The sequence below is a fragment of the Gobio gobio genome, assembly GCF_949357685.1.
Source record: "Gobio gobio genome assembly, chromosome: 17".
Classification (NCBI taxonomy): domain Eukaryota; kingdom Metazoa; phylum Chordata; class Actinopteri; order Cypriniformes; family Gobionidae; genus Gobio; species Gobio gobio.
Window position 1 is genome coordinate 42,232,745 of NC_137110.1, and position 144,179 is coordinate 42,376,923.

The 144,179-nt window shown below is 40.1% G+C and overlaps 3 protein-coding genes across 3 annotated transcripts in view; 2 read left to right on the forward strand and 1 right to left on the reverse strand.

Annotated features, from left to right (window-relative positions):
• Window positions 1-58,199: 58,199 nt before the first annotated feature.
• Window positions 58,200-86,992, reverse strand: bcl11ab (BCL11 transcription factor A b). The gene is made up of 3 exons (XM_079841063.1): window positions 86,663-86,992; window positions 84,138-84,473; window positions 58,200-62,564 (listed from the first exon to the last, which is right to left on the reverse strand). The coding sequence occupies exons 1-3, from the start codon at window positions 86,715-86,717 to the stop codon at window positions 60,613-60,615; spliced, it is 2,343 nt and encodes a 780-aa protein (XP_079697189.1). The 5' UTR covers window positions 86,718-86,992; the 3' UTR covers window positions 58,200-60,612.
• Window positions 86,993-88,881: 1,889 nt separating this feature from the next.
• On the forward strand, window positions 88,882-118,967 carry cep170ab (centrosomal protein 170Ab). The gene is given in 19 exon segments (XM_079841099.1): window positions 88,882-88,971; window positions 95,869-96,024; window positions 97,554-97,643; window positions 97,741-97,819; window positions 98,019-98,077; window positions 99,372-99,526; window positions 99,528-99,745; window positions 99,820-100,293; window positions 100,687-101,072; window positions 101,214-101,342; window positions 101,549-101,684; window positions 101,766-103,145; window positions 103,239-103,482; window positions 107,801-107,906; window positions 108,314-108,451; window positions 108,676-108,764; window positions 109,064-109,157; window positions 116,684-116,735; window positions 117,510-118,967. Coding segments are annotated over 18 exon segments (4,173 nt in total). The 5' UTR covers window positions 88,882-88,971; window positions 95,869-95,919; the 3' UTR covers window positions 117,749-118,967.
• Window positions 118,968-127,199: 8,232 nt separating this feature from the next.
• pld5 (phospholipase D family member 5) overlaps window positions 127,200-144,179 on the forward strand; it is a gene marked incomplete at its 5' end in the record, with an annotated part of 52,155 nt that continues 35,175 nt past the window's right edge. The window contains one exon of the mRNA XM_079841101.1: window positions 127,200-127,361. Within this exon, the coding sequence (XP_079697227.1) occupies window positions 127,200-127,361 (162 nt within the window). The remainder of the gene's footprint in view (window positions 127,362-144,179) is intronic.

Consider the following 144,179-nt stretch of genomic DNA (forward strand, 5'->3'; position numbering starts at 1 on the left):
TGTATGTTATGTGTTTTATATTGTTTAGAAGTGGGTAGGTTTAGGGTAGGAGTTGGGTTAGTTGCTCCAAAATATAAAAGTAGCCTATATATATTTATAAAATCATGTCTGCTTAATGCAAATAATTAAATGCGTCTTGATCTGACACATTGGGCAAACAACTGAAGTCAATGGAGACTCTGCGCGTCGATATAGTGACGCCTAGGGGTACCTTTAGTGTGTTCATTGTGGCACTTGGCACTTGACCATGCTTCAGATTTTGACGCCTTGGGAGTGAGAATGGGTTGGTTGAGCTTCTTGTGTGTTTTGCGTGAAGAGAACTATTTGTATGATGCATAGATGTTGCCCATGTAAAGTATTATAAAAACTGTCACTTAAGATGTTTCAAGTTACATTAGAAGGTAAAGCAACCTAATTTGGCTTCACTTGGTCTAGCTGGTTTCCCAACTGGGACATGTGGGGAAAACCCTTCTAAAACCATCAAACTAGACCAGGCAGAGACCATCAAACAATATTAGGCCGATTACGATTACGATTATTTTCAGCAAGGTTTGAAACAGAGCCACTCTGAGCTGTGAACACCACAGCAAGTTGATTGACAGATTTGCAGTTAATCGATACAGGCTTTTCAATGTCAGATTTTTAAACTCCTCCCAATCTTGAACATTCGGCTACATCCTTGCACTATATGCAAGATGAGAGAGCTAAGACTCTAAATGTCAAGATCAATGAAGTCTTTGAGATCACCCATTCCCATACGGAATTAATCTTAGGTCAGGCAAACCTCAAAGAGCCACGAACAACGACGAAGTTCATTACTACTAGCCCCCAGGAACGACCTGATTTCAATCCACCCCAGCAAGTTCTATTGCCCTACATGGGCGCACCACACAATGGTGGCACTTGATTATACTACTATGCTTAGTTTATTTAATGCCCAAAACAGGAGATAATTTAAAAATCTAGGTCAACTAATCAAGCCAGTTTTTTCCCACATCTACGCTCTCCCCACCTCTCTCTTGTTATATATTCATTTCTTTCATACATATCTCTTATTTCACAAAGCTATTGCTGGAAAGTGGTGCGTTTGACACACTTAGCACCGTTGAGTCAAAGAGCCATTTGCAGCCTGTGATTAGCATAGCCGTGAGCGCCAAGTCCCTTTAGAAACAGACATCATGAGGGAGGCCACAGCTGCACCATCTTACAGACTGAGGAAGAGCCCTGGGGCAGATACTGTAAATGCCCCAAAATTACAGTGCTTTCAACAGTAAGAGATTGGGTCTATATGTTATACTGGGTTAATGTACATTGATCCTGTTCAATATCTTAAAGTCGGCATCAAACGACTTTTCTTCCCTATTGTGATGTATAGCTGAGTGATACGACTTCTGAACAAGAAAAAACTTTGGGCGCGAATTGATTTTGTTCATCTGGAATTGATTGGATTGCTGGATCATTGTTGTTTGCCAATTGCTGTGATGTCATGTGAGTGACAGGTTGTCGGAGGGGAGAGGTTACCGTCCCACCCTCACAACTGGTGCACGTCATCAGAGATGCCGTTGCGAGGGGGAGGTCAAGTTAATGTTTTTATTGAAGATTATGAGGACACATTATTAAAAAAACAATGATGTACAGATAAATCATTTATAATACACATGGCAAGATAAGTATTTGTTTTGATTTCATGATGATTTCACCTGAATGTCTGTTAAGTGTAATTTGGTAACTTTTTTTCTTCCAAGTCTGACATTTTGATATAAACTGAAAAATCTCTCACTGTTCCAAGACCAAGTTATAGGAATTACATTCCATATGAATTTTTGTAGCAGTACACTCTTACTGATTCTCAAGAGTTGTCTCATTTTCATTTCACAGAATCAAGAACTGTGTTAAGGGCCAGATTTACTAACAGCTTGCGTCAGTGCAAACCCTCTTTTGGCATTAAAAAACTATTGTCAGGATTGACTAAAGACACGCATTGAGAAAATAGCGCTGAAAAGGCGTGGACAGGATTAATATTTACTAAGGTTTGCGGCTTTGCGCTCGTCAATTTACTGGTATTTGCTCCATTATTTTCCGCCCAAAAAAAGCATGTCTTAAGCCAGGGGCTAATTTGCGCTGCTCTTGGTAGATTGCACTGGTCATTATGGAAATGATCCGGCTGCCTCGGTGTTCTTTAATTTGCGCGTCATCAGTAGATCACGACCAGAACTTTCCACTCCCATCTGCATTTTTTTGGAATTGCGCTATCACACTAATTTGCCCTGTTTAGTAAAATCTGGCGCTAAGTCTTCTGACCTGTGCTATGAAAGAACAGTAATTAATACAACATATGATGCAGGCCATGAACACATTGCAGATACAAAAACATTAGAAGAATGGCACTTGCTTTGCACAAATAGGTACTAGGAAATGGTAATGCCTGTTTCAGCAACAGGTAATGATTGTGCATTCACGTCAGCATTGTTTCTGTGCAGAGTATACTTAGGCTATTTCTAAGTAGGTAAGGATGCTTTCACACTTGGTTTGATTGCCTGGTCCCCCCTTCACCTTTCTCTGCAGGATTGTGTTCACATGATATTATTTGGGTTATTTATTTTCCAAGAGGACAATGACCCCGAAACATTCTTCTAACTATTGCCAGAACTACCTGCGATGGAAGGAATCTCTGGAACATTGAAAATGATGGACTGGCCCACTCAAAGTCCAGACCACAACCCCATTGAGCACATTTGGGGTGAGTTGGAAAATAAACTGGACAGATCTATTGTCCATTCAAAGGAAAGCCTTTGGCTTCAGTTGCAGAAGGCATAGGATAACATTAGTGTCAAAGTTCTCAGAGGAAATATTTTGACGCTATGCCAGAGTAATTGCTGCCAAAGGTGGACATACCAAATATTAAAGTTAAAAGTAGATAAAAACAGTATGACTCACTTCATCTGATAGTTGATGGTCAAAGCAATCATCTTCATGTTTCATGAACATTATGGAATTAAATCATGTTTGGGAGGCAAAAGTCAATATTTTCAGATCTGTCAGGTGTTCTAATAATTTTGGCCACCACTGTATAGTATTTGAAAAACAGTAGAGGAAAATGCCTGGATGACCTTCTACTTCCACAGAGACCTATGCCATGAGTCCAAAGGAGAGGATTTCTGAATTGCATAGAGGTGATGCAACTGATGCAGGTCATGTGACAGAAATAACAAAGTAAATTCAAATGCAAATGTTGTACCTACTCAGACAGTAGGCGATTTCAGGCGCAGTTTTATCAAATCATACGTCATCAATAGCTGTTCACTTCCGTGATTTAGTAGGATTGCGTATAGCAAACTGTATAGTTAGTTAATAGTGAGAGTTGGACACTAATCTAAAGTGTGACCATATTGTAACAATCAATCCTGCCTTAACTAGACTCACCAAACAGTAGGTTACACCAACAATACACAACAAGGTAAGCAAACAAGAGGGGTTAAATACACAAGGACTAATGACTAAACAAGACACACCTGAACAGAATCAAGATAATGAACCAATGAGAAAACAGAACTGAGAAACACATGACACATTAGACAAGGGAAGCAAATGACAGGATCACATGAGGACAAGGGAAACACATGACAAAAAGACATGAAAACATAAGGCTTGTTCGACTTCATACAGAGATGCGCAGACCGATCGGCGGCTGACTTGAAGCAGTGCATGCCGGTTAGAAATGTTGTCCGACTTGAGACATCGCCGACGCCACGTGACTGTGACGTATGTCAACAAAGTGCCACGAGAGCGATTCGAGAGCGGTCGGCTAATACAGCCGGTGCAGTTTCTCGAGAGCGGCTGCATGAGCTGCACGGACTCTGATAATGACACAGCTGTTCCACGATTGGCCAGATTCACCGCATGATAGCGATCACGTGTGTTTCGTGTTTATTCTAGAACCTTCGTTTGAACTAATGCTCACAAATCAGTTTTTATAACAGTAAAACCTAATTTCATGTAGTCGCGATGTTATATTGTCATGTTTATCAAAATAAAACTGATAAAAAACGTAGACCCCACTTCATTGAAAGTGTAGGCTTATATGTTAAACTTTATTCTACAAACAGACGCTGTTTTAAGCAGTACATAAAGTATTTCATGACAATAATGTCTCTGAAACATCCGTGTATTGCCAAATATTGCATTTATTTCACTTCAGCTGTGATAAAGTATGCAAACGCAGCGCGAGCATCACTACGGGACGCAGAAAGTGTCCGATTTCACGTCTCCGTTTGCAGCTCCTCCCAGTCTGCACGCGGCTACTCTCGCCGATCGGTTGCATCCAGCCGCAGCCGATGTTGAACACACCTATTAACGATACAAAACCCAAAACCAAATGATACAATTATTACTTGTGTATTCTACTTCAGTTATAATTCAAATCATTTGTTTTGGGTCATTTAACAGCTGGCTATTTATTTTTTTATTTTTTTCAAAACACGCTACACCACAAACGTAAAATTATGAGCCTAAAATTACATTCAGAAAAAATACCATGAATAAGATATGGTTCAAAGAGATCTCCCACGACCCCGTCTGCATCTCCGGTGACCCCACGTTGGGTCACGACCCCAAGGTTGAGAATCTCTGAACTAGCTGCTAGTGACGTAATTAGAAATGAGTCTGAGATGTGTGTCAAGTGTGATACAACAGCTTAATGAGCATAAACAAATTACTGCCCCTCTGTATACACCTGTTCGCTAAAAATTGATGACGATAATGTTTGACCGGGTGCCAATATTACTTTGGTCAAAATAACACCCAATGGATTAACTCTTGACATGTGTAACCAAACTGGTGGTTGGTTGACATGGCATGGCAACTCACAGCTGCACACAAATGTGTAGTTAGCGAATGTCTTTGTATGTTTGTAGTAATTCTTATTCGGATTACTCACAGATCAATAATTTGGGGGACTGTCATTGCCATATGGATTTCATGCACTTGGTTAAATCTAGTGCCGGGCAATACAGCAAAAGATATATAAAGAAATTATTGTTGGTTTAACTTAAAAATAAAAGTAAGTTACCTGGTTGCCTTAAAACTTTGAGTTCATTAAAATAAAAAAATGTAGTTAATACAACAAAGGAGATTGGTTTAATAAATATAAACTCACATTTTGTTTATCTGAATCACATTAATTATCTCAATTGATTTGACTAAAGATAAAAAGTTGTGATAAATCATGAAAATATTTTTTTTTACAGTGAGATACAAAATGAAGGGAAGAATGGTATTTAATCATTTTAATTTATATGTCCCAATATACCAATGAACAGCAATATTTATGTCCACGTTTTATTATATGAAAATCATTACACTGGTACTTTCCCAGGTTAAACATATTCACAAAAGTGAAACAGAATAGGCAATTAATAATATAAATAAATTAACAAGTTCATTTGTCTATCAATGTTAAAAACTTGTTGGGGAAAAGTACTTCCAGGGTCAAAGTTCACAGGAAGAAGCTATTCAATTGTACACATGATGAGTTTTACATATTTTATTACTTGATCTTAATGTTTTTATTCATTTGGTTAATTTACACACCATAGTTGTTATATTGTTTATGCTCAATTTTATATCTGATACATTGCCCTATTGCATCAAAGATAATATTCACATGAAGCTTTTGATTCTCCTTGTAAAAACTCCAGCAACTCTGACACATCCAAACATCCTCAACGCTTTTAGTTACTCAGATATGCACTTCTTTTTTTCTGGTTGGTTGTTTCCTCATCACATGCTCTCAGTTTAGCTGAGGTAGAGAGGAAATAGTGAATTGATTCAATAAAATCCCATCACATAAAAGAGTCACTCTTTCTTATTATTTTCTTCCTTCCATTTTGTTTTAGATTTATACTTGATGAAGTCAGACAGTGTGTGTCTAGAGATGGGAACTGACCAGCTCACCTCCATTAAATGTTATTTAGTGGTGAAGTTCAAATTTGCCTCGGGTCATGTAGTCAGGACCACTACGTGTCCTCTCACGAGGCTGAACAAAACCAAAGAGAGCATTTTAAAGTTTAATGGCAGCAGTGCCGCCTTCAGCATCCCCCCTCATAGGATTTGGCCCTTTGTTCTCCCAAACATTCTCCAATCAATAACATGGACCGGACCCAGACATCTTTATTCCACGGAAGCTTAGAGAGAGCAGAGGCCCCCTTTCTTCCTCTCAGCGTGTTGCAGAGCGGAGCAATGTTTTGGCTTTCTCCTGCTAATCTCGTCTCATTCACATGAAGGCTTTATGTGAAGAGTCTGTCAGGCTCCCATAACACACTTTTCTGTTTGGACTTCAGATTAGAACACTACTAGTGCAACATATAACTGTCTTTATGCTTTCTAAATAACCATGATTTGCTAAAAAAAATCACAATCACCTTACACGCTTACAAATGCTGAGTTGTTTCGACCCATGTTTGGGTCAAATATGGTTCATTTAAACCAACGGTCCATATTTGACCCAAACATGATTTGATACATGTATTCCCTTCTGTTTGACAGGAAAATATTAAGGGCGGAATCCACCAAGAAATAACAGTACCTGCTAATAGCGGCGTTTATTTGGCCAATTCACGAATGGAATTATGCAAATCAGCGAACACGCCCACAAAATTACTGCTGAACGCTAATTCCATAAGCTTGTGGTTCATTTGTAGTGTTAAAATGTGTTTCCTAATAGATACGAGCTGTTGAAGAACTTGGATTTTGTCAAATCAAACTGCGCACTCTTTAAAGAAAAGGTTCTATACAGAATCTTAAAGGGTTCTGTCAGGCGTTTCATATATAGAATCTTTTAAGGGTTCCCATCATGGGATCATTGTATGGATTTAATTTGAGTTAATTAATTTAGTTTTAAGTCATTATTTATTTTAATTATATTTGATGGACTCCTAAACATACATTATTGCCAGTGTTGCCAATTTACAGATTTTGTTGATAGATTAGCGACTAGCTAAACTTTTAGTCAGTCACTATATCATACGTCTTCATTTGCCTGACAGAAAATATGTAAATGAGAACAGCTTTATTGGACAGTCGGCTAGTAAATTACAGTATGTGAGCACAGATTAGAAGAGAAAACAAATGTAAAGTGCTGACAGTTGTCATCTAGTGACATTTAGCTACTTTTTGAGCAGGCTTTAGCTACTTTCCATTGAAAATAGCTGGCAACACTGATTAGCACTAGAAAAATTTTGAAATAAATCTTTAAATAGAACCGTTTTTCCATAAAGAGTTATAGAACCCTAGGGTTCTATAAAGAATCCATTCAACCTTTCTTACTAAGAGCACGTTGTATTGTTTGGACACATTTTATTTATTTATTTTAAAATTTTCTGCCAATGTTAAACCCAAACCTCCACCCTTGATTATGATACACTTTTTATTTGAAAAAACAGAGTATCAAAGTGGAGAATTTGCAACGGAGATGCTCTCATTGTGGATTCCTCCGGACGGGCTCCCACAGACGGGTCCTCCGTGTCTTTGTGTCTGGCTTGGTGCATGAATAGGGGCTTAGACATGGCCTGAAGCCCTGCACCTTTTCTCCGCATTGATGGGGAATACATTATTCATCTGCTTTAAGACTCATCAGACGGGTGTAAGCTCTGACCATGCCGCGCTCTCTGGGCCACGGACACAATAGGCCCTCCATCTACCCCGCACTCATTCACTCACTCCCTCACTCATTCACGCACAGCCTTTCTCTGTTCGTCCCATCATCCAGCCGAGATGAAAGTGGACTTTCCCATTATTGATTATTCGACCGAGCTTTCCTGGCATGGAATTATTGGTGGGTGAGCTTGTGGTTAATGAGATTTTAGTGACGGTTTGGCAAGGGCTAATTGTTTGGAATATGGTAGCACTTTTAACAGCTTTGTTTCATTTATGATTACATGACAACAATAATTAATAATTAATGCTTTTGTCAAGTTTCAGATCAGTCATTGCATAAATGCATAAATCCTTAAAAGAGAACATGAACTTGTGAACATTAATCAATGTCCTTGGTCTTATCATTCATTCATCAGTGAAAGTTGCTCTAGTTTCCATATACTTTTATCAAAATATTTAGATTTTATGGCACTTAATGGAGCTCTCAGTTATGTTACATTGAATAATCAACTTCGTCTCAAAGAAATAAGAATGGACCTTTTTCACAGACTGTGATGATGTGCTTTAACGCTCATCAGCATTGTAAATCTTACAAAGTTTCATACATTTTCATTCTTTAAATATATATGTTCATAACACTATAATTTGTATTACGTTACCTTTGCATAAAATTACAAATAGTTAACGCTGCTGTGTGGGTGTTTCTAAAACAGCAGCTTTTAAAATTGACATCTTTCTCTCTTCCAACTGCTCTTATCAATCTCTCTATTTTTCCCTCTTTTGAAAGTTGTGAAAACACTATTGTAGAGTTTTTATTTTGCTGTTTTAGCAAATGGGAACACAGAAAATATATTTAATGTAGTCTCTCATTCACCACTATAGAAGTTTACCCAACTATGACAACTTCCACTTCGGAGAAACCCAGACACGTGAAAAGGGTTACATTTAGGCAATTGTGGACTTAAGAATTTATAGCTATAACATTAGAATTGATAGCATGGGACATATTTTGGGAGATTTTGATGAGAAATGTTTGAGTTGATACTAAAATGTTTGATTTTTGATTGCAGACTTTGTAATCTTGGTAAAGCCGAGCGCAGTTTGAGACATTGATGAGATGTCTAAAGCTGCAGAAAAAAAGAAAGAAAATTTAACATGATTGGTGGCTTTTTCTCGTGATAAAAATCTGAGACGCAGACTTCAATGAAAGTCTCCATTTGCTTTGCACTGAAAATTATTGTCTTGGAGAAATAATCTGTAGCTATTAGAAGAGAGAGTTCTCATATAAAATGCTAATATGAGATCTCTTTAATATCCCAGTAGTTTCTCTTCAAAGCAATTCTATTCAATGGAGAGCAAATGGAGACTTCTGCCTATATCTCCTTATTTTCTCCAAACCCCAACAATTTCACAAGTGTCCTGATTCCCTTATTCAGATACCAAAGTCTGCAGTGTGTCTATGTTTATTTAAAGGGTAACTTCAGTGATTTAGCATTAGACTTTGTATCAGTAGAAACCCGGTACACTCTAAAAAAAAAGGCTCGTAAGGGGAACCTTTTTTAGTGCTATATAGCACCAATTTTGGTGCTTCAGTGGTTCTTCAGCGGTTCTTCAGAGGTGCTATATAGCACCTTAGTCAAAGAACCGGTGAAGAACCTCTGAAGAACCGCTGAAGAACCTCTGAAGAACCGCTGAAGAACCACTGAAGCACCAAAATTGGTGCTATATAGCACTAAAAAAGGTTCCCCTATGATTACGAGCCAAGAACCATTTTTGGTGCAATATAGAACCTTTTTTTTTTTAGAGTGTAGTATATTCAAATTATGGTACTTTCCCCCCTCATATCCCCCTGAGACAAAATAATTATGCATTTTATTTCTGGAAAAAATCCTGAATATTGGCATTTTGCGTCATCGGAGGATTTTTTGGCCAGAGGCTAAAGACTACAGCCACTATATGGAGCTGTTCCTCATGTTATCATCCCGCCCATAGGAGAGAGATCTCACGCACAGAATGTAAGTCATAACGGTGCGATGCAGAGCAAAGTGAGTGTTTCGACTTTTCAATGAATTCCTGTGATAGTTTAGCTTCCATATGCGATCTGAAAAACGTGCAAGACTGGCGCATAATGTTACCTCAGCTCTGCTCAGCTCTTCGTGATGAATGAAATCTGACACTGCTGCGTCTGTGCCGTGACTTTCCTTTGGCTCACTCACACTTTATTGAAAAGACACGTTCAGTTTTTAATTGTAGTGTTTATTCTAACTGAACGAAATGATTGTATTCCTATGAAGATCAAAACGACAGTGTACGGAGTTGCCTCGTAGGGCAGCGAAGCAAGTGCATTCTGGGAGTTGTCTTTCATCCACATGAGACAAAAATACAGTTTCTGTCTTTTCTCAGTCTAGAAGGCACCAAATTCAAAAATAATTTCACATTTCTACTACATAAATGACACAGTTTAAATACAAAGCTTAATGCTAAATCACTGAAGTAACCCTTTAAGAAACCTTAGGAGATGCATCCAAGACAAAGTTGATACTTTAAATGTAAGTGAGATCTTCAACAAGTATCCTAAGCTTTGAAAGAGAAGCCCCTAAGCAATATATTTTTCATAAACAGACTGGGGGGAAAAAAGAATATTAATGCAAAAAAAAGATATATGCATTTGGCCTTGCCATGCATATAAAACATGTTGGGTTTCCTTTTTTTCCCTTCCTTTTTTTGACTAACAGCCTACAGCATCTAGTAACGGCTGGAAATGAAGAATCTGCTACTCGCGGCTGTAATCGGTTGGTGGCAATGTGAAGAATGAAAAGGGTCTCTTTAGCTCAGGTGAGAGCAGTCTCTGAATTACTTAATGGCGTCACGATTACTTATTGTGCGGGGCTGTTAGAAAATGGAACCACTACCTTCGTAATAGCGTGTCATTATGGTTCTCCAATTGAATACAGTGGAAGGATGCTTGGGAGTTTGGTATGTAGTATTTCATGCTGTACACTGTTGGCAACTGCAACTACCCAAGCAAATTCAAAAGACTTAACCCTTCAGAAAAAAAGTCCCAGTCTCAGCTGGTTTAGCTGGTCACTCTGCTTGACCACAACCCCTCAAAACCATCTAAAGACCAGTTTAACCACCAAGCCAACTTTTTTGAACAAGGGTTAAATCAAATCAGTAGATTGTGACAATACTTCAGCATCTTGCTTCAAAGAATAAAAATTAATCAATCAAACAAACAAAAGAGTAACATACTAAGAGAATCTTTCTGCCCAAATGTGATTTGAATTTCAATTGTACAATTGATTCGTGCCCTCACACTATTTTCTCCTTTATTAGAGCTCAGGATCAAAGGCTCTCATTAGCGTTAGCCCCTTGCAGCATTGTTAGCCTCCCAGGATAGCAACAAAGGTCTTTTTTTCAGGCCCAGGTTGCAGAAGAAAGCGGCAGTTATTTCTGAGCTAAGTTCACATCAAACACTTGAGGGCTCGGGTGGAGAAAGATGAAAGAAATTGGTGCAACCTGGAAGATCAGCACAATGTGCCGAGCTGCCAGTTACTCCACACCCAAGGCAGTTTGAACTATCTCTGCAGAAGCATGAAGAACTCAGTTCCAGCTGAAGTTAGAGACTTTATTCCCTCTCATTTATGTATAATACATAACGTTTGTGATTTACTGCTGTAAGCAGATGAAATGTGGTCTCGCCCTGTATTTTTGTCCATCTGCAAAACGAGATACCCAGAGAAATAAACGCACCACCGATTAAACACTTACCTCTCGTCTGCAATTCAGTCACTTTGTTCTCCTTATGAATTATTGAGAGACAGGAGCTTTTGATGAGCTCCAATAGATTTTCATACCGTCGACATCAGTGTTAATAACGTTTTTGTCAGTGGTGCCTGGGAGCGTGCTTAGATTAATGCCACCTCAACCTGCTATTGAATCCATTTGGAGGTGGAGCAGCTAATTTGATTTGATATCGTTTTAATAAAGTTTTTCAGTGATTTGAGAGATTGTTTCAGGCTATCTATGTAATTTTACAGTTATTACAGCCACTTATAGGGGAGCTTTGATAGCGCCGGTTGGCCCTGCAGTGTTCTGAATACATTAGCTGACTGAGAGAATGAGAGACAATCACAGCGAAAGACACTCGGCAGATGCTACATTTTGCAAATTACACATGCTAATGGAAGGGGTTGTTTTTGTGTCGTTCTTGCCTTATGTGACGTATTTCTGAGTGAATCAGGATGTTGCAAAATATAAGCTAATTGGAAATACATGCCTCTACCTAAACATACAATTCGCTGCAGTTTCCAGCAGAAATTAACAATAGTGGCAGTAAAACACCAACAACGTTTATTCAAGTATTATTGTGTAAAATTATGAAAAGCAAAATACTTTTATTCAACGTTTTTTAGTTTTTTTTTAGTTTTGTTTTTTGTATAAAGTGGCATGGTTTCTTGAGCAAATGCGTTTTAATCTCACTTTTTCTTTTGTTAACAATATTAGGGTCCACCATATTTCTGAGTGAAAATTAGAAAAATTGCTGAGCAGGATTACATTTTTGGGGGTGAATCGATTATATATGAAAAGTAGATGTTAAATACAAAAATATATAGTGACTGAATGTCTGTTTGGTAAAAACAATGCCTAAATAGCTATTTCGCTATCGGTTAAAATGATTCTTAAAGAGACCATTCACACAATTTTTTTTAATTCGTTCATTAATTTCTCACCCTTATGTCATTCCAAACATGTAAGACTTCCCTTCGTCTTCAAAACACAAATGAAGAGATTTTTTTGGTGAAATTTTCTGTCCCTCAATAGCCTAGAAATCTAGACGCAACTCTCCGTTGGCTTGCGAGCTGGAAAAATCAAGTATATAGTCGGTGGGTGGGCTTAACATAATGACGGCAGAGTTGCGGCTGTTCCGCGTGCTACTTGAAAACAAAGGAGCTGGCGAACAGCGGTCTTTCGAATCGGCTTTGGTCGCGACTCTGGAAGACTTGGAGTTAAGCTTTTCTTTGTGAAAAGAACAAAGAACGGCACTGAAGTCATTCTTATAAAAGGAAGATGTGTTCGGCCGGATACAGCAAAAGTTTAAACTATCAACTAGCTCCGCTTCACCTTCTTCATTGCTCTGGTTGGTTGTAGCGCTATCCTATTGCGTGCAGAGGAAGTTTTAAAGACAGCCTTTATCCCGCCCCTCGGATTGAGCCCTGCCAATGATGTGTTCCCAGACCCAACATCTTGATGTGGGTCTGGCTTGTCAGGCTAGTCCCTCCATTGACAGCTATGCAACTAACACTTTGATGCTTTAAAATGTTCATAAAGAGAGCATAAAACTAATCCAAATGAATTTGAAATCCAAATGAAAAAATTAGGTCTTTAAGTCCAAAATTTGGAGAGACTCGATCGCCTGTATATGATGAAAAGATTGAATTTAGGCTGTTATTCACATATAAACATTCATCAACTCACACATCAGTTGTGGTAAATGGAAGCTCAAGCATGTTCACTTGACGTGCAAGAACCAGTGAGGTTCATTCTCTTGTTACGCAGCACGTTTGAGCTTGCGCATCAAGCAAGTACAGTCCAGCTTCTGGTTATGTTTATGTGAATAAAAGCCTAAATTCAATCTGTTCGTCATATAAAGTGATTGAGTCTTTCAGAAAATGTTTGACTAAACTGCTTGATTCATATGAATTCGTTTTAGAATCTCTTTATGAACTTTTTGAAGCATAAAAGTGGTAGTTAAGGAGCTGTCAATGGAGGGACAGAAAGCTCTCAAAAATTGAGATTTTTCGATTTCATCAAAAATATCTTAATTTGTGTTCCAAAGATGAACGAAAGTCTTACACCATGTCTTAACTACACGCGACGTGATATGATTCCAGCGACAAGCAACTTGTCTGTCCACACCAGACGCAACATGACTGTGGCTGAATCTGAAATCTCCCCCTAAACCCTCAATCACTATTCCCTACTTTAGTCCACTAATACAGTTCACTTGAAGGAGTGAATGAAAACAAGTGAGCGAATTCGGACAGCCGCTGTGTGTATATCGGCTGTACACTCGTTATTGCGGTGCAATGTGGGATAGAATGAGATCACTCAATAACATCCACTAGGGTCTCGGACACCACTACAAATGGCTGTCCCCTCAAATAGTGCCCTATTTTAGTGTATAGGGGCAATTTCGGATTCAGCCTATGAGATGCGCCGAATCAATCAAAAACCAAAGCCAATCAGAACAACGTGTGGGCGGGCTCTTGTGGCAAGTGCACGGCACCAGAGATTAATCTTGACTGCACTCGCAAGGAAATCTATTAGTACATAATCAAATTCACAAATATTACACCATTTAAACATTACTAAAAAATACGTACTAAAACAATCTTTGTCTTAGAATATACTTTTTTGTTCACAGTTTGAACGTTCTTGTTTCCATTTGTTTAATTTCAAGATCTGAGGTGAATTATCCATTGTTGCTTTTAGTACGACTACGTTACAAAGCTGGGAGCACTAAATGATTTTCAAAGTCACATTACATGCTTTTAACATTTAATAAAGCACATAAACACTACCTGAGATTATCATTGCCATGTTTTTGTTGTTGTTCCAGCCGCGACGTCGCAGAAATAGAAACTGTTTCTAAAATAGAATCATTGCGTGTCGCCATAGCGTCTGGTTAGGACAAAAACTCTAATTAACATGGAAAAGATACCTTTTATCGTGTGTTGCGGCGTCGTGTGCAGTTACTGTGCGTTCACACCGCCGCCAGCGAGAGAGTCAAAGTGGCCGGAAGTCATTCATTTTCAATGGGAGCCGGCGGCGAGCTCCGGCGAGAACGGCGCGGCGTGTCTTGGATGATTTGGGTGTTGAGGAGAGTTGAAATCAGCTCATCTTTATGGTAATGAGCTTTGACGCGATTCGGCGGCAACCGGGCGGCAACCAATCGGAATGTAGAAGTGCTCCGCTTGAGATGATTCCAGAGAACGCAGCCCTGTAAACTTTGATTCCGACCACATTAGTTCCCAAGCAAAATGGAGGAGAGATTGATCATTGCTGTGGCTGGTTTGAAGGCGCGCATTTAATTTATAGGCAACATTTTCGCTCTATAACGTTTTTCAGCGGGAATGCAATTAATTTGCCCAAAACAACACCGATTTGACGAATTGCATTAATGCTGCACTTCAACCAGGACAGTTATTGTAATCTAGGCTGCACACAAATTAATGTTTATGTTAATTGACCGTTCGCAAAGAACCGCCCCCTTTAGTTACTGTTGCTATGTCCGTCAAGCCATAGCGCTCTCACACCACACACATATGTTCTCACGCAGAGAAAATACATCACAGAGCAAAGAGGACACTGACAACACGCCAACAGACAGGACAGAGCAAGTTACTTTTGATATGAAACCAAGTCTCAACTTTGAAATGGTCATGTTTTAAAGAAATGTAAACAATAAAACCGTTTTGTGGCTCTTTAATGTGTCGTAATCGCTGTAGCGCCTCAGTTCCAGCTGCTCGTGAACCGATCATCTCTTATTTCTAGTTCATTGATAAGCATGACATAAACATGAATGAAATGACATAAACATGAATGACATAAGCACTAAAAGAAATGTTGTTTCAACCGCGGAAAGACGTCAGTACACACCGTTTTTTCAAAGTTCAAGTCCACCGACGTTAATCTCCTAACTCTCCTGACTGCTTTGTCGGACAAATCGGCAGATTCGGCGATGTGATTGGTCAGATCACCTGTCAATAAAACTTCTGGCGAAGGGTGAATTAAAGACCAATGCTAGCTATCGTTTCCTATAAATTGCATGTTAGACTAGCACTTAACCATGAACACAAAAGTCACACCACACAAATGGCTTTAATTGGTTTATTTTGTTAGCAAGCATGTAACTATAAATGTTAAGGTCTTTCAATTAATCTGGGTTTTTTTTTTTTACCGTCACATTTATATTATTTCATGAGGTTAACTTATACTGTTATACCCTATGTGTGGTCAGTCAGCACAAATGCCAATCAACATGTTTGTTTGCTTTGGCCCCTTTAAATAAAGTTTAAAGCATTTGATCTATATCAGAGCGTCAGCGCGTCAGTGCGTCCATGAATCTTTCTACAGCGTCGATGGCAGGGTGGCCAGAGCGAATTTTGATGCTCTCGCCGGCGGTGGTGTGAATACACAGTTAAGACACAGTGTTACGGGTTTAGAGCGACATGAGGGTGAGTAATTAATGACAAATTTTTATTTTTGGGTGAAATATCCCTTTAAATGTCACTCAGTGGGGGTTTTTTGCCAGCATTTTGTGAACCAACATCTCCAGCTTAATTTTTATATTAAAAACATGTGACTGTATTATTTAGAAAGTTGGTAATTAGGCACAGCAGTAATTAGCAAGACATTAACATTTGTGGACCTGTGAAGTCTAGCTGAGCTGAGCTCGCTGTCAGTCTTTTTTTTTTTTGTGCATTAGTGTGAGAGTGAACACCAAATGGTCACAGAACCCCAATTCCCTGTAGGCGTATTAATAGCATTAGCTTCCTCTCTAAACAGAGCCACAGATTCCTATTAATAAAGTCAGCGCAGGTATTTAATCTTTTTTACACCACTGCACATTGAAGCAACACTTTTTATGTCTTATAATACATTATAAAGGAATTCATAATTACATAATAAATGCAAATTAATACATGTATTCATAATTATACTATACAAAATAACTTGTTCTATCTTTTCATAAATAATCCGTATTTATAATATTTATATTTGGCAGATTGCTTACAAGCAGCTTACAGTGCGTTCAAGACAAATGTTATCAGTATTCAGTGTTCACTGGGAATCAAACCCACAACCTTGACATTTCTAGCATATTTTATCTACAGGACATTTTTTAAAGCAGCTTTACGCAGCTTTTTCGATAGAATGACAGGTCATAACAATCACACCTTAAAAGCATTTTCCAGATGTTTTGGAGTCAAATGGGTACACACCTCATAATTCACTCATACTCTTCAACTTCATAAAACGTAAATCTCCTTCGAAATCTGCATTCAAATTCATAAATAACTCAATGAACCAGGTTTGATTTCGTTTATATGGCAAAATACCACTACCTAAGAAACAGGGAACGTTCTCTAAAATTGGCTAACGTTCTGGCAAGGTTCTCTCAAAGTTATGAAGAGACGTTCTTCCAGTAATGTTAATAGCATCCGTTCAAAGTTATCTGTGCTTTAATAATGTTCTCAAAACATTAGCACAAAAACATTTGGTAACACTTTATTTTAAGATAACGTATTTACACTTTAGGCTACTACATGTAATTACTCTAGTAATAACAGTAAATTATGTAAAATTACAAGTAACTAACCCTAACCCTAACTGTAACTCTGCTCTGTACTTGTCACAATTATGTTTAGTTAGTGTTGTTATCATGAACTGTTAGTTTTCTCTAGCTTCCTTTGTTTGATTTTCCCGCTTCTCTTTTGTTGTCATGGTTACTGGTATGATTAGTTCTTTTAGTTCAGCTGTGTGTCATTAATTACCCTTTTTGGTCTACTATTTAAGTTGCTGTACTTCTCATTTGTCCATTATGTTGGAGTGTTTGCTACCTCTCTAGCATTATTTGGACTTGTGGATTTGTATTAAACTTTGTATTAAACTCATTATCCTCGTAATCTTCAGTCTGTGCAACACATGGTAAAAATAGTAGTACATCTAGTAATAGTAAGTACAATTAATATTACTCAGTAGACTTACTTATTTGAATAAGTGCAATGTAACTAAATAACCTTAAAATAAAGTGTAACCAAACATTATTTGTACATTGTTCATCGAATGTTTTTTGCTGAAACATTAGATATTCGTAAAATTTTCTTAAAGTTCCTACTTGTTTCGGAATGTTCAGAGAAGATTTAAAAGTAACGCTTCCGTAATGACAAATGATACAATGAAATGTTCCCTTAAAGGTCCATTGTGTGTAGTATTTATGATCTATTGACAGAAATGCAATATAATATACATAACTATGTTTCCAGTGGTGTATAAAGACCTTACATAATGATATGTTATGTTTTTATTGCCTTAGAATGAGGCATTTCTATCTACATGCACCGCGGGTCCCATAACAGTGAAATTGCCACTTTGCGTCGGCAAATTTTTTACAGTAGCCCTAAATGGACAAACTGCTCCACGGAGCGCTAGCTACTTTCTGCTGTCTCAGACGACGTCATTTTTGTCCTGTGTTGGCCACCGTAGCTTCTCTATTTGCTTCGAAAGGGAGGGGTTGTCACATCCACGCTTGTCCCGGACTCCATTTCCCATAATCCTCCCTGTCTCACACCTGATTGCACTCCCTCATCATCTTTCCCACTCTCCTTGGATTCCCTGCACCTGGTCTTCATCGTTATCACACCCTTTATATTGACTCACTCCTCTGCACTCCTGGTCTGTCCACGGTTATGTTACAAGTGTTGCTTTTTGTGTTTCTCCTATACGTTTATATTAAAACCCATCTTTATTTGAAGTCCGCCTCCTGTTTCCTTCCTGCACACCCAGTTTGTAACAGGGGTGAGCGGTGGGTGGTTGCAATCCGCAACCTCACCCGCTAGATGCCACTGAAATTTACACACTGCACCTTTAATGTCCTCATCAAGAAAAAAAAAGTTTAAAACATTTTTAAAAAGTGTGCGTTTTAAACGTTGAGAACATTCAAAAAATAATGTTTTCATAACGTAATGGGAATGTTAGCAAAACACGTTTTAGAATTATTTTTTGTTTTCTCGGTAGGTTTTGTCTTTACAGAGCTTGACATATGAACGGTTGTTTTTCTTTGTTTAGTTTTTTTTTTTACATGGTGTTTTGAGCCATATAATGACAATGCCCATTTTTTGGCGAACTATCCCTTTAAAAACATAATCCACCAACTGTCTGAAAATCAGTATGTAAAAAAAAAAGAAATTTTCAATTGATTAAACTTGCAATTTCATCCATATTCATTATTTCACACATCAGTTCAAAAGATGCATTTCCACATATTAGTCTTGTTTACATTTCTGAGCAGTTATGTGCATAAAATGAAGCTATTTTCTAACCCATGTGCGCTCTCTTTGTTTTCCTATTGCAAGTTTGAGGTCAGGAGTCACAATGTAGAACAATTATTGAGGTCACAGTTCATCAGTTTACAAGAGCTGAGTGAAAACAGAGGTCTTTCAACTCATACATCGCAGGGAATAATTATTCAAGCTGCTGTTTTAGTAAAAGCTGACATTCAACAAATAAAGCACATGTTCTCTCAATTTAGAATTTCGAAGAAGGCCTCAAATGAGGGAGTGCATATATTTTACAGCAGTGCTATCGATTAATTATGGAAATAGGTATGAATTGCTCATTTCTACTTGATGTTATGCAGAACCCTGGTGTGTCAAGGAGTCAAAGGTTTGCTAGGAGCATCGCTCGAGTCAAGCAGGTCCACTGAGATGTCCTTCCAAGTTCAGATGTCCTGAAGGCATGGATCAATGACCAGATGAGCTTTCACTTTGATTATTAGACATTCTATGGGAGCAGTTGAATATACTGGAAATATTCAAATGAAGACATTGCAGCATTTTGCAACACATTTTACTAATGGCCTTGAAGGGCCTTGGATGACCTATAACACAGTTAGCACCATATACACAAGTATTATGTCATACAGTATCTCTACTAAACATAAGTAGTTCAATCTCTTTACATTTGTCCCTAGTGTGTAAAATGGTAATTTGTGACTACATGCTGATGCTACTTTAATTAATTGCAATAGATAAAGCAATTTAGGAAGCCCTAAGGAATCACAAAATGAGCCATATTACTTATCTTCATTCCATGTACCTCTGTCCTTAAAGATTTCGCTCTTCGTTGTTTTTAAGGTCCTCATGTTAAAGCGGCAGCAAATTCTGTACTGGTTACAAGCCCTTCAAAAGATGACATTTGCGTAACTTGTTTGCATGTGTTAATATAAACATTTTACAATTTAAATATTAAACATTCATCATCAATTTTACATTAGCATTTTGAAATGGAAACACATGGAGATAAAGACTGTATATTTAGTTTAGAAGTTAGTTGTAAAGGGTTGGATCTAAAATCCACAGCCATTTATCATGATTTCTTGTGTTTGTAACAAAGGACAATCTTATGGAGCCCCTAAAAGGAACATGATGAAGAAAAAAAAAACAATATATATATTTGCGTTCTCTCGCAAATGTTTTGCGCTCCCCTGAGAAACTTTGCGTTCACTCAGAACAAAGAACACAAAGGTTTTGAGAGCGGACACAAAGTTTTTTGGGAGAATGCGAAACTTGTCCCCCTATGGGCTCTGTTCAATCTTAGTATCAACCCTGGTTCTAAGATTTTTTTTACGGAGCCCCTAAAGGGACAGTGAATAAAAAAAAAAAAGAGATGGGAGGAAAAATTATTTGGTAATGATTTTGCGTTCTCTCGCAAATGCTTTGCATTACCAGAGAAACTTTGCGTTTGCTCACAAAATGATTGCGTTCCCCCAAGAAACGTATGTGTTCTTTGCAGAACGCAAAGTTTCTTGGGGAAACGCAAAACTTTTGTGAGCGAACGCAAAAACATCTCCCATCTCAAATAGAGGGTTGGCCTATGCATTGATGTCACTTTCCCGCCGGAACACGCCCCTCAGCCGGACTGAGTGGCAAAAGAGCAGCTGCATGACAGGAGTTAATTGGGGAAACTGCGAAAATGATTTAGATGCCAAATACATAAAGCAAATTTGCCTGTGAACGCTTTAAATACAATATAGATTGGTTTAAATAATTTATATCAATGTTATATATATCATCATATTGTGCAGCTCTAAAACTTGTATAGTTTTTGTCAGTGTTAATTTAAAAACATCCAATTATGCAGAATATACGATGGTAAATATTTAATTGATGAGTTATATATTGATGACAGTATATAAAAATACAATACATAGGGTATGATTTTACCCCAGAATTCAGCATATTAACACAAAATGATAACTGTAAATCCAACTTTCACTGCCTGTGGCCGAGTTGTTTCTGTGAATTGCAGCGATCCGTTTGCTTCTCTTTTCTGTAGCTTTCGGCTGTTTGGCAGTCTGTAAAATTATACCTCAGATTTCTTGTCAAACCGACAGTGAAGTCAAGTGCATGCCCTCTATCTCCATGTCCCTTTAAGGGCACCTTATTTTTTGTAATAACTGAACAATTTTTTTTTGTAGAAATGTCAGCATTGAACCCTTTACACTCTAAAAAAAAAAGTTCTATATGGCACCGAAAATGGTTCTTGGCTCGTAATCATTGGGGAACATTTTTAAGCTATATAGCACCAATTTTGGTGCTTTAGTGGTTCTTCAGCGGTTCTTCAGAGGTTCTTCACCGGTTCTTTGACTAAGGTGCTATATAACACCGCTAACTAAGGTGCTATATAGCACCGCTACCATACAGAACATGTTAAGATATGGTGCTATATAGCACCAAAAGTGGTTCCTCTATGATTACGACGAAGAACCATTTTTGGTGCCATATAGAACTTTTTTTTTAGAGTGTATTACCTGGAGAAGAAGGCTTGTGATGTAAAATTAAACGGTCAGTGCTGTTAGCTTTTCAAAATATTCCAACATATCCATTGTAATCTATTATTATCTACAATTTATTAACACTTTAATACATTTTTCGTATATGTTCTGCTCGCCTACACTCTAAAAAAAAAGGTTCTATATGGCACTAAAATTGGTTCTTGGCTCATTATCATAGGGGAACCTTTTTAAGTGCTGTATAGCACCAATTTTGGTGCTTCAGTGGTTCTTCAGCAGTTCTTCAGTGGTTCTTTTGCTAAGGTGCTATATAGCACCACTGACTAAGGTGCTATATAGCACCAATACCACAAACAGAACATGTTAAGATATGGTGCTATATAGCACCCAAAGTGGATCCTCTATGATTACGACGAAGAACCACTTCTAGTGCCATATAGAACCTTTATTTTTTAGAGTGTACAGCTCCAAACAGAATTGCACAAATCATACTTGACAAAAGGGTTTAAAGAATGTCTTATACATTTGTTATCCAACATGGATTACGATTCAGTGGAGATCTCTTAGGTCTGTCTTTTCTTGAGCATCCACTGGATACAAACTATGCCGAGAGGGAGCCCAAGGTTGATGGGGTATTAGGGTCATGTCAGCCCTGGATTACGGGGAGGATTTTGCCTTTATAAACATTCACTAGCTCTAATTTAACTGCACCTTCTGGGATCCTATAGACACAGAGAAATGTAAGAAACAGATGTGTTTGTGAGAGTATGAAAATGAAGGACTATGCCACCTGAATCTCATCAGGTAGAGAGAGGAGGACATACAGCTGTCAAAGCCAATTTTATTATTCCGATACAGATCAGGTTTGTCTGTTTAATATTTTGAGATGATAAGACTGTCTCAACTCATCTGGAATGAATGAACACATTTATAAATATATCTTTATCATCTTTAAAGCCAACATGAACTAAAAATGTACCTGTTTGCTTTCATAATTCAAGTACCTGATCCTATTGTGCGCAACTGATTGGTGCATGTTATTCTTAGTAAAACAAGCAAAAAATAGAAGTTTGTCTTTGTAATCTTCCATCAAAATGTAATAACTTGCCTTTGTTGATTATGATCTTCTCCGCTGGTTCTTCGACCCCTCCAACCACCTGAGATCTGTTCTGTTATTCAACACCCACTATCCAATCTATTTCTAAAGGATCAGTTCAAATCCGGCCATATATTATTTTAATTGAATGACCTGTTTCAATTGGAAATACATAAGACCTTAGAAGTAAAAAGGGTCGTGAATGGCATTTCATATTGAGTCATAGGCGTCAGAAGCAAAAAAAATGTTGGTGGGTCCTCTCTCAGAACAATTTTACTGGAGTAGATGCCATTTACACTAAGTACAAATATACCACCTTGTTTGCTAAACTTCTGGTTGGGCAAGACAAAATTACAGAAATCACCATGTCATTGAGAGTGGCAATAGTGTAGGGGTAAGATGCATGGCATTAAAGGGTTAGTTCACCCAAAAATGAAAATTCTGTCATTAATTACTTACCCTCATGTCGTTCGACACCCGTAAGACCTCCGTTCGTCTTCGGAACACAAATGAAGATATTTTAGTTGAAATCCGATGGCTCAGAAAGGCCTCCATTGGCACAATGCACTTTACACTCTCAAGACCCATAAAAGCTACTAAAGACGTCGTTACAAAGTCCATCTCCCTACAGTGGTTCTACAATAACTTTATGAAGCGACGAGAATAGTTTTTGTGCGCAAAAAAAACCTAAATAACGACTTACATAGTGATGACTGATTTCAAAACACAGCATCATGAAGCTTCGAAGCATTATGAATCAGTAAGTCGAATCATGATTCGGATCGCATGTCAAACCGCCAAACTGCTGAAATCACGTGAGTTTGGCGATCCAAACCGCTGAATCGACTCACTGATTCATAACGCTTCGAAGCTTCATGATGCTGTGTTTTGAAATCGGTCATCACTATCAGGGCTCTGAACCGGTTCAAGGAACGAAAACGAAAACCGGAAACGAACGAAATTTTAAGAGGAACAAAAATGAAAACGAAATCAAAATCAATTGGAATCGTTCTGAACAGAAACGTTAATTTGAAATGACCATTATCCGGTTAATAACGTTATTTTATCGTTCTCTTTAATATTTTAATTTGGCAGTGACCAATCATGAATTGAGTAGTACAGCGTGTGCCGTTGACGTATCAAGCGTGAGTGAAATGCCCGCGCACCAGTCATCTATGAATCTACCAGTTACGCAAGTCAGTGTGAGAGCGCGCATTTTCGTGCCTCAAGTACATTTCTTTCCCCGCTGAGGTCTACAATGAATGTGTAGGTATTGGAGGACATTCTTTTTGTACGTTTAAATAAGCAGTACGGACTTTAAGCTCAAATAGACTGATTTAGGCTAGTTTATGGATTCTGTTTAAGCCTATCCAAGTAGGCTACTAGCATCTATCAAACATTTTTCCTATAGTCTTTCAGATTGCCAATACAGGACAGGTCAATGTTTTCTATATAGACGGTTGATGCTTCGTATTAAATGGTATTTTATATTGCATTAAATGATTAGCTGACTGAATTTGATTATGTGATGCAAGGACATGTTGCGCAGTGTTTGCTTTGAAATTAGCAGTTGATGGTGCATTAAAAGAGCAATGGTTATCCAGTTTATTTATTCTTTATTCATGCAATTTTTAAAACAAGTCGTGTTGAAAAAAGTTATGTACAAAGAATGTTATCACTCTTCTGAAAAGAATTAGGCATAAGAGGGCCACTTTCGATTGTCTAACGGTCCATTAAAACAGGTCAATATTTGTCCCGCTGTTTATGCTTTGTAATTAATTAATGTATTTCTGTTGTGGTTTTAAAAATTTTATGAAATAAATATTCAAGTTTAATTATCATGCGTTATATTATTATTGAGTGAAAATAAGTCTTTATTTATACATATTTGTTTAAAGTATAGGCTAAATTAAAATAACGTTATTAACCGGTATTTTTTCAAATCAAACCGTTTTCGGAACAGTAATGTTTATTGAGGAACGCAAAAACGGAAACGCTAAAATATCGATTCTGCTCGGAGTGAACCGATTGATATTTTTTTCCGTTTTTAAGCCCTGATCACTATATAAAGCCCCGTTTCCACCAAAATTACCCGGAACAATTTGTACCAGGAACTTTTTTTCCAGGAACTTTTTTTCTCCCAGAACTGCTACTGTCTGCGTTTCCACTGCGGTCTAAAGTACTGTGAAGATTAGGCAAATTAGTCTGGTGATGTAGGACAGCACGCGGTGATGTACTGCTCCTCCCAGTCAGCGACGTACAGTAATCACTTTTGCGCGACATTGCAACAATAACAAGTGGAGGAGATTCAAGCTGTGCTGCTTTTGCTGGTTATGTATTGGTTTACTAAAGAGGTCATTAACAAAACGGCGGAAAAGAGACGAACACTGATACTAAAGTGCATTCTGAAAGCTAGATTTAAAATAAGACAACGTATGTTATTATCAGCTATTACGGACACTGACTGTGCGATTGCTGAGACAACGCGCGCCATCGGACAGGAAGAGCAAGACTGATATTTACTGAACGCAGAACGAACCTCGCAAGACTTTTAAAAATGCCAGTTGAAATAAAATGCTGCGTGAGTTCAACCGATCAGCATGTTCAGCGGCCAAGTCCCAGCTCCGACAGTTCCGGAACTTTGAAAAAGTACTACCTCGGGAGCAGGGCCGTTTGGAGGGGGCAATATTTACCGGGAACTTCATTTAGATCCTGGTTCCTGCAGTCGAAACACACCGAGTACCACCCCAAAGTTCCTAGTTCCTGGGGAAAGTTCCTGCAGTGGAAACGCGGCTTAAGTCGTTATTTAGGGTTTTTTTGCACACAAAAACTATTCTTGTCGCTTCATATAGTTATTGTAGAACCACTGTAGTAAGATGGACTTTGTAACAACGTCTTTAGTACCTTTTATGGGTCTTGAGAGTGTAAAGTGCATTGTGCCTATGGAGGCTTTTCTGAGCCATCGGATTTCAACTAAAATATCTTCATTTGTGTTCTGAAGATGAACGGAGGTCTTACGGGTGTCGAACGACATGAGGGTAAGTAATTAATGACAGAATTTTCATTTTTGGGTGAACTAACCCCTTAAGTTTTGATGCAAATCGACCTGAGGTTCGAATCCGCCTTTTGCCGAACTCACTCTACTCCCTTTTCCCATCACATATCAGATCGGAAAGGCATTTATTTTCAATTAAAAATAAAGAAAATATTATAAAAGTGGAAATAAAGCATCTAACATGTGTTTAATATTAATTGTTTATCGGTTAGGGGTAGGTAAACAGACACGTGCTGAATTATAGACGATAAAAGTGAGTGGGTCCAATATCATTGATCGTAAAAAGTGGGTGGGTCTTGTCCCATGGTTCCGACACCCATGTATTGAGTACATGAAACATTACCCAAATTAAAAGTTATGATTTTCAGCTGAGAATCTTAATGAGATAGCTCTGTCAGTAAAAATACACCCAAAAATTCTGTAATTATTATTTTTAAGTAAATAATGTACAAGTCACGTACTATATAATTGAAGCCATACAATAGGTTTGTGTGGTATAGATACATTTATGTCATTATTCAGAGTAAAGCACACTTTTTCAAAAGTTTTTTTTAAGCTATACAGTTCCCATTGATTGCAAATGAATGGAAAAGAGCGACATTACTTTTCTGTTCCATCGAAGAAAGAAAGTCATACAGGTTTGGAATGACATGAGGTGGAGTAAATCATGAGATAATTTTCATTTTTGGGTGAACTAATTTGGAACTACTTTCAATACATTTTGAGGGGTGTGCTGGTTAGTGTTTGGCAATGAGGCAAGATTTCAGTCTGTCTAAAATTGATGGTGGCCTAGAGGCTTTCTGTCCAATAAAGAACCAGGATAACACAGATCATATAGCAACTGACAGCTTTGGAAAGAAACTTAGGGGTAACTCCTTTGAGCTCTCAGCCAGAACTGGGTCAGAGTTCAAAAGGATCTGCTCTCTGCTGGATCATTAGCACCAACATAGAGAAAACGGCCAAGGCTTCTTCTACTCCTTTCGCTCACCCTGCGCTGTGGAGCATGAGTGAAATAGAGGGAAAGGAGTTTAAATTAATAAGGTCTGATGCCGGAAGAGTCAGACGGTGTCAGCTTTTGCCTGACTGTACTTGCTATGTTTATTTGAACTCCCTACCAAAATGGTGCATGTTTTTTTTGTTTTTTTCATGCCATGCAAAGTTATTTGAGATCATTGCTTTAATATCGTAGAATGCCTCAGAAATGTTCCAGTAAAACATGTTTCAATAAAATCTTCAAAAAAAAAGAGAGCTTTTCAGTGCTTGCTTGGCTATCATCGACTCTGTCAATGGTGTAAAGAGGAAAAGAGGTTAAAGCATCAGAAAGAATTATTAAATCATCTGAAGCTCTCCTTATGAAAAAGAACAAATGTTTCACCTTGTCCTGCACTTGTTCCAGCCCCTCCGGATGTGAGTAGAGTGCAAAATTATATAAAATAATGCTAAATGATTGCGTATAGACACATGTATGTTCTGTGCCCTTGCGAAATCAAATTTTCCTTGATCTTTTGTGATAAAAGAGTTCATTGTACTATAAAACATACGGTAACTTTCAGAACTCAAAACCTTCTCCCCAATGGAAAAAAGCAGAAAAAATGTCTCAACTTTCTAATCTAAGAAACGAGTATCTGAAGTTTATTTTAACAAGGTCCCAGATTATTTCAGTCTAACTTTTACAGTTTCACAGGAACATTTCAAAGTGTTTTGTCAAACTGTCACAATGTAATATGAGATTTGCATAGATGCTGTTATTGAAAAGATGAGGCAGTTCAAAACTATTGGACTCGACAGCAGACACACAAGTAAGAGAAGATTTACATAGGAGCCCTAAAGGCACAACGGCCAAAAAAAAAAAAAAAAGAAAAACCCTGCCTGTCTGATATTGTTTACCAAAATAAGCTGCGCTGTGGATCAGATATTTTGCTGTCTAGTCAACGTTCTGGCTAAATGAGACTATAGAGGGTAGAAATTGATTATGAAAAATTAATTGTCTTTTTTTTTGCAGTTTTTGCCAATATGACAAACATGCTGCAAAACAATAAAAAATTAATTCACTGCTGTTCAGCTTGATGTCAGTAAGATTTTTTGTTTCTCTTTTATATAAATAAATACTTTTATTCAGCAAGGATGCATTGAATTGGAAAGTGAAAACAGAAAAATTCTATTTAAAATAAATGCTATTCATCAAGGAATCCTGAAAAAAAGTATCACGGTTTGCACAAAAATATTAAGCAGCACAACTGTTTTCAAAATTGACAGTAATAAGAAATGTTCCTTGAGCAGCAAATCAACATATCAGAATGATTTCTGAAGGATCAAGTGACACTGAAGACTGGAGTAATGATGCAGAAAATTCAGCACAGTAGGAATTCATAGGAATAAATTACATTTGAAAACATATTCAAAAAGAAAACAGTTACTTGAAAGTTAAAGTTTTAACTGTATTTTTGACCCAACAAATGCTGCCTTGGTCAGCTTAAGAGATTTCTAAAACATTAACAGATCTTACCAACCCAAACTCTTGAACCAAATTTTAAGGGAATATTTTCATATTTTAATATTTGGTCATGGCAAAAAGTGACTTCAGTAATGCGTATATGGTTATGGTTAAGTTCTGCACTTTTCAATTTGTCTGGAATAGAGAAAGAGTTTTTAAACTTTTTCCTCATAGCTCTCATCTGCATCTGAATTTTTTTATTTATTTTTTTTAAACACCAGGACAAAGACAAACCAGACCACTGTTTGGACAGGACAAAACAACCTCTGAACCAAAGATGCCGTTGAGATCAGATCTAATCTGGTCAGTACCTATTTACGCCACTGATACTGAGACTTTGCCAAACAAGATGCTGGTATATATTTCATTATGGGGTCAATAATGTCTTTCATATGTCTAAAAACTCAAAGCTGTCATTAGAAAGGAGCCTTGGTTTGGTTGAGTTTGATTGAAAATGCCATTTTATCGGCCAGAGATCATATGTTTCCTGCCCTGGTCTCAGTTCAAATGAAGCCCACTTTAGAATCTGGTGCCTATTATTAAACATCCCCAAGAATTTTCCCTTTTTATTTTTTTAATCATTTAAATTCATCTCTGTAGAAAATGAGAATTCAAAAGTGATTTGAAATGATAATGAAAATATAGATCATTTTTCTCCAAAAGTGTTTAATGCGGACATATCGTTTTTATATACTGTATTGACCTGAATTCAATTTAACATGACCATATTTGACCATATTTTGACCTCTCTCTGAACCTTAGAATTCAATTTTGTTTTGTTTTGTTTTTGCTACAATATTTCTAAAATGAAAACGTCCGTGTAAACACCATATCCACATGTAAAATGAAAAACAACACTTACATAGTTGCAGGTTTGCATTAAAGGTAGGGTAAGTAGGATTTGGTTAAAAAACCTTTTTTCCAAATTTGTTTAAACTTTCTTTATATATCAATACATAATTAAAATGTAAGTACTCTGAAAAAGAAAGTATGAAAATTGAGTGTCTGTAGACCTCTCACGACTGTTTTAAAGACAGCTCATTATTTCCATTCACTCCACCTTCTCCCTTCTGGGCTCTTTCCAAAGCCACGCCCCCAAAACACATGAACGTGCCACGCCAACCGCTCAGCTCAGCTGGAGGAAGACGCATTATTTACCTGAGAGTCGAGCGGAGAAGAAGGAGCGGAGTGCATGTAGTGACATCATGTCAGAATCACATGTAATAAAAAAAATCGAACTTTATCATTATGAATATAAACAAATAAGATGTCTTTTAGTACTCACTCTCAAGCTAGAATAACGATACTGGTAAAGTTTAAAATACACACACAACACAGTGTCTATGACACACACAGATACAAGATAAAAACATTGGTAGAGTATATAAAAACAAACCAAGGGCCGAAATAAACGTGCAGGTAAAGTTCCCGGTGAACATGGTAGAAGAGTTTAGACAGAGGGTAGTAGCTAAAGCTATCTTAGTTCTAAAAAAAGTTCCTGGATGCGGTGTACTAGCTTTTACACATGCATTTTGTTATCTAAAGTTACATTTTGCAAATTTCAACACGACAGCGATCAACTTGAGCTAAGCATATTGAGTATTTATCATCTCTACTAATGGCTCGCTAAGTGTATAACATTGTAACTTTATGCTAAGTAATGTTATGTTAGCTATATTAGGCAGCTACGTGTGCTAGTGAGACATGCTTCATGAAAACCTAAACCAAAAAAATGTATAATCAAAATGAAAGACTACCTGTCCAGCAGAAATACAGCTTCTTGAACTCAAACGGGTGCGCCAGGGTTGCCAGGTTTTCACAACAAAATCCGCCCAATTGCTACTCAAAACGTCTCGGTTACGTATGGTAACCCTCGTTCCCTGAAGGAGGGAACGGAGACGTACGTCGGACGTACCGACGAATTGGGATCACTTCTGGGAGCCCCTATCAGCTTCGAGCTATCTGGAACCGGCCAATGGACAATTGGCGTGCGAGATTTGCATCTCGCGCCCCGCCCCGCGCCGCGGGTATAAACAGGAAGCGAGAGCGAATGCACGCTGTTTTTCACTGAGGAGCCACACGTAATGGCTCAACCTGCAGTGATGGTACAGCAACTGTGGCGACGAGACGTACGTCTCTGTTCCCTCCTTCAGGGAACGAGGGTTACCATACGTAACCGAGACATTACCATTCAGTCTGTCACGTTCGACGTACGTCGGACGTACCGACGAATTGGGATCCCTTATGGAAAACGCCATAGTTACTACCACTTCCAGCGCCCAGCGATGAGCCCCTCAGACCCCGATCTGATACGGGCGGGAAAGTTCACGCAGGGAGAGTCCAAGCTGCTGTTCCGCAAGACCCATTCAGCTGACTGTATTGGATAACGCTGGGAAAGCGTGCCTGTGAAGGCAGCTGCGGAAGCCACATCATGCCCAGAGGGAGTTAACATGTGGAGAATACACGTATGGGCTGGCCGTGGGCAGCACAACATACGGAAGTCCCAGGGGTGGCCCCGGCCAATTAGAGGAGGGGGACAACACGTACCTGGGACGGCAGAGGAGCCTCTGCCGAGGGAAAGACACGGGCTCGCCGTAGGGAGCCGTACCGTGGAAGAATACACATATGGGACCGCCGTGGGGGTCACTACATATGGAACCCAGCCTAACACAAGTTCCACCAATGCATACGATTGTTAGACCTGGCGTCGAACGCTCCGCCACGTCCGACTGCCGTGGGTTGCGGAGGACTCAACAGGGTTTGCCGATCCGGGGAACTCGACTGGAGCAGAATAAGCGCACGCATCCGTCTACCATAGGGGAGGGAATGGCGCAGCAAGCCGACACTAGAACGGGGACTTCGGTGTTACTGACTATGGGAAGTGAGCACACAGGAAGAAACCGGCTCTACACGGAGGCTATAGAATCTAGCGAACGTGTAAGGTGTCGCCCAGCCCGCAGCTCTACAAATATCTGTCAGCGAGGCGCCACGAGCCAGCGCCCAGGAAGAGGCAACACCCCTAGTGGAGTGGGCTCTTAACCCGAGCGGGCAGGGCACGTCTTGGGATTGATAAGCCAAGACGATGGCATCCACTATCCAGTGGGCCATCCTCTGCTTGGAGACAGCCTTTCCCTTCTGCTGTCCTCCGTAACAGACGAAGAGCTGCTCTGAGGTCCTGAAGCTTTGCGTTCTGTCCACGTAAGTCCGGAGAGCACGGACGGGACAGAGAAAAGCTAGGGCTGGGTGTGCCTCCTCCGAAGGCAGCGCTTGCAGGCTCACCACTTGGTCCTGGAAGGGAGTAGTGGGAACCTTGGGCACATATCCAGGCCGGGGTCTCATGATCACATGAGAGTTACCGGGCCCGAATTCCAGGCACGATTCGTCGACCGAAAATGCCTGCAGGTCCCCTACCCTCTTGATGGAGGCCAACGCAGTCAGGAGTATTGTCTTTAACGACAGAACTTTCAACTCAGCTGACTGCAGAGGCTCAAAAGGTTCTCTCTGTAGTGCAGTTAGCACCAGAGTTAAGTCCCAAGAGGGTATGGAGGGAGGACGAGGTGGATTTATTCTCCTCGCTCCCCTAAGGAACCTGACGATCAGATCGTGCTTACCTAGAGATTTTCCATCTACGAGCTCATGATTAGCGGCGATAGCGGCGACATAGACCTTGAGGGTGGAGGGAGACAGCCTTCGCTCCAACCCATCCTGTAGAAAGGTGAGCACAGATGCGATCGAACATCTTCGGGGGTCTTCTCGGCGAGAAGAGCACCAATCGACGAACAGGTTCCACTTCAACGCATAGAGGCGCCTCGTAGAGGGGGCTCTAGCGGAAGTGATGGTGTCAACTACCGCTTGCGGTAGGTCACCTAGAACCTCCGCGTCCCGTCCAGGGACCAGACATGGAGTTTCCAGAGGTCTGGACGCGGGTGCCATAGGGTGCCCCGTCTCTGAGTCAGGAGGTCCTGCCTCAGAGGAATGGGCCAGGGAGGTGCTGTCGCAAGGAGCACTAGTTCCGGGAACCAAGTCCGGTTGGGCCAATACGGAGCGACCAACAGGACCTGCTCCTCGTCCTCCCTGACTTTGCACAGTGTCTGCGCAAGAAGGCTCACTGGGGGAAACGCATACTTGCGTTCTTCCCGGGGCCAGCTGTGGGCCAGGGCATCCGACCCGAGGGTCCCCTCGGTCAAGGAATAAAACCACTGACAGTGGGTCGTCTCTGGGGAGGCAAACAGGTCTACCTGTGCGGCCCCGAAACGACTCCAGATTAGCTGGACCGCCTGGGGATGGAGTCGCCATTCTCCCGGAAGTACCTGCTGACGTGACAGCTCGTCGGCCGCACAATTGAGCAGGCCCGGAATGTGAACAGCACGAAGCGACCTCAGATGCTTCTGACTCCATAAGAGGAGATGGCGGGCGAGTTGCGACATGCGACGGGAGCGTAGACCACCCTGTTTGTTGATGTACGCTATGGCCGCAGTGTTGTCCGTCCGGACCAGAACGTGCTTGCCTCTGAGCGGCACTTTGAAGCGGCTGAGCGCAAGACGAACTGCTAACAACTCGAGGCAATTGATATGCCATTGCAGCTGAGGCCCCGTCCACAGACCCGAAGCTGCAAGCCCGTTGTACGTGGCACCCCAACCCGTGGATGAGGCATCCGTGGAGACAACGGAGTGCCTGGACACTTGTTCTAGGGGGACTCCCACCCGGAGAAACAAAGGGTCCGACCACGGGCCGAAGGTTTGGCGGCACCTCGGAGTCACTTGGACACGGAGGGAACCGCTGTGCCACGCCCATCTCGGGACTCGATCGTGTAGCCAGCGTTGAAGCGGTCTCATATGAAGCAATCCGAGCGGCGTTACTGCGGCTGCGGATGCCATATGCCCCAGGAGCCTCTGAAAATGTTTCAGTGGTACCGTTGTCCTGCCTTTGAACGAATTCAAGCAGTTCAACACTGAATGGACGCGCTCCTCGGTGAGGCGCGCTGTCATGGCGACCGAGTCTATCTCCATACCGAGAAAAGAGATCCTCTGTGTGGGACAGAGTTTGCTCTTCTCCCAGTTGACCCGAAGTCCCAACTGGCTGAGGTGACTGAGCACCTTGTCCCTGTGTTCGCACAACTGCTCCCGCGAATGGGCAAGGATCAGCCAGTCGTCGAGGTAGTTGAGGATGCGAACGCCATGCTCTCTCATGGGAGCAATGGCCGCCTCCGCAACCTTCGTAAAGACGCGGGGCGACAGGGACAGGCCGAAGGGTAAGACGCGGTACTGATATGCCTGTGAAGGGACCGGTTCAGGTCGTAACCCGCCGCCTTTCTTGGGTACAATGAAGTACGGGCTGTAGAACCCGGACCTCATATCGGCTTGAGGGACCGGCTCTATCGCGTCCTTCGCCAGTAGGACAGCGATCTCCGCCCTGAGCACGGGGGCGTTCGCCTCCACTACAGTCGTGAAGTAAACGCCCCTGAACTTGGGGGGACGCCGGGCGAACTGAATCGCATAGCCGAGTCTGATGGTACGGAGCAGCCACCGAGACGGGCTGGGAAGCGCTAGCCAGGCTCCCAGACTCCGAGCAAGGGGGATCATCGGCACCACAGACATACCCGCAGCGGGGCAGCGAGGCGGAACGCAGGGATCCGGCTCGGACGGCATGGGTGCGGCCCGGAGCGGGACCTGAGTGTGCTGTGCAACACTTACCTGCATCCGCGGAGGGGACGTGCGAGTGTGGGGAGGCCGCTTGTGTGCGTCCCGACAGCCGGCATCCCCTGCTGGCGAAGGGAGAGGTACTTGAGGGTGGCGAGGCATGGAAGCGTCGACCACCGCCAAGCGCGCTCTCTTGGCACCCAGAGATATTGGAAACTGCTCTTTTATTGAAGTTTTGGGTGCCGCTGGCACTGGGGCCAGCGGCGGAACAGACAAACAAAAGATTTTCCTCCGGCCCTCCTCCGGGGGAAGGAGTGGTGCTGCAGCCATCTCCCTCAGAGCAGTTTCCTCCATCTCTGGGTGGCCCGTCTCAGGGCCGCTTGCGACGACGCTTGCCACCTGGCTTGGCGGCGGCCTGAGCGGGCTGGACGTCCTTCCCACGGCCGGCCCCACGCCGACGGCTGGTGGAAGGCTGCTGCGGCGCCTTGGCGGGGGCGGAGGCAGCGGCGGGTGGACGTCCTCGGCGACGAGTAGTCGGAGGCGCTGCCGCCGGCGGCGGGGTAGAGGCAGCAGCGGGCCGCCGGGGCAGGATGTGTTTAATCGCCTCCGTCTGCTTCTGGGCGGCCGAGAACTGCTGGGCAAAGCTCTCGACCGCATCGCCGAATAACCCAGCTGACGAGATGGGGGAGTCCAGGAACCGATATTTATCGGTCTCCCTCATGTCAGCCAGGTTCAACCAGAGATGACGCTCCTGGACCACAAGTGTGGACATCGCCTGACCGATGGCACGGGCGGTGACTTTCGTCGCCCGGAGGGCAAGGTCCGTCGCCGTCCGGAGCTCCCGTAGGAGCTCTGGGTCAGGCCTACCCTCGTGCATGTCAAGGAGTGCTTGGGCTTGGTGGACCTGAAGCAACGCCATGCCATGCAAGGCAGACGCATCCTGTCCGCAGGCCTTGTAAGCCTTCCCGGTCAGACCGGAAGAGAACTTACAGGCCCGGGACGGGAGACGTGGGTCACCGCGCCAGTTAGAGGCGGTCGCCGGACACAGTTGCATCGCGACGGCGCGCTCCACTGGCGGGATCCCCACGTAACCCTTGGCTGGCCCGCCGTCGAGAGTAGTGAGGGGGGAGGAGTCACTCGGCCGGTTTCTGGCAGAAAAAGGTGCAGTCCACGACCTCGTGAGCTCCTCATGCACCTCCGGGAAGAAAGGTGTCGGGGCGGGACGCTGAGAACCAGCGCGACCCACCCCGAGGAACCAATCGTCCAACCTAGAGGGTTCGGGACACGGTGGAGGGTTCAACTCGAGCCCAACCCTTTCGGCGGCCCGGGCAAGCATAGCAGCCATCTCAGGGTCCGGGGCGGCCGTTGCCACTCTCCCAGAGGGAGGCAGTACAACTGACCCTTCATCCCCCGAGGACTGAAACTCCCCCTCCGATGCAGCGATTGACATCTGTTCGTCCGCTGGAGCTCCAAAAGTCACCACTGGTCTCCCGTGGGAGGGTCCAGCGGGTTCCCTTGGAGGCTCTACCGGCTGCGGAGCAGAGGGAATAGGGGCCTGCGGAGATTCACTCGGCGGGTTTGCCCTAAACGTGATCCTCAGATCACCCTGGCCATCCAAAGAAGCAGGTCCGCCCGGGTTAGGGGCAGACCTAGTTCGTGGGATGGGTAAGGGCACCCCCCCAGCCCGGAGGTAGGAGAGTCTCGATCTTAGCTCCGAGATAGTCATGTTCCTGCAGTGGGAACATGAACTATCCACAAACGCCGCCTCAGCGTGCTGTGTGCCCAAACACGTGAGACAGCGATTGTGACCGTCAGCAGGGGACAGGGAACGACCGCATCCAGAAACGCACGGGTGGTAAGACATCTTGAAAAAGACGGCACGTCACCCGTGAAGCTCTTTTTGTGAGGAAAACGCTCTGTGCAGAAGCACTCAGGGGAACCGCGACAGCGCACGGGATTGTAGTGCAGCCCGTGCCTGTACTCAGACAGGAAAACGCCCTACCCAGACCAACGGGGTTGCTGTGATAACAGCAGTTTTCTCTGTTATCTCAGAGGCAGCTGGATGAGTCAGCGCGGTCCCGCTGAAAGGTGCCGTTTTCTCCAACACGCGTCCTCCTCTGGTTCTCTCCGGTCATAGAAGTCTTGCTGTAGCAGCGAAAATACTCGTCTTCATAGATGAGTGAGTCCTCTTCATATGCCTGTGTGGCTCCGAAGTGAATGACAGCGTGCATTCGCTCTCGCTTCCTGTTTATACCCGCGGCGCGGGGCGGGGCAATTGTCCATTGGCCGGTTCTAGATAGCTCGAAGCTGATAGGGGCTCCCAGAAGTGATCCCAATTCGTCGGTACGTCCGACGTACGTCGAACGTGACCGACTGAATGGGAACTAGCCCAAAACAAGCCCGATCGTGTTTCTCCGGTAAAAATCGCATTTGGGGGGTAAAATATGTGTCTTCTTGGTAGGGCTGCCTGCTAAAATTCGCAAATCCCAGGGCAAAACATCACATAATTGGGGTCGCTTCAAATCACTTCATGCTTCAAAAAATCACAGGATGCACTGTGGGACGATGACAAGCCGGTGGAGGGGGTGTGATGCTCTGGGCAATGTTCTGCTGGGAAACCCTGGGTCTGGCAATTCAAGTGGATATCAGTCTGACACTTTCCACCTACCTAAACATTGCAAACTAGGTCCACCATTTCATATCCTTCATAGCCTCTTTCAGCAGGGTTATGCAGTTTGAAACACTGCAGACATTGTTCAGAAATCGTTTGGGAAACAAAATGTAGAGTTCAAGGTGTTGCTTTTGCCTACAAATTCCCTAGATCTCAAGCCAATTGAGCATCTGTGGGATGTGCTGGACCAACATGTTCGATCCACGGCGGCTCCACCTCTCAACCTACAGGACTTGAAGGATCTGCTGCTAACGTCTTGGTGCCTGAAACCACGGAACACCTTCAATGCTCTTGTAGAGGCCCTGCAGCGCAGGTTGGCACTGTTGTTGTAGCACGTGGAGGACCAACAGCATATTAGGTAGGTGGTCATAATGTTTTGGCACATCTATATACAGTAGTTAGGTCCATACATATTTAGGACACAGGCACAATATATATATATTTTTTTGCAGAAAAATATTCAAGTTACACGTATTTGATACACTGCCGATTTTGCAGGTTTGCCCACTTACAAAGCATGTAGAGGTCTGTATTTTTTTATCATAGGTACACTTCAACTGTGAGTGACGGATCAAAAATCCAGAAAAAATCCAGAAAATCACATTGTATGATTTTTAAGTACAACCCCAAATCAGAAAAAGTTGGGACAGTATGGAAAACGCAAATAACAAAAAAAGGAAGTGATTTCTAATTTTACTTTGACTTGTATTTCATTGCAGACAATATGAACACAAAATATTTCATGTTTTGTCTGGTCAACTTCATGTCATTTGTAAATATGCATCCTTTCCTGTCATTCAGACCTGCAACACATTTAAAAAAAAGTTGGGACAGTAAAGCATTTACCACTTTTTAATGTTGCCATTCCTTTTCACAACACTTAAAAGATGTTTAGGGACTGAAGACACCAAGTGATGAAGTGTTTCAGGTGTAATTTTGTCCTATTCTTCCTGCAAACAAGTCTTCAGGTGGGCAACAGTACGGGGTCTTCGTTGTCGCATTTTGCGCTTCAAAATGCACCACACATTATCTATTGGAGACAGGTCGGGACTGCAGGCAGACCAGTCAAGTACCCATACCCTCTTCCTCCGCAGCCAGGACTTTGTAATGTGTGTAGAATGTGGTTTTGCATTGTCTTGATGAAATATGCATGGACGTCCCTGGAAAAGATGTCTTCTTGAAGGCAGCATATTATGCTCCAAAATCTCTATGTACTTTTCAGCATTAATGGTGCCTTCACAGAAGTGCAAGTTACCTTTGCCAAGGGCACTGACACAACCCCATACCATGACAGACCCTGGCTTTTGGACTTGTTGCTGGTAACAGTCTGGATGATCCTTTTCTTCTTTGGTCCGGAGCACACGGCATCCATTCCTCCCAAAAAATACCTGAAATACTGATTCATCTGATCACAGTACACGTTTCCACTGTGTGATGGTCCATCCCAGATGCCTCCGAGCCCAGAGAAGTCGACGGCGCTTCTGGACACTGTTAGGGCTTCCTTTTGGCACAGTACAGATTTAACTGGCATTTGTTGATGTAACTACGTATTGTGGTACTTGACAAAGATTTGCCAAAGTAGTCCTGAGCCCATGTGGTGATATCGCTTATAGATGAATGACGATTCTTGATGCAGTGCCGCCTGAGGGATCGGAGATCACGGTTGTTCAGCTTAGGCTTGCGCCCTTGTCCTTTACGCACTGAAATTCCTCCAGATTCCTTGAATCTTTTAATTATGCTATGCACTGTTGAATGTGAAATATCCAAATCTCTTCCTATCTTTCTTTGAGGAACATTGTTTTTAAACATTTCAATAATTTTCTCACGTATTTGTTGGCAAACTGGCGATCCTCGGCCCATCTTTGCTCCTAAAGGATTAGACCTTTCTTGGATGCTGCTTTTGTATCAAATCATAATTACAATCACCTGTCAACATCACCTGTTTCAAATCACATCATTATTTAACCATTTTACCTCATTACTAGCCCTAAATTGCTCCTGTCCCAACTTTTTTTGAAATGTGTTGCAGGTCTGAATGACAGGAAAGGACGCATATTTACAAATGACACGAAGTTGACCAGACAAAACATGAAATATTTTGTGTTCATATTGTCTGCAATGAAATACAAGTCAAAGTAAATTTAGAAATCACTTCTTTTTTTTTTATTTGCGTTTTCCATACTGTCCCAACTTTTTCTGATTTGGGGTTGTAATTATTGTGCAGTTTATTGCATGACATAAGTATTTGATACATCAGAAAAGCAGAAATTAATATTTGGTACAGAAACCTTTGTTTGCAATTACAGAGATCAAACGTTTCCTGTAGTTCTTGATCAGGTTTGCACACACTGCAGCAGGGATTTTGGCCCACTCCTCCATACAGACCTTCTCCAGATCCTTCAGGTTTCGGGGCTGTCGCTGGGCAATACGGACTTTCAGCTCCCTCCAAAGATTTTCTATTGGGTTCAGGTCTGGAGACTCCAGCACCTTGAGATGCTTCTTACGGAGACACTCCTTAGTTGCCCTGGCTGTGTGTTTCGGGTCGGTGTCATACTAGAAGACCCAGCCATGACCCATCTTCAATGCTCTTACTGAGGGAAGGAGGTTGTCGGACAAGATTTCGCGATACATGGCCCCATCCATCCTCCCCTCAATACGGTGCAGTCGTCCTGTCCCCTTTGCAGAAAAGCATCCCCAAAGAATGATGTTTCCACATCCATGCTTCATGGTTGGGATGATGTTCTTGGGGTTGTACTCATCCTTCTTCTTCCTCCAAACACGGCGAGTGGAGTTTAGACCAAAAAGCTCTATTTTAGTCTCATCAGACCACATGACCATATCCCATTCCTCCTCTGGATCATCCAGATGGTCTTTGGCAAACTTCAGACGGGCCTGGACATGCGCTGGCTTGAGCAGGGGGACCTTGCGTGCGTTGCAGGATTTTAATCCATGACGGCGTAGTGTGTTACTAATGGTTTTCTTTGAGACTGTGGTCCCAGCTCCCTTCAGGTCATTGACCAGGTCCTGCTGTGTAGTTCTGGGCTGATCCCTCACCTTCCTATTGATCATTGATGCCCCACGAGGTGAGATCTTGGATGGTGCTCCAGACCGAGGGAGATTGACCGTCATCTTGAACTTCTTCCATTTTTTAATAATTGCGCCAACAGTTGTTGCCTTCTCACCAAGCTGCTTGCCTATTGTCCTGTAGCCCATCCCAGCCTTGTGCAGGTCTACAATTTTATCCCTGATGTCCTTTCAGAGCTCTCTGGTCTTTGCCATTGTGGAGAGGTTGGAGTCTGTTTGATTGAGTGTGTGGACAGGTGTCTTTTATACAGGTAACGAGTTCAAACAGGTGCAGTTAATACAGGTAATGAGCAGTGGTGGTAAGTAATGAGTCTAGAACAGGAGGGCTTCTTAAAGAAAAGCTAACAGGTCTGTGAGAGCCGGAATTCTTACTGGTTGGTAGGTGATCAAATACTTATGCCATGCAATAAAATGCAAATTAATTATTTAAAAATCATACAATGTGATTTTCTGGATTTTTGTTTTAGTCAAGTCTCTCACAGTTGAAGTTCTATGATCAAAATTACAGTAGGAAAACCTGCAAAATCGGCACTGTATCAAATACTTGTTCTCACCAGTGTATATAATGAATATGGGCTTAAAGTGCACAATATCAGCTTTAATTTGAGGAAGGGTTTTAGGGGCCTTTCACACTGGGCACATTTGCAAAATGTATTGTGTTTTTTATTAATTTTGTGCTATAATGCGCAGGCTCACTCTCGCTCGTATCCAAGGTAATTCATCAACACTATCATCCCTTATATTGAACTAAATACATTGTCATCGGCTAAAATGCATTCACAGGTTTTTTTTTTTTCCTGAACAAGTGCGCATCTGAGTCCTTGTTGCTTTCACATTCAAGCAAATCGTGGCACAGTTCGAGTGCAACCGAAATCAGACCGCCTCCTCCAGGTAGTCTCGGGTTCGGTACCCCGGTGCGCACAGAGGTCCGCTTGACAGCTTTTACATTACTAGTTTTTCATGCAAACTGTGCCCCGTTTTGAACTAAACTGCCAGTGTAAATGCAGCCTACACACACCTAAAGGATTATTAGGAACACCTGTTCAATTTCTTATTTATGCAATTATCTAATCAACCAATCACATGGCAGTTGCTTCAATGCATTTAGGAGTGTGGTCCTGGTCAAGACAATCTCCTGAACTCCAAACTGAATGTCAGAATGGGAAAGAAAGGTGATTTAAGCTATTTTGAGCGTGGCATGGTTGTTGGTGCCAGACAGGCCGGTCTGAGTATTTCACAATCTGCTCAGTTACTGGTACCACTCATCTCCACTACGAATAGGAAAAAGAGGCTACAATTTGCACAAGCTCAGCAAAATTGGACAGTTGAAGACTGGAAAAATGTTGCCTGGTCTGATGAGTCTCGATTTCTGTTGAGACATTCAGATGGTAGAGTCAGAATTTGGCGTAAAAACGATGAGAACATGGATCCATCATGCCTTGTTACCACTGTGCAGGCTGCTGGTGGTGGTGTAATGGTGTGGGGGATGTTTTCTTGGCACACTTTAGGCCCCTTAGTGCCAATTGGGCATCATTTAAATGCCACGGCATACCTGAGCATTGTTTCTGACCATGTCCATCCCTTTATGACCACCATGTACCCATCCTCTGATGGCTACTTCCAGCGGGATAATGCACCATGTCACAAAGCTCGAATAATTTCCAATTGGTTTCTTGAACATGACAATGAGTTCACTGTACTAAAATGGCCCCCACAGACACCAGATCGCAACCCAATAGAGCATATTTGGGATGTGGTGGAACGGGAGCTTCGTGCCCTGGATGTGCATCCCACAAATCTCCATCAACTGCAAGATGCTATCCTATCAATATGGGCCAACATTTCTAAAGAATGCTTTCAGCACCTTGTTGAATCAATGCCACGTAGAATCAAGGCAGTTCTGAAGGCGAAAGGGGGTCAAACATAGTATTAGTATGGTGTTCCTAATAATCCTTTAGGTGAGTGCATATTGGAGGAAGGGTTTGGCAATTATAGCTCTTTAATATGTAGCCCCCTTCTTTTTTTTTCCTTTTTCAAGGGTCCAAAATAATTGGACAGGTGCAGGCTATTCCTTCGTAGTTCTTTTTTTCATCAGTTAAGCAGGTAAAAGATCTGAAGTTGATTTTAAGTGTAGCATTTGCATTTGGAAGCTGTTGCTGTGAACCTTCATCATGTGGTCAAAGGAGCTCTCCATGCAAGTGAAAAAGGCTTCAAAAGAGGCTTCAAAAACAAAATAAATCCATCAGAGAGATAGCAGGAACATTACGAGTTACCAAATCGACAGTTCAGTATATTCTAAGAAAAAATAATGCACTGGTGAGCAGCAACACTAAAAGGCCTGGGTGTCCACGGAAGACAACAGTGGAGGATAGATGATCGCAGGATCCTCTCCATGGTAAAGAAAAACCCCTTTACAACATCCAGCCATGTGAAGAACACTCCAGGAGGTCGGTGTGTGTTATTGTCAAAGTCTACAATCAAGAGAAGACTTCACAAGAGCAAATACAGAGGGTTCACCACAAGGTGCAAACCATTCATAAACCTCAAGAACAGAAAGGCCAGATTAGTCTTTGCCAAAAAAAAAAAACAACATCTAAAAAAAGCTAGACCACTTCTGGAAAAGCATTCTTTGGACGGAAACTAAGATTAACCTGTACCAGAATGACAGGAAGAAAAAAGTATGTAGAAGGCTTGGAACAGCTCATGATCCAAAGCATACAACATCATCTGTAAAACACAGTGGAGGCAGTGTGATGGCATGGGTATCCATGGCTTCCAGTGAAACTTTATTGATGATGTGACAGAAAAAAGCAGCCTGATGAATTCTGATGTGTATAGGGTATATAATGTCTGCCCAGATTCAGCCAAATGCATCAAAGTTGATTGGATGGCATTTCACAATATCGTAGATGGAAAATGACCCAAAACATACTTCAAAAGCAACCCAGGAGTCTTTGATGGAAAATAAGTGAAATATTCTGCAAAGGCAGAGTATATCACCTGATTTTGACTCGACCGAGCATGAAATTTACTAGCTAAAGTCAAAACTAAAGGCAGAAAGACCCACTAACAAACAACAACTGAAGACAGCAAACACCTGGCACAGTAAAGTCCTGGCAAAGCATCACAAAGGAGAAAACCCAGTCTTTGGTGATGTCCATAGGTTCAAGACTTCAGGCAGTCAAAGGATTCTTAACAAAATATAAAAAATTGAACATTTTATTTATGATTATATTCATTTCCTGAAACTACGGGATCTGCGTATAAAAATGGCTTCACTTCCTAAATCTTTCAAATGGCATTTTTGTTCAAATCCTTGAATTAAAGCTGAAAGACTGTACTTCAATTTCATATTGACTGTTTCATTTTTATTATATAATTTTTTATTATGAAAATTGTGTCAGTGTCCAAATATATATGGACCTAACTGTATATATACAGTATATGGACACACTGGAAAATTGCTTTTGTTTGGACAGGAATCTTTTGTGCTAGTGTAAAATTAATAGTTAAAGGGGTTTATAATTGTTTATAGTTGATGCTTTATCTGTACTTTACTGTCTTTGTCATCGAGAATGATAGGAAATGTTTTTGGGTAACACTTGGGGAACACATATTCACTAACTATGAATTTTGCCTCACTAAAACATTTCATTTACTGCTTATTAATAGTTAGTAAGGTAGTTTTTGTAGTGTTTAAGTTTAGGTATTGTTTATTGGGTAGGATTAAGGGATGTAGAATATGGTCATGCAGAATAAGGCATTAATATGTGCTTTATAAGTATAAACAGCCAATATCCTAATATGAATGCTAATAAGCAATAGTTGAATTGAACCCTAAAATAAAGTGTTACCTGTTTTTGGAGGAGAATAGTTTTATTACACAAGTCTGAAGAAAAAAAAACTTAATTAAAATACATTTTAAAGCAAATTTAGTACTGATAATGAAATAAATGTGGTTTTGTTCGTGTGCCCTTATTTTGTAAATATGATAATTCTGACATGACTTTAAAATTGTACGAATGAGCCACTAATTGTTAATAAATAGTCTGGAGGATGATACTTCACTTTCATTCTTAACTGTAAAATCCCATCCAAAAGCAAGCGGACTTTGTCTATAGTGCGAATCTGAATATGTTTGTTTTGCCTGATGGGCTCATCCTCTGGAGAGAGTTGAATCACTTCACTGTGATCCATTTAATCTCATCTCACAGCTAAACCAACAGTGTTCAGCTTTTCACTTCAGCAACCAACTCAGAATGGAGGAGCTTCAAATCACCTAATCTTGCATAGCCATACTTTTCATCTAAAACAGCCATTCTGAGTTGGGGACAGCTGTAAACTATTAAATGTTTGCAGAATCGGGGTCAATGTATATCTGAAGAGAGCTTTGCTGCATAATAGCCTTCAAAGTCTAACTTTCAAAAAAAGTTCAAAATAGGTTTAGAAATGACAGGTGGCTAGTCTTTGATTTTAATGCACAAATCAGTGTTGAACATCATATGGTATTTTCCACAAACTGTACAACAAGCACTTACAGGAGGTTTGTGATTTTTGCCACCAACTTTTGGGACATAAAAAAAAGATGTTTGTGTAATTTATTTGTGTAATTTATTTTCTATACAGATAAAGATTTAATAAACATAAAACATTTCATTAAAATACATTTCACATTTCAGCTATACCAAAAGCGTTCTTCACTTCAGCAACCCTGGTTTGTATAATTTCTTTATTTTTTATACCAATAAAAAATAAACATTTAATATTCTCTAATATATATTCTATATTATTTCCAATTTTCCATCATTTTAAGAAAAAAACTTTGTTTTAAACATTGCTATGCATTTTTTATTTCAGTTTCAAGGACTATTAGTTTGCTATTGCCATTTCCTGTGTTTCCTTTCTGTTTATCGCCCGTTGTCATAGTTACACATTGTTTAATTTATTACTCACACCTGTTCCTCATTCCTCATTTGTTCATTAGTTCCAATGTATATAACGCCCTCAGTTTTTTTCGTTAAGTGTCTGGCGTTTATTGTGTTTACACAACACCGTTTTCAACTAAAAACTGAAAACTTTTTATGTGAAAACTTTTAACTTTTCAAAGTGCAAGGTTTTGAAAACTATGCTTTTACTGTCTCCATGTAAATAACAAAAACGTGAATTTGTGAAACCGTTGACGTCATGCACATGCATATATTACATGTTTACGCATGTGTAGGCTATTACATGTTCGCAGGGTGTTTCTTGACAAAGGGACATCGCCATCTACTGGCCAGGCATGCATAATACAGTCTTTTTAGTCATTAACTCATATATGTGTGTACAACGTTTGGATAACGTTGTCATCTGTTTTTAGTACATCGTTGTCGTGTAAACATACCCTCAATGCACATTGTTACTTTGTCTTGTTTGGATTACTTTCGTTGCTGTAATATACTCTTTTGTGTTGTTTAATAAAGACTACGCTGCACGTCTTGTGAGCAAAATGTTAAATATCTTTTTGGAAATGAAAAGATCTGTGCATCAAATGCTTAAAGTAACAGCATTTGAAAGTTATGGAAAGTGCCATATCACCTCTATAAATATGATACACATGCACAGGAAGAGATTAAAGAGAGAGAGAGAAAAATGACACATAATTACAAGAACATACAAAGCCACACACATAAAATAAAAAGCCACATTATTTACCTAAGCAGATCCAGACCACTTCAGAAGTTTAGCCGCTCACTATGCCAGCCAAGAAGTGGCTTTTGAGTCGGAATGTGTTCCAGAAGTGCTTGTCTGGTCCTGTTGGCAGGGATCCAGCATGCTTTTCTCTGGAGGTCAGTGTGGATTACAGACTATCATAGCATGATCCTGGACACATTGTAGCTGTTTTTCTGTGTCCATGCATCTGTGCATGTGTGTTTGATGTGTGTGTGTCTGTCTGTCTATTATTAATTATTAGTCACATTTCTGAACCATTAACTAAAGACATATGCAATACAATTTTCTGTGCCTTACACTTTTGTCAAGCAATTTTATGATATTTTTGTTTATATTAAGACAAAATGTATTAAAACCAAGCCAAGATTGTCAAGCCAAAGCCTAGCTGTTGTTTGGATATCATTAAAGGTGCTGTATGTAAGAAGGACAAGTGGTTGAAATGGGTACTGCAGTCCAAATTCAAAATATTGTTTGCCCCGCCCCCTCCTTCTCAGACTCGCCGTTCACACGGGTTGCCAGTTTGAGGACACGCAACAGGAACGAGCGCAATTGACAATGGAAGGCGAGGAGACTTTAACGTAATGAGTTTTAACATGCTTCATAGAGATAGAATATGCAATCTCTGACCCAGTTGTTATGGCTGCAATACACTGTGTTTTCCGCCAAATGGCAACCTGTGGTGTCCAAATACTATTGGGTAAACTGGCAACGTGCGTTATCGCACAGACCAAAACGAAAACAGACATTCAGACACGGAACACATATTTCAAAGTAAAATAACTGGCTGTAGCATTTTCTTTTGGAGAAACGAGTATGTGAACTCAGCATGTTTCCTAAATATCTGCAAACATATTATTGTATTTTTTTATGCTTTAGTACAATCAGAAACTTACCTACAGCACCTTTAATTATTAATCACCTTCTTTTTGAACCATTAGTCAACAAATCCTTTGTAAACACCACATGTGGTTGATTTAAATTATGAGTTATTATCAATTTAATTTTATGACTGTTCGGATGTGACCAACTAGTCAATCTATTTGAACCAATTTGTACCATTCAGATGCAAACTTGAAAACTAAACAGGGTACATGACATACACCTTGTGCAATGTGAGTGTGAAGCAGTACATGATTTATGTTTTCATAGCATACACTATGAGGAGGATACGAAAAGCCATGGGCTAATAAAGACAGGTGTGTGTGTGTGTGTTTGTTTGTTTGTTTGTTTGTTTGTGTGCACTTTAGAGAGAGATCGCCAAAGATGCATTTTTTTCACCTTCCAGAAATGTGGACACATCTGACCCCAGCGTTTCCCTACAGCAACTTTACATGCAGACAAATGCTATAGTGAAGACCCAGAGGACTGTGTGTGTGTGTGTGTGTGTGTGTGTGTGTGTGTGTGTGTGTGTGTGTGTGTGTGTGTGTGTGTGTGTGTGTGTGTGTGTGTGTGTGTGTGTGTGTGTGTGTGTGTGTGTGTGTGTGTGTGTGTGTGTGTGTGTGTGTGTGTGTGTGTGTGTGTGTGTGTGTGTGTGTGTGTGTGTGTGTTTTTTTGTCCATGTGTGTTGGCCAAAGGACAGTTTCTTCTGGAAGACCTATCAACTTTTCAACATATACTGTAGAAAAACATCATTTCCCAGAAGAGCCTGATGTTGTAAAATAGCCATAAAAGGTAGATTGAATGCCTGACAGCGCACACACACTCACACGTACACACACGGTTGCTGATTGCGGCTGTCAGTGGACAAAGGTGTCAACAGCACTATCAATCATTTCCAGGAGTTCTAAGTTGGTTTCTCTGTCTTTGCAGCCTTTCTGCTTTGTGGTTATCGTTTTATTACTTGCCAATTATATTTTATCAGTGGTGGTAAACCCTGTCTCTCTTCTTCTTATCTTTTACTCTGAGCTGACCACTATGTCTTCTGAGGACAAGAGGGGAAGTCAGGAAGCATCAACCAAGGGGAGAACTAAAAAAGAATACTTAAAAAAATGATTCCTATGTTATTTTTCTTAAATGCTGTACAGAGATCTGTTGGTGAGATATTACAATTGTTTAAAAGAACATTTTGTCATACTAAACCTTACATTTTATAGTGATAGTTCACCCAAAAATGAAAATTCTTTAATTACTCACCCTCATGTCGTTCCAAACCCACAAGACTTTTGTTCGTCTTTGGACAACAAATGAAGATCTTTTTGATGAAATCTTTCTGTCCCTCCATTGACAGCTATTGACACTTTGACGCTTCAAAAGGTTCATAAAGAGATTGTAAAACGAATCCATATGACTTGAGCGGTTTAGTCCAAAATGTTCTGCTTTATATGATAAAGAGATTTAATGTATTATTTTATTCAAATATAAACATTCATCAACTCAAACATCAGTTGTGGTAAACTGAAGCCAAAGCTGTTCACTTGACGTGCGAGAACCAATTAGGTTTATTCTCGTGTTACCCAGCACGTTTATGCTTTCGCAAGAACCAAAGAGGTTAATTCTCGTGTTACCAGCACGTTTGAGCTGCTGCAAGAACCAAAGAGGTTAACTCTCCTGTTACCCAGCACGTTTGAGCTGCCGCAAGAACAAATGAGGTTCATTCTTGTGTTACCAGCACGTTTATGAGGTTCATTCTTGTGTTACCAGCACGTTTATGAGGTTCATTCTTGTGTTACCAGCACGTTTATGAGGTTCATTCTTGTGTTACCAGCACGTTTGAGCTTTCGCAAGAACCAATGAGGTTAATTCTCGTGTTACCCAGCACGTTTAAGCTTTCGCAAGAACCAATGAGGTTAATTCTCGTGTTACCCAGCACGTTTAAGCTTTCGCAAGAACCAATGAGGTTAATTCTCGTGTTACCCAGCACGTTTAAGCTTTCGCAAGAACCAATGAGGTTATTTCCTGTGTTACCCAGCACGTTTAAGCTTTCGCAAGAACCAATGAGGTTAATTCTCGTGTTACCCAGCACGTTTAAGCTTTCGCAAGAACCAATGAGGTTTATTCTCATGTTATGCAGCACGTTTTAGCTTCTGCAAGAACCAATGAGGTTCATTCTCGTGTTACCTAGCACGTTTAAGCTTTCGCAAGAACCAATGAGGTTCATTCTCGTGTTACCCAGCACATTTAAGCTTTTGAAAGAACCAATGAGGTTCATTCTTGTGTTACCCAGCACGTTTGAGCTTCTGCAAGAACCAATGAGGTTAATTCTTGTGTTACCCAGCACGTTTAAGCTTTCGCAAGAACCAATGAGGTTCATTATTGTGTTACCCAGCACGTTTGAGCTTCCGGAAGGACCAATGAGGTTCATTCTCGTGTCACCCAGCACGTTTAAGCTTTCGCAAGAACCAATGAGGTTTATTCTCGTGTTACGCAGCACGTTTGAGCTTCCGCAAGAACCAATGAGGTTCATTCTCGTGTTACCCAGCACATTTAAGCTTTCGAAAGAACCAATGAGGTTTATTCTCGTGTTACCTAGCACGTTTAAGCTTTCGCAAGAACCAATGAGGTTCATTCTCGTGTTACCCAGCACATTTAAGCTTTCGAAAGAACCAATGAGGTTCATTATTGTGTTACCCAGCACGTTTGAGCTTCCGGAAGAACCAATGAGGTTCATTCTCGTGTTACCCAGCACGTTTAAGCTTTCGCAAGAACCAATGAGGTTTATTCTCGTGTTACGCAGCACGTTTGAGCTTCCGCAAGAACCAATGAGGTTCATTCTCGTGTTACCCAGCACGTTTAAGCTTTCGCAAGAACCAATGAGGTTCATTCTTGTGTTACCTACATTTGCACATTGGGTTTCTGTAAGAGGTTTGTTCTCGTGCGTCAAGCAGGTTTTGAGCTTTGACAGCAGGATGGATTCTGATTGGCTGGCAATGTTTTTATCATTAATCAGCTGGGGGGGAAAAATAGTTCTGAAAGTGATTCCAACAATATTGCTTCTCTGTGCCGTTATCATTATAGCTGTGGTGTGGACCCTGCTTTTATATTTAGAACTATTTTTAGAACTATCTTAATCGTTATCATTATTGTTATCATCCTTGGTGTGAACTGGCCTTTAGTTAACCACAACAACCCTGAATGAAAGCACCAATTGTCAATATGAATTTAGAGCTGCGGGAGAGATTTTAAGTGAAATATTTTAGTTAATTATAATTATAAAATCCGAACTAGTACATGAAATCACAGGCATCATATGTTAGTAATTTTAACTCAAACATTGTTTAACTGAATAGAGCTATTGACTTCAAACCTGGTGCAACATGTCTCGAAGTGTGAAGTGCATAAAAGGGTGTTTTATCCTTTTTTTCTAATTTTTAAACCATTTCTCCAGGTAATTTTTTGACCATGACATTTTTAAGTGCTGCTAACTGATTCATAGCATTGAAAGGACTGTTGATACGCACAATCTTAACACATTCTACTCACAAAATCAATGACAACCACAATTATTGAATTTGGCCACTTCAGCCAGTGCAAAACCCCCCTTCCTTCACAGACGGTCCTTGTGGGTCAGAGAAGCTGGGAGAGAGAAAGCGACGGCAAAATGGAGCGAGGAGGTGGGGACAAAGACCTTGGCCTTGTGGCGTGACCCGGCATGGGGCCCCCCGTCTGGGTCCTTGCCTCTGTCTGACACCCCCCCCCCCCCAGATTGTCTGTGAAAGCAGGATCCCTCATTATAATCCGGGTGTCTATGGAAGCTGGGGGTGAGGGGCACGGAAGACCTTCCAAGACATGGTCTGGGTCCGACAGCTATTGATCAATGGCCTGACACACAATCAGAAATCCTAAATGGCTAGGTAAATGCATGTGTTGGGGGGATGGGGGTCCTTGATGCGCTCAGACAGTTCGAGTGAAAAGGAATTCCAGATCGATTGGGGTTTGTTTCTTTCCTGCTGGGCACTGCACCTTTCAATATTGTGGTATTTGCAAAAAGGGCTTGTGTGGGGGGTGATACGCTATCAGTGGGTCAATTGGGGATTATTGTTTGTCTTTTTTATCGTCAGTGTTCTGCAATCAACAAAAATGCATAATAAATTAGCATAAAGATTTGTAGCTATAATTCGGAGACAAACTGTCCCCAAAGTTGTGCTAAATATGACAAAAACCTCATTTTGGGACATAATTATAAATATTTATTTTAAATAATGTATACAATACTGTTCAAAGATTAACAGATTATTAATTTATAATGCTTTTGATTGTTTTTGAATGTTAATCTTTTATTCTCTTCGTGGCTGTGTTTATTACATAAAAATACTGAAACATGAAATATTATTATAATTTAAAATCTTTTAATAGGCTTTATTTGAAAATATAATTCCTGGGATGGTAAAGCTGCATTTTCAGCATCATTACAACAGACTTCAGTGTCACATGATCCTTCAGAAATCATTCTAACATGCTATATAATAGAAAAGAAGTCTATGCTATGTCCTTATTTAAATAGGCACGTAAACATAAGTGTGTGTTTGTGTGTGTGTTTGGTGTTTGTTTTTGTGATTTATGAGGGCACAAATTTGTATAATGACACAGGTATTATAATGGTATTACGACGTAAACATGAATTATGAGGACATAGATAGCAAAACAAATCTGTGTGTGGTTCAAGTATACCCTACATTATGGGTACAAAAAGTAATTTTTTGTTCCCCATGAGGAAAACAGCTTATAAATCATACGAAGGCGTTTTTTTTTTTTTTTTTTTTTTTAATGTAAAAATGCAGGAAGTTTTCTTTTATGGGTAGGTTTAGGGTTAGGGTTAGGGGATATAATAGACAGTTTGTACAGTATAAAAATCATTATGTCAATGGAAAGTCCCCATAAAACATGGAAACTCAACACGAGCGTCTGTGTGTGTGTGTGTGTGTGTGTGTGTGTGTGTGTGTGTGTGTGTGTGTGTGTGTGTGTGTGTGTGTGTGTGTGTGTGTGTATGTGTGTGTGTGTTTGTAGGAGGGAGTGGACAAAACCCGGGCCACAGCAGGGGAACGGGAGAAGGGCTGGTTCATAGTTCACGATCCCCAAGCTCTCACAAGCACACACACACACACACATACTCTCACCCTTCCCCTCTGGCCTCGTCTGGTCGGAAAGGTCAGTGCATGTCTGGGAAAAGCGGAATTTTAATAAATTATTTTTTAAAGGTTACTCTTGCATCCACTCTTTTCCAAACTTACAAGTTCCTCAGATGACCACAACTCCACATGCAAACACAACAACAAAAAAATGCATTTATTATGTGTATATTAAATAACATCATAAAACATGAGTGTGTAAACATTTACTTGTGTGACAACAGGTGAAGTATTTAGATATCTTCACATTTATAACTTCTAGCAACTAGTTTTATTGCATGTTATCTCAATAAAGTTTTTATTCTTATTTATTCTTCTTTTCTTTAAAAGTACTGTTTTCCTTCTGCACGATCACTGCTAGACAGAGAGGGCAGCTCTATATGCTTTAAACCTAGACAGAAGGGAAGGGGGTGTCTTGGCGGGGGGTGGCAGGGTCACCCAGCTGGCTGCCTTGAAGAGTAACCATATCATACTACTAAACTTCTGAAAGACTGTCTTTCTGTTTTCACAATTATTCCTTTTTTAGATAAAATGAATGCCATAAGATGCTTTATATGAATTTATTCTTCATAATACTTATAAAAGAAATAAACAGCCCATAGGATCTAGACTATACTACACTATATTATCTGAAGAAAATGTAATGAGAGCTGCCTATATGATATTCTGTCTGAAATTTTGTGTCAGTAAGATTTTTTAAAGACATTAATTTTACTCTGCAAGGGTGCATTTAAATGAACAAAATTATTACTTTTACATTATTACAAAAATAAATATCTTTGTGCTATTCATGAAAGAATTCTGAACAAAAATGTTAAGCTTTTCAACATTTATAATCATTGGGAGCGTTAAAATATTATGCATAATACATATTATGCATAGTGTTAACTGTTACTTTTTTAACTTGTTTATTTTACTGTTATTACCACAGTAAGTATTTGTAACATTTGTAACAAGGACACTGTAAAATGAATTGTTCCCAAATGTTTCTTAAGCAGCAAATAATCATGTTAGTATGTTTTGTGAAGGTTCATGTGACACTGAAGACAGGAGTAATGATGCTGAAAATTCAGCTTTACCATCACAGGAGTGAATTAAGACAAATTAGTTATTTTAAGCTGTAATAATATTTCACAATGCTACTGCTTTTACTGTACCTTTGATCAAGTAAATGCAGCCTGGGTGAGCATTTAAAAATCTTAGCAACCTGAAACTTTTAAAGGGTGGTGTTTGTCTCGGGTCCTTCCTTCAATGCAAGTCAAAAGGATTTTTCTGGCTGTTTTTATCATCCTTTTTATCATCCTGTCATATCATCTTTTACCTCAGTTTTGAACAAGCCAGATCCGAAGTACAAAGCAAAGTTCAATAGTTAGCATCAGGGGTTTGTTCAGATCTCTAACCCCAAATATGAGCAATATTAATAGCGAGGGTTTCCATAGCATGCACCGCTAAAGAGTGCAATTGTTTACAGACCGCTGCGGTGTGTCCACTTCCTTTAGCACTGTGTAGTTTATTTCGTTTTTTCTTTTCTTTGTTTTATGCTAATAAAAGTGCTAATATGCTAATAAAAGTGTCTCTGTCACAAACACGACCTGCCACAAAGATGGGACTGCACAAACACAGACAGAGCTGAAAGACCCATTAATCAATTTAAATGTCTGTGTGCTTTTGTCAATGTGCGTGTGTGGGGACATGCTCGTTTGTGCGTAAAAGTGCGTCCTTGTCGCAATATAATTTTAGGTTTCTTGGGTCCTGTTTACCTGATAACCGCTTGTCTGTAGTTTCTAAATCAGTGAACCTTTCGTTCACCCCCCCCCTCCAAACTCCTCTGTTGTTTCTTTAAAGAAGCTAAGACAGTTTCATGCTCTCTGTCAGCGCTTTCCCCTCCCTGACCGGGATTGTTCCAGATTAGATTTGACACAATATGAATAACCGTAAACCAAAGACCTCTTAGACTGTGAAAGCTATCAAAGGCATATTTTCACTGTCTAATCCTCCTTCTGCCCCCCCGAGCTTTAACCCCACACACCCTTTAATGTCTATCCAATCAAACTGCTCCCATCCCTCCTGGTGCAGTCTGGGATTATTGGCGCTGTGATGAATTATGCATGAATGCCAGCATCAACTCTCACCCGTTTGCGACAAAGCTTGTGGTTTTGGGGCGAGGGGGTCGTAAGAGGGTCAACCTAAACATCGCCCGGTCTGGTCTCAGGTGGAGTTCAAAAACGAAACAGATAAGAAAAAGAGGGATGAACTTTGTCTCTGTTATTGATAGGGTTGTAAAGCTGGCGCCCTACTGTCTCACCAGAACTGTACACAGACACCCAGGCCAGAGGTCAGCGATAAATGACCCTCCCGTTCTCACACGGACAGATATCAGGACCTGCTGCTACTGGATTTGCAGGACAGCCGTCGCTATCTGGCAGGGCGTGCAATGCTTCACATCACCAGTGGCGGCTCTCTTTGTTGTGCCCAAGCTGGAGTTTGCATGGAGCAACAGAACTTTTTTTTCCCTGTAGCTTAAAAAAGGTCATTGGTCATTGGTTGAGCCTTATAGCTATGCTGGACTGGTCGGGATGTTCAAATCATTAAGGTCACATAGAGTCACACCAAAAGCCAATTGGTTCTTCTATGTCTTGTAACTTAATGTAATGTGAGAATTAGATTTAGTACAGGATAGTACAGATAACAGCCTATAGATATATAACTGATCATTGCTGCTTGAAAAGATCGGTGTGAGATTTTTATCAAAAGTCATACAGGTTTGCAATGACAAGATGTTGCTTGTATGTCCACTGACATTTGTTGCATTTAATGTTCTAGAGAAGAGAAGAGTAGAGTAGAGAAGAGAAGAGAAGAGAAGAGAAGAGAAGAGAAGAGAAGAGAAGAGAAGAGAAGAGAAGAGAAGAGAAGAGAAGAGAAGAGAAGAGAAGAGAAGAAAGAGAAGAGAAGAGAAGAGAAGAGAAGAGAAGAGAAGAGAAGAGAAGAGAAGAGAAGAGAAGAGGCCAAAGGGGGAAGGGTGCTTTTGGGGCCCTTCTCAGACAGACATGAAGGCCTCCTGGACGTTTCCTTTCTGCTGGACGGCCTCAACAAAGGTGCTCAGTCATGTGAAACTTAATCTTGAGCCCCCCAAAAAAATCACCTTTGACCTTTCTCTGCCTTCACCCAAGGAGAAGGGGCCAGGATCGGAGGCATTGGAGAGAGGTCACGTCCCCCAAGACTCTGCCAGAGCACACGTGTGCGGACATGTGTGTGTGGGTTCTTGTTTGTGAGAAAGAGGGAGCGCCCCTTTTACTGCATTTTTCCATCCTAGACAAAACACAGACCCCATTCTAATCCAGTGGTCCTCAACTTCTGTCTGGGTAAACATAGAAGTACCAAGTGATAATTTCTCTGTGCTCATTGGATCTTAAGGGGACGAGAATCAAATCAAAAGGGTAAGCAGCTGCAATCAGTCCAACCTTACTGCTGGAGAATAACACATACTGTACACACACACACACAGGATTAACCTCATAGAGCCCTGAGACGGGGGCTCCCCTGTCATCGATGCAAAGCCCTGTATAGTATAAACACTGAGGCAAGACAGAACAGAGACCAGCACATTCAAGAAAGTAACACACTGGCTCTGTTCCAAAAACTTGTCTCAGTGTCTACTGCCTATATAGTGCGCTGCCTTCTAAAGGCAGCATCCTAACTGAAATGGAACCAATTTGGAATGCTTTACATATGCAAGTCAAGTCAAGTTACCTTCATTTATATAACGCTTTTTACAATATAGATTGTTTCAAAGCAGCTTTACAATGATAATAGGAAATGGCTGTACATCAGCTCTAGAGAAAACGTATTGTCCAGCTAAAGTAAGTTTTTGATTGATTCATTTCCGTTGTAAAAAATCATTAGTTATTTACTTTGGGGCAACTTACACGACACCATTTTCAACCAAAATAGAAAACTCTCAATGTGTTCCGGCCGCTCATCCGCCCGGCAACAGCGCCCGGCGGCTAGAGAATGCAAACCTTGAAACAGGTTTTGAAATAGTTTTGAAATGATACCGTTATCATCCTCTTGTAATCTTCAAAAAAAAAAACGGGAATCTGTGAGAACGGTGATGGCATGCACATACTGTAAGCATTACGTGTTTAGTCTGTAGGCAAGCGTGTTTGAATACGTATGTGCGCAGGCGCATAGTTTTTTTTTTTTTACAAAATGACTGCCAAATTACTTGTCTGGCATGCATAATACAGCATTTTTAGCCGTTTCTGATCATTTTGATAACGTTTTCATCTGTACATAGGGAAAGTGAAGTGAAGGAGGCCTTCACAGGGGAGAGTCTAGTTGACATGGACTCTGCTAAGCAGTCATACAAATAGTGCTATACACACACGAAGCTGCAGGTTGACTTACCTCACAATTGTTTTCAATAACATTTTGTGTTAGGATGTTGCTAAGCTAACAATGCAATACTCAAAGTATCAACATATGAAGGAAGTTCAACCTACAGCCCAGGCTCATTGGAAAAACATGCTAGCGGCGAGATTGCTGCATAATAATATTACTTTATTGCATGTTTTAAAGCTTTAAAACGTGTTAAATTTCCCCCGGAAACAGATCGGTGAGTGGCGCTAAAAGGTTAGTGCTCCATCACATTTGAAAATACATGCCACCTACTCTAGACCCTACATTAAACCTAACCGACAGTGTTAACAAAAGAAAACCAAATGTTGCTTCAACTTAAAAAGTAAGTGTTCATGCTGCCTTCAAATTTTAAGTTTAGTCAACTTGAAATGTGAAGTTGACAACTTGGATATTTGAGCTGACTAAACTACAAGTTAACTTTAAGGCAGTAAGATAAAAAAGTCTTTCAGTCGTTTAATTGTTTCACAGGACTCTTATCCGAATGCTACATCAGAAGTGCTAAGTTGTACCAGGTGAGAGACTGAGCAAGTTTAATATGCCAGAAAAAACATACATATTGAGCTGGTTATTTGATGCAAACACTAAAATGTAATCATGCACTATATATGGTCAAAGTGTTTTGAGGTTATAACATAGTATTGTGCAAGGAAGTGTGTGAAAAGTGGTGTATTCCTGACACTCTAGTGTTTGTTTCAGCTGGAAACTGTATTGGAACTATATTGTATATAGGTACATTTTCCAATGAGTCTGTGGTATATCTATCAGTTATTTGTTCAAATAAAAAAATAACAAAAATATATATAAAGACTTGTTCTTTATCAGAAAGGTGTCTCAAATGACAAAAGAATTGCTTGACAGATCTTCCCTGAGAGCCTGAAAATATATTCTTTAGGGAGGGAGAGAGGGAGAGAGGCAGAGAGCAGAGGTCAGGACCTGCTATGGGAAAAGTATGCAGGCTATGCACGCTCTGTTTGGGCCCAGGATCCCTGTGACCTGCCATTGTTCACCCTTTGACATTGAACTTGGGAGAGGGGAGCAGAAAGCAGGCTCGGCTCTTAAGCCCCGTAAAACACATACACACAAACATGCCACAACCCATAGTGCCCATCCCCAAGTCTTAAGGGCTTTTATCTCAACTGTCAACAGTTTAAAAAGCTGGATCCTTTTCTAAGGCTGGACTTTAATCACCTCTAGGTCAGTAAACATAAAGAGCTGAAGCAAGGGCAGAGAGATAGATAAAGAGACAGAGAGAGAGAGAGATTACTTTGTCACGTCAGTGTCAGTCCACAAAGGAAAAGCAAAGAGTGCAAAAATGAAAGAAAAAAAGAGGCTGTTAAAGTTATAAAACAGACACCCAAATGACCACACAAAGCCTGAGACAAAAGATAAAGCAGCCAACTTCCGTCATTTCGTCTGGGTTCTCCAAAGCAAACACACCTGGTGTTAATACTTATGTGTACACATCCACACACATGTGGGCAGTGGCGTAGAATAAAGGCACCAGCGTTTCTCAATTAAATGCAAAAAGAAGTCTTGTGATCTTGTGAAGGAACTTGTGATTTTGCCTTTTTTTATTAGTTTATTAACTTTTAAAGCTTAGACTAGATCAGTGTTATGTGCAAAAAGATCTGAAGTCTTAATGGTTGTCAGCGTTGTTATTGTTAACTAAAATGCAGTTCTGCAATTGACATAAAGCTGAATTAAAATATTAGAAGAAAAATAAACTTTGACCCATTAGAAATGTTGCCTTGGCTGAAGTTCTGAAGTCGAAGTTCTAAAATACTTAATATAGAAAATAAAAATATTAATAAAAAGCACATAACAAAAATACTAAAACCTACGCTAAAAATAAAGAAAATATGTGAATAAATACAATAGTAAACACCGATCAGACATAACATTATGATAGGTGAAGTGAATAACACTGATTATCTCTTCATCACGTCACCTATAGTGGGTGGGGTATATTAGGCAGCAAGTGAACATTTTGTCCTCAAGGCTGATGTGTTAGAAGCAGGAAAAATGGGCAAGCTTAAGTATTTGAGAAAGTTTGACAAGGGCCAAATTGTGATGGCTAGACGACTGGGTTAGAGCATCTCCAAACTGCAGCTCTTGTGGGGTGTTCCCGGTCTGTAGTGGTCAGTATCTATCAAACGTGTTACAAGGAAGGAACAGTGGTGAACCGGCAACAGGGTCATGGACGGCCAAGGCTCATTGATGCACACGGAGAGCGAAGGCTGGCCTTGTATAACCATGTCATAAAAATGTTTTGTTTCAACTTAAAAAAGTAAGTGTTCGTGCTGCCTTTAAATTTTTAAGTTTAGTCAACTTGAAAATGTGAAGTTGACAACTTGCTGACTAAACTTTTTTTTTAATTTTTAAATGAAACAAAAACAACAACAAAACTTTATAGTGTACACATGGGTTTGAGCAATGGATCATAAATGGTAACGGCAGACTTTTTTGCGTTTTCTGCACTGATTTTTTGGGGAAGATTTTGCAGAATGGATTTAAATTTGGTCAAAGGAGCTAAGGGAACTACACAAATATAATTGGTAGGAAAAAACATAATCAAATTAGTTTAAATATTTAAGAAAGACAAATGCAAGGGGAAGCTGTAGAACATTTCAAATGACAGACAATCCAACTCTGTGGAAGTCCTGTGGCCTTAGACTCCGGCTGGGTCTGGAATCTGGACATTAATAAAACACACCAAGACAAACTGTACAGTTGTATTTCAAAATGCATTTTAAATGTATTTATTGACTCTTGATTCATTGCATAAGACATCCATTCTTTCAAAGATGACTGGAATGTTTCAGGTTGTGGGGGAGACAGGGACATTTCAAAATAAAGAGGGAAACCCACTAACTATATGAAACTTTACTGCATATCCAAAGGCCAGAGATCATAAAAGCACCTGTTCCTCATCAGTGTGTTATTTCAAAGAGGATTGCGTCAACAGACCATTGTATAGCCTTTTATCTGTGTAACCCCCACATAGCTTTTTTTTCTTAGAAACTCATTTTCAAGATCCATACATTAAAACGATTCACACTATATTATCCTGCCAAGTTAAGGAGAAAAGAAAAATGGTGGCAGCATGCTGAGCTCAACTACAGGTATTTGTGTACCTTTAAAGTGAACAAGGAACAGTCTGGAATTCTAGTCTCTATATAAATACTATCTTGACTACTCTTGATGAACAATTAAATCCAGATCCTCTCTACACATTGACATGGCAAACTGAAGTGTGTCACAATAGCTTTTGACAGACCATAAGTCAGCCCTATAAAATGTCAAACGTACTCCTACAATCTCATTATAATGCAACCTGAAGAACTGTGTATGCCAAAGAGAGAGAGAGAGAAAAAAGAATCAGAAGAAAAAGAAATTCACATAACATTTAGTATTTACATAGTACATTGTAACCCACCAAGAAAATGAAGATGAGTGGCAAAAAAAATGGAACACTTTAAATTAATTTCCTGTTAAAAACACCAAAGTATTACAAAAAAGAAACCCCAAAACATTTAATCATTAATTCATTTTAAAACATATGATAAAAAAATGGCTGTTGAAGCAGCGGGTTTGGAGTATATTCACTGAGAAAAACATAATTACACTGTTCCAGTTTAAAGTCTAGCTTCTAAATGAACAGTCCTCTTTTACATTTTTCCTTTTTAAGCTTCTTTTAAGTCCTTTTTCGCTGACCAAGATTTCTAATCTAACTCTATTTCACATAATATGTTGAAACCTCATTACGTTGTTCATATGCGAGGAAATATCTCTTGAGTGTCTCTTGTAAACAGGAAAAAAAATTGAACAGTGCAGGTTTTTTTGTGCCATTGGCGAGCAGTTTTGTTTTATACTCAACCACCTGCCCGTAGATTAGCAGGACAGATACAGAGTTTTAGGCAAGTGCTATTCATAAAATTCACTATGGGATAATGTAGAGAATAAAAAGTCTGAATGTCAACTCGACGGGCACAAAATATGTGAACGTGGCTAAGTGCTTTGCTAATAAACAGGGGTATATACAGTACATAGCTTTAGAAACTGAAGAGTGTTGGATAAACGAAACCATTGTGGAAGTACTAGCAAGCAAGTTAACTATAGTATTCAGACTTTCATCCAATAATGTGTAAATGTCCTGAAATACGTTCCTGCATTGCCCCATTATAACTGGTCTTGCTAAACTACTTCTATTTCTAGCCAATCGGAGCTTAATTAGAAGGATTTTCAATCCTGCCACAGCTTATTCAGGGACTATATGTCAAATTTTCGTGGATGACCCTGTCAAGAAATTAATTCTATAAAAATGGACATATTTACATAATAAGCTTTTTGTTCCATGCACCAAATAGAAATGTATCAGTATAGTCCAATAAATTGGATATCTACTGAATAAAACATATTTTCAGGGCTACTTTCTAAAAAAAAAACCTTCATAGAAAACCCAAAGAAAAATTGAGACCCTAAGTTTGATCCCAAAATCTCACCAAGCCAAAAGGCATGAAGATGCCAACAAAATAATCATACTTAAAGAAACACAACATGTTATACTAGTAAATGATATACATAAGAACATATGCTGGATTCCTGCATTTAGCGAATTCACAATAGGTACTTGATGCAAGACCTAATTTTGCATTGAACAATATCCCCAGGCTTATGGCAAATGGCAGAAACCACAGATGCTTAAAACACCCAAGGCACTCTTTTTTTCACAAGCGACAATACAAATTCAAACTTTTTTAGTATTTTAGTAAAATGTTACCGTTGGTAACCCTACAGTTTGTCTATACCCCTAATGAACAGTGTAAACCCCAGTGTGAATGTAGGTAGTCAAAAGATTACAGGCTTAAATGATAAAATACAGCTAGGTATGATATGTAAAAATTAATTGTTTGCAGCATGAAATGTCCTGTTTGATAAAAGACAGTAACAACAGCAACACAGCTAATCCTTATCAATCAAGCTAACACACGAAAACATGCCAACCAGTAAGAAAGGAAGTACAAAACATTAAGTTATTGCACATTAGAGGCTCAGAGTCTTTTTCGGCCAAATTTTCGGCCAGCATAATTAACTGACGCTGTGCTTTAAATATTTTTTCTAGGACTGCAAAAGACATCATAAAATTTACTCTGTTTTAATTTCAATGCTTATGGGCTGATCGTTGTGCCATTTTTTCATGTGCTTCTCCAGAGTGCTGTAGACGCTAAAAGGCATGTGGCATATCTCACATTTGTAAACGTCCTTGCCTGTCTGTCCATGCGTCTTCATGTGCCGTGTTAGCTTGCTGCTCTGAGCACAGGCGTAGCTACAAAGCTCACACTTGTACGGCCTCTCGCCAGTGTGGCTGCGGCGATGCACTGTCAAGTTGCTGCAGTTTTTGAAGATCTTGCCACAAAACTCACACGTGTCACTACGCCGACCATCCTTGGAGCTGGGTCGACCAGTTTGAAGGTGGGGTGTACTGGCCCTACTTCCAGTGCCACTGCGCCCAGAGGCCGTCCCTCCATCCAACTCCCCAGGGGGAGTGGAGAACCTGAGACTTCCATTCTCCGAGGAGTGCTCTGAAGAGGTGGCGAAAGGTGATTGTCTTGAGTCCCCAAAGTTGAGGAGAGGATCCTTGAGCTGGCGCGATGCGGCATATCCGGCCAGCCACTGCGAGTACACGTTTTCTGCGTTGGGGATGGTAGGCGTTGGAAGATCAAGGTCTTTTTCCACCTTGATGCGTTTGGAGAGAGGGCTGTCAGATCCTGGACTTTCTGCAAGAAGTTTCCTCGAGTGGTCATCGTTTGGGTAGGAGGCTGTTCCATTTACAATGGGTCCATATACATCATTGACTTGATCAGACTCTTTTAGGGAATCGTCACCACCTGTCTCACTAGCTGATCTATGGTCCCCTCGTTTGTAAAGTTTTATGGCATCTCGATAGTCCTGAATTCCCTCCACACTTTTGTTGTGTCGCTGTCTATTGTTCTCATGGTGACGTGCACCTTCTAGGCTCAAGGTAAAGGTTATATCGTTCCTCTCACCAACCTCACTCTCATTCTCCTCCTCCTCCTCTTCTTCTTCCTCCTCTTCCTCCTCCTCTTCCTCTCCTTCCTCCTCTTCCTCCTCCTCCTCCTCCTCCTCTTCCTCCTCGTCATCTTCCTCCTGTCCATTTTCTGGGATCATGCTGTTGTTCTCACTTTTAAACTTTGCCACCACAGATTTGAGAGCATTGGTGGCACTGCTTAGCAAATCACTTGTGCCTGGCTCAGGTGAACTGGCAGTTGAAAGGCCGTCATCTGATTTGGAGGTAGTGGAGGAGGATTTGTGCCGATGAGTCTTCATGTGGCGTTTCAACTTGCTAGCCTGAGTGCAGGCATGGTTGCAGAGGTGGCACTTGTATGGTTTCTCTCCGGTATGACTGCGCCTGTGGACAATTAAGTTGCTCTGGAACTTAAAAGACTTTCCACAAAACTCACAAGACTTTGCCTTTACAGTTGGCATGGTTGGCGTTTGCTCAGTGGGAGTTGAATGTGGGCCAGAAGGAGAAAGAGATGCCCCTGGTTGGAATGGCTGCAGCAGCCGTTGCATAGGGCTAGGCCTGTTGGGCGACATGGGCGGAGAGGAGCCAGCAGAGTTGCCTGCAAGTTCCCGTAGTCGTCTCGAGAAGTCCATAGATGGGGAGTCCAAGGGTACCGAATTAAGACGCAGTACCCTGTCAAAGGCGCTTGGGTGATGGGGGGCCAAAGCCAGATCATCTGGGCTCATGTGATGCCGTGGTGGGGGACTAAAGAGTGGAGGTGTCCTGGGATATCGGCCTTCCCTAGGAACAGAGGACCCATCTCTGTTGGCTATCCTCATCAGGCTATAGGGACTACTGTCTGCAAGGTGGGCTGCATGCAGCGTTGGCTGTGAGGAACAGTCACCACCCATGCCTGGAGCGGAGGCAACCCGAGGAGTTAACGGGCTTCCAGGTTCGCTCTCCAGATATATTCGAAAACCGTGAGTATTCTGGGCATGCTGTAGCAGGAACCAAGCAGTGCTGAAGGGCTGCTTACAAGTTGTGCAAGTGTAGCTGCTGGGCTCATCTTTTTCTGCAAGACAAAAGCAGATGAAAAAGTCAGTTGTCAATTTAGGAAATGTTCATCTTCCACAACAAAGTCTCTAGAGGAATTCATTATAGAAACACAGCAAGAAAGTACAAATTGATCAGACACATTACAACTACTTTAGAGCAACCAGTGTCTAGGTAACTTTCTCAGGGGCACAATGGTGGCAGCTCATGGCTTGTTTCTTGTGGAGTTCACACCAGAAACCTTTCACTTTCTAACCTAGAGCTTTAGCCACTACCTCCATCATACAAATGCATACTGCTTAACAGATCACAATATGATTAATGCATTCAGAAATGTTTTACATTGTTTTTATGTATACAATTATGTACTTGCCTTAACATTTTGACATGATAAATCACAACTGAAAAATTCTCAACCTGCTGAAAATGGAGGGGAGTTCAGTTTCAGCACGAACATGATTTCAAAATATCAACTGCCTCGTCTGTCTCTGAGATATCTGACACAAAGGCCAGAGAGAACAAAAAATCTGTACCCAATCAAAACACTTTTTATTGCATAAGGGATGCAAGAGGAGGCTGGTAAATTATGGATCATTACAATCTGCAAAAATTACAGTTAATTGCTGCCACCTGTATGGGGTTTGACCTCCTCTGGAGATTTTTCCGTCATAAAAAGGCTACTCTCTTTGCCTGCTTTTTCTCATGCTTACTCCAATTAAATCATATTCCATCATCACATGAGGTGATGCTTATATTTGAATATTTAAAATGCATATGCTTTTATACAAGACAAAAATAAATTACATTGTATAATTTTCCTCATCACTAGCATAGAAAATTCAGAACTGTTCATTTCTTACAAAATTGCAAATCCTTGCTTTTTTATGGTTTCAAGAAACATAGCTAGCATACTGTGTTGAGGATTTCCATGAAGGCATGAAGGATGAAGGTGTAACACATTTTTGGTCATCTTGTCAGCTTTCATATACAAGAGCAACCCCCCCCCCCCCCCCCCCCCCTATTTCCTGTCTTTTAACAGCTTGTTAAAGGAAACTTTTGGAAGAGATCCAAGCTTGATCTTAGATGTAAGTTTGTTTGGTTTGTTGATGTAAAAAACAGATTTCAAACTCAGGTGTCAACACCCAAACCCACTTATTTTAACCCAGATTATCTGGGATACAGTTCATGTTAACCAATATGACTTGCGGCAGTGTCCAAACTCGAGGCAGTGAACTAATTATTGCACATTCTTTGCACGTCTTGCAAGGCATTTGCAGCAGATAAAAAGCTGTTTCATTCTGTGTAAATTTAGTGGTAATCCAACAAGACAAATTAAGTGGTGCCCCAAAATACAATGTGAAAGAAGTGCAGGGCAGGGGGAAGGTGGTATAAATCATACCCAAGTTCGGACCAAGCAATCAAACCAAGTGTGAAAACAGCCTAAAATAAGGTAAGTGTTCTCCTTAGACATATAATCATCCTGCGTCACTGACATTTAAAACACCCACCTCACCAACAGCAGCTATTACTTGCTGGCCTTGTCTGAGAGGGCGAATTATTGATTACTTTTAACCTTGTTCCTCTCAGCACATAGCCGACAATCACATTTTCTTTGGTGATATGCTAAAGGTGAAGGGAGGTATGGCAGAACAATTTGTGGGCATTTGAGATTTTAAGAAAAGGATGGAAAAACAGTTTTGAGTCTGCTTGAAACATCAGGAAGATACCCTCTTCTAGGATAAATCAAATATTTGTAGAAATGTTATATTATTATTTTTTAGTATTATATAATTCCATTCATATCAAACAACAAGCTTGGGAGAGTATGTTTTTTTTCTCTCACTTTATTTCTCTCTTGTTTATTCTCTCTTTGTTCTGGTCAAACTCATTGGGCCCTATTTTAACGATCTGAAACGCAAGTGTCAAAGCGCGAAGCGCAAGTAACTCTGTGGGCGGGTCTCGGCGCTGTTGCTATTTTCCTGGCGGGATAAATGGCTCTTGCGCCCGGCGCAAATCTAAAATGGGTTGGTCTGAAGTAGCTTCATTATTCATAGGTGTGGTTTGGGCGTAACGTGAATAAACCAATCAGAGCGTCATCCAACATTCCCTGTAAAAGCAAGTGCGCAAGTTCCATTATGGATTGCTATTATTATGGCGTATTTACCAGGCGCACGCCAGGAGCGGTTCACAGCCGAGGAGACTGATGTTCTTGTAAGAGCAGTGAAAGACAGAGAAGTTGTGTTGTATGGGGATGGGAGAAACCCACCCAAAATAGCGTCGGTTAAACAGGCGTGGGAGGAAATAGCCACAATTGTTTCATCAGCTGGCATCCCCAGGACGTCGCACCAGTGCCGCAAGCGCTACAATGACATCAGAAGACGGGGAAAGTCCAAGCTTGCCAGCATCAATCGGGCACGCCGTGTAACGGGAGGTGGATCTGCCTCTACTCAGGACCTGACGCCAGCAGAGGACATCGCTGCGTCCACCCTCACCGATTTTTTTTCCTGGTTCTTGACGGACAAACCAATTTGTTAGATGTCCTTATATACATATATGTCTTGCCAGAAGTTGCCACTATTGGGCAAACAGGTCTCCTTAATTATTAGACTACAATTAGCCTGAATAATTTGTAAGCTAGATTTATGCCTATTTTTTCACATCTTCGTGGCACACCACAATGATTTCCGTCATCTCATGTGTTAATATTTTTTAGTGTAACAATTTATGATTTGCAAAAATAACTGTTGCATCTGTGTAGATTACATGAGCAAAGTGTATGCGCGTTGTGCACGCTATACATTATGGTCAAGCATGCGCCCTTAAAATAGCATAATGAACAACGCGCAACGCGCCACTGACTTTAGACTAGGTTTTTTCTGGTCAGTGGCGCAATTGTTTAATGGAACAGCAAAATAGCACCAGGGAATGTTTGCGCCGGAACACGCCTCCTTTTTTGCGCTGAACCGCCCAGGTAGCGCAAGTTCATTCACTAGTTTAGCGACGTGCTTCTGTGGAGGGAAAAGCGCGCTTTGCGCGGGTGCAAAATAGGAATGACACATGCGTCGGTGTACAAAGTCAATTGCGCTGGGTGCAAGATAGGGCCCATTGTGTTGCACTGTCCACAGGGTGAGCGCCTGACCACAGACAAAAACCTATTTGACCAATACAAACACTTCAATGACAGAGTGTTGTGCAGGACATTTTTATTGCTCTACAAGTCTTTTTTGGAAAGCAATCACACTTCAAAAATTTTTTTCTTCTTTTGAGGTACATTAGACTTTGTCAAACTCCCATCGGTTTCACAAGGTTTATTTTCTATTTGATACCTATGAGCTGTGTTGGAACGGATCAGAGCAATTATACAATATATATTTGAAGATCTGACGTTTGTAAAGAGTTGCACACATCAGGTATGACGGAATCCCAGAACACCACATGGAAGTAACAGCACATGCACTCAGACTCTTTAATATACAGTCCTTTTCCTAAATACACACCGATAAGCATAAATATAAAACCAAAGACTTGAACTCTGCACTTAAAAGGCCCATATCAGAACATCTGACACTGTGAAAGCATTCCAGATTTACTATTTAGGGATCACAGAGGCGATGATGCTACAATTACGCATAATTTACCAGAAAATAATTACACTTCACTCAAGCATCTGTGCCCTCACACCTGACCCTAGTTTAATCTAGACGTGATTATTCTCATATTCAAATCAATGTAATGAAATGCTCCAAATGCCATATGGAGACTCAAGGGACAAGGTGAGAAAACCATATTTGGCCTCAAGAAAGAATGTGCTCATCAGGCAGCTGGTATATTATTGTCAGTGCCCATAAACACGTGTAGGCCCGAGTGTTTAATTTCCAGTGTTCTCAGCGCTGGACATACACCCTACCCCCCACTGATAATTGAAAGTGTCTGAGAGGGTTGAGGAGGGTAGCCATCTTGGAATGGGGCCTCTCATAGAGCGCCAAGCAATGGGTCAGCAGTCACCTTAGCAACGCACATTAAAGAGGCGGACAGACAAAAAGGAGTTGACCAGACGGAGAGGTGAAGGGGAAGGCGGTTTAAAGCCCACAGACGGGTGGAGGGTTCGGCTGGGGGAGGTGACAGTCTGAGAAAAAGAAAGAGGAGGTCTTTGGGAAAGATGAACTGGACTAGTCTGCACAGGGCAGAGGTGGAAGTTTTGTTAGCATACAAGGCTGTCCCACAGACAGAGCAAACACTGAAGATAGAAAACCAGACAAGAAAGGAAAGTGAGACAGTTTGACTCTGACTCCAGCAAACATCTACAAGCAATAATCTAGTTCTTATGAAATACTTAGTGGAAGATGGCTAGTGCGGACTCTAAATTCTGATAGATTGAGCCACGTTTAAAACTGTTTTAAAATGTTTTTAATGCAACAATTTCCAGACACATTAAGTAAAGATGAAAATACAGGGGAAATATGCTTAAATATAATTTAAGATAGTAAAAAAATCATAATGGTCCTGGAGTAGACTTCATTTTCTTTATGAAAAATAAAATAAAAATAAAATGTCTTATATGCTAACTGACCATTACTGCCATAAAATGGCAAAGATTCATGTTAATTCATGAACCAGCCAGTGCATCCTACCCAGACATGGCATGATAAAGCAGTGAAGAAGCCTCTTTCATGTCAATCTGATTTTTTGTCTAAACCAAACACAATCAGGACAGCCAGAGGACATTTTTGTTGATCGCATTGCGCTGAGCATCCCTGCATAATGGAATGTCATTGGTCCAAAACCCTGCTCCACACAACTGTACATTAAAAATTTTACATTAACTTACATTAACTCTGGCGTTGAGTGGCTTACTGCTTTATTTAGAACTGTTACTTTAAAGAGTTCCTGAAATTCCATTAACACAGATGGCCTTCTGCACTGATGAATAGTGTACAATGAGGGGTCCAGTATAGCTCTAAACTTTACCACCATGCCAACATTTCCACACTGCTCAACAAAGATTATTTCAAGTCATCCTGTCTCTTCTCTGTTCCTTTCTTTGCATTCCCCTGATCCATGAGAGGACTACAAGCTTAAATGGGCATGTGATAGTCAGGCCTAGTCAGAGGGCTCATTCAGGAAGCCCCCCTCAGGCAGAGCTCTGGTACTGGGACCAGTACAAAAAGACCAGTGTTCCCAATTCACATTACAGCCACGGGGTCAATATTTAAAGCTTCCCATCTGGCGCATCTTGGACACAAGTGATGTAGTAAATCAAGCTAGAATGAAATGGTTTGATTTCTGTTATCCCGACTTAACCCTTAAATGCACACCTCGGGTCTTTAGTGACCCGAAATGTCATTCACTACACACACTGAATAAGTGCAATTCACCTCTATCTGATAAACAATGATGAAGTGATGTTTCACTCATAGTTACCGCAGGCAGAAAACAAAAGAATAGTAAGTATCATCAGCAAAAAAAAAATTGAAATAGCTCAAATAGCGATTTACTGCAGAGCAAGTAATGAACACATTTAAATATTAGTGTCTAGATCTGATGAAGAAGCTGTCAGCGATCACAATTTTATTTTTTTATTTTTTTTTGAAGATGTTGATAATGATAGTTTTGAGAATGTAGATGCTGAATATACTATAAACATTCCTAGTATATACTGTAGATGCTTTTAAACCCACCTTTTTAGCAGAGCTTTTGATTGATTTGTTACTTTAATTTTTCAGTTTTATTTATTCTAATTTATTTTATTTATTTATTTATTTTTATTGTTTTAAATCTGTAGCACTTTAAAATTTTGTTTAATGTAAAGTGCATTACAAATAAAATGTATTATTATTATTCCTATGTACTAGGAAACATCTGCTCAAACTGAACCCTTCCAAGCTCCAAAAGGTAACAAAATATGCTTTATTTTATTCTTCTGTAATTGTTACTCTAACATCAGGAGAGTTTTATATTATCGCGACAGGTAGAGATCAGTCCGTGCTAGATATAGATCTGGGTCGCTAAAGACCCAAATGTGTAATAATGATTGGCGAAACATTTATGCATTTATAGTATGAATCCCCCAAATTGCTATTGCATTGATATCTCAACCCCTAGTGTGAGTTTGAGAGAATAAGTCTACCAATTTGTCCAACCAATAGATTAAGTTTTATTCTTGCAGTGCCGTTTGCTGAAGCTAGCGGCACACCTCGTTTATAAGCTAAAGGTTCAGCTGTAACTGAAGTTAACAGGTTAAGCTAAAAAGCCATGTTAGTGTAACTGACTTTGACATTAGCTACAGGAGGTGACGTTTGAGAAAGGGGGGCTATGAAAGCCAAAAGCAGCTGTTACACTCAAGCAGACATAGTATTACTACCTTTCCAACATTAACTCAAATATAATGGCACTAACACACGCTGAACAACCCGAAACATAACATTTACCATCAATAAGCTTCTGTAAGATGGATGCACCGATCATTTGGCTAAGACAGGCCACACTCACCCCAATTCTTCATTTGTCTGACATCAAGCTGGATTCCAGCTCTGTGCTTTGCTACTTAATTAGATACATATGTTCTGATCTGCATCCCGGTATGGGAGCAGATGGGAGAGTTCTGCAAAATGCCACTGCTTTTTGAGCATCAATGAGGAGACTGGTAAAAAATAGCCAGTAAATTCTGAAACAAATGCCTTGTCCGAACCAGTTATACTACAACAAGTAGTTTAACTGTTTTTTTGTTTTTTTTTAAAGGAGAACTGCAGAGCAAAATGAAACAATAACAGCTTCAATTTGGTCATGGCTTGTTATGACCAACCTGAGCTCATGAGAAAACTTAACTATTTTATGAGGTGGCGATTCTGTATAAATTCGTACAATGTGATTTGTACAGAAATTCGAACAAAAGTATTTAAGAAGAAAAAAGCAAGCATGGAGGTCCACCCTAATTATGAGGTGTAAGAAGATCGTACGGAAATATACAAATGAGATTGTACGAATTCATACGAATTAGCCACCAATTTGCCAGAACGTTAAATAGTTACAAACTGAAATGAGAGTGTGTTGGTTGTGACAACTTTATATGTGTTTGTCGCCTGGTTGAGACAAGGTGTGTCCAAACTGAATACTGACATTTCTGAAATAACAAGTGAAAATACATGGTTCTTGTGAACCAAAGTCTTACAAAAGAATCAAAATGCGTTGTGGATGAGCAAAACTGCTTGTAAGAAAGATCTACAACATTGTTGGTTGGTGTTGTCATGAAAGATTGAGGCAGATGGCAGAAGAATCGTATCTGTCGCGGCTATCACATTTCAATCTCAACGACAAAATATTAATTAAGCTAGCAACAGATAAATCACCTTTTTTAACAACCTACAGCTCAGGAATTTCGAGCGGAGTTGGAATGTTACCTGTGCGCTCTTGCCAGAAACCTGTCTGGAGCCCTGTAGATCACAGCTCTTATACAGTACATACTTTCGAGAGACTGTAGCAGGTCAGAGGTCTCAGAAAGGGGGCTGTTTTCACCAGGTATTCTAGCTGATGTAAACGGATGTCAACAACATTTTTCTAACCTCATGAAGTACAGGGTGAACCAGTTGTCTGCTTTTTACCATTTAAGAGTGGGGGTGTTTCGTCTGTGTGTGTGGTCACGTACAACTCTTTCAACGGCCGTGAATGAGCTCTGAAGACGTTAAATCAAAGGCACAAAAGCTTCCTTATTCACCACAGAGCAGGAGGCACAGATTTCTGTTTTGAGACACTTGTGTGGTTAACTAAAGTAGTGTGACTGAGTGAAAAGTGGAAGAGAGTGATAGAAACAACAAGCAAAAGAAGGGGTACTGAAGGAGAGCTTTGGCCTTCTGGTGACAGCAGGATTTATACTCAGGCAGCTGTAGGACAGCACACCATCTCTAGCTACGCACTAGAAGAGTCCTTAAATCCAGACATTCCAGAGAGGCGCAGGCAAGACCGTGCACATACAGGTCAAGGGTCACAACTCAGTGAGTGATGGAGCCAAGCGGAAGAGTATTTGACAGAGCGGCCCAACAGACGTTCATCAGCTTGTTGGCTAGCAAGTATTTTAAGGGAAAATCACATACAGACATATTGCACGCAAAGAACCCACGCATTTGTTGTGTTTAGACCATGCGTGTTCATGCATTTGCAAGAACCTGATTCCACCAAGTGCAACATGTTTCTGGATCAACATCTTTGTTGATGCTGGAACAACATTCCAATCAACCAATCAGATTTGAGGGACAAGTTTAGAGTTTATGTCAAGTTTAGGTTTACAATCAGAGTCAGGTGCTTCTACATCAGTGTTATTCACCTATCAGTTCCCTCGGATTTCAGGGATAACTTATGGTTAGGCTTAGATTTAGGGGTAGGGATATGGTTAGGATGAAATTTTCCGACAGGAATGTTGTTTTCAGGATCAACAAAATATGTTGACCCAGGAACGCGTCTAACTCTGCAAAATCAGTGCATGCCATGCATATCCTAGGAGTCGAACCCATGATCTTGGTGTTGCTAGCACCATGCTCTACTGTTTGAGTTATGTGACTAGCAATAGCAAGGAGCAAATCATTATTCACAGATGTAATTTGTCCAAACTTCCTGTTTGAATAGGAAATGCCAACACATGTACTTGTAAAGCCATTTCATGGGCTGTTATTCTGAGGTATGTTAAGCCACAATTTAGACTTCTAATATGGAATTTATAGCTTAATTTACCTTAGATACAGTAGATCGTGGTATTACCATGGTTGTGGGCATGTACCATGGTATTCTTTGAAGTCCCTTAAAGCAGTGGTTCTCAAGATTTTTGATAGGAAAGCCCCCCGTTGTCCAACACAATATTTGAAGGCTCCCTTATATAAGCTATAATCTATCTATCTAAAATTTTTGCTTTTAAAACTATACTGAATTAAAACCTAAACTATTTCAAACTTACAATATTCAAACTTAAAGCTGTTAAAACTACTTCAAACTTTCTGGTTAGGCTTTCTCAAGCCAACATCAAAGTATGTCTACAAACTTTTTAATCTAGTTATATTATAATGTTATAATAAGTTTCAACAAGTGTTTTTTAGAATTTTAATTTAGAAGATTCGAGTTTGATTCTTTTCATATATTCCTGTTAATTTTGAGTTTGAATAACTCCTTTAGAAGTTGGCTGGGACCCCTGGTTGAGAACTACTTCCTTAAGAGTACCATATCAGCACCATGTTACATGAATATGGTTCTCATTTATCAAAACACTATGGCATAACAATCTGATACTATTAGAATACTATGGTACTAACATAGTTTTGTTAGATTATGCCACAACTGACAAAGTCAAATAGACTCAACAGCTTAGCTGCCGAAACAAGGTCCTCCAATTTTTTAATTAAACTACTAGAATTTTCTTTGCAACCCATCTTTTCCATATGTGTACTCACATGAAGTCTTCTGCCTCTTAATGCATGACAGGAAAATCCTGAAGAGGCTCAACACCACAACGAGGGCATCTGTCCTCTCAGTGTGATGGGCCTCTGGGTTTATATGTGTCTTTGTGCATGTGACAGTGTCTCTGTGTGTGTCTGTCTGCGATAGTTCACTCTGACAGGCTTGGAGGCCAGGGGTTCACGGAGCAGGGCAGGGGACAGAGGAGATGATCCATTCTCATCCAGACGATAATGACATGACAGGAGCAATGGGCGCATGAGGGATCCGAGTTGAGATTTGGACAGATTTGGGGTTTTTAAATGCACCAGCCCTTCTGAATAGCTCTTAAAACACTGAACGGTTCTTTGCCAGACGATAGTCACAAGAGTTACAAGAGACTACATGTAGGCACACAAACATCACATGCCAAAGAAAGTGCACCAATCTATGCATGTCAACACATTTATACCTATTTAGACAGCTTTTCCCCAATGATAAAAGCATGTAACACTGTCAGTCTGTTTTTCACGCGCATGCATTGTTTCAACCTTCTCATCAAACCCTCTTTCTTGCCGTAAACTTCAGTAGACACGCTTTCACATGCAAACTGAACACGCCACTTAAACTGTCATGGGCCTTTATGTTCAGTCAGTAAGACACTGAATGGAAGCTTTGTGACTGTTTCATGCCTGCATTCTACAAGTGCTCAATTTGTTACAGCCGCAGTGTCACCACGGTGTGTTGCTCAAATGCAAGAGAGGCAAACAAACTACAGAAAGAGGGACGAGAAGACAGTGGAAAGAAAGGGACTGTAAGACAAAGGATCGTATGAGAGGTATAATGAAAGAAAGGGAGAGAAGAGCAAACAGTCAAAAGAATGAGAGACTGGTGTGAGAAGAGTAGGAGAGGCTGATACAGAAAGAAATACATCGATGGACAGATAAGTGCTAAAGCAAATTAACCTCTTTAATTGGACCGGCGCTCTCTCTCAGCTCAAAGATTGTTTCGGGCCGCTGACAGCTGACGAGGTGAGACGCTTCAGGCCCATGATGGGACATCTGCTCCCTGGCTAGTCAGATAGCTCTTCTGGACACTGTATTTCATGTTTGTCAGAGCTAACCAATGAAAGGAAGGGATGTCAAAGACAAATCAGAAAGAAAGGCATTAAACCATGGACTAAACATAATTAGAGACTTATAAAACACAGAATGAGATGTTTTAATGAATGTTCATGCTGCTATTTTTTTTTATATAGTGAAAGTTACAATTAGTGGGCAGCCGATATATATTTTTTTTGATGGCCGAAGCTGATATATGGAGCAGAGTGGTATCATGCTTTTTAATTTAAAGATAGTAAATAACACAAGCATAACAATTGTTGCAATTCAATTCAGATTTATTTGACAACATTTACTAAAATAATTAGAAATGGATCATTTGGAAATTAATTTATTTGAATTTTTTTTACTGTAAAATAAACTGTAAAGTATACTTTAGATATCAAGTTCATGATTCAATAATGTTATGGCATTTTACATTATTATGGCATTTTCAAAAATACTCCCGCGCTGTCAAAATAAAAGTCCCACTTACATTTAATGGCCAAACCGAAAAATGTATCTGCCGATGAAAAAATATAAATATCTGCCTATATATATATATATATATTTAGATATATTTTGGTTGACCACTAGTTATAGTCCATACAATTAATACGCTATTTTCCAAGTCTTCTGATGTAAATTAACCTTTCCTTCTGCCATAACTCTGAAATCACATTTGACCTGAAAATATGCAGAGTAATTATTCTGTATTTATGATGCTTGCTTTTTGCATTTGGTCACTATATAGAGAAAGAGTGTGAACTCTCAGTGTGAACATTCTTCCTAACATCTAACTTAATGTTTAATGAAGAAAGAAAGTCATTTGGCTTTGGAACACCATGACAGTGAGAAAATGATATTTATTTTTGATTTTAAGTTAACTGTTCCTTTAACATAAGGTATGAGGCCATGGCATCACAGCTGAATGCCAAGATTGTATGTGTGTGCCTTGAAGAGGAAAACTCAAGGACACAGTTAGATTTTTGTCTCAATGATTTCAGAAAAGTAATTCCATAGTTTCTGTCAGGGAGCAGTGAAAGGTCAAACTATTTCCCCACTGTAGTGGCTGTTTCCTGAGCTCTTTAGAATTGAGGAAGAAGTCAATGGACAAGGAGAACACATTTGACTGACCTCCATCTTGATATGGATGGCCTTGGTTAGTTTAACCCAGACTTTCGCAAAAATATATTACATCTGATAGAAACAGAGATGTGGAAGAACTAAGACTATTCATGGATGGCTGTAAAAAGAGAACATTGTGAATGTATAGCCAGCGTCTCTCCACATTCAGAGGGGATATTGATAGGCCGTCCTACAGCTCAAGTATTCACTTACCAAACAAAGCTACAGCGCACCATCTGGAAGTTGTGGCCCACTTTGAGGAGTCATAGATGCGGTATGGCACATATATACACACACATAATGAAATAGAGAACGTGTAAAAAGAGACATTAACAGAAAGGTCGAGAAAACAGATATATTGAGAAAACAGGCTCACATACCCTAGCACATTTACACACACACACACACACATAGACATACCCATCAGAACCAAACACAAAGACACAAATTCACACTGAGAAACCGTGACACTCGGAGACCCCTGCTGTGTGTGAGAGCCCCCTCAAAAATCTGCATAAATACATATGCAAATGTGCGGGTCAACTGATAGACAAGTGAAGAGCGTGCAAAGGAACATATTTATCCATCTCGATGCGAAACAGATATTTTTACAAATGTGTGGTTTTCACACTGCAAACGAGCTTGTCCGTGTTGCACTTATCATGTTTCGCCTCCGCACACAACTTGTTTCCTGACACCCATCATATTCCATTCACAATGTATATATCTCGACTATCCTGCTTTTCATTGTCTTGCACTCTCAAGAGAGGTTCATTCAGGTAATCTGTCCTGTGTGTACGCATGTGTTTTTGTGAATCGTCTTCAACACAGGCACGCAAGTGAAGACAAGGCCAGCCAACCGGTTTGAACCAGTCCAAAAGTCAGCACCTCGTTTTGCCTTCGGCCCAGGAAAAAAACAAAAACAAGCCTAGTGGCATTTGATATACAGGCGGCAGGTATGAGGGCTGCATATGTGTGTGCGCATGACGTCTTGTCAGATTTAAAAGACCTGGAGCTCAGCCAAGTTGATCTAGAAATGGACAGCCACCATCAGGGTGAGGACAGCCCTTCCCCCTCCAGCAGTTCTCGACTTGACCCTCTGTTAACCTAAAGAACACATGCTCAGCTAGCACTGCTCTCCCTCAGCCACTTTCTTTTCCTTTATCTCATTCATACTCACTCGTTTAGTAAATTGTATTCATAGAGCACATTTAAACACAGCAAAGCTGACCAAAGTGCTGAACAGAGTATTGAAAAGTTAAATAGAAAAACAGAATGAAACAAAATAGAAGACAGACAATAAAACAATACTAAAATTAGATTAAAACGTCTGGGAGAAGAGATACGTTTTCAGCCTTTTTTCCAGTCCAGTGACAATTGATTCCATAAACGTGAGGCAGTGAGTAAAAAATCTCTATCACCCTTAGTTTTTAAAAGGGATCTTAAAAATCTGCTTGATGAATGTGGACTAAGAAGATCATTGAGATAAGAAGGAGCTTGATCATTATAAGAGCTTTAAAAACAATAATTTTAAACTGGATCCTAAAATGGACTGGGAGCCGATGCTGAAACAGGGGTGACATGGTCATATTTCTTTGCCAATATTTCTGAGAGGAATAGTTAATCTAAAAATACAAACAAACCCTGCATGACTTTATTTCTTTCATGGAACATACAAGGAGATATTTATTGCAGACTGTTCAAGCTGTAATGGTTGTGAGGGCAACATTTTTAGCAAATAACTTAAATTTTGGTCTGTTCCTTGAACAAAGTTGTCATATTGATAATTCATATGGACAATTATTTTTTAATGCTTTTATTGTGCTTTTTTTTTGTTTTGGTCACCATTCACTTTCAAAGTATAGAAGAGAGGAGCATGTACATTCATCAAAATTTCTATATTTGTATTTCATGGAAGAAAATCAGGCAGACAGGTTTGATTGGACAGCTGAGTAACACACAGAAAGTTATCATATAGATAATTCCTATTTTATGATGCCTTTTTTGTTGTCATCATCCACTTTCAATGTCTGAAAGAGTAGCATTGACATTCATAAAAACTTCAATATTTTTGTTTAATGGAAGAAAATCAGTTTAACGTGTTTGGAAGGACATGCAGGTGAGTAAATTACAGATTCCAAAAAAATGTTGGTGTACTCTTTTTCAACTGAATTTATCTTTCTGTCTGTCTGGTTTCCTGAGTTGTTTTGGTCACTTTTTTGAGGAGGTTTCTCTTCGTTCCTGTCTCCTTCCCTCAAAAGCTCTTCAGCTAGTGAGACATAGATCATTCCGGCATCTTCCCCCCTGCTCTATTCAGGATAAACAAAGTGCCTCAAGTTCAGGCCCCACCCCGGGACCCTTAAACAAAGCCATCTATCATGCTGTCTGGCCCGACCTGTTTGGCCACAGCCAGGGCTGCCTCAGCCTCCTAGCCCCCACCCTGAGCACAATCCCCCCATTGTGTCCCCGTCGGCCTCCCTGCCGGCCTCTTCTCACACCCCATGACATAGACACAGGGTTAAGTCAGGCTCCGGAGGAGAGCCAGCACCTGTGATGGGGCAGATAAAGGTAGCGCCAGCTGCAGTGCATCATACATGAAAATGAAACACAGGTGCTGATTTCTAAAATTTACCGTGAGTGCCGAAAAACCCCCTTAAGACTCGTTCACACCAAGCACGTTAACAATAAGTATACAGTTCTAAAATCTCAATATTAAAGAATAGCAAAGTTCACACCACAGCGAACATGACGATAATGGCACGATAAAAACCATTGCCAGCCAATCAGAATCCTTCTGCTGTAACAAGCTCGAGCATTTAAAGTGACAGACACCCATGTGCTTAGAATAAACAGAACGATATTGCCCACTGGTGTGGACGCTAATATTGTTATCTTTATGGTTGTCGTTCTTGGTGCGAACAGGCCTTTACACCGTGGTAACAGTGAAAGAATGAACTTAATAAAGTAAGTGATATAAATATTCCTGAAATACTTCACGCAAATATTTGCATGTAGCCTACTTTAATGTGTCTTTACTTTACTGTGACTTCCGGTACTCAAGGGGGCGATACAGTTCACTTCAAATGTCTGTGGCATTAAATCAGACATGTTTTTCTTCAGTTATCTAGCTACGAACATGTTAACCTTAAATATTTAACCTTAAACAAAACAGAAGTTGACGCAAAAGAATTGGAAATTGCACTCTTGACATATTTCGCAATGCAACATAAAATAGTTAAGAGCGTTTACGTTCAAATTCCAATTCAAATATTGTAGTTGTGCATTCAACTCAAATTCATTTATCATGGTTGAACTTTGTGTTGTTGTGAACTTGGAATCATGACCAAATGAACCAAATGATGAAAGATTAATCATAGCACACATTGAATTACACATCGACAAGCTACCTCAATCTCCTTTCGGTTGCTAGTGTTTTAGAAACACTAAATAATCCATTATGAGGCATCATGTAGCACTAATCCAACTACATTCTGTTTGGAGCGATCAATCATTTATGACTTTGGCTCATGACTGCTACATGGGAATCCACAGATGTTTGTTTACATTTTATGCAATGCTCATTGTTATATGAAAATGCTATTTTAAACAGTGAGACTTGGAATAAAAGACTCCAAAAACCTTTTAATGGTGCGCAGCTCTGTTCTGATCTGTTTATTTCTCTAGCGACTCAGTCCCGTCTTCGCCTGACGCATATCAACTGAATGAACTCATAATGGGCTAATCAAATATGCAAAATAATTGGCAATTACCTAGAGGGACTAATGGTCATTAGAATTTACAACAAGGTAATGAACTAAAGTCTGCATGTACCATGCATATTCATAAAGCAATCAAGGCTTTGAAGATTAAAGAAGTGCTTCAAATTCAAATGAGCCACAGAATATTATCAGTGAGATTCAGAGAGAGAGAGAGAGAGAGAGAGAGAGAGAGAGAGAGAGAGAGAGAGAGAGAGAGAGAGAGAGAGAATGCTTCCCAAGATAAAAGACTAAACATTTTGTTACATTCCACTTCAGTGCTTCTATTGCAGTAAAAGAGCAAAATTAAATACTCAAGAATTGAACGAATTAATCAGCCTCTTACAGAACTTCTTGTATTGTGCTTTACAAAGCTTATGTCTTTACATATTATTAAATGATTATTTGCCCTCCTATTCATTGTCTATAGCCGTTTCCAAAGTCCAACGTTCAAAGACAGAAGAGCAGAGTCTTAAGTATCTTTACAGATGTGCATTAACGTTCATATTTGTTTCATTTCACAGTGTGGCAAAACTACAGATGTCGTTCAACTCCAGTGCAACCAACTGACCCAAAAGAAATTGAGTTTGCATGCAAAAGCGTGAATAAAGAAGTAAAAATAAAATGTAGATGGAGAAAGACACCGAGACAGGGAGAGAGATTTTCAGGGAACCATGACCCTAGACACAGACAGTGAGGGGCCTCCTGGGTCTTTATCTCATTCTATAGAACACAGATAAGACACACCAGCTGCAGACCACACACACACACACATGCATAGACATATATTGAGTCCATCATATTATACCCATGTTTGATGCTTTTTGCAAAAAATAAAGCTTGTACAGTACAAACCCTGTACTGTATATTTTATATTACCAATAATATTTCAACACAGAGCTGCAGGCAGTTTTGTATTCTCCAGGCAATCACTAAATAGAGGTGTCTACAACTCAGCTGGCTGGCCGCACTCATACACAAACATATCCGTACACAAGCAAGTACACACACACACACACACACACACACACACACACACACACACACACACACACACACACACACACACACACACACACACACACACACACACACACACACACACACACACAGGTGAGTCAAAATATCATATGATCCTGACAGATCTGATGATTACATAGCTTCATGCTGAAAGGGGTGTCACAACACAGTCGGTACATATCATGGAGATGTGTATGTGTGTCCACAATAAATGTGTCTTCATGCGCACTGCAAGCTCTGCTATGCAAACCAAATTTTTATCAGTGCACTGTATAATTTTATGAATATAGGCAAAGTATTTTATGCGCTTGAACTGTCTCCATTCCAATGATGTTCATTGTTTTAAGCATCTTTTAGCTTTTTTTGCAGTTCACTTAAATCTCTTTTGGTCTACAGCCAATTTTGACCGAATCATTATTTATTTTTTTTTTTTTTTTAACTTCATTGGAATAGTACAAAACTTGGTAAAGGTTTTAGCACTTGCTATGTGAACACACACACACACACACACACACACACACCCACACACACACACACACAATAATGGACATGATTTGATAAAGTTAAATGGTCCTAACAAGTCAGCAGTCAGAAATGACCTCATTGGAAATTAATGGGAAACAAAAAGATATCAACCTCAAATTTGGAACACAGCTTGTTTCGATCTACGGTTTTGATTTTCTTGCAGTTTTAGAGTAAAACATGTTTTGGAAAACATATATACAAATTGAAAATAGTATTTTTGTGCATTTTTTATAACAATAAACTTTTATAACTTTTTTTTTAAGGTCACTTGTAAACTTTTTTTTTCACTTCAGCAATAATCTGCCAAGTGTCCTCTTTAGAAAGACCAAAGTCTGTGCTCCAAAGCATTTAATATTTATGACAGTTTTTAAGCTGGAAATTTCATCTTCAGGTCTATGCTCAAAAAGTGAACAAATGGATTATAACTTCTGCGTAAATATAATTTAGTACCAAATAATCCCCTAAAAAAATACAAAATATTAAATAACAAAACATTATCAAACTAAAATATAAGTACATTTAATTGACATTTAAAAAAACGTGTAACTCTATCATGTATTGTGACATGGAATTTTTAAAAGTACTAATATTCCATGTAGTCTCTCAATTAATGAGGTCATAAACCTGCATGCAAAATAATAATAATGATGCTAAATAGTATGCATGTTTAACTGCAGGACACTGCTGTTAGTGCTTGAAATGCCATGTCAGCTACAAATATATAAACTTCACCACAATACACGTTCCCGTCTGCTCTGTGCCAATGTCCTGCCATATGCCCACTGAAAGGGAACCCTTGGCAGCGTTTGCCAAGTCAAACGCTCTGTCATGTTGCGTCTGGACAGACTCAGCAAACCACACACAAACACATACACACACACACATGCTTTTACAGATCAGCCACCCTTTCTACGACATTAATATAAGAAACATCACCTCTCCTCTGTGTAGCATCAAATTACTCAGGAAAACTTTATCGCTCAAGAGTACACAGATATGAGAAATGAATGTGTACAGTGTACACTCAAAATTTGAGTTCATATTGAAATTTGAGTACAATTTGAGACATTGTTGAGATCTTGTCTGAAGGCAAATGTGAGATTACTAGGGTCTTTTTCTCATATATCCTCGCCATTTATTCCTTTTGCTATCTAGGACAAAAAAAGAATTTTCTTTTGTGAGAAGCCTGTAAAGGTCCTCAGTGATGGTGCACTATTGGGGGATCCCCAAACTTCCTGTCTCCCGTTCCACTTGCTCTGCTCCAGCTAATGATCCATAACTCTACCCAGTAAGAGAATAGTGGATCAGTGCCAACGACATCAAGACACCAAGGCCAAGAACACCAGCAGACACCGGATAACATAACAGAAAGAGTCCATTTCATCACAATTTAGTAGTTACGCGCAGTTAACGCGCAATGTAAATATGATCCGTGCAATAAAATATTGTAGTTAACTCAGCATCAAAGTTCTTCTCCTTGTGTTTACATAATGAAGAGCCGTTTCTAAAGTCTGTGGGACCAGGAGACGCTACAGCGCTTATTAAACAACAATACCAGACGGGATCACCTATATCAGCCTCAGAGAAAATGGCTTCACATGGATGTACTTAAGAAAATAACCCCAGAGAGATAGCAGATAAGGGGGCTGGGGGATGGAGGGAAGTCTGCAGAAAGGGGTTATTGCCTGAACTCATCGTCTGGCCGCTCGGGGGCATTCAGACTTGAATAAAATGGGGGTGTGATGGGGTGTTGTTAAGGGGGGTATTAAAAGCTGCTGTGTCTACATGCATATCTTAAATTATTTATCATGCAAATTTCTCCAAGCGTGAACCTTTAACGGATTCACCATTTACAGCCGATACGGAATTCCATCTGTTGTGACGGACATCTGCTTGCACGACGCGACAGATCACGCATGTGCTTTACATGTAACGGTGAAAGCGTGTGACCTGTCTGGACCGGGCCGGGCAAACACAGAACGTCCTGAGAGATACTACAAGGCGTACTTTTGCTTACTCTTTTTTTGTCCTTGTTACAGTTTTACCGTACAATTAAGTAAGTAACAGTAATATTAATTAACATTTTGTTACTATAGGGTTAGGGTTTAGTTTAGGGTTAGTTGCATGTAACTATGCATAATTTCCTGTTATTACTATAGTAAGTGCTTGTAACAAGTACACTGTAAAATACTTTCTAATGCTATCAAATGTAGAAATGTAGGTGGGTAGATGTAGTAATAAACCCAATCCCTAATCCCGTCAATTATAATATATTCATAATTTAATCAGAAAAGTGTGTCTGGCTCAAGCCGAGCTGATAGCAGCATTCCATTTTAAAGTGGAAGCCCTAAAAATTCATTTGCATTCAATTTTTGCTTACTTTAAAGGGATAGTTCACCCAAATATTCTGTTCTCATTTACACACCCTCATGCCATTCCAAACATCTTTTTGATAAAATCTGAAAGCTTTCTGTCCCTCCATTGACAGCTACGCAAATGACACTTTGCCGCTTCAAAAAGTTCATAAAGAGATCGTAAAACTAATCCATATGAATCGAGCAGTTTAGTCCAAATTTTCTGAAGAGACTCTGAATTTAGGCTTTTATTGACATAAACATTGATCAGCAAACATAAACAGACGTTCAACCGAACCTGCTTGATGTACGAGAACAAACCTCATTGGTTCTTGCGGAAGCTTAAACGTGCTGCGTAACACGAGAATGAACCTCATTGGTTCTTGCGTGCTGCGTAACACGAGAATGAAACTCATTGGTTCTTGCGGACGCTTAAACGCGCTGCGTAACACGAGAATGAACCTCATTGGTTCTTGCGGAAGCTCAAACGTGTTGCATAACACGAGAATGAACCTCATTGGTTCTTGCGGAAGCTCAAACGTGCTGCATAACACGAGAATGAACCTCATTGGTTCTTGCGGAAGCTCAAATGTGCTGCGTAACACGAGAATGAAACTCATTGGTTCTTGCGGAAGTTCAAACGTGCTGCGTAACACGAGAATGAACCTCATTGGTTCTTGCGGAAGCTTAAAAAAAATGCTGCGTAACATGAGAATGAACCTCATTGGTTCTTGCAGAAGCTCAAACGTTCTGTGTAACACGAAAATGAACCTAATTGGTTCTCGCTGAAGCTCAAACGTGCTGCCTAATACGAGAATGAACCTCATTGGTTCTTGCGGAAGCTCAAACGTGCTGCGTAACATGAGAATGAACCTCATTGGTTCTTGCGGAAGCTTAAAAAAAATGCTGCGTAACATGAGAATGAACCTCATTGGTTCTTGCGGAAGCTCAAACGTGCTGCATAACACGAGAATGAAGTGCATTGGTTCTTGCTGAAGCTCAAACGTGCTGCGTAACACGAGAATGAACCTCATTGGTTTTTGCGGAAGCTCAAACGTGCTGCGTAACACGAGAATGAACCTCATTGGTTCTTGCGGAAGCTCAAACGTGCTGCGTAACACGAAAATGAACCTCATTGGTTCTTGCTGAAGCTCAAACGTGCTTCATAACACGAGAACGAACCTCATTGGTTCTTGCAGAAGCTCAAACATGCTGCGTAACATGAGAATTAACCTAATTGGTTCTTGCTGAAGCTCAAGCGTGCTGCGTAACACGAGAACGAACCTCATTGGTTCTCACTGAAGCTCAAACGTGCTGCATAACACGAAAATGAACCTCATTGGTTCTCGCGGAAGCTCAAACGTGCTGCATAACACGAGAACGAACCTCATTGGTTCTCGCGGAAGCTCAAACGTGCTGCATAACACGAGAACGAACCTCATTGGTTCTCGCGGAAGCTCAAACGTGCTGCGTAACACAAGAATGAAGGTCATTGGTATTCGCACGTCAAGTGAACATGCTTGAGTTTCCATTTACCATAACTGTTGTGTGCATTGATTAAAGTTTATATATCAATTAAAGCTTAAATGTAATCTATTCATCATAAAGCAATCGCGTCTCTTCAGAAAATTTTGACTAAACCGCTCATATGGATTCGTTTTACAATCTCTACAAAAGTGGTAGTTGCGTAGCTGTTAATGGAGGGACAGAAAGCTCTCAGATTTCATCAGAAAGATCTTCATTTGTGTTCCGAGGATGAATGAAGAAAAAAAAAATCATTTTTGAGTGAACTATCCATTTAAATGTATAACTGCAACATAATATCAAGATATATGCAGCATGTTTTTCCTCTTTCCGGATACGCTGTGGCTAAAGCAAAGGGAAACGTTCTCTCATAAGTCTGAAAATGACTAGAATCAGTAACAATCTGTGGCAGATCTAGTCTCGGACAGCTGAAAATGATTTTCTTTTCTTTTTTATCAGTATGAATGTACCACTCTCCAGCTATACATTTACTGGAGTAAGATATGACCTTATGAAAACCACACTAAACACAGCAACATCTGCGAAAGCCACATGAGAGAACTGAGAGAATGTCCATTCATACTGACAGCAAGGACACTATTTTCATCCACTACACAGTCAAGTTCCTTTTTTCCTGAAAATAAAAGGCTCAATCATAAACAGAAAGTGGAAGGCTGTAAAAACCACGGTACTCATCAAGGCCTCGATTAGAAGTTTCGACTTTGCAAGCGCTCTCATAGATTCTCTTCAATGGACACATCTGTTACTCTACCTGTTAAATTCTCCTGCTTGGGCCGTAATCCATGCGGTGTGGAGGCTAAATGCTCCTCTCCATGGGGCGAAACTTGAACTGCCACCTCCACAGGGACGCAGGCTCGCCGCAGGCCTGCGGGTGGAGGCGACGGAGACAGGTCTGAACATTTGTCCATGCATAGGCGTCCTTGACACTGCCTGCGTTTGTGCTCGATGAACACCAGGATGTCAGCCAAAGGAAACCTGGAGCGGCACTGACCACAGGTGAGGAGGTCCTGATCCCCTTTAGGGGTGGATGGTTCCGATCTGGGGTGGCTTTCCCCGTCCTCTGGGATATCTGCCGTCACAGGCTCGGCTACGGTAGGAGAGACGCAGAAAGGGAGGTGTGAGAGATGGCAGAATAACTTCCTGTAATATCCATAGCGAAACCTGATAATGAGTTGATAAGTGCTAATTATACAGTATATGTACCGTAAGTGATAATTATATTCATTTCCATATGAATGGAAGAGGTGTTGAAATCTGCAGTAGTGGTGTTAGAGGTGTTATATGTCATATGTAGTTAGATGTCATAAATAAATGCTGATTTAGGCACAATGATATTCAAATTCGGGAACTTTTCACAGTGCTACAATGCAACAGCATATCATTTGCGCCAGGAGACATTAATATCTATCCATTATTGAAATGCTGACACTTCTGTCAGAGGAATACTGACAGTCAATGAAAGGCAGATGCAGAGAAGATGAGAAACCAAAGACGGAGAGAAAAAACAGTGGTTGCCCAGTAATGGTAAAGAGGAGGGGGTTGTTCACTTTAGTTGCATGACCCTGTTCATTATCCTGCCAATCTCACGTCTTAATGAACCCAACACCTCAGAGAATCAAAAAATAGATTCTAATTTGACTGCAAGATGATTGGAACCCATTTAGTTAAAAGTGCTGGAATCCTCTGAACTGAGGTTAGCTATTGAGGGGAGTATGTGGGGTAGTTCCCAAAAGGACAGCCAGAACATATGAAAGAGCAATCAAAACCACATCATGCGTCTGAACTGGGCTGAGGGAGATTGTTGCCATCGGTGGTAGGTTAACCCTAATTCTGTGTCAGGTCATGTGGGACAAAAGGTGGGGGCGACAATATATGAGTTTCAGACGAAGACTTAAAAAACACGCTCCGATATTTTAATCAATCCTCTTTTACGGCTTTTAAGCCCTTAGATCGGATAATGCGTTGGACAAGCAGGTGTAATTCAAACCTCTTGTGAAGCATCAGGAGAGTTTCCAAACAATGCATTTCCATAAGCACTAACCATTCTCCATCCTTTGAGAATATTTCATCTGATTTAATACACATATACATGATAAACGCAATGACTAAAAAGAGATACGGGTCAATAACTATCAAATTACTCAAAAGTTATGAGGATTCAAGGTGCAAGGAAAGTATTTAAGTATCTTTTTATAGCATTCAAAGATATTTTTTAAAGTTTTTTTTAAATGTACCAAATTATAATGAATACAAATATTATATATCTATGGCACATGTTTTTTAAACTAGACCTTGAGCAGATTTATCCTTTTGGCCATCTTTTGTCATTGGCCCACATGTACTCCGAAGCAATGTTTATATAAAAAACACTGTAATGTATATAGAACAGGAGATGTGTGGGTACACTAGAGAAGGCTGGGCTGAATAACACCAAGTTCAAGTTCACCTAGTACTGTCTCATCTTGAATGGACCTTCATTTGTTCATTTTCTGCCCCCTAGCGGCAACTCGTTTCTCAAGATGCCGTATCGGAGAACACGTTCAAACGCAACTGAAATACAGGTATAAAACCAAAACCCTACTAGACCAAGAATAACTTCACTTTCATATGAGTTCATGGAGATTTTATCATGTATTTTTACACTTGAGGTGCCTTTGTGTTAAGGTTTTGACACGGAACACTTGAGGTGCTTTGATCGCCTCGCCGGTTTTTTTTTACAGGTTTGACATGATAGATGCATAAAACCAGGTTTGTAGTATCAAACGAACACTCTTTCTCTGAATAAAAAAAACATTCGTCATCTAGATTCCCGTTTCAATCTTGAAAAGAACCGAAGGAGGAAGTTGAAGGGAAAAACCCTTTCTAAAATGTAGATACTCTTGTTTAGTTTTTGTAAACAAACGTCAGATGGTAGGCTATAGCCAATCTATAAAAGTTTACAATAGTCTACACATCACAAATGTATTAATTACAACCTAAAATTAGTACAAACTAGTTCGGGCTTTTAAAAGATCCCACGGGAATGTGAACTCAAAAGTGAAATTTGATTTTTTTTTTTTTTTTTTTATGATTAAAAACCTAACAAATTAGGTTTAATTTACTTATATACATCCATACACACTGCACATAAATGCATAATCAACCTTCACGCGTTTTGAATCATAGCGAAGCGTAACTCAACATCAAAACGCGCTTCGTTCCATCTGAGACGCACCTTCACGAACACAGTTTAAAACTGATCTATATGAAATGTAGCCATAAGACAGACAAACTTACGCGAAAACTCCCGTTTGCTTAAGTGCTGGGGTTTGCCCTGCTTGCGGCGAGACATGTTGGACACGGTCTCAGCTGGGTTCACATTGGGAAGAGCCAGAGTCTTCGGAGAGTCCAGGGCAAAAATCTTCTTCAGCGATGCATCGGGTATCCCACATGAACTATAGAGAATAGTACAGAAGAGACGCGTGTAGTGGCAAGACGCTTGCGTTGGGCTTCATGGCTTCTCGGAGAAGAACACAAGACAGGAAAGGAAAAGTAAGCGAAGCCCCCTGAGCTGCTGCAAGTTCAAGTGCGGACGTGACGTGCCAGCGAACTTGACCGTCCAGAGGTAGATGATGGACATGGATCTGCTAAACACAGGCGAGAGGAGGACGGCTGAGAGTGGGAGGGGGTGAGACTCGTAAAAACCAATGATGGGCTGCATGTGAACCATAGACCCTAACAGCCAATGGGCAGAGAGAGAGAGAGAGAGAGAGAGAGAGAGAGAGAGAGAGAGAGAGAGAGAGAGAGAGAGAGATCCCTGAAAGCAGGAACCAGAAAACATGCATAAAAAGGGTCAAAATGACCCTTTTTCAATGGTTTTCTTCAAATAAAAGGCATCATGTTTTTTTTTTTTCTTATGTATAGCATAATGAAATAATAATAAGCAGTAGGCCTACACATTTTAATGAATTTAATAATACATCACAGGTGTTTATGTGAGAAACTTAAGCACATCTCAAAAAAGTGTGCATCTTTTCTTTTTTGCACGTTTTGCTTTTAAGAGCCTAATTAGAACTGTACCATTCACTTTTAATTACTATACTATGTTCAACGTTTAGATTAATAATCCTAAAAAAATGAAATCCATCTTTCCGCGCTCTGGAACTCTTGGCATTATCTCAGTCGACGTCATGAGGTGCATCCTGTCTTGAAGGAGTTCCCACATATGCTGGACACTTGTTGGCTGCTTTTTATTTAGGCTACTCTTCACTCCATATAGGCTTGTAAGAGTCCCGATGAAGTAATGAAATTACTTTTTATTAAAAAACAAAAACAAACAGTGAATCATCAGTTTAGAACAATATATTGTATCAACCTCAAATATCAAAATATGAAATGTTCAAAAATCACAAAGTTCAAATCCATTAAATTAAAACGAATAAAATAAAATATTGATGATGAGAAAAGGAAATACTGCTCTTTTTTTTTTTACTGCCCAGTTTAATTTAAAAAAAAAATTCTGAACATATCACTCACACTCACACTATCACTATCTGTTCACTATCTTTGTGGGGACTCTCAATAGACGTAATTGTTTTTATACTGTACAAACTGTATATTCTCTCCCCTTACACCAAACCTACCCCTAAACCTACCCATCACACAAAACTTTCTGCATTTTTACATTTTCAAAAAAACTCATTCTGTATGATTTATAAACTTGCTTCCTCATGGGGACCTCAATTTAGGTCCCCCCGGTGACACAAGTCCCATGAGTTCAGGTTGAAGTCCCCACCAGGATAGAAAAACACACACACACACACACACACACACACACACACACACACACACACACACACACACACACACACACACACACACACACACACACACACACACACACACACACACACACACACACACACACACACACACACACACACACACACACACACACACACACACCACATATAGCCTAGCTAATCAGTCTATATTATTGTTGACAGTTCATGTTGTGGGAAAATCATCCCGACTGTCATGTACAATTTCGCCATCTAGTGTTCAGTGGCTGAACAAACAGTAGCCTATTCATTTCTTGTCTGTATTCTGAGTAACGAATAGCTGAAATTGACAAGAATCAGAATTAACTATTATAATAGCCTTCATATTTAATGCGTAAAACCAAATAAAAACACCAATAATCTTCTATTATTATATTGATTAAACTGTTGTTTTACAGTTCTTTGACATTTAGTGAGAGTAAGAATGCCACTAAACAGATTATATTTGATAGTTTTAGGACGATTTATAATATGTTTGTATTTATATGATTTATCATAAACATTGGTGTTATTATTTTTTTTTTTTTAAATAAAAAAGTTAATATTTCCGTGCATAATTTCACATTGATTTCCTGACTTTTGGCAAGCGCATATAAGCACTGACCACAGGGAGCGCTTGTCATCTTGTTCTTTCTTGACACCGCAGCGCCATCGTGCGCCAAGACGCGCAACTGCACCTCAGACTGGGATGGGCAGAGCAGCGCTTCTCCGCGCACTAGAGCAGACGGATGTCATTTATGGAATAAATGTACGGGGAATTACTAGGTAAGTGTTGCGCTGTGTTTTACGTACTAATCCCATTTTTTAAGAACACATCCGTTTTTAATTTTCAGAGCAAATATTTCGCTTGATGGAAAGGAGTAATTGGCTGTCATGAGCTCTAGAGGCGACCGATCCGGCCTATTACGGACTAGAGGTCTCTAACGGCGTCTGATTACGTGATGAAAACACTATAGCACACTCATTTAAAAATATTTAGGCCTATACGAGCGTCGATTTGTAGGTAAATATCTAGTGTAAATAAATGCGCAACGTTACGTAGCTATTCAATAACCACGTATTAAATATGCGCTGGGTGTATAGTTTATAGTGAGCGACTGTCTCTTAGAATAAACATCAGATCTGTCATTAACGGTGCAGAACAAGGCCAATGCTTGAAGGCAGAGGCGGAGACTGATGCTCCGCACACACGCAAATGATGCGCTGCTTCTCTAGATGAGGATGCATTTATGCATATAAGGGGATAACGTAAATATTTCAGCGCAAAATCTAAAATCACACGCTACAATTCCCTAAAATTAAACGTATGAAGCATGTGATTCCTCATGATAATTAAGCTCTTTTTTATTGCATTATAGACATTTTTTGCATTACAGAAATGAAAATTGAACTTCTCCCATTACAGCAAAGCGGGAACTGGGCAAATGGATTTAACTGGCACGAAAATGTATTGTTAATTGGTCTCATTTTTCTGATGCATCATGCTCTTGACAGGATCCCTTATATTCATCTTGTGGATTGCTATAGCCTAGTCTTGGGTCATATCACTTTCCACTGTCCCAGGGTTGGTCAAAATTCTGTTGCAAGTATAGCCTACAGATCCCATCCCCAAAAAATAAATGTTCCTACCCCCGATCTACAAAAGTTAATTTATTACATAGTCTAAAAGGAAATAAATATCTTCTAGTTTTTTATATATATATATTTTTATAACTCTGTCATCCAAACATTCAACGTCAGTAAGATATACAACAGCATTGAATGATTACCATACATATTATTACTACTCCCAGGAGGTACACTCTAAAAAAAAAGGCTCGTAATCATAGGGGAACCTTTTTTAGTGCTGTATAGCACCAATTTTGGTGCTTCAGTGGTTCTTCAGCGGTTCTTCAGAGGTGCTATATAGCACCTTAGTCAAAGAACCGGTGAAGAACCTCTGAAGAACCGCTGAAGAACCACTGAAGCACCAAAATTGGTGCTATATAGCACTAAAAAAGGTTCCCCTATGATTACGAGCCAAGAACCATTTTTGATGCAATATAGAACCTTTTTTTTTTAGAGTGTACATAAAAACATGGTGATGCCATTTTATGTTTTGTGTAGGCCTACTGTTAGTGTTTTGATACTAAAATGTCTTTACCTGCAGTATAAAGTAATTCACAAGCTACAAAGATCTTCTTCATCACCGTAAACTGATAGTATGCTTTAGCTATTTGTTTTAATTGATTTTAGGTAGCCTAAATATTCACTTTAGCACACGTTCACATGTACATCTCTGAAACGTTTATTTGATGTGCGTCTTTTCATCTGTAAATATATTTTTTAGAGTGTTTGCTCATCTGCAATATGTCTCTAAGGGCCAGATTTACTAACAGCTTACACCATACACCAAAAACCTTTCAGGATTCACTAAAGACACACAGTGAAAAATGAGCTCTGAAAAGGCGTGGACGGTAGCCTGACAAGCCAGACCCACATCAAGATGTTGGGTCTGGAAACTCACCATTGACAGGGCTCAATCCGAGGGGCGGGATAAACGGTTGTCTTTCAAATTCCCTCTGCATGCAATTGGATAGCGCCATGAGCGCCACAACCAACCAGAGCAAAGAAGAAGGTGAAGCCGAGCTAACGTTAGTTGATAGACTTTCGCCGTATCCGGTAGGCAAAACTTCGAACACATCTTCTTTTGCAACGACTTCAGTGCCGTTCTTTGTTCTTTTCTCAAAGAAAAGCTTAACGCCAAGTCTTCAAGAGTCGCGGCCAAAGCCGATTCAAAAGACCGCTGTTCGTCAGCTTCTTTGTTTACGAGTAGCACGCAGAACCTCCGCAACTCTGCCGTGACGTGCCGTCATTATGTTAAGCCCGCCCTCCGACTCTACACTGTGATTGGCCTGACCAGAGTTTGGTTTTTCCAGCTCTCAGGTCTACCGAGAGTTGCTAGACTACACTTGTGGCAAAATACATTTTCTGCCGTTAGGGTGCGTCTAGATTTCTAGGCCAGAGTCCTGCACGGGTCCGATTTTGTAAACCCGCACCACCCGTATCCGCAGTGCTTAAAACCGCATCCGACCCGTTTTCCGAAAACAGCATAATTAAAATCCGCACCCGACCCGCTTAAAATAGAACCGAGACCCGACCCACACCTGCAATAAAATCAGTTTAGCATATAACATTATAGACATACTTACACATTTTTGTATTGCCAGCATACAGAAGTGATTACACGACCATTAACACAAGGACAACTTCAGCCGAAGCTGTCAAACACGGTTATGTGTCCTTATCATCTCTACGAGGCACATTCAGTTCTGTCCCCTTTTGAAAAATATTGTTCGATAGAACTGCGTGTGCTTGGTTTGTTACCACAGTTATCTGCGTGCTTCCTCAGCGATGAAGTTTCACTTTTGCGGCTATCTTTTCTTCAACTCCTCAGGATCCATCTCGAAGACTGCAGTGCAGGCAGATCGCACACGCGCGTGGTTGTGATTCTCCTGGGAGGGCGCGCGCACGCCGCACAGCAACAAATAAACTGATATGGATTTGAAATTATTTTATCAACTTGAAATATTCTATCAACTGTATTAAATATTAAATACAACTTGCAGTACCCGCGGGTACCCGCACCCGTGCAGGACTCTGTTCTAGGCTACATGGACGGTTCTTTTTGCGGCTGACCTTATTGCTTATGCATTTGTTGGAGTTTACCTTTCAGACACAAAACTTATTGGAGGTGAGTATTAAAATTAATCACGCAAAGTGATTTACTAAGGTTTGCGCTTGTCAATTTACTGGTGTTTGCACCGTTATTTAATGACCCAAAAAAACATGTCTTAAACCAGACGCTTATTTGTGCTGCTCTTGGTAGATTGTGTTGGTCATTATGGAAATGATCCGGCCGCGTCTGTGTTCTTTTATTTATGTGTCGTCAGTAGATCATGCGCAGAACTTTACTTAGTATTACTGTATTGTAATGTTACTGTATGTGCTTTAAGACGGAGGAAATGTTACACCGTCTCACTTGACGCATTGCAGAATCTGCTATACACGTTCATGTGTTTTGAAGGAGGCGTGGCTTTGGAGATGCTCTGAAGGGAGGGTGTGATCTTGGCCCGGTTCTAGGCAACTAGAATCTAGGCTTTCTAAATCGCGGCACTCAAGTTAAAATAACTTTTTTTTAAAAACACGTCTTTAGACCTGCACTGATCTGTGTCTCGCGTTTCTGGATGGCCCTAAACTGATTAAAAGATAAAAAAAAACGCATTCTTATTTCATTGCTGTTATTTAAAGGGGTGATGAATTGAGAAATCAACTTTCCTTTGAGCCTTTGGTATATAAAAGTTCATCGTGATATAAGAATATCCTGCAAGTGTCAGAGCTGAAAACGTCCTTGTTAGTCAAAGAAAAGCTTTTATAGACACCAGGCCCAGAAAATGAGAGATCTCAGAATAAGTCGACCACTGACGTAGTAGGACCCAGAAGAACCGCCTCAAGCCTGCCCACCGACTCGTGGAGCGAAACGTTGCCGAATCGATTGTAAACAAGATAGAGGTCAAGACTGGATTTGCAGACATATTGAGATTAAAACACAATGCTGTGCCTTCTATATTGGATCCGACAGGAATGGTGCAACACACTTATGTTAGTAAAACATGTTTTTTATATGCGTTAGTATTGCATTGCTACAGATCGTTTGATATCTATTGATTACATACCTTAGCACGCTGTCACAGGCTGGAGAAGGTGTTATTGGTTCATTCGTGATCAGACTCGGACTTGTTACGCCAGCTCGCAAAGCCCAAAGTCCCGGGGCTATGTGCTTTTCAGACGGGCTCGCTCGCACGTGTGTGTGTGTGTGTACGGTTCGCGGTTATATTCACTGATGATCGAGCGAAATGATACAGAAATAACATTCCAATCAATCGCGGGTGGATGAGAGATTAATCATTGTGTTTGTTTGATAAAGACATTTTGCGAGCTCTGACTGTGGGCTGGGTGATTCATTCCGGTTGCCATTTGCCACACGCTGTCACTGACAGGTGAGAAGAAGTTAATTAAATATGCAAATCTTATCCAATCCTAGCCGTGGGCGTTTACTTCCAAGTCTTCAGTGCGGCACGCCCATCAAAACCGACCATTTTTCAGAGAGCCTCAAAACCAAGGCAGAAAGTAAAATGTAAAAACCACACAAACGTCATAAGTTGACCTCAGACAACAGTATAAAAAATTTTAAAAAGCCAGTTCATGACATCTTTAAGCAGTTTGCATCATGCATTCAGTTTAACAGCATTAACAGCAAGCCAAAGAAGGCAAGGTTTCAACTGAAATATGCATATGCATTTTAAGCACTTGCATTATGTTCTCGCTCTGTCCATGCAATAAATGCATTTTTTTTCAACTTCTTTAAATTTCAACTTGGCATGAATCAACAATCAAATTGAAGCTGTATATTAATATTTACTAGATACATATTCATGAATACAACTCCTCGTTCACACCTTAAATACCATGCAAATATTTCTGCCCGTTTTTGCTCATGTGATTGTCAAGTACCTCTGCTTTTTTTTCGCCCCGTTACTTTCAGTTAATAAAGGAAAAAAGTAGGATACCGCAAATTTATGGTGTTTTTTTTAGATTGTTTGGTGCATTCTATAGCCCTTCATCAAACCTTTCAGCACAGAGCACACCTCATATTTGTTTTTAATCAATGCACAATTTCCTAAAAACACATTAAGGGCCCTATTTTAACGATCTGAAACGCTAGTGTCAAAGCGTGAAGCGCAAGTAACTTTGTGGGCGGGTCTCGGCGCTGTTGCTATTTTCCCGGCGGGATAAATGGCTCTTGCGCCCGGCGCAAATCTAAAATGGGTTGGTCTGAAGTAGCTTCATTATTCATAGGTGTGGTTTGGGCGTAACGTGAATAAACCAATCCGAGCGTCATCCAACATTCCCTTTAAAAGCAGGTGCGCAAGTTCCATTATGGATTGCTATTATTATGGCGTATTTACCAGGCGCACGCCAGGAGCGGTTCACAGCCGAGGAGACTGATGTTCTTGTAGGAGCAGTGAAAGACAGAGAAGTGAAGTTGTAATGTTGTACATTATGGTAAAGGTGATTTCACAGTCTTTTTTTTTTTTCAGTCTTTCAGTTTTTTCAGTTTTTTAGTCGATTTTTTTTCCTGGTTCTTGACGGACAAACCAATTTGTCAGATGTCCTTATATACATATATGTCTTGCCACTATTGGGCAAACAGGTCTTATCCTTAATTATTACAATTAGCCTGAATAATTTGTAAGCTAGATTTATGCCTATTTTTTCACATCTTCGTGGCACACCACAATGATTTCCGTCATCTCATGTGTTAATATTTTTTTAGTGTAACAATTTATGATTTGCAAAAATAACTGTTGCATCTGTGTAGATTACATGAGCAAAGTGTATGCGCGTTGTGCACGCTATACATTATGGTCAAGCATGCGCCCTTAAAATAGCATAATGAACAACGCGCAACGCGCCACTGACTTTAGACTAGGTTTTTTCTGGTCAGTGGCGCAATTGTTTAATGGAACAGCAAAATAGCACCAGGGATTGTTTGCGCCGGAACACGCCTCCTTTTTTGCGCTGAACCGCCCAGGGAGCGCAAGTGCATTCACTAGTTTAGCGACGTGCTTCTGTGGAGGGAAAAGCGCGCTTTGCGCGGGTGCAAAATAGGAATGACACATGCGTCGGTGTACAAAGTCAATTGCGCTGGGTGCAAGATAGGGCCCTAAGACTATCTGTTCCTAAATTCGGATTGTCACTTCCCACCCCTGCCCATGCCTAGAACCGGCCCGGTGTGATATCATTCAAAGCTAGATTGCTATTAGCCTCTCTGAAATTGCCTACCCTACCTTTAAATATTGTGTGAGATAATTATTCTCAGTTTTTTTCGACAGAAAATGTACAACATTTTTACAAATATATACAACTCACAACAAATATGTTGAGTGTATGGGGAAAAATGGGAACAAATTACATAAAATAAACAATTTGGTTTATAGTTCTAGCCCATCTCTGTGATATTTTCCAAGTAAATAAAAAGTTGTGTGAGAAATCTTTTATTTTTTTTTTACTTTTGGAATCAATGGTATCCTGTACAAAAAAAAAGACATCATACAGATCAATGATATCATACAGACCCCACTAAGTACTTTGTTGTTGGTTCAACATCACACATTTTAGTTTAGTTCAAAGTCTTAAAGAAGAGACCCTGATTTCATCATTTTCAAAGGGGAAAGAGGTCCATTGTTTAAGTTGTTCGAGGAGTCAGCTGCTTGTCTGGTGCTGAGCAATAAATTATCCAATTTCATTAGGAATGGAGGAATTCGCTTCCACCGGGTATATTTAGCCTCATGGACTGCACTTTAAATAATACAAACTTACATTATGGAAAGTTGCTTAGGCATATTGTTGAGACTAGGCTCTCTCAACATATTGTATGTATTTGTTTGTTGATAGTGAATCTTGTTTGTCATTTAGTGTATACAGTAGATCAATTACTATATTAGTCTATATTCTATTAGTCTATAGTCTATATTCACCTTGCATATGCAGTATATACACTATAGTCATATTCAAGTTGCATTGAGCTTGTCTAATTTACCTTCTCTGACCTTTCAACAGAATGACCTAAAGAGAAATCAGGAAGAAAAGAGGAGGCCTGGTTAAGTCAAGATGAGTTTGACATCCTGGTTCTTAGTGAGTTGTGGGGGAACAAGGCACCGCCTTCCCCGGGAAATGATCTTCGTGGGACGGGATGACTGTGAGCTTATGCTACAGGTAACTTGATCTCTGTTACTTATACACAAGCAGGAGAACATCATTGTCCCTTCAAGTGTACAATCAGTTCCCCCTGGATCCATAACTGTGCATATTGCAGGCCTATATGGTACTTTACACAACTTAGTGTCACTTAGTGTTTTCAAATGGAAAAGGCTAAAAGCCGGCTGTTTATTATCATGTTAATTATTGTGCCTTTCACCCCAACAGCAGGGGTGCCTTTTACACCAAATACCATACTTTTACATATTCTTCCGTTATTGAAAAACTGTTGCTTTAATCAGCTTGACTAAAACTGAAAATCATTAACAAGACCTTTGTCTCAAAATATAGTTACATTTTATCGATTCCCCATTGCTACATAAATGTAAAACTTAAAAAAAAAAACATTAAATATTAGATAAACTAAGCGCATAATCAACTTTACGCTGCTGCCCGTGATCGTGTCAAGGATCAGCCAAATTTGAAATTTTTATGTTTATCTGCTTACCCCCAGGGCATCCAAGATGTAGGTGTCTTCTTCAGTAGAACACAAATGAAGATTTTTAACTCCAACCGTTGCAGTGTGATAGTTGTATAATGCATGTCAATGGGGATATTTTAGAGTATGAGAGCAATGAGAGTAAAAACACATAAACATACGAATCTTTATCAAACCATGCGGCTCGTGGCGACACATTGATGTCTTAAGACACGAAACGATCGGTTTCTGCGAGAAACCGAACAGTATTTATGTTAATTTTTTTACCTCTTATCAGACGAATGTCATCTAGTATTCCCTGCGCCATAACTTCTGGTGAATAAGGTCAAAATACTAGCGTGATCAAAGATATATATACGTAGATGCCTCATTCGACCGATCCTTGCAGGCACTAATGCGGAATCTATGTATCTATGATCGCGCCGGTATTTTGCATGTATTTTGACCTTATTCGCCGGAAGTGATGGCGCGGGGACAGCTGATGCAGAGCCATAGAAAAAAATTAAATACATTTTTAAATATGGATATTTTTCTTACACAAACGCATCGATTCCCTTCAGAAGGCCTTTATTAACACCCCGGAGCCGCGTGGAGCATGTTATTTGACGGACAGATGCAATTTTTATGGACTTCAAAAACAGAGCAACTATTAATGCAATTATAATGCTTGGATTAGCCAGAACATTTTTAATATAACTCAGATTTTATTCGTCTGAAAGAAGAATGTCATATACACCTCGGATGACTTGAGGGTGAGTAAATCATGGGCTAATTTTCATTTTTGGGTGAACTATCCCTTTAAGAAAAGTGCTGAGCTGAATTTTTGTGCCATCTAGTGGTTTTAAAGAGAATAAATTCAAATGCGCCTTTTACCCTGGTGTGCCTTTAGCCCCGTTGTACACTACTAAAAAAAAAGATTGCATTTAAGAGTTTCTGGCCATATTTTGTACTCTATTTGTAGGAAGTGTACCCTCGCTTAGAACCCTAATTCCACTAATCTACAGCATATTCTTTATTCCCATAATCCATTCACTTCTCTTTATTCCAGTCTCGAAGTGTAGACAAACAACACGCCGTCATCAATTATGAAGAAGCTACAGATGAACATAAAGTTAAAGACCTGGGCAGCCTGAATGGGGTGAGAAATGTGCCAGTTTATAATGGATATTAATTTTGTCCTCACTAGTATGATGAAAAGCATATGGTGACAGCTGATCTCCTTTCCTCTCCTGTAGACATTCGTTAATGAAGTGCGCATACAGGAACAGCAATATATTACTTTGAAAATGGATGACAAGCTACGGTTTGGCTATGATATCCTTTTAGCACAAAATAAATCCCATTTTGATGGTTTGTTTGATTTGATCCACTTTAGGGAGCTTGTACAATCACACTATAACAAATAGTCTACATTTACAATGTTAAAGACCTAAGTATGTACTATGTAATTACAATTGGACCAAGTATGCGTTTGCATTTCTAAATATATTGTTTCCTCCTTAACCCATCTTACATACCAACCTATTTACTGTAGTGCGTGGAGAGTTGCATGTCCCAGAGGAAGCGCTGAAGGTAATACTAATGCAGTTTGTATTATTGTTTAAAAGTCAATACGATTTCTTTTTTTTCTTCAGCATGAATGCATTATATTGATCAAATGTGACATTAAAGACATTTTCTAATGTCACAAAGATTTCTATTTCAAATAAATGCTTCTTAATATAGCAAAAAATATAGCAGTTAGTAAAATGTTTTAGCAGCACAATTGATAAAGCGATAATAATAAGAGGTTTCTTGAGCAATAAATCAATATATTAGAATGATTTCTGAATGATCATGTGACACTGAAGACTGTGATACTGAAGTCATGTCTGTTGACAATTCAGCTTTGCCATCTTGGGAAAACTGTTATTTTAAATTGCTTTTATATTTCACAATATCACACATTTTACTGTACTTTTGATTAAATAAATGCAGTCTTGGTGAGCATAAGAGACTTTGGTAGCACTATATTTTACAGTTCTGTTCCCCATGTACATACGATGTACTTATTACAGTAATTACAATGACTGGTAATACTAGTTACCTCATATTACCCAGCATTTTCTCAAGTAAGTACTAGGGGTTGCACAGATTAGTCGAATAGTCAATCTAATTCTCTGCCATGACGCTTTAAGCTTGACATCAACTCGTCGCTGATCATGGCCTATAGAAGGAGCAACAGGATAAGAAGTCCACGTTTACGCTCTGTAAAAGAAATGCATTCTCCAAGAGCGCTCCACAAGATATGTTTGATTATAACATCTGTGTGCTCCAAATTGATCGGGTGAATGCAAGTAAACTAATGCGTTGCTGCATTGAAACGCACAGAAATCTAGCACACATTTCTTAGTAAGTAAAACCCACAGCTTCACTATTAGTATAGAGACGCTGCCAGGTAGAATTATTACATACGCAATCGCTCTAGTGAACAATCACAGTTACGCCACTTGCAGTTGTGCGCGCATAGTGGTGACACAAAACAGGTCTATTAGGCCTAAATGTAAACTTTTTCTGTGCTACTTTATCTGCATCTGATTTAGAATGAGCAGAAATCAGTGAGAAAGACGACTAGTAGACGTCAACGCGACTTTAATCACACAAATGTCAACTTGAAAAAATCTGAAGTCATTTAACACCCTAGTAAGAACACTGTAAGTACACGTACTGTAAAATAAAGTGCAAACGAGACTTCTTTCAAAAATATTAAAAAATATTACTGCCCCCAAACTTTTGAATGATAGGTAATCAGTACGTGATCAATATCAGTCAGACTATTCTATCTATTATTCTGTCATGACTTTCTTACATTCACCTTCATGGACAGCACGAAAAGTTCAGCAGTCAGCTTCAGCTAACCAAGAAGCCTTCACCATCTGGGGAAACCACCAAAAGTCCAGAGGTCAAAGGGGCAGAGGGAGTAAAAGATGCTGAGGTTAGACCTTCAGAACCAGCATCAAAGGCAGAAGAGAAGCTGTCAGGTGAGTAGAAGATGGGTGGTTTGTGAGTTTACAAGAGTCACATGTTGCTTACCAAACTCAAAGTATGTCAAACTTTCAGCAGGAGACATAGCTGTGCTCCACAGAGGAACCCCTCTTTATGGACAGCCATCTTGGTGGGGTGACGGGGACGCAGATGATGAAAATTCTGTGAAGCACGATGCAAAGGCCTCTGAGCAAAAACAAGCTAGATGTGAAGCAGGTAAGATGCATTGTTGTCATGTTAAATTAGCTGACTTCATGAATACTACCTGCTCATGTTATGTGTTCATGCAGGCCATAAGGACACTGAAACAAAGCAGCAGGTGGAGCCAGGAAGCACAACACAGAATTTAGGGACCCAGGAACCAAGCTACTTTGAGATCCCCTGTAAGGAGACTCCTCCAGTCGGGGGCGACACAGGAGAAAGCATCCCAACCAGCTTAGAGGCAGTTGCGTCAGCTTCCACAATCCCTGCATCAGAGGGCGGAGCACTTGGACATGCCTCCTTCACTATTGAGTTTGACACATTAGGTTCAGGAAAGGGCAAAGAGCGAGCTTCAAAGGGTGCCCCAGACCATCGACAGTGGCCGAAAAGAGGGGCAGGGGAGGAGCTGTGTGCCTTGCAGGCTGCCATGGTGGCAGCAGAGGTGAAGGTGGCAGACTGGCTGGCACAGAATGAGCTGCCACTGGCCCGCTCTGAATCTGTTGCTGAGGATGATGGGGACAGCGTGAAGAGTGATGTGCCGATTCAGTTGAAGAGCCTTAGAGGTAAGGTGAAGGAGTTACTGATGGTTCTTTGTGTAATGCTGCTCAAAGAGACACGTATAAGGGTCAAAGATATATGAGTGTCCATGAAAAAAAAAATTACAGTAGTTTAAAACACACTTAACAAGTAAAGATAATCTTTGCATATTTCATAAATATCAGCATTGCAGTTGCACCACATGACATTTTACATTAAACTAGCCTTGTCATGAAGTCAAATTATCTTATTATTTAAGAGACTACTTTGACTGTAACACAGTCATGAGGGTCTGCATGGGTCTTCTGTACAGTAGTTAGTAGTCTAGCAGTTTTGTTAAAAAATGATTGGTCATTGGTCAAGTGATTGGTCATGTTTTTTGCACCGTCCTTCTTTATGTTTCGCCCCCTCTTTTTCAGGCAGTAAACATGAGGATGGCACACAGAGTGACTCAGAGAATGCACTGGGAGAGCAGCTCAGTAGCCGGAGGGCATTCCTGCAGGATCGTTACAGAGGAAGACAGGGCGTGCAGAAGACAGAAGGCCTTTTCTATGGGAGGGAAGATCTCTTCCAGCACAAACCATCATCTATAGCTAAAAAGATGGCACCACTAGGAGGTGAAGTTGGCAAAAAAACTAACCGTTCTTCCCCACAGAAAGCCAATGTGCAGAGAGAGCAAAGCACCGGGTCTCAAGAGACTCCAAGTAGGGGACATATAGATGACCAAAGCGACAGAGGGACCTACACCATTGAACTGGAAAATGGCAATGCTGAGGAGGAAGAGGCCAGGCGTATGATTGATAAGGTAGACCTGCAGAAGCATAGAAGTGATTTTTTCTTGTGTGGCTGAAGATGTCAAAACCAATAGACTTGGAGTCCTTTTTAAAATTGCAACAGCTGTCAGTTACTGATACGCAATGATGATGCAGAATGTGTTACATTTTAGGTTTTTGGGGTGGAGGACAACCAAGCCCTGACTAAACTGCGTTTTCCAAAACACCAGAAAGATAGAGGAACTATCTGTCCAAGATCTGGATCCATGGAAACCAGGCAAACTGGTTATGTAGGTGCAGAGGTATATCAGTAATATTTGCCACACTTTTCTGAACACATTTTAGTATCCTTGAAGATATTTAGTAAAGAACACTGATATCAGTTACAAAAGACAAATATATAGATTTCTTGGAATCACAAGGATACTTTTTTCTAAGTTTTCCCAATCATTTGTTTTTCAGATTGAAAAAAATAAATAAATTTACTGTCCATTTTCCTCTTTAAAAGGTGCTACCAGATGACTTGGTTGTAGTAGGTGGTCCAAGGTGGGTCTCACAGTGGGCAAGTCTAGCTGCAAGTCATATACGGACCGATCCTGAGGGATCTGGGGCTGAGCCCAGCATGGCTCCCACAGATGAAAAAGGTTCAAAGGCATCAAACACCTCTAAAAACTCTGGATTTGTATTACAATACAATTTTGACAGATTTTCTTGTGTTTCAACAGCTGGTATCAATGCGTCTGAACGTAAGAGAAGGACCCTCCCGCACCTCCCCTCTGAAGATTCTGCTATGGATCCACTGGCTTCTGTGGGCACACGGAAAGAAAACAGGCGACCAGGCCCTTCATCAGAGAAACAGGATCTAGAACTTCAGGAGAAAGTAGATCAGCTCAATAGAATCTCTAAAACTGGACAAAGAGTTTCAGGAATGGCCTCAGCTATCATAGATGTAGATCGGACCAAAGTGAACAAACCAACTCCGCCTAGAATCCAGAATAAAGTTGGGCAACTTGGAGCTAAACAGATCGAGAAGAAACAAGAAGATAGAAGACGAAAGAAAGTTGATGAGGACCGACAGAAGACAGGGAAGCCGCTACTGAGGCAAGAGAGCTTTACAGTGGAACGGCCGAGTGCTAATGTTCCCCTAGAGCTCATACCTTGCATAGATGGGTCTGGTGCCTCAAACCAGCACAGGGAAATGGCTGTCATCAATGAGGGCATTGATGCTGCCACCATGCTAAAAGACTCAGAGGCTGTGGCTGCTTTTCTGGAAACCACTTTATCAGACCTTGCAGATCCACCGAGCTACTCCCTGGAGGGGTCTGTCTCACCTGAATCTGACATTGATACGACAAGCACAGTCAGCCAGGCTGGGGGTGAAGGAGGGCGTAAAACAGCCCACAGGAAACGTTCAGCTGGAGGTCCAGGCCGTGAAACGGCCAATAAGAACACCAGCACCACAGAAAGGAAAGGCAAATCTCATCCCTCTGGCTCAGCTGGCTCCAGGGCTTGGACATCTCTTGACCTGACAGATGATGACTTGAGCTCTTCGCTTGCCCAGGACGCTACTTTGGTAAAACGACCTCAGGGCCGGGGTCAGAATATCAGCGCTAAGGCAGAGCCAACAAGTGGCAAGACCAAAGGAGCAAAGACGACTGTAGCTCCTGCACCAGCCACCTCTAAACCAGCCACCCTTCCCCGGCCTAGACCCACACGGTCTTCCCTTCTGCGCCGTGCACGACTGGGCGAAGCTTCTGACACTGACCTCGCTGATGTCGATCGTATGTCTGTTGCTTCAGAGGCCTCTACCGCAAGTTCTGCATCGAGACCTTCGGCTGGACGCCGGACCCTCTCCCGGATTGAAGCACTTGCTCAGCCACGAAGGCAGAGAGTGTGCTCTCCTTCAGCTCGAAGTGACTCGGAGGCTACATCTGGCAAGATCAGGGGCTTCGCCCCACGCCCTGCCACAGAGAGTGCTTTGCGGCTCGGTCTCCGCTCTACAACAGCCTCATCCTCTGTGGCTGTCCCCCGAGCGAGAGCTAACAGCGCATCCAAACTGCCTGATAAGTGTCCTGGTGCTCCCTATGTTCAAAGTACACCTGCAGGTCAGAACTTTGGGGAAAATATACTAGAAGGAATAATTGGCTTAAAATATTCCAACTAAAACACTCTTCTTCTGTTATATGTCTTCCCTATAGCTGGAGGAAGGTGGCGCCGGGTACCTATCGAATATGCTTCAACCTCAGAGGATGAGTATGGCTCCAACCGTCACCCCACTCAGCACGGTCGTCCGCGTCCAATGGCTCCACGGGTCACCCAGTTAGGGGGGTCAGCTCCAGCAACACCCAGCCCTGGAGGCATCTCCATGCTACGACACCAGTCTAGCAGGGAGCAGGATGATTACATGAGAGACTGGTCTGCCCACAGTGAGGAGATTGCCAGGTAATACATAGCTGCCAGTGTTGGGTAAGCTTCTCAAAAAGTTTAGCGAATTAAGCTACAAACTACACAAATTTGCTAAGCTAAGATGAGGCTAGCTTTTAGAGTAAGTTACTATAAAAGTATGGAAATAGTAGTTTGCTACATTGAAGCAACTTGATAGGTATAAAAATATTATATTGGCATTTGTTGTTCAGGGCTGTTTGTTGAGGTAATAATTATAGGTAGGGTAGACAATTTCAGAGTGGCTAGAAATAGCAAGCTAGCTTTGAAAGCGTGAGATCCCACCCTCCCTTCGCTTCTCCCAAGTCACGCCTTCTTCAAAACACATAAATGCACATAGCAGAGTCTGCAAAGTGTCACAAGATGAGAGATGGCATTAAAATACCTCATGTCTCAAAGCATGTGACATTATAATGAAAATAAACAACTTAAAGAGCACTGACCTGTACCACTTGACTGCTGCAAATTTATTTCGGCATTGATAGTGTTGCCATTGAAACGCATAAATTCGATTCACAAACCACTCCGAGTATAACGTCACAGGTTTCCATCTCTTCCAGATTACAGTTGTTATGGCGTGAACGTAGCATAGGCTTGATGTTTTGGTTCATGAGGAACTGTTTGGGTTGTGGTGTTCAGTGGCTAACGTCTGTGTAACTCTGCATAGCATGAAACGCACTAATGACGTGTGATGTCTGTGCGAGCAGGGTGTGCAGAGATATGAAAATATAGATGTTGACAGGCAGGTTGGACAACGTACCATTGCATCGTACTGAATGCAATGATTGGACAAACATTTTATGGTCCTACGCCTTCCACAGACGGTGTATATACATAAATACTAGTGATTGCTATCAGGATGTGAAGAGACTTTTAACCGGCATGACAAAACCTACCTTGCCTTTAATAATAATGTGACATAACCTCACTTTGTACTGTCAGGCCCCTATTATGGATTTTTTAAATGTACCTTTCATGTAGTGTGTAACAGTTCAAAGGAATGAAAACATCCTGCAAAGTTTTAAATCTGAAAGTGCAGAGTATGTAAAGTTATTGTCTCTCAAAAGTAAGAGTCGACTCTGAGTCAATTAAACAAATTGAAACAAATAAACGAGTCGCAAGCCGTTTCATTGTTACGTCACAACGAAACATTAGCATATTTCCTGTACACTTATTGTGCGAGCAGACACCAGGGAAAACTTGAACCACCTCAAACACTGCTAGAGGATACTGGATAGCATTATGTCGAGATGACGCTGTGCTCTACAATGTGTTTATTGTGTTTCATATTGTGTAGGTATCTGGCTAACCGGCTAACTCACGTTATTACTGAAATACTACTGTAAATCAGCTGTGGGCTGCAGTATTACCTAAAACTGTCTATGAATGCAGATTGTCTGTCATTCTTACTACTTTGAGTAAAGATAAAAGATGGAGCAAGATTTGTTTTGCAAACGCTAATGTTTACATCAGCTGGGCTAACGTATTTACTGTTATTGATACAGTTCCCACTTGTGCACCGCATTACATTAGACACACACACACACACACACACACACACACACACACACACACACACACAGGTTTATTGATGGAAGCGCACTTGCTAATGCATGATGGTGAGGAATAGCATTTGAAACATCTCATCACGTACCTCAAAGTGAGTAGCATCACTGAGAAACGTCCTGCTCAATGTTTGGGTTGAATAACTAGTTCTTCCAATCTTTCATCATCGTTTCGGACTCGTGCTGGGATTGGTGTAAAATCAACATAATCATTACTGTCTTTACAGTGTGTACAATCGCTCAGCTTTAGGAACAGGAAGCCTCCTGGGGTCCGTTCTTCGTACCTTGCTTAATACATCTGAGATGATTTGACAGATCCCAGATCTTTTAATCGTGATAACTGAACTCTGGCTAATTTGGTTCTTCAAATTAATTTGCGGATTAGATTTAAATATCTGGATTAAGTTATCTGAGATTACTGCGCGTTCCTGTGTGCCCTGAAAAGGGAAGAGGCATCGATACTCGAAACCACGATCAGCAATGCAGTGATTGGCTGGCGAAAAGACAGCAACGTAGTGACATCATATAATTAAAAAAACACCTGACGAAAAACTTGACGAATAAAAAAAATAAAAATAAAAATCTGGACCTTGTAAGGAAAGCTAACTGAGTACGACGTACGAAGAACGGACCCCTGAATGGAGCTGGAGTTCAGTTATGCCGTTTGTTTCCAAAATATGCGCTGTACGCGGTAGACCAATCACAGCAGACTGAACCGTCTGACCAATCAGAGCAGAGTAGGCTCGCGGAAAGGAGGGATTTAGAGACTGATTCATCCATCGAATCGTTTGAGAATCATTGAACATTGTGGTGATGTGCAGTGTATATTATGAGAAAATTAATGATTGACCTTTGATGCATGTAAAGTTGTTGAAGGTGACCTCCAAAGCTAAATTACGAAACTTTAAAATAGCATAATAGGGGCACTTTAATAAGAACACAGCATACATAAAAAATAAAAAAAGACTAGGAAGCAGGGCTTAAAAACTGAAAAAAATATCAATCGGTTCACTCCGAGCAGAATCGATATTATAGCGTTTCCGTTTTTGCGTTCCTCTATAAACATTACTGTTCCGAAAACGGTTTGATTTGAAAAAATACCGGTTAATAACGTTATTTTAATTTAGCCTATACTTTAAACAAATATATAAATAGACTTATTTTCCACTCAATAATAATATAACGCATGGTAATTAAACTTGAATATTTATTTCATAACATTTTTAAAACCACAACAGAAATACATGCATTAATTACAAAGCATAAACAGCGGACCTGTTTTAATGGAGCGTTAGACAATCTAAAGTGGCCCTCTTATGCCTAATTCTTTTCAGAAGAGTGATAACATTCTTTGTACATAACTTTTTTTCAACACGACTTGTTTTAAAAATTGCATGAATAAAGAATAAATAAACTGGATAACCATTGCTCTTTTAATGCACCGCCGTCAACTGGTAATTTAAAAGCAAACACTGCGCAACACGTTCTTGCATCACATAATCAAATTCAGTCAGCTAATAAAGCTTGATCATTTAATGCAATATAACATACCATTTAATACGAAGCATCAACCGTCTATATAGAAAACATTGACCTGTCCTGTATTGGCAATCTGAAAGACTATAGGACAAATGTTTGATAGATGCTAGTAGCCTACTTGGATAGGCTTAAACGGAATCCATAAACTAGCCTAAATCAGACTATTTGAGCTTAAAGTCCGTACTGCTTATTTAAACGTTCGAAAAGAATGTCCTCCAATACCTGCACATTCATTGTAGACCTCAGTGGGGAAAGAAATGTACTTGAGGCATGTAAATGCGCGCTCTCACACTGACTTGCGTAACTGGTAGATTCATAGATGACTGGTGCGCGGGCATTTCTTTTACGCTTGATACGTCAACGGCACACGCTGTACTACTCAATTCATGATTGGTCACTGCCAAATTAAAATATTAAAAGAACGATAAAATAACGTTATTAACCGGTTAATGGTCATTTCAAATTAACGTTTCTGTTCAGAACGATTCAAATTGATTTTGATTTCGTTTTCGTTTTTGTTCCTCTTAAAATTTCGTTCGTTTCCGGTTTTCGTTTTCGTTCCTTGAACCGGTTCAGAGCCCTGCTAGGAAGTGCCTGTGTATTCACCCAAGGTTGCCTTTATTTGGTCAGTAATACAGTAAAACAGTAGTAGGCCTACTGTGAAATATATTACCAATTTAAAACAACTTGTTTTCTATTTGAATTTACTTTAAAATGCAATTTTTGTGATGGCAAGCTGAATTTTCTGCATCATTACTCCAGTTTTTAGTGTCACATGATCCTCCAGAAATATCCTTCTAATATGCTGATTTGATGTTCAGATAAAATGTCTCATTATGAGGAAAACGGATGTGCTGCCTAATATTTTTGTGGTAACATTGAGTGTTCCATTTTTTGATGAATAAAAAAAACTGCATTTATTTGAAATAGCTATAGTTTTTTTAACAATTTAAATGTCTTTACTGTCATTTTTGATGTGATGCATCCTTGCTATTAATTTCTTTAAAAAAAATAAAAATTATTACTGACTTTGAACATTTGTGTATGTTGGAACAACTCCAAACTGCCCATCATCGCTTATGATATAATAAGTCTTATCAGCTACCATTGTATTATAAGTAACATGTACTTTTATACATAATACAAAATTGTTGACCTAGTAAATTGTTGACTTAGATCATGAATCATACTTTGTTTTCTTTTGATCGTTTCAGAATCAGTCAAGACCTGGCTAAGGATCTGGCTATGTTAGCGCGTGAGATTCATGATGTTGCCGGCGAGATTGACTCTGTTAGTCCTTCCTCCGCTCCATCAGCTTCAGTGAGAAGACAACTACATCATTACCAGAGCCATAGGCATCTTCTACATTTATATGGGCCATTTATTTCTCTGGTGCCTGTAGAGATTTATATCAATACATCTCTACAAGTTTGTTAAGGACTTTGGTTTTGCATACTGTGCATTATTCACAGAATTAATTCAGTAGATAATTAAATGTGTGCAGGCATATTGATCGTTTAAGAGATTATGATTCAAAGCTGTTATTGTGAGAATATATAATGCATGTGTATGGGCATGCTTTCCCAGTTGTGCTTTGAAGCAATAACACTATATTTGAGATGTTTTACACTTTAGATATATTTGAGAAGATTTTCAATATAGAAAATAACAATATTTCTGCATTGTGTAATCACTGATGCAAGCAATTATCTTTCTACCGCTCTCAGGTTGAGGATCGTGTGTTTGAGGATGTTCTAGGCAGTGCTCCAGAGATCAGTGGCAGAGGTGTGGAACTAAGACCCCGCGGTGCTATCAGCAGTCAAGATCCCCGCGCCATCCGCCGTAGGACCTGGAACAGAGATGAGGTGACGTCATATATATATATATATATATATATATATATATATATATATATATATATATATATATATATATATATATATTTCCTATTCATATTTTTACTTATGTTCCACAAGAGGGTGCTAAAGTTATTATTTTTTTATAATTTTTTTGTCATAACAGAAAGTATCTTGACACAAATCCATCTTTTTCCTTACTGTGACAGCATATGCTTACTCTGCATTCACAGGGTGTGCTGGATAGTTTGCTGTTGGCATCAGTCTCCCAGCTCTCAGCAAAAATCAAACAGGCCATGGAAAAGACAGCCAACAAAATCAGGTACACTACTCCTCAAAAAAGTGCATAGCTTTAGTTTTTATAAAGCTTGTGAATTTAACATGTTTATTTAGTAACATTAATAATTTAAATTAATTATGTAAACAATTTGTATTGAATTATTTACATATTTATGGCATGTTAGTTAAAATTGCCTTCAAAGAATTGCCTTTTGTGATCCTTGTGCATATCTGACCATGGATTTAATATTATTTTATTATGTAAATACATTCATAGTTTTCTGAAAGGTCTTTCCACATTCCAAAGGAAGGCCACATTTTGAATTATTACTGTTCATGCAGGATTTTATTCAAAGACAAGGACCGAAAGTGGGAGGAGATTGAAAGCAAGCTGCAGGCAGAGAATGAGGTGCCTCTCCTCAAGACCTCTAATCAGGTGAGAGGGAGTTTTTTTTTAACAATGGTCAGAAAACATTGATCATCAAACTCACAAGGTCAAATAATAATTATATATGTATTTAATATTAATAATAATTACTACACTCTAAAAAATGCTGGGTTAAAAACAACCCAAGTTGGGTTGAAAATGGACTAACCCAGCAATTGGGTTGTTTTAAGCAAACATTTAACCCAACAGCTGGGTTAAAACGACCCATTCACTGGGTTAAAACAACCCATTTGCTGGGTTTGTCCATTTTCAACCCAACTTGGGTTGTTTTTAACCCAGCATTTTTTAGAGTGTAATATTTATTTTATTTTAAATATTACATTTTATTTAAGTTAAATGTATTTAAATAAATTCAGTACTTTCAGTATTTTCTATTAATGCTTAAAGGCCCACTGAAATCAAAATAAAGTTTTTTAGCTTTTAGTATGATTATCTTAGCCTTAAGGTTATGAATAAGCTGGTGTCTTCCTAAACAATGGCAACATTTGCATTTAGGAGATATAAGCATTCAAAACTTACAGTCTCTCACTTCTGTTAGGCAAGGCAAGGCAAGGCAAGGCAAGTTTATTTGTATAGCACATTTCATACACAGTGGCAATTCAAAGTGCTTTACACAGAAATGAAATAAAAATATTACAGTTATAATAGGAATTTAAAGAAATAAAAAATAAAGAAAATATTGAAAGATAAAAATAAAGAGTATAATTAAAAATAAAAATAAAAACAGGGTTAAATTTAAGCATATAAATTAAAATGCAAGCAGTTCGGACAAAGCACGTACAGTGGCACAGCTCATTCAGTAAATGCACAGCTAAACAGATGTGTTTTGAGTCTGGATTTGAAAGTGGCTACTGTTGGAGCACATCTGATCTGTTCAGGAAGCTGGTTCCAGCTACGGCTGGCATAATAGCTAAAAGCAGACTCTCCTTGCTTTGAGTGAACCCTTGGTATTTCTAATTGACTTGATCCTGATGATCTGAGTGATCTGTTGGGTTTGTATTTAATCAGCATATCTGCAATGTATTGAGGTCCTAGGTCATTGAGTGATTTATATACAAGTAATAGCACTTTAAAATCGATCCTAAATGTAACTGGAAGCCAGTGTAAAGATCTGAGGACTGGTGTGATATGGTCATATTTTCTGGTTCGGCTCAGGATCCTGGCAGCAGCGTTCTGTATGAGCTGCAGCTGTCTAATGGTCTTTTTGGGAAGGCCGGTGAGAAGACCATTACAATAGTCCACCCTACTGGTAATAAAAGCATGAACGAGTTTCTCTAAGTCTTGCCTGGAAACAAAGCATCTAATTCTTGATATATTTTTGAGATGATAGTAAGCGGATTTAGTTATTGCTTTGACATGACTATTGAAACTCAGGTCTGACTCCAAAATCACACCAAGATTCCTGACTTGATTTTTTGATTTCAGGCCTTTAGCCTCAAGATATGCGTTCACCTTCAGAATTTCATCTTTGTTTCCAAATGTAGTAATTTCAGTTTTGTCTTTGTTTAACTGAAGAAAGTTTTGGCACATCCAACTGTTAACTTCATCAATGCATTTACATAGAGAGTCAATGGGGCTGTAGTCATTAGGTGATAGGGCTAAGTAGATCTGGGTGTCGTCAGCATAGCTGTGGTAAGCCATTTTGTTATTTTTCATTATTTGGCTGAGTGGCAGCATGTACAGGTTGAATAGGAGTGGTGCAAGAATTGACCCTTGTGGGACTCCGCATGTCATGGATGTCCACTCAGACTTATGGTCACCTATACTCACATAATAACCTCTCCCTTCTAAGTATGACCTGAACCATTTGAGGACCATTCCAGAAAGCCCAACCCAATTTTCTAGCCTGTCAAGAAGTATTTTGTGGTCAACAGTGTCGAATGCAGCACTGAGGTCCAGTAGTACCAGAATTGATGTTTTGCCTGTATCTGTATTGAGGCGAATATCATTTATAATCTTTATGAGCGCCGTCTCTGTGCTGTGATGCGGTCGGAAACCAGATTGAAAATTGTCAAAGTATCCGTTTGAGCTTAAGAATTTGTTCAGCTGACTGAAAACAACTTTTTCAATGATCTTGCCTATGAAGGGGAGATTTGAGATTGGTCTGTAGTTGCTCAATATGGAGTTATCCAGATTTCTCTTTTTCAGGAGAGGCTTAACTACTGCGGTTTTAAGGGAGTTTGGAAAAGTCCCAGAAAGAAGTGAGGCGTTTACCACTTCTAGGAGATCTGCTTCTAAACAGTTAAACACACTTTTGAAAAAAGAAGTGGGGAGTGTGTCAAGGGCGCAGGTTGATGTTTTAAGGTGCTGTACTGTTTCTTCTAAAATTTTACCATCAATTGCTTCGAAATCAGTCATAGTAACTTTCTGAGGCTGTGGTCTGATCTGATTCACCTCAGAGCAACTAAACGATGTGCTGATCGCATTTCTGATATTAATGATTTTCTCGGAGAAGAAGGAAGCAAACTCACTGCATTTGCTGTCTGAGAGCATTTCACTGGGAATGTGACTCGGGGGGTTTGTTAGTCTCTCTACAGTAGCAAAAAGAGTGCGCGTGTTGTTTATGTTTCTGTTTATAATATTTGAAAAGAAGGTCTGTCTAGCTTTGCCTAGTTCCACATTGAAAGCACGAAGACTGTCTTTATAGATCTTATAATGGACTACAAGTTTTGTCTTTCGCCACATGCGTTCCGATTTCCTGCATTGTCTTTTCATTAATTGCACTTCTGTTGAGTTTCTCCAAGGTGCTTTTTGTTTGCCACTCTTTTTCCTGGCTTTTACAGGAGCAATATCATCAATTACACCCTTAACTTTTGAGTTAAAAGAGTCAAGGAGAAAATCAACAGAGTCTGCAGATATGCTTGGTGTTAGAGATATAGCCTTCATAAACAGCACACTAGTGTTCTCATTTAAGCATCTCTTTTTGATAGAGACAGATCTGGTTTCAATGGCAGGAGAGATTGATATATCAAAGAAAATACAGAAATGATCAGACATTGCCACATCCTTAATAACTATTGATGAAATGTTTAGCCCCTTACTGATAAGTAAATCTAGAGTGTGTCCACGATCATGTGTGGGTCCGTGAACATGTTGTGTCAAATCAAAAGTGTTAAGAACAGTCATGAGATCTTTTGTTGTACTGGATTCAGCATTGTCAATGTGAATGTTAAAATCCCCAGCAATAGTAAAACAGTCATACTCAGATGAGATTGCTGATAACAGCTCTGTAAAGTCATCAATAAAGGCCGGAGAATATTTCGGAGGCCTATAAATAATGATAAGCAGGATGCGTGGAGCACCTTTTAGCACAATGCCCAGATATTCTAGAGACAAATAGTCACCAAAAGATACTTGCTTACATTGATAGACATCTTTAAATAGTGCTGCGACCCCCCCGCCCCTTCTGACTGGTCTGCAGACACTCATAAAAGTAAAGTTAGGAGGGGCTGTTTCATTGAGGACTGTTGCACTGCAGCTGTCTTCTAGCCACGTTTCATTTAGCAGCAAAAAATCTAGGTTGTTTGTGGATATTAAGTCGTTGACTAGAAATGATTTGTTTTTAAGTGAACGGATGTTTAAGAGTGCTAACTTAACAGTATTAATTTTAATTTTTTCCCCCATAGTAATCTTAGTTTGACAATTAACAGGCAGCAGATTAGATGGGTTTGCCATACGGCCTGAGAAAGCCTTGGACTTTCTATCACGTAACAGAACAGAAATAGAGAAAGATAGAGGCACACTGGATTCACGCATGTTTTGTAAACATTTGATAAGATTGCTGTTGACGTTGCGAGGACCCAGAACACGTCACTGAGAGCTGGTATCAGTTGCTTTTGGTGCAGATGGAGGAGGGTGTGTGCCCTGGCGTTGTGACCGAAGAAATCTCACAGGAGGAGGGGCAGAGCGAGCTGGGCCCACAGTCTTTGGTGGTTGTGGGGCTCGACGCTCTTTGGTTGATATCTGGGGGCTCGCAGTGATCGAGTATGATTGTCTGTTTCCAGTATAAACAAAATCCATTTTCTCTGTGAAGCTCAGAGGCGGGGATGCTGTAGAGCGGGATAACATGTCTGGTGAGGGGGGCTGTTTCTCTGGTGTTACCGGAAACTGCAATATGTTATCGTCCGGTTCAAGGATTGACTTTTCTTCCAGCCTATTGCTTATATTACATATAAGTTTTAAAAGTTCACCAGTGTCACTCCTGATGGTCCCCATTTTTACCAGTGCCTCCACAGACTCCACAGTATGGGCTGAGATGTTACTGTTTAGTGGCTCGATCTGTGTCACTTCGAGCTGTTCTAATCCATCACAGTCTATCTGTGGTGAGCTCTGAGGGCGGGGTTCAGCTGGGAGTGTGTCCATGAGAAGTGGTTGTTGTGGCTGCGTGGTGTTATCATTGTCCTTGTGGGGTGTATCAACCGCATGTCCATTCAGATGCTGAAATGAAGTCCTGTGATCGTACTTTACTGGTGTGTGTGTGCTATCCAGGTTGAGTGGGTTAGCACACACAGCTGAAGGATGATGAAGGGAAAAATAAATATTGTCCTTTAGCACTCTTGCACCGAGTTTGTTTGGGTGGAGGCCATTTGATGTAAACAGTTGTCTCTGACTCCAGAAGAGATTAAAGTTGTCGATAAAGTTCACTCCCTTCATGTTGCAGGTTTTTTGCAGCCATGTATTAAGCCCAAGTAGCCGTGAGAACCTATTTGTTCCTCTTGCTGGAAGTGGTCCACTGATGAACGGCTGAACTTTCAGTTTTCTAAGTGTTTCAAAAAGTTCATTAAAATCCCTCTTTAGAAGTTCTGACTCCTCTCTCTGAATATCGTTCTTTCCCACATGAATGATAAGTCGATTTGCAGTCTTATGTTTCATCAGAATGTTCTTAAGTTCCCTGTTTACATCAGAGACTGTTGCTTGTGGAAGGCAGCATGTAGTTGTATCCCTGCTGCTAATGTTTCTGATTGTTGAGTCCCCCACTATGAGAGTCCTGGGCTCGGCTGCGCTCTGAGCTGAGGGCCGCTGTCTGCTTGACCTTGAGCGCCTGTTAGCATTAGTGTTAGCTGCGGGCTGATTCAATCTGTGTTCGGTCATATTCATCACATTTGGGGATTCCTCACCCACATTCATTAGCACTTCAAATCTGTTTTCAAGATGTATATTTGGTGGTAGAAAACTAGTGTTTGCAATCCTTGTGTCTGGGGTAGAGCATGCTACTGCGGCAATATGTGATGCTCGTGACAATCTGATGTCTCGAGTGCCTTTGGGTCTTGCTCCCTGTTTGTTCCATTGATTAGTGTGTTGATCAGTTACTTGTTTCTCTACATGTTGAGTAGCACTACATTTATGGGACTCACCGGCAGTGTGCAGAGGGCGATCATGATGAAGCTCTGCTGTGTGATTCGTCTGGTTGGATGGTTCCGCAAATAACTTTGTTTCAAGAACTGCAATCCTTTGTAAAAGTCTGTGGCAGTTTGTGCAGCAAGTAGATTCTAGAAGAGGCATTTTCTTATCCTTTTGAATGTAGGCAGCTGTGTTTTCCCTTCTCCGGAATGTAAGCTGGAGGCAGTGGGAGGCTGGTCGGTTGAAATATTCCGCTTTTTGTTTAGGAATTCAGTCACCAGAGTTTCTAATTTTATCATTGGAGTCAAGCTTTGTCGTTTGAGCAATGTGCTGATTTGCTGAAGTTGTAAAATATAGAAGCGATAGAGCAAAGCGCGGAGCAGTAAGCAAGAGCGTCCGAACAGTAGCGAAGCAGGAAGTAAAAGGAATCACTCATACGAATCACTCAAATCTATGATTCGTTAAAACGAATCATAGATTTTGATGACATCATCGCAGATTTCACCTTCTCATCAAATCTTCTGTCCAATCAAATGCGCTCTAGAATCTGAAGTCCTGCCCCCATACATAGTCTAGACCAGACGAGAGCGCAGCGCAGATCATAAGCGCGAGTCGGCGCAGACAACAAAACATATCGGACCCATTTAAATGCTGCGTAGAATGCTATATTTCAAAGAGAAATGGAGGAGATTATGATGATAAACGGTTAGATTTGGAGGAAACTGGCTTTAAAAAAACAGAAAGGCTCTAGTCAAACTGTGGTAATAACGAAACGCTATTGGCTGTTTCAAAAAAGGGGAGGAGCTGCTAACAGCTTTAGCCGTTTCAGGGGAAATTACGTCAACACATTGAATAATGCTACGCGTTCCAAGGCACTTCAGTGGGCCTTTAAATACAATACGTTGTGCTGTCAAACGATTAATCGCGATTAATCACATCCAAAATAAAAGTTTGTGTTTACATAATATATGTGTGTGTACTGTGTATAATTATCATATAAATCAACGCTATTTCACGACCATTAACACATTTTTCTTAAATATATACATGCATTTGTGTGTATTTACATCAACCCGATCTCACAGCAATTTGCACATATTTTACGAGGTGGCTAATTCGTACGAATTCGTACAATCTCACTCGTATGAATTCGTATGATTTGTCTATACTGCAGTGATGGGTAGGTTTAGGGGTGGTGTTTGAGCTTAGGTCATTCGTACAAAATAATACGAATTGACCAACTCCTCAAATACGTACGATTTAGCAAAAATCGCACCAATTCGTATGAGTGAGTTCGTACAAATTCGTACGAATTAACCACCTCTTAAAATATGTACGAATTGTCATGAGATCGGGTTGATATAAATACACACAAATGCATGAATATATTTAAGAATTTATTTTTCGATTTACATATAAAATATTTATATTTCTATATAATATAAATAATATAAATATTTATACAGTATAGGCTTACATGCAAATACTGTATTTCTTAAATATATTCATGTACTGTATGTGTGTGTATTCAAATATACATAATAATTATACACAATGCACACACATATATTATGTAAATACAAACTTTTATTTTGGATGCGATTAATCGCGATTAATCGTTTGATAGCCCTATATATATATAGGGCTAGCAAACCATTAATTGTATCCAAACTTGTACTGGTTTGATTTGTTTTGTTTTGTTTTAACGGTTATTCATCCAGTGATGGTGAAGTTGTCCTGATGTTTAGGTAGATTTCAGCGTTCATACATCACAGGTGCCTCAGCTGAAGATCTCTTAGTTTAATTAGACTGAGCTTTTGACTCATGGTTTGTCACCGCTCAGTGGCGTACCACCTCTGCTCAGTGACAGGGCTGTAAATCTAACTCTGTAATGCAGGCTGGCCTGAACTGAACTCTTGAAACTTCTGAAATGAAGAAGCTGTTAAGCAGTGGAGGAGCACAAACGACCGAGTGCTGCCAGAAAATAATGTGTTTACCCACCACCATTTCAGTGTTATGAAAATTATATTATAAAACATTACAAAAAAATTTAAAATCATAACAATTTAAAGCATAAGAATTCTGTTCAGTTTGCTGTAAACGTTTGATTATATCTAAGATATGGCAGCTTATGATGATTTTCTATTTAGTCTTTTTTATTTGATCATCCTCAGGAGATTTCCTCCATACTCCAGAATCTGAAAAGAGTGGAACGACAGTTGCTAGGTAAGCAGTACTGAGGTATTCTTGTCTTGTCCATACGTTTAATGTTTTTGGTATTTAGTGTTATTTTAAGATATACAGTATGTGTTTTTGTACAGTATGTAACTTTGTGTACTATTATGTACTACTTAGAAGTCTGGTAGTGTGTAATCCTCAGCTTTTTAGTATATAATGCCCAGTTTTTCTCTGTAACCATTTACAAAATCTGCAAGTGTAGAATGCCTAGTGTTTTAAAATCTGTTCAGATTTAGTCATGCAGTTTATTCTAGCATTTACAGCAGCTTTATTAGGCATCATAACCAACATTTTTGACATTTTTTTTGTGTTTTTATACACTAACATTCAAAAGTTTGGGTTGGTCAGTGTTTATTATTTTATTTTATTTAATGATTAATATTTAATTCATTTTTTTATTAAAAATACAGTAAAAACTATGATTTGCTGCTCAAGAAATATTTTTATCATTATCAAGACATCAAGCTTGTCTACGTGGCCTGTCTGAACTAACGCAGAATGCTTGATTTGTCATAACTAACCCCCCATAGAGGTGGTCACTACAGAAATTCTTCAAAATACAATGGTTCTTAAAATGTGTGATGTTATATTTACAGTTTCAGATGAATTTATATTCTGTAAGGTCGCAGGAGTATAAAATCCAAGGATTAATTGTTTGTTTGTTATTTGACTGAAATATTTATTGTTTTTAGTTGCCTTGGCGAATGACTAAATATCAGAATTACTCAATAAATGTATTTTTCTTGCACTTTAAATCACTAGTGATTGATATCATGGTGGACCCCGATGGCACGTTGGATGCTCTGAGCAGTCTGGGTCTGACCAGTCCACTTATGGCTGAGAACAGAGTTAGTCCTGGCTCACAAGGTCCAGCTGGCAACCAGGCTGCGGAAGTTTCAGCCAGTTCGACCGCACTGCCCTCTGCCTATTCAGAGGTCGCAGAACGAGATCTCGGCCTGCAGGATAGGAGCAAAGAGCATAACACTACCGATCAACACTGAATTACTCCGAACAGTTTACACAGAGATCCTGCACTGGTTTACAAAGGTCAGGCCATCAGGACTTTTATGTGAATAATGTGAGGTATGCTGTAAAACTTCCTATATGGCACTGCATTTAAAAGTTTGCTTCATAAATTCTATATATATCCATGGACGTATTTTCAATAATTAAAGAAAATATTTTGAAATATAAATTACACCCTGTAGTCAGAATTACTGTACACAAGCATTAAAGTGCCCCTATCGTGCTATTTCAAAAGGATCCATCCAAGGTAAAAAAAAACGTTCTCATAAATACACATTGCAGCATCACTTTTTTTGTCATAGGGTCTGAAACGGTTTGATCAAGGATTCGGTCCCTCTAAGGCTACGTCTACATTACTACGAATACATTTGAAGCGACGTTTGCATTTCAAAACACTCCCTGTCCACACAAGTGTTTTTAAGCCTTTTCCAAAAGTTGCTCATTCACATTGAAACATCTGAAAATGCTTATATCACCTTACTGCTCATGCGTAAAACATCTTAAAAGTACAGAGAGAGCAGACATAGTAAAGTTCTCACGCTATTCTTCTGGCACAATAATTTTATTAGCAAAATATCCCACCACTCAGTGTTGCCTCCAGGTTGCGCTCAAAATCTCATAGTTTAAAACGCAATTGTCATTATGTTTTGCCACAGGACAGCAAATGCAAGTACATTTTCAGTCATCTTTGCAGGAATACAATATGAAGACTGTACAAAGGAATATTTATCTTTAGCAACACTATGGGCCCTATGTTTTTTGCTAGTTTCAGCCTGACGCAGTTATCAATTTCACGTCCCGTGTCACGTTGTTTAAATAGCAAATGCACTCGCGCCCATCTGTTCGCCCATGGGCGTGCTGGTCTGAAAACGAGGTGTGTTCAGGCGCATTGTTGGCGCGCTGCTATTTTGAGGCAACTGAAAACGACCAACTAAAACCTGGTCTAAAGTCAATAGCGCAGTATTTTTTGTGTTATTTAAAGGGCGCATTAGTAATATGCGCCTGGCGGGTGCACAACGCCTGTACACTCTGCTTATTACACACACAGGGACGCAGCAGCACAACGTTGTTTGTTTGTGTGGGAAGAAGGAGGCGGGAACCGGGGAACATTTAAAAGACTTTAATAAAATAAATCAACAAAATAACATAACCGACGGCAGCCCCTCACGGACGACTGCCGCCTACGTACAAACCAAACATAAACAAAACACAACTTAAAATCCAGGCCTGGTCCTCTCTCGTCCTTCACTGGAGTCGCTCGTCCTTATATGCCTCCGTGCTCCCTCATGAGAGGACTCGAGACCGGTGTGCCTCGCAGGTGACGCTCATCCTCAATCATGCACACTGATCTCGCTCGCTCCTCCCATGTCTCTCGCTCGTCCACCTCGCCACATACCCCCAACACCCCTCGTAGGCCGGGGAGTACCTCGCGCCTACGCCTACTCCCCCCTGGGGAACCCAATCTCTGCCTCCAGGGATATGGGCTGGCGAGACGAGAGAATGGGAGACAGAGACCCCCAGAGTGACCCGACGAGAGAGTGAAGAGAGGAAAAAAAAAATTCTGCTCCGGTTCCCAGACACACTGCCGCTCGGCCCTCAGCCAGCCGAGAGGCTCTTCCTGACGGTGCTATGCGATGGTACTGGATGCTCGGTGGACGGCTTGATCCTCCTCCGCCCCCTGGCGGCCGGTGGTGGCTCCTCCTATTGAGGGAGCCGGCAGCGAGTCCCGAGCTCCCTGCTCCTCCCCGAAAAGGTGGGCGGCAGCAGGCTCCGGCTCACAGCGAGTGCCGGCGACTCCACCGCTCCCTCTCGGACGGCAGCCACCCCACCTTGACCCAGGGGCACGGCAGCGAGCTCTCTGTCCCACCGGATCTTCACTCGCTCCAGCACCACCGCCTCGGGCAGCCACTTGTGGTCTTTATCCATCCGCGCTGCCCGACCTCCTCAGCACCGCAATCCCCCCTCAGCAGCGAGGGCTCTTCGACAGCATGTCCCTCCTTCCTCCCGGGCTTCGGCACCAATGTAACGTTGTTTGTTTGTGTGGGAAGAAGGAGGCGGGAACCGGCGAACATTTAAAAGACTTTAATAAATTAAATCAACAAAATAACATAACCGGCGGCAGCCCCTCACGGACGACTGCCGCCTACGTACAAACCAAACATAAACAAAACTCAACTTAAAATCCAGGCCAGGTCCTCTCTCGTCCTTCACTGGAGTCGCTCGTCCTTATATGCCTCCGTGCTCCCTCATGAGAGAACGCGAGACCGGTGTGCCTCGCAGGTGACTCTCATTCTCAATCACGCACACCGATCTCGCTCGCTTCTCCCATGTCTCTCGTTCGTCCACCTCGCCACACACACAAACATTTTTAAATAAAAAAAATTAAAGGATTCCTCTCTGGAGAAACAGCAGACTTTCCGCAAATTCCGCCATGTAAAGAGTGAATCCGCCATGGTGCAAGCAAAACTGGCTTTTAAAGGGAATGGGAGATGAGACTCTGATTGGTTTATTGCACGTTATTCCCAAAACACAACCATGTATCATTAAGAGACTAGGTACGACCCTTTTGGACCATGTGCCTATCGTGCCAACCATTTTTTCTGTCGTAAAACTAGCAAAACTGGATTCGGACATGCCTAAGTGCACCATGCGCTTAGATCGTTAAAATAGGGCCCTATGAAATTATACAACAGGCACAACAATGTATAACCATAGATATCTATGGGTACAATATGCGTCACATGACTAAACATGCGTTTTCAAATACCTCCGTTTTCGCAGTCCACACTATAGCGCGAAAACAGCGTTTTCAAATGTATCCACTTGGGAGAGCGTTTTCAAAAAGCTCAGTCTTCATTGACAAAAACACTCTCAGTGTGGACGGAAGGCCCAAAGCGGAGAGAAAGATATGTTTTTTATTAGTGTGGGCAAGGCCTAAACCCCTCCTTTCTGCCAGCCTATTTTTGCTCTGATAGGTGTGATTGGTCGCGTCAGAAAACAAACGCATATTACCATATCAGAATTTCAGCTACGGGGGTTTTGTCAGCACTTCTATACAGTGATACGAACAGTGTGGAATCGGCTCTTTCTTTTAGGAGACAATAACACTTTGATCTTTTAGACTTTGCAGACCTTTTACATTCACAAACAGTTATATTACACACAAAGGTAAAATCCGAAAAAAGCATAGTAGGGGCACTTTAATTACATTGTCAATGTTTGTCTTTATAATCGGCAGTACTGTAGATGTGCCCATGCAGGAAGACATTGAGCACATCACTGTTGAAAAGGAAGTGAAATGTGAAAGACATAAGATGTGATTTATGCAAAACTGACTTAATGCTCTGTATTGTCAAGTGTTTAGCCAAACTCCTTATACACACAGGGTACAAAATTAACACTCTCCGAGCCCAATTTGACCAGTTGGCCTGTATTTTGATTTGGAGCAGCAATGTAATACGTGATTCAAATCAAACCATGTACTGAAGGAAACATATGTCTGACAACTTTTACCTCAGTAGAGAATTTTCCATCATAAGTTTATCTAGGATGCATAGATTTCTTTTTTCATAACTTCATGTGGAATATTTCTCACATTAAGTTACCAAAACTAATATGATGAGCAAAATGACACAATGACCTGCAATGTTTGTCACAAATATGCAATGGCGGATATATGTATATACTATATTGGTCGAAAGTTTGGGGTTGGTGAGATTTTAATATTTTTGAAAGACATCTCTTATGCTCTCTTTTTCATTAAATTTATCAAAATACAGCACAAAACAGTAATATTGTGAAATGTTATAACAATTTAAAATAACTTTTTAATTTTATAATGATCTTGCAGAAAAAAAGTATTCATTTCTGACCCCAAACTTTTGAGCAGTGTATAGTGTATATTTTTAATAAAAAATAATGCAAATTGTGGCTGGTAATGTTACATTTTAAATTTTATTTAATTTTGTCATAGGTAGGTGTGATCAAAATTTTATTTTGGACCCTGTTTACATAGACCGCAGGGAGCCAAAAATCTAAATTTGACATATTTTAGTCAAAATATTTAAAGCCAGTCTCTGCCAAATATTGAATGTGCCTACTGTGTAACCACATCTTTAGACATTGTGGTTGACTAATTGAAAATGATCATCTAAAAAGACAATATCGCAGTAGTTTTGCTGCAGTGAATTTGTGATTTATGAGAAGTCTGATATGTCAAGACAAAGCTAAACTGTTTATTACACTGACCTTTTTTTTTTTTTTTTTTCTTCTTTGCCTCTTGGAAATAACCCAGTATAATATGTGAAGTGAAAAAAAATCTAGTTTTTTTTTTATTTTCTTTGTTGACCCAGTCGTTCAATTTGATCTGTAGCACTTTAAACATATTTTGTAAATTTATTGTAAAACATTCCTCTGCAAGTACCTTGCATTACCTAAGATTACAATGTTGATGTGTACCTATAGTTCTATAAAGGTTGCAATGTTCCAACAATACCCTTTTCATATATGGTAATATGTACTAACCAATTAGGAATATTCAAGTTGTCTCTGCCATGTGATAGCCAATAGGAAGGCCAGGATTTACCCAAATGTTTATCAAGCTTGTTATGTCACAAAGTGCCCATTATCAAGGTCATTATCTGATGACGTAGACATTAAGCATCATGTTGTTTTGCACATGCCAATGTATCAACCTGTTCAAATGAGTGTTGTGAACTGGGTACTTCTGACAGATTGAAAAATGGCTCGTTTTTTTGTAAATTGTCTTTGCAGGCCATCTGGTTAGGTAGGTAGCATGGTCAACTTTCTCTCCTCTTATCTTCCGTCTGCCTCATACCAGTGGTGTTTACACATGAATGTACAACTAATACTGATTTAATAAAGAACTTTCATATCCCTGGACGCTTGATGTTATAATCAGTTTATCATGTACATAATAAATCATGCACACTCCCACTGATATTTGTTTTACCTGGTACAGTTCGCCTCATGGGGGCCGACATATTGAGATCCCTAGCTGAATGCTATTCATGAATGGCTGACTACAATGAATTTGGGGACTGAAAACGGTTATTTCTGTGTATTGCTGAATCCATGTGTCTGTATAAAAATATATATATATATACAGTCTTGCTAAAAAGTTTACACACCCCATGCAGAATCTGTGAAAATGTGAATCATTTTAACAAAATAAGAGAGATCATACAACATTCATTTTATTTTTTATTTAGTGCTGTCATGAATAAGATATTTTACATAAAAGATGTTTACATATAGTCCACAAGACAACAACAAAAAAAGCTGAATTTATAAAAAAATACCATGTTCAAAAGTTTATCCTTGATTCTGCATGTCTTTACCTGGATGATCCATGGCTGTTTGTTTGTGTTTTGTGATGGTTGTTCTTGAGTCCCTTGTTTGTCCTGAACAGTTAAATGGCCTTATGTTCTTCACAAAAAATCCTCTAGGTCCTGCAAATTCTTCAGTTTTCCAGAATCTTTTGAATATTTTTAACTCTTTCCAGCAGTGCCTATATGATTTTGACATACAACTTTTCATACAATTGACAACTGAGGGACTCAAACACTATTAAAAAAAGGTTCAAACATTCACTGATGCTTAAAGAAACACGATGAGCCGGGGGGTGAAAACTATTAAACAGGATGAAGATGTCCAAATGGACATCTTCTTATGTTGTTTAAATATCAATTTTTTTCATTTAGTACTGCCCTTCGGAAGCAACAGAAGATGCTTACATGTTTCCCGGAAGACAAATTAAGTACAATTTACCTTGATCTTCAAATTCAAATTCTTGATCTTAATCCATCGTGTTTCCTTCTAGAGCATCTTTTCATATCATAAACTTCTTTTATGTAAAATATCTTATTCAGGACTGTACTAAATAAAAAATAACATGCATTTTGTACGATCTCTCTGATTTTGTTAAAATGACATTTTCACAGATTCTGCAAGGGATGTGTAAACTTTTGAGCAAGACTGTATAATACTTTTATTGCGAAGTATTTTGATATAAACTCTATAATCTATAAACTCTATAATCTAATCCTATAATCTAAAAAAACAGGTTATTTAAATTTTATCTAGTGATAAAGTATGCTCATGAACTGTTTAATTCATAACATTTTATTAAAATTAAAAATGAATTAAAACAAAAAAATTTGACTAAATCCATAAAATGGTCCCATGATGGAAACCCCTAAATGTTATATGAAGCAACTGACAAAACCCTTTAAGGGTCTAAATAGAGTTTAAAAAATAAATTATTTATATTTATATTTTATAAGTTTTTTTACACTCACCTAAAGGATTATTAGGAACACCATACTAATACTGTGTTTGACCCCCTTTAGCCTTCAGAACTGCCTTAATTATACGTGGCACCAACAACCATGCCACGCTCAAAATTGCTTAAATCACCTTTCTTTCCCATTCTGACATTCAGTTTGGAGTTCAGGAGATTGTCTTGACCAGGACCACACCCCTAAATGCATTGAAGCAACTGCCATGTGATTGGTTGATTAGATAATTGCATTAATGAGAAATTGAACAGGTGTTCCTAATAATCCTTTAGGTGAGTGTATATATGCATGCACACACAATAATGCTGAAATTAAAATAAAATGTCTAACAAATTAATGTGTGTGTAGAGCAAAGTTTCATAGACCAAATAGTCTGAAAAAGGAAAGAGGGTTTGGAAAAGAAAAAGTCCACATTTCTGCCACCTATCGATGAAGCACCGCAGCATGAAAAGGAGATTAAAGCGGTTTATCATATTTTTATATGAAAGTAAAAGTTTATGCAAGTAAAATGAACATGCAGTATGTTATTTGAAAACATTTCATGGTAATATTTATGTTGTTTTGATGGTGTTTTGTTAGAAAAAGAATATGTTGGTTTCATAAATTTAGATTGTTTTGAGCAGTCATGAGTTATCAAGTATCAAATGAATTTAATTCAATCAGTTGAAGTCAATGGAGTTTATGGTAAGTCTCATATTATATGGTCTTATACATTTCATCAAAATGGCGATTTCACAAGGGGACCCACAGTGTATGTGGGTTGTAGAAATGTAGAAATGTGCTCATTCTAAGGTAATAAAAACATATTGGTTCATTATGTAAGGTCTTTATACACCACTGAAATATAGTTGTGTATATTATATTGCATTTCTGTCAATAGATCCTCATAAATACTACACGGTGCACCTTTAAGTTATTACTGTTTTATAGGCTTACATTCCACTTCTACCGGGTCCACACAGACCCTGGAATGTAAAAGGATATATTTATAGAGTTTTTTAATGCATTAGGAAGGTAAACTAGTTCCTTATGGGCCCTATTTATATATATATATATATATATATATATATATATATATATATATATATATATATATATATATATATATATATATATATATATATATATATATATATATATATACAGTATTTTTTTTCATATTGATTATTCTGTTTTTCTTAGAACGGTTACATTAAGGATATAAAATAGCCTTGCGAAGCCATTCATGTTGACATTAATAAATAATAATGTATGTCTTTATGAGTTAGGCACCAATCTTATCTTTACAGTTAAAAACTGCATAACATTTGAGCAAGAGAAGTGGCCACAAATAAAGCTGCCCTCTTTATCCCTGTAGTCTTTCCACTTTAAACACACACACACACACACACACACGTGAGGCAAGAGTGATTTGCACTTCATGCTCTGTGAAGGCTATTAAATTAAATGAAGTTTAAAATCCCATGAGGCTTTAGTTCAGGTAATGCAGGTCTGATATATAGCACTCCTTGATCCTCTCTTTTGTTCTATACTAGCCCTGCATTAAACAGGAAAGTGCTGGAGCAGAAAAAGGCTAACTTTTTGGACTAATCTCACAGCGAAGCATAACCCTTTGGAGCCTTATTTTATTTAAAAAGAGAGGAATATGTGTGGAAACGGACTGCAGAGTATGTTTGTTACATAACAGCTTTTCCGCAGTGTTTGATAATCATGACCAGTCAGACAAACAGCTGCTCAGAAAAGAGGGTTTTGGCTACACGAGGGACAGCACATTTACATATTCTGTACATGGGGTCGATGGGCAGTTATTGCTGAGGGTCTGATTGTGTTTCAGGAGAACAGAGTGGAAAAGAAAACTGCTGAGTCACTGGTTTAATTATGCTAAAGGACCGAGGGAGGGGGAATTAGTATTCGTGGTAGAGCATGTGGGAAAGACCACACAGTCTGGACAAATAAGTCAAAGTATAAAGCGGAAATCACAGAACATAAATAAGCTCTGATCATATCTTTTAAGTAAATGTGAAATGAAAAATGGACTGCTATTTGTTTGGCAACACTCATTAGTTAACATGAACTAACAATGAAAAATACTTCTAAAGCATTTATGAGACTTAATGTTAATTCAAATCAAAAGTTGGGCTTGAGCTAACATTAGCTAATATTTGTATTCATTAACGTTAACAAAGATTAACTAACAATGGGCGATACATATGTTACAGTATGTGTTAATGTATCAACTGACACGTCACCATTTATTTTTGAGTAAACATCTTATTCTGCCAGCATCATTTTCTTGTTGAATTTCCCGTTTTACATACACAACAAGTACTATCAAATTTCCTATTTTAAATGTCCTTACACAAAATCTTGGTCGTTGCCGAGTCTTCCAATGGATTTAGTTTATATTGAACGACTTATGGTTTATCGCAACACGGCTCCTGCTTATATTATGAGTTTCATCAGTATTGCCTTGACATATTACTTTTCTTCAGGATCATAATAGATTGAAGTACTTCAGAGAAATGCGGCGTGATGCAAACAAGGAAATATGAGGCAATCAAATGCAATCACAACTGCTGAAGTGTTTTATTACAAAATCATTTCCTCTCATCACCCAATAATACAGATGGGTATTTGCTTTTGAAAGAGTGTGGAGCATGCAGGCAGACAGCTGTGAACTTCTGGGTAATGTCAAATGAATACTTTATTGAGTTTGCCCGCAGCACTTCTGAGTTAATAAGCACTGATGTGTGTGTGAGTGTGTTGGACTCTGGCAGTCGTGCATCAGAGCACCACGAACACACTCAGTGGAGGGAAAGGTTCCAGGTGCAGGATGCATCCACTCCCACACACTTTCTTAGTCACTGTGCCCACTCAGAGTTTGCCAGCCCCTCCCAGCAGGACAGGGAGACCCCTATTTGCCAGTGTGTGGCTGAAATCCAAAGAAATCGGGCTCTCTGCAAGACACGGCTCAGTCTAGCGCAGACTCCAATAGTGCTTGTTGCTGGGACTGGCTTAGAGGCTTTCCCTCACTGAACCGTGACAGGCTTCCTGTGGGTGAACATCTCTTGGAGATAAAGTATTGGATACTTGGTGAGTTGGAACAATGCAAGATAGGAGGTTTGTTTCCGAGGGTCCAGGGCTGAAGCCTCCGCCCGAAACAGGGTTCTTCTCTGCACCTCTTGCCCGGCCGTGCATCTTCAGTGGCGTCCAGCAGCAGGACTACTCCGCCATGATCTGGCTCAAAAGAAGGGATAGAATGGAACGGGTAAGGCTGACCTTTAACGACTGACTGCTGATATTGACAGTAACTGCTGACCGCTGCCCTTTTCCCCCTCAGCACAGAAACCATCCACCTGTAACCATGAAGGCACAGCACACACTGTCCTGAACAGGGTGGCGTGGGCAGGTGTGTGTGTCCGTGTGCATGTTTTTTGACTAACAATATACAAGTGCAATTCATACTGTTTTAATGATACCTACAGCATTTGAGGCTAAATGTCACAAGCAGTTAAGTATCTTATTGAAGATGAGCTGAGAGAACACGTCAATGTTATGATGCAGCCTGTAACATAAGTGATCAATCTCACTGGACTCTCTCTCTCAAGAACATTTGGTTCATATACATTTATCAATTTCAAGACTGGCTCATTTTCACTCTATAGAGAGTCTACCTGTCCGAAACAAAAATATATTGCAGTATATTGGAAAATATCATGTAATACATTAGGCAATATATTCCCATTTATGGAATTTCATATTTATATTTTCCAAAATATTGCAATATATTGAAAGTAGCAATCATTTGCATATTTTGCAATATACTGCAATATATTACATGACTATATAATATATTGTATATATGTACCATCAATATATTATTCCATGTATTTCCAATAAATAATAAATTGGAAAATAATATATTATAATATATTTCAAGTAATATATTGGTAAATATATTTCCTTTCGTAAGGGTAGTGAGATTGATCTATACAATCAGTATGTATATATACTGTATATATAAGGTGAAAATTAACATATTTAGAAATGATTTTAACATGCATATCGATCCATACATATAATTTGAATGTGTAATAATTGCACATTTATTGTTTAGTTCTAGACAACTCAAATTAGAAAATACAGGTCAAAAGAAATGGATCTGAAAGATAAAATCATGAAATATGATCATGGCAATTCAGATTGAATGATTCCACTCCTGACCTATAGGCTAATGAAGAATAATGAAAATGTGTAACCTAACTCATGGAATTATAAATAACAAATATGTGTTGTATACATTCTAAAATTAATCCATACTTATACCCACAAACATGCAAAACAATATGCCATCTATGATCATCTTCTTTTACAGTTTTTCTCAGTTGCTTTGGTACATTTCTCAGATCAGAATTGAAATTCTCAAAATTACCTGTTCAATCTTCACATCATTGTGCCACTTGTGCACATCAAAAAATCAGTTTCTCTTTTCTTTGAACAAGTTGCAAATGCTTTGGTACATCCATGCAAATGATTATGTACAATTCTCTGCTGTTTCCTACATTATCAATTGCTTATGTCATGTTGATCAAAATGTATTATGATGGGTCTCTGTTGAATAGTCTCACCCCCCACAACATTTAGGCATTAGTTCAAATCATCTTTACATGCAAAATAGTTGAACAAGTTGTCATAATATGTCAAGCATATTTCTATACATTTCCATTAGACTTTTTTCTAAAGATATTGGTTGTGATGGGGATGAGAATTTGTGGCCCAACAGACAGGGACGTCAGGAGGTGTAGCAAGACTGCACTGCAATTCCTACAGCACTGCATGTACCGTTTTCCCTAAGGAGACTGTCCTATATTTACATTTCTACTTGTGTTGTCTTATCTTTTCTGTATCGCAATGACATGGTCTATCAACAAATTACAGTACAAACAGTAAAAGCGTAAATGTGAATCTTGTCCAGTCTCTTGCAATCAAACTCCCACATACACTAAGGTGTAACCTACAATTTACAATAATTGTCATCAAAACTTTCGCCATAGTTTACATCAGAACATCCCTCTAGAGGACACTGTTATATTGACAACATGACTAAGCAATTTGTCTTATCCGTACACAATGACACAAGAACTTGTCATTCTGATGGCACTGACATGTTCATTGACACAGATATTTACTTTTGAGAGATGAACTAAGGATTTTGAGCAAGAGACTGCTTTTGCAGGTAATCCATGGTGTTTTGCTATTTGTGCGAATTGTTTTGAGAAATGCACGTACTGTTTTGCAAATGTCGAGGATGATTCGAGAAATGTACCAACGTGACTGAGAAAAACTGTAAGTAAAAACTATATTTTTTTGTGCTACAATTGAATGAATAGAAAGCTTTTCTGACATTATTGACTACTGTTCAAAAGTTTGGGGTCAGTAAGATTTTTTTTTAAAGAACTTAATACTTTTATTTAGCAAGGATGCATTAAACTGATCAAAAGTGACAGTAAAGGCATTTACATTGTAAAGCTTTCTATTGCAGATAAATGCTGGTGTTTTGAGCTTTACATTCATCAAAGAATCCTGAAAAAAATGTGCACAACTGTTTCTACATTGATAATAATAATACATGTTTCTTGAGCAGCAAATTAGCATATTAGAATGATTTCTGAAGGATCATGTGACACTGAAGACTGGAGTAATGATGCTGAAAAGGCAGCTTTACCATTACAGGAATAAATTACATTTTAAAATATATTTAAATAGAAATTGTGAAAAAAAAAAAATTCACAATATTATTGTTTTTGATGTATTTTGGATCAAATAAATGCAGCCTTGGTGATCAGAAGAGTCTTCATTTGACTCTTCTGATCACCAAGATCTTAATTTGAATATGCAACACACACACACACACACACACACACACACACACACACACACACACACACACACACACACACACACACACACACACACACACACACACACACACACACACACACACACATATATATATATATATAAAAATCATCAATAATTTTTTACTTTTGAATTTAGGGTGAAATGTGGCCTGAACATGTTTTTGTGAGACTGACATATATCTGGATGCTGCTCCCAGCCTGCAGAAAGCCAGCCTTTCTTCATGTTCTCTGTTAACTGTGTACTGCAGCAGGTAGTCTAGTCTCATTTAGCTTGCTGGGTCTCTCTCTATCACTCTATGTCTTTCTCTTTCTTGGTGAAACGAGCCGCTCGGGAGTTGCAGGGTCTGCCTTCCCCGATAAGAATTGATTACCTTCTCTGCTCTGCCACTGTCCCTGTGTTTCTCTCATATAATTATAAATCATGCTACGTGCCAAATCTTTGACTTCTCCTTCAACCTTAAAACCCAGTTACATAACCAGGCCATTATACCTGTGAATTTAGCACCTGTGCATGTTGTAAAAGTGTAGTGCTCGATCAAAGCAGGGGTTTCATTCCTGGCTCTATAGATCTGCCAGTTTAAATGAGCTCTGTTTAGCCTTAGGGTTCAGACTGAAGTCTTTGAGATAGCTTTGTTTTCAGTATTCTGATCAGGAGCTACATCTTGTCCTTACACAGCCTGATCACACACACACACACACACACACACACACACCTCTTTTAGATGCCTGCATGTCTTGTACAAATGTGTGCAGTGTTTAATATTTAAAGGAAGCATGCATTAGCAATAAGTTACGAGAAGTCATCTGTTACAGTGATTTTACTAAAGGTTTTCATGAAATGGTGCAACATGAAATAGCTGTGTAATAAATGCAACAATTAATAATAATGATGGTAGATTACTTACAAATGGTAGTCAGTTGGTAGCAAATTACATTTCTATTTTGACAGAGAGAAAGACAGACATACAGACAGATAGACAGACAGACAGACAGAGAGACAGATAAACCGACAGAGAGACAGACTGACAGATATACCGACAGACATATAGACAGACAGATGTAGCGACTGTCAATGAGACAGACAGACAGGCAGGCAGGCAGATATACCGACAGACAGAGAGACAGACAGACAGATGTACCGACAGACAGAGTGACAGACAGACAGATATACCGACAGACAGAGAGACAGACAGACAGATATACCGACAGACAGATGTACCGACAGATAGAGATACCGACAGACAGAGAGAAAGGCAGACAGATGTACCGACAGACATAGAGACAGATATACCGACAGACAGAGAGACAGACAGACAGATATACCGACAGACAGAGAGACAGACAGATAGATATACCCACAGACAGAGAGACAGACAGAGACAGACAGACAGACAGACAGATATACAGACAGATGGATATACCGACAGAGAGATAGACAGACAGATATACCTACAGACAGAGAGACAGACAGACAGATGTACCGACAGATAGATATATCGACAGACAGATACATCGACAGACAGACAGACAGATGTAACGACAGACAGATGTACTGACAGACAGAGAGACAGATAGAGAGACAGACAGAGAGACTGACAGATATACCGACAGACAGAGAGACAGACAGACAGATGTACCGACAGACAGATATACAGAGAGACTGACAGATATACCTACAGACAGAGAGACAGACAGACAGACAGATGTACCAACAGACAGATATACAGAGAGAGACAGACAGATGTACAGACAGACAGAGAGACAGACATAGAGACAGACAGAGACACAGACAGACAGAGAGACAGACAAAGAGACAGAGTCAAGTCAAGTCAAGTCAACTTTATTTATATAGCGCTTTTAACAATGCAGATTGTTTCAAAGCAGCTTCACAGTGTTAAACAGGAAAATAATGCAACTGAATTTTTATTCAGCCGTATAGCCGTTCTGGAGAAAACGGTGATGTCATCAGTTCATTTCAATTATCATACAGTGACAATGTGGGCTTTAGATCAGTAATTAGATCAGTAATTTAGTTTATATGGTTAATTTTGTTTACTAATTAGATTTACTTGGATATTTAGTTGAAAAATGTAGTGTCCCCAACTGAGCAAGCCAAGCCAGAGGCGACAGTGGCAAAGAAACCAAAACCCCATCAGGTGACCTAATGGAGAAAAATAAACCTTGGGAGAAACCAGGCTCAGTCGGGGTGCCAGTTCTCCTCCGGCCAATTAACAAACAGCGTATGATTATTATTCTGGCAACTTTACAGGACAGAGGTCATAATAGATCAGAATATTCGAAAGATCGGAGGCAACATGTCGGAGACAGAGAAACAGACAGACAGACAGACAGACAGACAGACCGACCAACAAAGAGACAGACAGACAGACAGACTAACCGACCGACAGAGAGACAGACAGACAGACAGAGAGAGATATAGATAGCCAGAGAAATAGACAGACAGACCGACAGATAGATAGATAGATGAAACATTAGTGATTCATGTAAGCCAAATATCTTCCTTTGTATGGTAAAAAGCAATCTTATAAGCAAAATCATGTTCCAGTAAGAAAGAAAAAGAAAAGAATAGATCTTCCAGTCTGAGATGCAATAAATGTACTTGCTTGCCCTCTCCAAATGACCCAAGAAAAGGTTCCAGCTGTTTTTTTATATATAAAAATAATGAGACCTTGTTCAGCTGGGCCTGTTTTTTCAATACAGGCACAGTGATTTTATGAGTCTCTCATGTGGAACCCTCCCATTTATATCATTTTTTACTCATTCTAGATCTTCCTGTGCTACTTATTGGGTGAATTCTCCCCTTTTATCAAAGTCAGCCTGACTGTGTGCTGTTTGCCGGGGTTTAAAGTGTGATATCCTGCAGACAGAAGCACAGCATACACACTAAACACTGATGTGACCCTCAGTATGTGTGACGCCCACACACATTCACTGACCTTAAAGCACACAGATGCACAGCGGGGATGAATGAGTCAGGAATATGAACCGGAGTGTTTCTGACACCAAGAAATGGCCCTTGTGAAAATCACAGTTAATGTCCATATTGATTAATAATACATGGAAGCATGTGTTGTTATAGTCCGATCGGGTTTCTGAACACGGTGTATCATGCAGTGGGTGCTCTCATCTCACAGTGGACAGGGAGGTCAGTCACTGGAGCAGGTAGAACGTCCTAATGAGTCTTATGGGAGAAAGACTGTCTCCGTTCTGTCCCCTAATGATGCTCTTCTGCCAGAGGGTTTGCTGTGGATTATATACTTCTGCTCCAATCCTTTGTCCTGGAAAAGGATGCTGAGAATGTGACCTGCCTGGATTTTGACAGCTGCTCTCACTTCGAATGATGGAGTTATTTTAAAAATGGTCTCTGTTGAGGAAACTAGGTAATAGTGTGATAGTGGTTAAAGTTCAGGGCTGCTAATTGGATTGTTGCTTAATGCGAGGTTACTTAAGGTGGACTTTCCCTGTAATCAGGCCCAGACAGACCCTATACATTATTTCAGAATTTTCTGTGCTGATTTTTTGGGGGTTGAAAATCAGCAAAATTCTGTTGTATGGATGTAAGATGAAAGTATAAGTGAATTAGAAAAAAAACCCCAATCTGAACACTGATCTCATTTTATGATTTTGAAGTTCCTGCTTCTTGCAAATTTGCTAATTATTGTAAATTATTTATTTATAGCTGCTACGCTGCTGCTAATTTTGATTATTGCTGTTGTTGTAGATCATTGTTGCTGCAGAGCAAGCACAGGAGCTTGCCACTGCAAATACATACGCCGATATGCTACTCTGAGCATGTAAGACATAGTGCTGCTGCACAAATAGCATATATCAATTACCCATAGCAGATCTATACAGGTGGAGCTGGGTAAGGTGGAGGGTTTTATACGAACTCTGAAAGCACTCTGCAAACTTTTATAGTGAATGGTAACCAGCCATTTAAATGTTGAGCAGCAAGCTCATTGGCTGCAGTTGCGACATGAACCAATCAGCTTGTGCCAAGTAGTTAATGCTGTAAATATCATCAGCTTGCGTTAAGGACCCATCAGCCTGCGCCATCTAGAGTCAGGGGGCCACCTCTCTGGACTAGAGACAGGAAGAAGAGTCCTTAATGGATTAGAGACATGAAGCAGAGTCCTCTCAAGACTCTGGTCACGTGCTGGACTCTGGTCAGTGGCTGGAACCATCTCTGGACGCTGGTCAGTGGCAGGAACGATCTCTGGAAGCTGGTCAGTGGCAGGAGCCATCTCTGAATGCTGGTCAGTGGCAGGACAGGAGCCATCTCTGGACGCTGGTCAGTGGAGGGAGCCATCTCTGGACGCTGGTCAGTGGCTGGCCACGGCAGGGCAAGGCGTCTGGGTGGCACGCACAGAGCAAGACGCCTAGGCGGCGCGGGCAGGGCAAGGCGCCTGGGTAGCGCCTCGGGGCTGACAGCGGGATCAGAAACAGTCTCCGGACTAGGAATCACTGCCGTCGGGTCCTCCTGAACCACCAAACTCGAGACCACCAACGTTGTGTCCTCATGGACCACCGGTCTTGAGACCACCAAGGTCATGTCCTCCGAGACCACTGCAGTCAGCTCCTCTGGGACCACCAGACCTGAGATCACCAGACCTGGGACCACCAGACTTGGGACCACCGGATTCGGGACAACCGGACCTGGGACCACCGAAGTCGGATCCTCCTCAGCGGAGGTGTCTGACGAAGTGGGCCTGTTCTTCCTCCTCCTTCTCCGTTTCCGGGTCATCGGAGGGCTGGGGCTTCCACTGACTGTAGATGGCAGGGAACAGTCAGTGGGCGGGGACTCTGCTAGCCATGGATGTTCTGGCTCACCAAGATGGTAGATGTGGTGGACAAAGTCCCAGAATCCCAAATGCCCCAGCTTCTCCATCTCCCCCGGACTGAGAGGTATATCCAAACAGATATGTAATACCTCCTTAATTTCCGCCTCCGTGTAGACCATGCGATCGGCCTCTATGAGGAAACTGCAGGCAAAGTCCCTCATGTCAGCTCCCTGCTGACAGATGTAACGTGAGTTAACATATCTGACGAGCCGCAGATAGTTGGAGGGTTCAGTGGGGGGAGATGGAAAAAGGAAGATACCCATCCTTAGCGGAGTCCTCTAAATGGCTGGTTCGTTCTGTCAGGGTGCGGTACCAATGAAGAGGGAGCGAGGACTCAAGTGCAAAGAAATTGGTATTTATTGAATATGAAATAAAAATAAACACAAAACAAAACCCACGAGTAGGAAAATCAAACATATCAAAGACAAACTACCAGGGTCGGGAACAAGGAGCATGAAAACAGGAGACATACCAATGACAACGAATCAGCACAGGAATGAAGACACAATGAGATTAAATAGGGGACGAACAAGGCTGGTAATGGTGAAGAACAGGTGGGGCAAATAAACCAATAATCAGATAACAAGAGGGGTGGGGTCAAGACAAAAGACAGGAGCGCACATGACACAGAAAATAACAAAAACACAACATGTGCTAAACAAGACAAGACAGACATGTGACAGTTATGCGTGATGGACGGCTCTGACTTTATTGTAGTATTTGTGTTTTAACAGTGTTTTCAAAGCACAAATTACCTTCTTCTTCTTCTTGCAAGTAAGTATGAGATTCATCATGCTTTGAGAACTGCTGCTACTACAGGCAGCACATCTCTCCAAACCATACTTACTGCATTTTATAAGCCAGAAACAACTACATACAGTGAAAGGGGTTGCATGTGTAAAAGTGAATTTAGTTTTTAACCTGTCTTCCACAATATTCAAATGCTTTCAAATTGTCTTTAGGCTATTTGGGGGCTCTTAGAAAATATTGATATATTTGATTAATTGTATTTAATTCAATTAATTTGATTACAATTTTGTAGATTTTCAGAAATGTGTGAATGTTTCTGTGCTAGGTTCTTAACTGTTAGAGAAAGTATTTAATACAGAGCCGAGTCCTAAAATACGTTTTCGCCCTGGCCATAAGATTCCTCTGTCAGGAAGAACAGTCAAGTTTCTCTTATATATTACATCTTGTCTGAGCCACCTCTCCCTGGAGAAATGACTCACCTAGTATTGTCTGGGCCATCAGCCTCCTTTTTTTTCTTTCTCTCTTTCTCTCTCTCTCTTGTTTTCATTCAATATATTTAATTGCTCTAACATTTTCCCACAAGTATTTAATCAACGCAGGACTCAGTTATAAAATATACAAACAAATTCTGAAGACATTGAGTGCTATGTGCAAAACGCTTCACCAGAATACTAAAGCTCATTGGTAGTTGTCAAGCTTGTGCTATGCAGTTGCTACGGTGTTCTGGATGGTTTCTAGGAAGTTGCTAAGTGGTTGTTTAATGTTCCAAGTAAAGTAAGTCATAGTGCCCTATCATACTGTGCATCCGGAAAATATTCACAGCGCTTAATTTTTTTGCCACATTTTGTAATGCTACTACAGCCTTATTCCAAAATTGAATAAATTCATTATTTTCCTCAAAATTCTACAAACAAAACCACATAAGGAAGTTTGAAATCTTCAATTTCACATAAGTATTCACAGCCTTTGCTCAATACTTTGTTAAAGCACCTTTAACACAATTACAGCCTCTTTTTGAGTCTTGGCACACCAATTTTTTGGCATTTTGTCCCATTCTTCTTTGTAGGACCTCTCAAGCTCCACCAGGTTGGATGGGGAGCCTCGGTGCACAGCCATTTTCAGATCTCTCCAGAGATGTTCAATCGGGTTAAAGTCTGGGCTCTGGCTGGGCCACTCAAAGACATTCACAGAGTTGTCATGAAGCCACTCCTTTGTTGCCTTGGCTGTGTGCTTAGGGTTGTTGTCCTGTTGGAAGATGAACATTTGCCCCAGTCTGAGGTCCAGAGTGCTCTGGAGCAGGTTTTCATCAAGGATGTCTCTCTACATTTCTGCATTCATCTTTCCCTCAATTTCCCTCCTGACTAGTCTCCCACTTCCTACCGCTGAAAAACATCCCCACAGCATGATGCTGCCACCACCATGCTTCACTGTAGGGATGTATTGACCAGGTGATGAGTGGTGCCTGGTTTCCTCCAGACATGTTCCAAGCTTCTTCCATTTACGGATGAAGGAGGCCACTGTGCTCAGTGGGACCTTCAATGCTGCAGAAATTTTTCTGTACCCTTCCCCAGATCTGTGCCGAGATACAATCCTGTCTCGGAGGTCTACAGACAATTCCTTGGACTTCATGGCTTGGTTTGTGACTCCAATCAAGTTATAGAAACATCTCAAGGATGATCCGTGGAAACTGGATGCACCTGAGCTCAATTTTGAGTGTCATGGCAAAGGCTGTAAATGCTTATGTACATTCGTTTTTTTATTTTTAATACATTTGCAAAGATACTTTTATATTAAAAGTATTTTGAGGTAAACAATGAATTCAATCTATTTTGGAATAAGGCTGTAACATAACAAAATGTGGAAAAAGTGAAGAGTGTGAATACTTTCCGGATGTACTGTACACCCGGCGTAATGCGACGCAAGGCGCGACGCAAGTGTTTTTTTGCTAGTTTCAGCCCAACGCAGATATAATTTTCATGTCCAGCACCACGTTGTATAAATAGCAAATGCATACGCACCCATCTGTTCGCCCATGGGCGTGCCGGTCTGAAAACGACTGCGCCATTGACCAATAAAAACCTGGTTTAAAGTCATTAGCACTGTATTTTTTGTGTTATTTAAAGGGCACATCCTTTTATTTTAATATTTAAAAATGTTTGTGTGCTGCTGTGCGTCCCTGTGTGTGTAATAAGCAGAGTGTGTGCATACACTGCATACACTCTGCTTATTACACACACAGGGACGCACAGCAGCACAGAAACATTTTTAGATATTAATATATAAGGATTCCTTTCTGGAGAATCGTTCAATCTTTCCGCTTGCAAATTCCGCCATGCAAGTGCATAAATAGCACATGATGTGTTCCCTAGTAACACTAAGTACCCTCTTAAAAATAAAGGAAGAACCAGACATAGAAGAACAATTTTGGGGATCCCCAAAGAACCTTTCAGTGAGCAGTTCTTAAAAGAACCATTTTTTCATAGTAAGAACATTTTAATAATCTAAAGATTCATCTTGTGGAATGAAAATCTTCCATGGATGTTAAAAAATTTCTTTATGGAGCCATATATACCAATTAAGAACCTTCATTTTTAAGAGTGTATGAGCTATGGTAATAGAGATGCAAACACTCTCCCTTTCTTCTTTTGCACCCCATCAGCAGCACTCAACACTTCTACAAAATGCCTTACTCTACCCATTAAAATTCACTTTTTGAATAATAACAGACACTGTACTTCTATGCTCTACCGTATGTAAGTACAGCTGCTGCAATGATGGAGTGCTTGGTGTTTTGAGGTAAGGGGCTCAGCTGTAACTAATGGACGTCACGCTGACATTGACCTCTATTCCGACTGATGGGTATATGGCAGGTTCATTCCCATTTAGTTTCGCTCTCTTTTCCATCACTGAAAAGTTATGTAACGGATGTCCCAAAACACATAAATCTCCTGTCTAACGTCCTTCCAGTTCTCCTCAATGTATCACTACTGTAAGTGTGATCAAGTCTTGTAGTCTGCCAACATCTTGTTTATTCAGATGGCTTTTGCTGACTCTAAAGTGGTCAAGAAAGAGAATTGCTTTTAAATACGCTTACTCCACAAACTCTGTAATCACAGGACTGAGAAGAGTACGCAGTCTTGTTAATCAATGATACAAATCCCAGTGAAGGAGGTCATCTGTATCTCATGAGCAAAGGCAGTAATTAATAGAGCATAAGTGAGGTGAGATTCAGCAGGAGTCTCCCGCTGTAAGAAGCATATGCTTCATCCCATTGCTATAGTGTGCCAGGAACATTTGCGGAGTGATTCCTGAGAAAACTTCAAGTGCTTGCTCTTTTTGCATCCTGCATCACGTGAGCCGACCAACTAGCCTATTGAAAAATCCATCAGAACCCAGCATGAATTCCATGTTGACCCAGGCTGGTTTGTGCTGGTTAGAACTGGTATAGTATTGGTTGCTGTAGCTGTGGACCAGCATAGTCATGCTTTTCTCCAACAAAACTGGTTTAGTACTACAATTATGTATAATTATACTGATTATATCTTCATCATGGCACCAAGTGAACATTTTGTCTTAAAAGTTGATGTGTTAGAAGCAGAAAAAATGAGTTTGATAAGGGCCAAATTGTGATGGCTAAACATTCCCAGTCTGCAGTGGTAAGTATCTATCAAAAGTGGTCCAAGGAAGGAACAGTGGTGAATTGGCGAACAAGGTCATGGGCGGCCAAGGCTCATTGATGTGAAATGTTTCTCTTCTCTCTGCTTTAGAACCATTTGAAATTATATAGAGGAATAATAACCAACTAAGCCAACTTTTTCCAGCAGTGAACTTAAGTGGGTTTTTTTACACACAGTAAAAAGCTCTAAGACAGGGCACTTCATGAACTCCTGTGCAAATATTAATCCGTAATTAGTCACACTATTGTAACAACAACCACCACCCAAGCACCCAGCAATAAAAATATTCAGTGCAACACACACAGTAACGTTGACACTAGCAACTCGTCGATTCTTGTGCTTGATTTTAGTGTGGCAGGCGCGTTAGCAGGGCGTAAGCAGCGCATATTTTTTTAGGCGCCCATGTTAACAGATTAGAGCATTCACATCGCACGCAGAGGCGGCACGGCAGCTCATCGCAGGAGCAGGAGCAGCAGTGCCGCGATCGTTTCGGCGCCGAGTCTATTTTTGCCGCGCTGCTCACGCTGATTTAAAGCCACAGTGGATTGTTCTTGATCAAAACTGACCAGATTAACATGGAAAATAACAAATTTCACCATGAAATCATGTAGATAAATCAAAGCACGAGACAGACGGGGCTCGGAGGAGAAGACCGGAAAATGTGACATAATGTACAATATTTGTCTGTATTTGCAATATCTGCGCGAGACAAACGCTGCCAGTGTGAATCCACAATGGGGGCGCGGGCTCCCGCTCTCCATACCCACCGCTCCTGCCCTGCTAACGCGTGCGGTGTGAAGCCGGCGTCAGAATCCGAAATGTGCCCAGATGTCCGCTTTCCAAGCTTTGGGTGCGTTTTTAATTACCCGTCTATCGCGGTCATCTCCCTCCGCCTCAGCCATCTTGATTGTTGTTGTTATGACCCTGGAAGTAATTGAAACTTCACAACTTTATTGTCCAACTCAAGGCCAGAAAATAAACGGTGACATAATCGATTATGGCACTTTGCCGCATCGATGCTGAATCGTGCATGCCCCGCATTGCGATGCATCGCGGAATCGATTATTGTTGACACCACTAATATATATATATATATATACACTCACCTAAAGGATTATTAGGAACACCTGTTCAATTTCTCATTAATTCAATTATCTAATCAACCATTCACATGGCAGTTGCTTCAATGCATTTAGGGGTGTGGTCCTTGTCAAGACAATCCTCCTGAACTCCAAACTGAATGTCAGAATGGGAAAGAAAGGTGATTTAAGCAATTTTGAGCGTGGCATGGTTGTTGGTGCCAGACGGGCCGGTCTGAGTATTTCACAATCTGCTCAGTTACTGGGATTTTCACGCACAACCATATCTAGGGTTTACAAAGAATGGTGTGAAAAGGGAAAAACATCCAGTATGCAGCAGTCCTGTGGGTGAAAATGCCTTGTTGATGCTAGAGGTCAGAGGAGAATGGGCCGACTGATTCAAGCTGATAGAAGAGCAACTTTGACTGAAATAACCACTCGTTACATCTGAGGTATGCAGCAAAGCATTTGTGAAGCCACAACATGCACAACCTTGAGGCGAATGGGCTACAAAAGCAGAAGACCCCACCGGGTACCACTCATCTCCACTACAATTAGGAAAAAGCAGCTACAATTTGCACGAGCTCACCAAAATTGGACAGTTGAAGACTGGAAAAATATTGCCTGGTCTGATGAGTTCCGATTTCTGTTGAGACATTCAGATGGTAGAGTCAGAATTTGGCATAAACAAAATGAGAACATGGATCCATCATGCCTTGTTACCACTGTGCAGGCTGCTGGTGGTGGTGTAATGGTGTGGGGGATGTTTTCTTGGCAAACTTTAGGCCCCTTAGTGCCAATTGGGCATCGTTTAAATGCCACGGCCTACCTGAGCATTGTTTCTGACCATGTCCATCCCTTTATGACCACCATGTACCCATCCTCTGATGGCTACTTCCAGCAGGATAATGCACCATGCCACAAAGCTCGAATCATTTCAAATTGGTTTCTTGAACATGACAATGAGTTCACTGTACTAAAATGGCCCCCACAGCAGTCACCAGATCTCAACCCAATAGAGCATCTTTGGGATGTGGTGGAACGGGAGCTTCGTGCCCTGGATGTGCATCCCACAAATCTCCATCAACTGCAAGATGCTATCCAATCAATATGGGCCAACATTTCTAAAGAATGCTTTCAGCACCTTGTTGAATCAATGCCACGTAGAATTAAGGCAGTTCTGAAGGCGAAAGGGGGTCAAACACAGTATTAGTATGGTGTTCCTAATAATCCTTTAGGTGAGTGTATATATATATATATATATATATATATATATATATATATATATATATATATATATATATATATATATATATATATATATATATATATATATATATATATATATATATATATATATATATATATATATATATATATATATATAGTGATCAGTGGGTCCGAATGGGATATTTGTTTTTAATGACCTTACAAGTTCGATCAAACCGCCAAAAATATATAAAACATTTTTTTATTTATTTTTAAATATGAAGGAAGAACAAAACACTAAACTTGATTAAGGTATTAATCTGACAAAATGATTTGGTAAAAAAGGCAAACTACAGCTTTTATTTTACTACGCAAAAAAAGAAGGAAAGAAAGAAAAGAAAAAGCATAAAGCAAAAACTAATTAAAATGGCAAAAGCACATAAGCAATTATACTAAAATTAGAATAAATAAAATAAAAGCTAACTCAAAGTATTAATAAATACTATAATAATATATAGATAATAATAAAATAACATCCTGTAAAATGTTTTCTGTTAAAATGAGACCATTTTTTAAATAGAGTAAGAGTATAGATTATTGTGGATAACATAGTTACAAATAGATAATTTGATCTCCTGTTAAAATCATTGACTTTTGATCTCAGCAAATCTGAGCACAGTTTGAGACATTGTTGAGATCTCTTCTGAAAGTAAAGCAAATGTGCTGAAGTGTTTTCAGATCAGGGGGAAACCAAAGCAATTTGTTCTAATTTTCTATTTCTAAGAAACAGTTGCATACCATTGAATCTCAGTTTCATTTGATAGATTAGTTCACAAGCTTTCCAGGCAGATTTAATGATCCAGAATTAGACACAAATGAGACATTACAGCATGAGTATAGAGCTATAAAATGAAAGTAGACTCAGGATAATTGGTCTTTGATGAGAAATATTTGACTTTTGATTCCAGACGTTTGTGTTTTGGCAAATCTAAGCACAGTTTGAGAACATTTTTGCAGGCTTGTGAGATCGCCGGGATCTTTTTTCTCAGGAGAAGCAGTAGACTCAAGCAAAAGTCTCCATTTGCTTTCCATTTTATGTCATTTGGTGTCTGAGAGAAGACGGATATTAAAGAGATCTCCTGGGGTTTTTCTTTTCTAAGGGAAGGTTATTCAGATTCTCAGATTGCCTTAGTTGCATACCGGTGACTCTAATAAACAACTTACTTGATAGATTTGTTCACGAGCCGACCAGCCAGATGTAACGAAGCTGAATTATTTATAGGGAACGTGTCAAGCTCATTTATGCTTGCGCTGAACTTTCCCTCTGTCGTACCAGAAGGAAAAGAGACAATACCTTAGAGATGCTTGGAGTTAGAAGGTTGCGTTTTAAAGCATGTCTTTTTTTCTTCTTTTTTTCTTGTCTTTCTTCTGCTGATGCCAAATACATTTGCACTCTGCCAGGAGAGTTGCTTCACAGGGCAGGTGAGAAAGATGCAGAGGGGAGGGGGATTGTTCTGTGTTAGCCCAGCATTGGATGTTTCGAGAGAGGGAGTGGACCGTGTCTTTCTCTCTCCTCCTCTCTCTCTCTCTTTCTCTGTCTCCATCACTATGGAGTTAAGGCGAGGAAACCACACAGCCAGTGGAATCATGCATGGGCTCAGGGTGCTAAAACAAAAGGCACACAATCTATCACCCAATATATCATTCCGTGGACCTGCACTTCCATTACAGTGATGAGCGTAAGAGAGAGGCTGAGCGGGATACGTTACCAAGGAGACTACAATGATGAAATGCACTAGCGTCTCGTTTTCCATGTTTCCTGAAGTCTGAAGGAACTTAATTGCTGTTATGCCAGGCTCTGGCACTCAGGAGAACATCATGAAGGTGAGGGTTAACTTTCTCTTAAGGCTCTTAAAACCCTGTCAGAATTTTCCAGCAGAAAGTGTCTGCGTTTATATTGAAATTAAATGATATTTTGCTCAGCTCTCCCTGAAAGAAGAGGGTGTAACAATATATGTATCATGAATAATATCATTCTGTATTGTGTATAGTTCAACCAAAATGAGAAGAAAAAAAAATCTAGTTTACAGAGTTTTAGTGTCAGTACTACATTAAACTATTATATATATAGTGTTGAGTATAATATATAATAAAGCAATGGGGGATAGTTCTGGGTCCTGATAATGCCAAATGTCTTATGTTACCAATAAAAAAGTGGCATACATTATTTGGTATATCAGTGACAGGGTGCAAAAATATTAGTCAAAAAATTCTGTATTTTCAGCTTCAGAATCATGCATTTTTATTCTGGTGTCAACATTGTCCTGTGCATTGGGTTACCAGCACCAAGTCCAAAACTATTAACCCTCCCCCCAAATGTAATCCCAAATTTAGCATTTTAATCAACAGTATATTTTTTGTTAACCTTTTACGATATGTCTTTGAGTATCGCAATAATATCGTATCGTGAGTTCAGTATCGTGATATGTATACAAACGTGGCATGAGGGTATCGTTACACCCATAGAATATACACAATCAGCTAAAAAATTATTCTTATTATAATCTGCTAATCTTATTTAATTCTAA

Coding starts and splice junctions, on each gene's coding strand:
- bcl11ab (XM_079841063.1), bottom strand. CDS start 86,717: ATGTCTCGCCGCAAGCAGGGCAAACCCCAGCACTTAAGCAAACGGGAG. Junction 84,474..86,662: donor AAGCAAACGGGAGTTTTCGC/GTAAGTTTGTCT, acceptor CTCCTACCGTAG/CCGAGCCTGTGACGGCAGAT. Junction 62,565..84,137: donor CAAGCAGGAGAATTTAACAG/GTAGAGTAACAG, acceptor TTTGTCTTGCAG/AAAAAGATGAGCCCAGCAGC.